The following is a 144,179-nucleotide window of genomic DNA, read 5'->3' as shown; positions in this document are numbered from 1 at the left end:
AATATATGAAGAGCTTCAAAAGGTGTCAAAATATGAGGAGCATGAAACGGTCTGAAAATAGGAGAAGCATGAAGTGGTGTTGAAAAACATGAAGAGCCTGAAAACGTGTGAAAAATATGAAGAGCTTCAAAAGGTGTGAAAAATATGAAAAGCTTCAAAAGGTATCAAAAATGAGATGAGCATGAAACGGTCTGGAAAATAGGAGGAGCATGAAGTCATGTTCAAAAAAAAGAAGAGCCTGAAAAGGTGTGAAAAATATGAAGAACTTCAAAAGGTGTGAAAAATATGAAGAGCTTCAAAAGGTGTCAAAAATATGAGGAGCATGAAACGGTCTGAAAAATCGGAGGAGCATGAAGCGGTGTTGAAAAACATGAAGAGCCTGAAAACGTGTGAGAAATATGAAGAACTTCAAAAGGTGTCAAAATATGAAGAGCTTCAAAAGGTGTCAAAAATATGAGGAGCATGAAACGGTCTGAAAATTAGGAGGAGCTAGAAGCGGTGTTGAAAAACCTGAAGAGCCTGAAAATGTGTGAAAAATATGAAAAGCTTCAAAAGTTGTGAAAAATATGAAGAGCTTGAAAAGGTGTCAAAAATGAGATGAGCATGAAACGGTCTGAAATATAGGAGGAGCATGAAGTGGTGTTGAAAAACATGAAGAGCCTGAATGTGTGTGAAATATTTGAAGAGCTTCAAAATGTGTCAGAAATGAGAGGAGCATGAAACGGTCTGAAAAATAGGAGGAGCATGAAGCAGTGTTGAAAAACATGAAGAGCGTGAAAAGGTGTGAAAAATATGAAGAGCTTCAAAAGTGGGAAATACATGAGGACCATGAAACGGACTGAAAAATAGGAGGAGCATGAAGCGGTGTTCAAAAACATGAGGAGGCTGAAAAGGTGTGAAAAATATGAAGAGCTTCAAAAGGTGTCAAAAATATGAGGGGCATGAAATGGTCTGAATAAGAGGAGGAGCATGAGGCGATGTTGAAAAAAATGAAGAGCGTCAAAAGGTGTGAAAAATATGAAGAGCTTCAAAAGTGGGAAATACATGAGGACCATGAAATGGACTGAAAAATAGGAGGAGCATGAAGCGGTGTTCAAAAACATGAGGAGGCTGAAAAGGTGTGAAAAATATGAAGAGGTTCAAAATGTGTCAAAAATGTGAGGAGCAGGAAACGGTGTTCAAAAACATGAAGAGACTGAAAAGTTGTGAAAAATATGAAGAGGTTCAAAAGGTGTGAAATACATGAGGAGCATGAAACGGCCTGAAAAATAGGAGGAGCAGGAAGCTGTGTTCAAAAACATGAGAGCCGGAAAAGTTGTGAAAAATATGAAGAGGTTCAAAAGGTGTGAAAAATATGAAGAGCTTCAAAAGGTGTGAAAAATATGAAGAGCTTCAAAAGGTGTCAAAAATGCGATGAGAATGAAATGGTCTGAATAATAGGAGGAGCATGAAGAGGTTTGAAAAACATGAAGAGCCTGAAAAGGTGTGAAAAATATGAAGAGCTTCAAAAGATGTCAAAATTATGAGGAGCATGAAACGGTCTGAAAAAAAGGAGGAGCATGAAGCGGTGGTCCAAAACATGAAGAGCCTGAAACACTGTGAAAAATATGAAGAGCTTCAAAATGTGTCAAAAATATGAGGAGGATGAAAAGGTCTGAAAAATAGGAGCAGAATGAAGCGGTGTTTAAAAACATGAAGAGCCTGAAAAGGTGTGAAAAATATGAAGAGCTTCAAAACGAGTCAAAATTATGAGTAGGATAAAACCGTATGAAAAATAGCAGGAGCATGAAACGGTGTTGAAAAACATGAAGAGCCTGAAAAGGTGTGAAAAATATGAAGAGCTTCAAAAGGTGTGAAAATTATGAGGATCAGGAAGCGGTCTGAAAAATAGGAGTAGCATGAAGCGGTTTACAAAAACATGAAGAGCCTGAAAAGGTGTCAAAAATATGAAGAGCTTCAAAAGGTGTCAAAATATTAGGAGCATGAAACAGCCTGAAAAATAGGATGAGCATGAAACGGTTTTGAAAAAGATGAACAGCATGAAAATGTGTGAAAAATATGAAGAGATTCAATAGGTGTGAAATATATGAGGAGCATGAAACGGACTGAAAAATAGGAGGAGCATGAAACCGTGTTCAAAAACATGAGAGCCTGAAAAGGTGTGAAAAATATGAAGAGCTTCAAAAGGTGTCAAAAATATGAGGAGCATGAAGCAGTCTGAAAAATAGGAGGAGCATGAAGCGGTCTGAAAAATAGGAGGAGCATGTAGCGGTCTGAAAAATAGGAGGAGCATGAAGCGGTGTTCAAAAATATGAAGAGCCTGAAAAGGTGTGAAATATATGAAGAGCTTCAAAAGGTGTGAAATACATGAGGACCATGAAACAACCTTAAAAACAGGACGAGCATGAAGCTGTGTTCAAAAACATGAGATTTTGAAAAGGTGTGAAAAATATGAAGAGCTTCAAAAGGTGTCAAAAATAGGAGGAGCATGAAGCGGTGTTCAAAAACATGAAGAGCCTGAAAAGGTGTGAAAAATATGAAGTACTTCAAAAGGTGTCAAAAATATGAGGAGCATGAAACGGTCTGAAAATTAGGAGGAGCTAGAAGCGGTGTTGAAAAATATGAAGAGCCTGAAAAGATGTGAAAAATATGAAGAGCTTCAAAATGTGTCAAAAATATGAGGAGCATGAAATGGTCTGAAATATAGGAGGAGCATGAAACGGTGTTCAAAGACATGAAGAGCCTGAAATGTTGTGAAAAATATGAAGAGCTTCAAAAGGTGTGAAAAATATGAAGAGCTTCAAAATGTGTGAAAAATATGAGGAGCTTCAAAAGGTGTCAAAAATATGAGGAGCATGAAACGGTCTGAAAAATAGTAGGAGCATGAAGCGGTGTTGAAAAACATGAAGAGCATGAAAAGGTGTGAAAAATATGAAGAGCTTCAAAAGGTGTGAAATACATGAGGAGGATGAAACGGTCTGAAAAATAGGAGGAGCATGAAGCAGTGTTGAAAAACATGAAGAGCCTGAAAAGGTGTGAAAAATATGAAGAGCTTCAAAAGGTGTGAAAATTATGAGGAGAAGGAAACGGTCTGAAAGATAGGAGGATCATGAAGCGGTGTGGAAAAATATGAAGAGCCTGAAAAGGTGTGAAAAATATGAAGAGCTTCAAAAGGTGTGAAATGCATGAGGAGCTTGAAACGGTCTGAAAAACAAGAGGAGCATGAAGCAGTGTTGAAAAACATGAAGAGCCTGAAAACGTGTGAAAAATATGAAGAGCTTCAAAAGGTGTCAAAAATGCGATGAGAATGAAATGGTCTGAATAATAGGAGGAACATGAAGTGGTGTTGAAAAACATGAAGAACCTGAAAAGGTGTGAAAAATATGAAGAGCTTCAAAAGGTGTCAAAATTATGAGGAGCATGAAACGGTGTTCAAAAACATGAATAGCCTGAAAAGGTGTGAAAAATATGAAGAGCTTCAAAAGGTGTGAAAAATATGAAGAGCTTCAAAAGGTGTGAAAAATATGAAGAGCTTCAAAAGGTGTCAAAAATATGAGAAGCATGAAACGATCGAAAATTGGAGGAGCATGAAGAGGTTTGAAAAACATGAAGAGCCTGAAAAGGTGTGAAAAATATGAAGAGCTTCAAAAGGTGTGAAAAATATGAAGAGCTTCAAAACGTGTGAAAAATATGAAGAGCTTCAAAATGTGTGAAATACATGAGGAGCATGAAACGGTCTGAAAAATAGGAGGAGCATGAAATGGTCTGATAAATAGGAAGAGCATGAAGCGGTGTTGAAAAACATGAAGAGCATGAAAAGGTGTGAAAAATATGAAGAGCTTTAAAAGGTGTAAAAAATATGAGGAACATGAAACAGTCTGAAAAATAGGAGGAGCATGAAGCGGTGTTGAAAAACATGAAGAGCCTGAAAAGGTGTGAATAATATGAAGAGCTTCAAAAGGTGCCAAAATTATGAAGAGCATGAAACGGTCTGAAAAATAGGAGGAACATGAAGCGGTGTTCAAAAACATGAAAACCCTGAAAAGGTGTGAAAAATATGAAGAGCTTCAAAAGGTGTCATATATATGAGGAGCATGAAACGATCTGAAAAATAGGAGGAGCATGAAGCGGTATTCAAAACATGAAGAGCCTGAAAAGCTGTGAAATTATGTGAAGCTTCTAAAGGTGTGAAAAATATGAGGAGCAGGAAACGGTCTGAAAAATAGTTGGAGCATGAAGCGGTGTTAAAGAACATGAAGAGCCTGAAAAGGTGTAAAATATATGAAGAGCTTCAAAAGGTGTCAAAAATATGAGGAGCATGAAACGGTCTGAAAAATAGGAGTAGCATGAAACGGTGTTGAAATACATGAAGAGCCTGAAGAGGTGTGAAACATATGAAGAGCTTCAAATGGTGTCAAAAATATGAGGAGCATGAAACGGTGTGAAAATTAGGATGAGCATGAAGTTGTGTTGAAAAACATGAAGAAACTGAAAAGGTGTGAAAAATATGAAGAGCTTCAAAAGGTGTCAAAAATATGAGGAGCATGAAACGGTCTGAAAAATAGGAGGAGCATGAAGCGGTGTTGAAAAACATGAAGAACCTGAAAAGGTGTGAATAATATGAAGAGGTTCAAAAGGTGCCAAAATTATGAAGAGCATGAAACAGTATTAAAATTAGGAGGAGAATGAAGCGGTGTAGAAAAACATGAAGAGCCAGAAAAGGTGTGAAATATATGAAGCTTCAAAAGGTGTCAAAAATATGAAGTGCATGAAACGGTCTGAAAAATAGGAGGAGCATGAAATGGTGTTGAAAAACATAAAGTCCTTGAAAGGTGTGAAAATTACGAAGAGCTTCAAAAGGTGTCAAAAATATGAAGTGCATGAAAAGGTCTGAAAATTAGGAGGAGCATGAAACGGTGTTCAAAAACATGAAGAGCCTAAAAACGTGTGAAAAATATGAAGAGCTTCAAAGGTGTAAAAATTATGAGGAGCAAGAAACGGTCTGAAAAATAGGAGGATCCTGAAAAGGTGTTGAAAATCATGAAGAGCCTGAAAACGTGTGAAGAATAAGAAGAGCTGCAAAAGGCGTCAAAATTATGAGGAGCATGAAACGGTCTGAAAATTAGAAGAAGCATGAAACAGTGTTGAAAAATATGAAGACCATGAAAGGGTATGAAAAACATGAAGAGCTTACAAAGGTGTCAAAAGTATGAGGCGCATGAAACGGTCAAAAAATAGGAGGAGCATGAGACGTTGATGATAAACATGAAGAGCATGAAAAGGTGTTAAAAATATGAAGAGCTTAAAAAGGTGTCAAAAATATGAGGAGCAAGAAACGGTGTTGAAACACATGAAGAGCCTGAAAAGGTGTGAAAAATATGAGGAGCTTCAAAAGGTGTCAAAAATATGAGGACCATAAAACGATCTGAAAAATATGAGGAGCCTGAAACGGTCTGAAAAATAGGAGGAGCATGAAACGGATTTGAAAAACATGAAGAGCATGGAAAGGTGTGAAAAATATGAAGAGCTTCAAAAGGTGTCAAAATATGAGGAGCCTGAAACGGTCTGAAAAATAGGAAGAACATGAAACGGTGTTGAAAAACATGAAGAGCATGGAAAGGTGTGAAAAACTTGAAGAGCTTCAAAAGGTGTCAAAATATGAGGAACATGAAACGGTCTGAAATATAGCAGGAGCAAGAAAAGGTGTTAAAAAACATGAAGAACTTGAAAAGGTGTGAAACATATGAGGAGCATGAAAAGGTTTGAAAAATAGGAGGATCATGAAGCGGTGTTGAAAAACATGAAGAGCCTGAAGGTGTGAAATATATGAAGAGCTTCAAAAGGTGTCAAAAAATGAGGAGCATGAAATGGTCTGAAAAACAGGAGGAGCATTAAGCGGTGTTGAAAAAAATGAAGAGCCTGAAAAGGTGTGAAAAATATGAAGAGCTTCAAAAGGTGTCAAATATATGAGGAACATGAAACGGTCTTAAAAAGTAGGAGAAGCATGAAGTGTTGTTGAAAAACATGAAGAGCCTGAAAAGGTGTGAAAAATATGAAGAGGTTCAAAAGGTATCAAAAATATGAGGAGCATGAAACGGTCTGAAAAATAGGAGGAGCATGAAGCGGTGTTCTAAAACATGAAGAGCATGGAAAGGTCTGAATAATATAAAGAGCGTCAAAAGGTGTAAAAAATATGAGGAGCACGAAACGGTCTGAAAAATAGAAGGAGCCTGAAAAGGTGTTGAAAATCATGAAGAGCCTGAAAAGTTGTGAAGTATAAGAAGAGCTGCAAAAGGCGTCAAAATTATGAGGAGCATGAAACGGTCTGAAAATTAGAAGAAGCATGAAACGGTGTTCAAAAAGAGGAAGAACCTGAAAATTTGTGAAAAATATCACAGCTTCAAAAGGTGTCAAAAATATGAGCAGCATGAAACGGTCTGAAAAATAGGAGGAGCATGAAACGGTGTTCAAAAAGAGGAAGAACCTGAAAATTTGTGAAAAATATCACAGCTTCAAAAGGTGTCAAAAATATGAGCAGCATGAAACGGTCTGAAAAATAGGAGGAGCATGAAGCGGTGTTCAAAAACATGAAAAGCCTGAAAAGGTTTGAAAAATATGAAGAGCCTCAAAACGTGTCAAAAATGAGAACAGCATGAAACTGTCTGAAAAATAGGAGTAGCATGAAGTGGTGTTGAAAAAAAAGAAGACACTGAAAAGTTGTGAAATATATGAAGAGCTTCTAACAGTGTCAAAAATATGAGGAGAATGAAAGCATCTCAAAAATAGGAGGAGCATGAAGCTGTGTTGAAAAACATGAAGAGCCTGAAAAGGTTTGAAAAATATGAAGAGCTTCTAAAGGTCTGAAAAATATGAGGAGCATGAAACGGTCTGAAAAATGGGAGGAGCATGAAGTGGTGTTGAAAAACATGAAGACCCTGAAGGTGTGAAAAATATGAAGAGCTTCAAAAGGTGTCAAAAATACGAGGAGCATGAAACGGTCTAAAAATAGGAGGATCATGAAGCGGGGTTCAAAAACATGGAAAACCTGAAAAGGTGTGAAAAATATGAAGAGTTTCAAAAAGTGTCAAAAATATGAGGAGCAAGAAACGGTCTGAAATATAGGAGGAGCATGAAGCGGTGTTCAAAAACATGAAGAGCCTAAAAAGGTGTGAAAAATATGAAGAGCTTCAAAAGGTGTGAAATACATGAGGAGCATGAAACGGGCTGAAAAATAGGAGAAGCATGAAGTGGTGTGGAAAAACATGAAGAGCCTGAAAAGGTGTGAAAAATACGAAGAGCTTCAAAAGGTGTGAAATACATGAGGAGCATGAAACTCTCTGAAAAATAGAAGGAGCCTGAAGCGGTGTTCAAAAACATGAAGTGCCTGAAAAGGTGTGACAAATATGAAGAGCTTCAAACGGTGTCAAAAATATGAGGAGCATGAAACGGTCTGAAAAACAGGAGGAGCATGAAGCGGTGTTCAAAAACATGAAGAGCCTGAAAAGGTCTGAATAATATGAAGAGCTTGAAAAGGTGTGAAATATATGAAGAGCTTCAAAAGGTGTCAAAAATGAGATGAGCATGAAACGGTGTGAAAAATAGGAGGAGCATGAAGCGGTTTTGAAAAAAATGAAGAGGCTGAAAAGGTGTGAAATATATGAAGAGCTTCAAGAGGAGTCAAAAATATGAAGAGCATGAAATGGTCTGAAAAATAGGAGGGTCATGAAGCGGTGTTCAAAAACGTGAAGAGCCTGAAAAGGTATGAAAAATATGAAGAGCTTCAAAAGGTGTGAAAAATATGAGGAGCATGAAACGGTCTGAAAAATAGAAGCGGCATGAAATGCTGTTCAAAAACATGAAGAGCCTGAAAAGGTGTGAAAAATACGAAGAGCTTCAAAAGGTGTGAAATACATGAGGAGCATGAAACTCTCTGAAAAATAAGAGGATCATGAAGCGGGGTTCAAAAACATGAGGAGCCTGAAAATTTGTGAAAAATATGAAACGCTTCAAAAGCTGTCAAAAATGAGATGAGCATCAGAAGTTCTTAAAAATAGGAGGATCATAAAACGGTGCTGAAAAACATGAAGAGCCTGAAAATGTGTGAAAAATATGAAGAGCTTCAAAAGGTGTCAAATATGAGATGAGCATGAAACGGTCTGAAAAATAAGAGGAGCATGAAGCGGTGTTCAAAAACATGAAGAGCCTGAAAAGGTGTGAAAAATATGAAGAGCTTAAAAATGTGTCAAAAATATGAGGAGCATGAAATGGTCTGAAAAATAGGAGGAGCATGAAGTGGTGTTGAAAAAAATGAAAAGCCTGAAAAGGTGTGAAATATATGAAGAGCTTCAAAAGGTGTCAAAAATATGAGGAGAATGGAACGGTCTGCAAAATAGGAGAAGCATGAAATGGTGTTCAAAAACATGAGGAGCCTGAAAACGTGTGAAAAATATGAAGAGCATCAAAAGGTGTGAAAAATATGAAGAGCTTCAAAAGGTGTCAAAATTATGAGGAGCATTAAACGGCCTGAAAAATTGGAGGAGCATAAAGCGGTGTTCAAAAATATGAAGAGCCTGAAAAGGTGTGAAAAATATGGAGAGCTTCAAAAGGTGTCAAAAATATGAGTAGCATGAAACGGTCTGAAAAATAGGAGGAGCATGAAACGGTGATCAAAAACATGAAGAGCCGGAAAAGGTGTGAAAAATATGAAGAGCTTCAAAAGGTGTGAAATACATGAGGAGTTTGAAACGGGCTGAAAAATAGGAGAAGCATGAAGTGGTGTGGAAAAATATGAAGAGCCTGAAAAGGTGTGGAAAATATGAAGAGCTTCAAAAGGTGTGAAATACATGAGGAGCATGAAACTCTCTGAAAAATAGAAGGAGCCTGAAGCGGTGTTCAAAAACATGAAGAGCCTGAAAAGGTCTGAATAATATGAAGAGCTTGAAAAGGTGTGAAATATATGAAGAGCTTCAAAAGGTGTCAAAAATGAGATGAGCATGAAACGGTGTGAAAAATAGGAGGAGCATGAAGCGGTTTTGAAAAAAAAGAAGAGGCTGAAAAGGTGTGAAATATATGAAGAGCTTCAAGAGGTGTCAAAAATATGAAGAGCATGAAATGGTCTGAAAAATAGGAGGGTCATGAAGCGGTGTTCAAAAACGTGAAGAGCCTGAAAAGGTATGAAAAATATGAAGAGCTTCAAAAGGTGTGAAAAATATGAGGAGCATGAAACGGTCTGAAAAATAGAAGCGGCATGAAATGCTGTTCAAAAACATGAAGAGCCTGAAAAGGTGTGAAAATTATGAAGAGCTTCAAAAGGTGTGAAATACATGAGGAGCATGAAACGGTCTGAAAAATAGGAGAAGCATGAAGTGGTGTTGAAAAACATGAAGAGCCTGAAAAGGAGTGAAAAATATGAAGAGCTTCAAAAGGTGTCAAACATATGAAGAACATGAAACGGTCTGAAAAATAGGAGGATCATGAAGCAGTGTTCAAAAACATGAAGAGCCTGAAAAGGTGTGAAAAATATGAAGAGCTTCAAAAGGTGTGAAATACATGAGGAGCATGAAACGGTCTGAAAAATAGGAGAAGCATGAAGTGGTGTGGAAAAACATGAAGAGCCTAAAAAGTTGTGAGAAATATGAAGAGCTTCAAAAGATGTGAAATACATGAGGAGCATGAAACTCTCTGAAAAATAGGAGGAGCATGAAGCAGTGTCAAAAACATGAAGAGCCTAAAATGATGTGAGAACTATGAAGAGCTTTAAAAGTTGTCAAAAATGAGATGAGCATGAAACGGTCTGATAAATAGGAGGAGCATGAAGTGGTGTTAAAAACATGAAAAGCCTGAAAAGTTGTGAAATATATGAAGAGCTTCAAAAGGTGTCAAAAAAATGAGGAGAATGAAACGGTCTGAAAAATAGGAGGAGCATGAAGTGGTGTTGAAAAACATGAAGAGCCTGAAAATGTGTGAAACATATGAAGAGCTTCAAAAGGTGTCAAAATTATGAGGAGCATTAAACAGCCTGAAAAATTGGAGGAGCATGAAGCGGTGTTCAAAAATATGAAGAGCCTGAAAAGGTGTGAAAAATATGGAGAGCTTCAAAAGGTGTCAAAAATATGAGTAGCATGAAACGGTCTGAAAAATAGGAGGAGCATGAAACGGTGATCAAAAACATGAAGAGCCGGAAAAGGTGTGAAAAATATGAAGAGCTTCAAAAGGTGTGAAATACATGAGGAGTTTGAAACGGGCTGAAAATTAGGAGAAGCATGAAGTGGTGTGGAAAAATATGAAGAGCCTGAAAAGGTGTGGAAAATATGAAGAGCTTCAAAAGGTGTGAAATACATGAGGAGCATGAAACTCACTGAAAAATAGAAGGAGCCTGAAGCGGTGTTCAAAAACATGAAGTGCCTGAAAAGGTGTGAAAAATATGAAGAGCTTCAAACGGTGTCAAAAATATGAGGAGCATGAAACGGTCTGAAAAACAGGAGAAGCATGAAGCGGTGTTCAAAAACATGAAGAGCCTGAAAAGGTCTGAATAATATGAAGAGCTTGAAAAGGTGTGAAATATATGAAGAGCTTCAAAAGGTGTCAAAAATATGAAGAGCATGAAACGGTCTGAAAAATAGGAGGATCATGAAGCGGTGTTCAAAAACATGAATAGCTTGAAAAGGTGTGAAAAATATGAAGAGCTTCAAAAGGTGTCAAAAATATGAGGAGCATGAAACGGTCTGAAAAATAGGAGGAGCCTGAAACTGTGATCAAAAACTTGAAGAGCCTGCAAAGGTGTGAAAAATAGGAAGAGCTTCAAAAGGTGTAAAATACATGAGGAGCATGAAACTCTCTGAAAAATAGGAGGAGCATGAAGATGTGCTCAAAAACATGAAGAGCCTGAAAAGTTGTGAAAAATATGAAGAGCTTCAAAAGGTGTGAAAAATATGAGGAGGATACAACCGTCTGAAAAATAGGAGGAGCATGAAGCGGAGTTCAAATACATGAAGAGCCTGAAATGCTGTGAAACATATGAAGAGCTTCAAAATGTGTAAAAAATATGAGGAGCATGAAAAGGTCTGAAAAATAGGACGAGCATGAAGCGGTGTTGAAAAACATGAAGAGCCTGAAAAGGTGTGAAAAATATGAAGAGCTTCAAAAGTTGTGAAAAATATGAAGAGCTTGAAACGGTCTGAAAAATAGGAGGATCAAGAAACGGTGTTGAAAAACATGAAGAGCCTGAATACGTGTAAAATATGAAGAGCTACAAAAGGTGTCAAAAATATGAGGAGCATGAAACGGTCTATAAAATAGGAGGAGGTTGAAGCTGTGTTGAAAAACAAGAAGAGACTGAAAAGGTGTGGAAAATATGAAGAGCTTCAAAAGGTGTGAAAAATATGAAGAGCTTCAAAAGGTGTCAAAAATGAGATGAGCATGAAACGGTCTGACAAATAGGATGAGCATGAAGTGGTGTTGAAAAAAAGGAAGAGCCTGAAAAGATGTGAAAAATATGAAGAGCTTCAAAAGGTGTCAAAAATAGGAGGAGAATGAAACGGTTTGAAACATAGGTGGAGCATGAAGGGGTGTTCAAAAATATGAAGAGCCTGAAAAGGTGTGAAAAATATGAAGAGCTTCAAAAGGTGTCAAAAATATGAGGAGCATGAAATGGTCTGAAAAATAGGAGGAGCATGAAATGCTGATCAAACACATGAAGGGCCTGAAAAGTTTTGAAAAATATAAAGAGCTTCAAAAGGTGTGAAATATATTTGGACATGAAACGGTCTGAAAAATAGGAGGAGCATGAGGCGGTTTTCAAATACATGAAGAACCTTAAAAATTGTGAAAAATATGAAGAGCTTCAGAAGGTGTCAAATATATGAGGAGAATGAAACGGTCTGAAAAATAGGAGGAGCATGAAGTGGTGTTGAAAAACATGAAGAGCCTGAAATGGTGTGAAATATATGAAGAGCTTCAAAATGTGTGAAAAATATGAGGAGCTTCAAAAAGTGTCAAAAATATGAGGAGCAAGAAAAGGTCTGAATAATACGAGGAGCATGAAGAGGTGTGGAAGAAAATGAAGAGCCTGAAAAGGTGTGAAAAATATGAAGAGTTTCTAAAGGTGTCAAAAATATGAGGAGCATGAAGGTCTGAAAAATAGGAAGAGCATGAAGTGGTGTTGAAAAACATGAAGAGCCTGAAAAGTGTGAAAAATATGAAGAGCTTCAAAAGGTGTCAAAAATATGAAGAGCATGAAACGGTCTGAAATATAGGAGGAGCATGAAGCGGTGTTGAAAAACATGAAGAGCCTGAACACGTGTGAAAAAATATGAAGAGCTTCAAAAGGTGTGAAGAATATGAAGAGCTTCAAAAGGTGTCAAAAATGAGATGAGCATGAAACGGTCTGAAAAATAGGAGGAGCATGAAGTGGTGTTGAAAAAGAAAGAAGAGCCTGAAAAGCTGTGAAATATATGAAGAGCTTCAAAAGGTGTCAAAAATATGAGGAGCATGAAACGGTCTGAAATATAGGAGGAGCATGAAGCGGTGTTGAAAAACATGAAGAGCGTGAAAAGGTGTGAAAAATATGAAGAGCTTCTAAAGGTGTCAAAAATATGAGGAGCATGAAACGGTCTGAAAAATAGGAGGAGCATGAAGCGGTGTTCAAAAACCTGAAGAGCGTGAAAAGGTGTGAAAAATATGAAGAGCTTCAAAAGGTGTCAAAAATATGAGGAGCATGAAACGGTCTGAATAATAGGAGGAGCATGAAGCGGTGTTGAAAAACATGAAGAGCCTGAAAACGTGTGAAAAAATATGAAGAGCTTCAAAAGGTGTGAAAAATATGAAGAGATTCAAAAGGTGTCAAAAATGCGATGCGCATGAAACGGTCTGAAAAATAGGAGTAGCATGAAGTCTTGTTGAAAAAAAAGAAGAGCCTAAAAAGGTGTGAAATATATGAAGAGCTTCAAAAGGTATCAAAAATATGAGGAGCACGAAACGGTCTGAAAAATAGGAGGAGCATGAAGCGATGTTGAACAACATGAAGAGTGTGAAAAGGTGTGAAAAATATGAAGAGCTTCTAAAGGTATCAAAAATATGGGGAGCATGAAACGGTCTGAAAAATAGGAGGAGCATGAAGCGGTGTTCAAAAACCTGAAGAGCCTGAAAAGGTGTGAAAAATATGAAGAGCTTCAAAAGATGTGAAAATTATGAGGAGCATGAAACGGTCTGAAAAATAGGAGGTGCATGAAACATTGATCAAAAACATGAAGAGCCTAAAAAGATGTGAAAAATATGAAGAGCTGCAAAAGGTGTGAAATACATGATGAGCATGAAACGGGCTGAAAAATAGGAGAAGCATGAAGTGGTGTGGAAAAACTTGAAGAGCCTGAAAAGGTGTGAAAAATATGAAGAGCTTCAAAAGGTGTGAAATACATGAGGAGCATGAAACTCTCTGAAAAATAGGAGGAGCATGAATCGGTGCTCAAAAACATGAAGAGCCTGAAAAGTTGTGAAAAATATGAAGAGCTTCAAAAGGTGTCAAAAATATGAGGAGCATAAAACGGTCTGAAAAATAGGAGGAGCATGAAGCGGAGTTCAAATACATGAAGAGCCTGAAATGCTGTGAAAAATATGAAGAGCTTCAAAAGGTGTCAAAAATATGAGGAGCATGAAAAGGTCTGAAACATAGGACGAGCATGAAGCGGTGTTGAAAAACATGAAGAGCCTGAATACGTGTAAAATATGAAGAGCTACAAAAGGTGTCAAAAATATGAGGAGCATGAAACGGTCTGAAAAATAGGAGGAGCATGAAATGCTGATCAAACACATGAAGGGCCTGAAAAGTTTTGAAAAATATAAAGAGCTTCAAAAGGTGTGAAATACATTTGGACATGAAACGGTCTGAAAAATAGGAGGAGCATGAGGCGGTGTTGAAAAACATGAAGAGCCTGAACACGTGTGAAAAAATATGAAGAGCTTCAAAAGGTGTGAAGAATATGAAGAGCTTCAAAAGGTGTCAAAAATGAGATGAGCATGAAACGGTCTGAAAAATAGGAGGAGCATGAAGTGGTGTTGAAAAAGAAAGAAGAGCCTGAAAAGCTGTGAAAAATATGAAGAGCTTCAAAAGGTGTCAAAAATATGAGGAGCATGAAACGGTCTGAAATATAGGAGGAGCATGAAGCGGTGTTGAAAAACATGAAGAGCGTGAAAAGGTGTGAAAAATATGAAGAGCTTCTAAAGGTGTCAAAAATATGAGGAGCATGAAACGGTCTGAAAAATAGGAGGAGCATGAAGCGGTGTTCAAAAACCTGAAGAGGGTGAAAAGGTGTGAAAAATATGAAGAGCTTCAAAAGGTGTGAAAAATATGAAGAGATTCAAAAGGTGTCAAAAATATTAGGAGCATGAAACGGTCTTAAAAAAAGGAGGAGCAGGAAACCGTGTTCAAAAACATGAAGAGCCTGAAAAGGTGTGAAAAATATGAAGAGCTTCAAAAGGTATTAAAAATAGGAGGAGCATGAAGCGGTGTTCAAAAACATGAAGAGCCTGAAAATGTGTGTAAACTATGAAGAGCTTCAAAATGTGTCAAAAATATGAGGAGCATGAAACGGTCTGAAAAATAGGTGGATCAAGAATCGGTCTTGAAAAACATGAAGAGCGTGAAAACGTGTGAAAAATATGAAGAGCTTCAAACGGTGTGAAAAATATGAAAAGCTTAAAATGGTGTCAAAAATGAGATGAGCATGAAACGGTCTGAAAAATAGGTGGAGCATGAAACGGTGTTCAAAAACATGAAGAGCCTGAAAAGCTGTGAAAAATATGAAGAGCCTCAAGGTGTGAAATACTTGAGGAGCATGAATCGGTCTGAAAAATAGGAGGAGCATGAAGCGGTGTTGTATAACATGAAGAGCCTGAAAAGGTGTGAAAAATATGAAGAGCTTCAAAAGGTGTCAAAAATATGAGGAGCATGAAACGGTCTGAAAAATAGGAGGAGCATGAAGCCGTGTTCAAAAACATGAAGAGCCTGAAATGGTGTTAAAAATATGAAGAGCTTCAAAAGTTGTCAAAAATATGAGGAGCATGAAACGATCTTAAAAATAGGAGGAGCATGAAGCGCAGTTCAGAAACATGAAGAGCCAGAAAAGGGGTGAAAAATATGAAGAGCTTCAAAAGGTGTCAAAAATATGAGGAGCATGAAACGGTCTGAAAAATAGGAGGAGCATGAAGCCGTGTTCAAAAACATGAAGAGCCTGAAATGTTGTGAAAAACATGAAGAGCCTAAAAGGTGTGAAAAATATGAAAAGCTTCAAAAGATGTCACAAATATGAAGAGCATGAAACGGTCTGAAATATTGAAGGATCATGAAGCAGGGTTCAAAAACATGAAGAGCCTGAAAACCTTTGAAAAATATGAAGAGCTTCAAAGGTGTGAAAAATATGAAGAGCTTCAAAAGCTGTCAAAAATGAGATGAGCATGAAAAGGTCTGAAAAATAGGAGGAGCATGAAGTGGTGTTGAAAAACATGAAGAGCCTGAATAAGTGTGAAATAATGAAGATTCAAAAGTTGTGAAACATATGAAGAGCTTCAAAAGGTGACAACAATATGAGGAGAATGAAACGGTCTGAAAAATAGGAGGATCATGAAGCATTGTTTAAAAACATGAAGAGCCTGTAAAGGTGTGAAAAATATGAAGAGCTTGAAAAGGTGTGAAATACAATAGGAGCATGAAACGGTCTGAAAAATAGGAGGAGCCTGAAACGGTCTGAAAAATAGGAGGAGATTGAAATGGTGATCAAAAACATGAAGCGCCTGAAAAGGTGTTAAATATATGAAGAGCTTCAAAAGGTGTGAAAAATATGAGGAGCATGAAACGGTCTGAAAAATAGGAGCAGCATGAAACGGTGTTGAAAAACATGAAGAGCCTGAAAAGGAGTGAAAAATATGAAGAGACTCAAAAGGTGTGAAAAGTATGAAGAGCTTCAAAAGCTGTCAAAAATGAGATGAGCATGAAACTGTCTGAAAAATAGGAGGGGCATGAAGTTGTGTTGAAAAACATGAAGAGTCTGAAAAGGGGTGAAAAATATGAAGAGCTTCAAAAGGTGTCAAAAATATGTGGAGCATGAAACGGTGTGAAATATAGGAGGAGCATGAAACGGTGTTCATAAACATGAAGAGCCTGAAAAGGTGTGAAAAATATGAAGAGCTGCAAAAGGTGTGAAAAATATGAAGAGCTTCAAAAGGTGTGAAAAATATGAAGAGCTTCAAAAGATGTGAAATACATGAGGAGCATGAAACGGTCTGAAAAATAGGAGGAGCATGAAGCGGTGTTGAAAAACATGAAAACCTGAAAAGGTGTGAAAAATATGAAGGGCTTCAAAAGGTGTCAAATATATGAGGAGCATGAAACGGTCTGAAAAATAGGAGGAGCATGAAGCGGTGTTCAAAAAAATGAAGAGCCTGAAAAGGTGTGAAATATATGAAGAGCCTCAAAACGTGTCAAAAATAAGAGGAGCATGAATCAGTCTGTACAATAGGAGGAGCATGAAGCGGTGTTGAAAAACATGAAGAGACTTAAAACGTGTGAAATATATGAAGAGCTTCAAAAAGTGTGAAAAATATGAAGAGCTTCAAAAGGTGTGAAAAACATGAGGAGCATGAAACGGTCTGAAAAATAGGAGGAGCATGAAGCCGTGTTGAAAAACATGAAGAACCTGAAAGGGTGTAACAAATATGAAGAGATTAAGAAGGTGTCAAAAATGAGATGAGCATGAAACGGTCTGAGAAAGAGGAGGAGCATGAAGTGGTGTTGAAAAACATGAAGAGCCTGAAAAAGTGTGAAATATATGAAGAGCTTCAAAAGGTGTAAAGTACATGAGGAGAATGAAACCGTCCGAAAAATAGGAGGAGCATGAAGCGGTGTTCCAATACATGAAGAGCCTGAAAAGGTGTGAAATATATGAAGAGATTCAAAAGGTGTCAAAAATATGAGGAGCATGAAACGGTCTGAAAAAAAGGAGGATCAGGAAACCGTGTTCAAAAACATGAAGAGCCTGAAAAGGTGTGAAAAATTTGAGGTGCTTCAAAAGGTGAGAAAATTAGGAGGAGCATGAAGCGGTGTTCAAAAATATGAAAAGCCTGAAAATGTTTGTAAAATATGAAGAGCTTCAAAATGTGTCAAAAATATGAGGAGCATTAAACGGTCTGAAATATAGGAGGATCAAGAAGCGGTGTTGAAAAACATGAAGATCTGAAAACTTGTGAAAAATATGAAGAGCTTCAAAAGGTGTAAAAAATATGCAGAGCTTCAAAAGGTGTCAAAAATGAGATGAGCATGAAACGGTCTGAAAAAGAGGTGGAGCAAGAAGTGGTGTTTAAAAAACATGAAGAGCCTCAAAAGGTGTGAAATACTTGAGGAGCATGAATCGGTCTGAAAAATAGGAGAAGCATGAAGCGGTGTTGAAAAACATGAAGAGCCTGAAAAGGTGTGAAATATATGAAGAGATTCAAAAGCAGTCAAAAATATGAGGAGCATGTAACGGTATGGAAAATAGGAAGAGCATGAAGTGGTGTTGAAAAACATGAAGAGCCTGAAAAGATGTGAAAAATATGAAGAGCTTCAAAAAGTGTCCACAATATGAGGAGCATGAAACTGTCTGAGAAATAGGAGGAGCATGAAGTGGTGTTGAAATACATTTAGAGACTGAAAACGTGTGAAAAATAAGAAGAGTTTCAAAAGGTGTGAAAAATATGAAGAGATTCAAAGGTGTCAAAATTATGAGGAGCATGAAACGGTGTGAAAAATAGGAGGAGCATGAAACGGTGTTCAAAAACATGAAGAGCCGTAAAAGGTGTGAAAAATATTAAGAGCTTCAATAGGTGTGAAAAATATGAGGAGCATGAAACGGTCTGAAAAATAGGAGGAGCATGAAGCCGTGTTCAAAAACATGAAGAGCCTGAAGAGAGGTAAAAAATATGAAGAGCTTCAAAAGGTGTCAAATATATGAGGAGCATGAAACCGTCTGAAAAATAGGAAGAGCAGGAAGCGGTGCTGAAAAACATGAAGAGAATGAAAAGGTGTGAAAAATATGAAGAGCTTCAAAGAGTCAAAAATATGAGGAGCATGAAACGGTCTGAAAAATAGGAGGAGCATGAAGCCGTGTTGAAAAACATGAAAAGACTGAAAAGGTGAGAAAAATATGAGGAGATTTGAAAGGTGTCAAATATATGAGGAGGATGAAACGGTCTGAAAAATAGGAGGAGCATGAAACGGTGTTCAAGAACATGAAGAGCCTGAAAAGCTTCGAAAAACATGAAGAGCTTCAAAAGGTGTGAAAAATATTAAGAGCTTCAAAATGTGCGGAATACATGAGGAGCATGAAACGGTCTGAAAAATAGGAGGACGTGAAGCGGTGTTCAAAAACATGAAGAGCCTGAAAAGGTGTGAAATATATGAAGAGATTCAAAAGGTTTCAAAAATATGAGGAGCATGAAACGCTCAGAAAAGTAGGAGGATCATGAAGCGGTGTTGAAAAACAAGAAAAGCCTGAAAAGGTGTGAAAAATATGAAGAGCTTCAAAAGGTGTCAAAAATATGAGGAGCATGAAACGGTCTGAAAAATAGGAGGAGCAAGAAATCGTGTTCAAAAACATGAGGAGCCTGAAAACGTGTGAAAAATATAAAGAGCTTCAAAATGTGTGAAATACCTGAGGAGCATGAAACGGTCTGAAAAATAGGAGGAGCATGAAGCGGTGTTGAAAAACATGAAGAGCCTGAAAAGGTGTGAAAAATATGAAGAACTTCAAAAGGTGCCAAAAATATGAGGAGCATGAAACGGTCTGAAATAAAGGAGGATCATGAAACGGTCTGAAAAATAGGAGGAGCGTGAAACGTTGTTCAAAAACATGAAGAGCCTAAAAAGGTGTGAAAAATATGAAGAGCTTCAAAAGGTGTGAAAAATATGAGGAGCTTCACAAGTTGTCAAAAATATGAGGAGCATGAAACGGTCTGAAAAATAGGAGGAACATTAAGTGGTGTTGAGAAACATGAAGAGCCTGAAATGGTGTGAAAAATATGAAGAGCTTCAACAGGTGTCAAAAATATGAGGAGCATGAAACGTTCTGAAAAACAGGAGGAGCATGAAACGGTATTCAAAACATGAAGAGCTTGAAAAGGTGTGAAAAATATGAAGAGCTTCAAAACCTGTCAAAAGAATGAGAGGCATGAAATGGTCTGAAAAGTAGGAGGAGCATGAAGTAGTGTTGAAGAACATGAAGAGCCTGAAAAGTTGTGAAATATATGAAGAGCTTCAAAAGGTGTCAAAAATATCATGAGAGAGAAACGGTGTTCAAAAACGTGAAGAGCCTTAAAAGGTGTGAAAAATACGAAGAGATTCAAAAGGTGTCAAAAATATGAGGAGCATGAAACGGTCTGAAATATAGGAGACGCATGAAGCGGTGTTGAAAAACATGAAGAGTTTGACAACGTGTGAAAAATATGAAGAGCTTCAAAAGGTGTCAAAAATATGAGGAGTATGAAAAGGTCTGAAAAATAGGAGGAGCATGAAGCGGTGTTGAAAAACATGAAAAGCCTCAAAGGGTGTGAAAAATATGAAGAGCTTCAAAATGTGTCAAAAATGAGATGAGCATGAAACGGTCTAAAAAATAGGAGGAGCATGAAGCGGTGTTCAAAAAAATGCAGAGAGTGAAAAATTGTGAAAAATATGAAGAGCTTCAAAAGGTGTAAAAAATAGGAGGAGCGTGAAACGGGTTGAAAAATAGGAGGAGCATGAACCGGTGTTCAAAAACATAAAGAGCATGAAAATGTGTGAAAAACATGAAGAGCTTCATAAGGTGTCAAAATTAGTTTAGAATGAAAGGGTCTGAAAAATAGGAGGAGCATGAAGTGGTGTTGAAAACATGAAGAGCCTGAAAAGGTGTGAAATATACGAAGAGCTTCAAAAGGTGTGAAAAACATGAAGTGCATCAAAAGGTGTCAAAAATGAGATGAGCATGAAACGGTCTGAAAAATAGGAGGACCATGAAGTGGTATTGAAAAACATGAAGAGCCTGAATACGTGTGAAAAATATGAAGAGCTTCAAAAATATGAAAAATATGAAGAGATTCAAAAGGTGTGAAAAATATGAAGAGCTTCAAAAGATGTCAAAAATGAGATGAGCATGAAACGGTCTGAAGAAAAGGAGGAGCATAAAGCGGAGTTCACAAAAATGAAGAGCCTGAAAAGGTGGAAAATATATGAAGAGCTTCAAAAGGTGTCAAAAATTTGAGGAGCATGAAACACTCTGAAAAATAGGAGGAGCATGAATTGGTTTTGAAAAACATGAAGAGACTGAAAACATGCGAAATATATGAAGCGCTTCAAAAGGTGTGAAATACATGAGGAGCATGAAACAGTTGAAAAATAGGAGGAGCATGAAGCAGTGTCCAAAAACATGAAGAACCGGAAAAGGTGTGAAAAATATGAAGAGCTTCAAAAGGTGTGAAAATTATGAGGAGCATGAAACGGTCTGAATAATAGGAGGAGCATGAAACTGTGTTCAAAAACATGAAGAGCCTGAAAAGGTGTGAAAAATATGAAGAGCTTCAAAGGGTTGGAAATACATGGAGAGCATGAAACGGTCTGAAAAATAGGAGGAGCATGAAGCGGTGTTGAAAAACATGAAGAGTCTGAAAAGGTGTGAAAATTATGAAGAGCTTCAAAAGATTTCAAAAATATGAGGATCATGAAAAGTTCTGATGAATTGGAGGAACATGAAGCGGTGTTGAAAAACATGAAGAGCCTGAAATGGTGAGAAAAATATGAAGCGCTTCAAAAGGTGTCAAAAATATGAGGAGCATGAAACGGTCTGAAAAATAGGAGGAGCATGAAGGGGTGTTGAAGAACATGAAGAGCCTGAAAAGGTGTGAAAAATATGAAGAGCTTCAAAAGGTGTGAAAAATATTAAGAGCTTCAAAATGTGTGGAATACATGAGGAGCATGAAACGGTCTGAAAAATAGGAGGAGCGTGAAGCGGTGTTCAAAAACATGAAGAACCGGAAAAGGTGTGAAATATATGAAGAGATTCAAAAGGTTTCAAAAATATGAGGAGCATGAAACGCTCAGAAAAGTAGGAGGATCATGAAGCGGTGTTGAAAAACATGAAAAGCCTGAAAAGGTGTGAAAAATATGAAGAGCTTCAAAAGGTGTCAAAAATATGAGGAGCATGAAACGGTCTGAAAAATAGGAGGAGCAAGAAATCGTGTTCAAAAACATGAGGAGCCTGAAAAGGTGTGAAAAATATAAAGAGCTTCAAAATGTGTGAAATACATGAGGAGCATGAAACGGTCTGAAATAAAGGAGGAGCATGAAACGGTCTGAAAAATAGGAGGGGCATGAAACGTTGTTCAAAAACATGAAGAGCCTAAAAAGGTGTGAAAAATATGAAGAGCTTCAAAAGGTGTGAAAAATATGAGGAGCTTCACAAGTTGTCAGAAATATGAGGAGCAAGAAACGGTCTGAAAAATAGGAGGAACATTAACCGGTGTTGAAAAACATGAAGAGGCTGAAAAGGTGTGAAAAATATGAAGAGCTTCAACAGGTGTCAAAAATATGAGGAGCATGAAACGTTCTGAAAAACAGGAGGAGCATGAAACGGTATTCAAAACATGAAGAGCTTGAAAAGGTGTGAAAAATATGAAGAGCTTCAAAACCTGTCAAAAGAATGAGGAGCATGAAATGGTCTGAAAAGTAGGAGGAGCATGAAGCAGTGTTGAAGAACATGAAGAGCCTGAAAAGTTGTGAAATATATGAAGAGCTTCAAAAGGTGTTAAAAATATCAGGAGAGAGAAACGGTGTTCAAAAACGTGAAGAGCCTTAAAAGGTGTGAAAAATACGAAGAGATTCAAAAGATGTCAAAAATAGGAGGAGCCTGAAACGGTGTTGAAAAACATGAAGAGCAAGAAAAGGTGTGAAAAATATGAAGAGCTTCAAAAGGTGTGAAAAATATTAAGAGCTTCAAAATGTGTGGAATACATGAGGAGCATGAAACGGTCTGAAAAATAGGAGGAGCGTGAAGCGGTGTTCAAAAACATGAAGAACCAGAAAAGGTGTGAAATATATGAAGAGATTCAAAAGGTTTCAAAATATGAGGAGCATGAAACGGTCTGAAAAGTAGGAGCATGAAGCGGTGATGAAAAACATGAAGAGCCTGAAAAGGTGTGAAAAATATGAAGAGCTTCAAAAGGTGTGAAAAATATTAAGAGCTTCAAAATGTGTGGAATACATGAGGAGCATGAAACGGTCTGAAAAATAGGAGGAGCGTGAAGCGGTGTTCAAAAACATGAAGAGCCTGAAAAGATGTGAAAAATATGAAGAGCTTCAAAAGGTGTCAAAAATATGAGGAGCATGAAACGGTCTGAAAAGTAGGAGGAGCATGAAGCGGTGTTGAAAAACATGAAGAGCCTGAAAAGGTGTGAAAAATATGAAGAACTTCAAAAGGTGCCAAAAATATGAGGAGCATGAAACGGTCTGAAATAAAGGAGGAGCATGAAACGGTCTGAAAAATAGGAGGAGCATGAAACGGTGTTGAAAAACATGAAGAGCCTGAAAAGGTGTGAAATATATGAAGAGATTCAAAAGGTGTCAAAAATATGAGGAGCATGAAACGCTCTGAAAAATAGGAGCATAATGAAGCGGTGTTGAAAAACATGAAGAGCCTGAAAAGGTCTGAAAAATATGAAGAGCTTCAAAGGTGTCAAAAATATGAGGAGCATGAAACGGTGTTCAAAAACGTGAAGAGCCTGAAAAGGTGTGAAAAATGTGAAGAGCTTCAAAATTTGTGAAATACAAGAGGAGCCTGAAACGGTCTGAAAAATAGGAGGATCATGAAGCGGTGGTGAAAAACATGAAGAACCTGAAATGGTGTGAAAAATATGAAGAACTTCAAAATGTGCCAATAATATGAGGAGCATGAAACGGTCTGAAAAATAGGAGGGGCATGAAACGTTGTTCAAAAACATGAAGAGCCTAAAAAGGTGTGAAAAATATGAAGAGCTTCAAAAGGTGTGAAAAATATGAGGAGCTTCACAAGTTGTCAAAAATATGAGGAGCATGAAACGGTCTGAAAAATAGGAGGAACATTAACTGGTGTTGAAAAACATGAAGAGGCTGAAAACGTGTGAAAAATATGAAGAGCTTCAACATGTGTCAAAAATATGAGGAGCATGAAACGTTCTGAAAAACAGGAGGAGCATGAAACGGTATTCAAAACATGAAGAGCTTGAAAAGGTGTGAAAAATATGAAGAGCTTCAAAACCTGTCAAAAGTATGAGGAGCATGAAATGGTCTGAAAAGTAGGAGGAGCATGAAGCAGTGTTGAAAAACATGAAGAGCCTGAAAAGTTGTGAAATATATGAAGAGCTTCAAAAGGTGTCAAAAATATCAGGAGAGAGAAACGGTGTTCAAAACGTGAAGAGCCTGAAAAGATGTGAAAAATACGAAGAGATTCAAAAGATGTCAAAAATAGGAGGAACCTGAAACGGTGTTGAAAAACATGAAGAGCATGAAAAGGTGTGAAAAATATGAAGAGCTTCAAAAAGTGTCAAAAATACGAGGAGCATGAAAGGGTCTGAAATATAGGAGTAGAATGAAGCGGTGTTGAAAAACATGAAGAGCCTGAAAAGGTGAGAAAAATATGAAGAGCTTCAAAAGGTGTCAAAATATGAGGAGCATGAAATGGTCTGGAAAATAGGAGGAGCATGAAATGCTGTTCAAAAACATGAAGAGCCTGAAAAGGTGTGATATATGAAAAGATTCAAATGGTGTCAAAAATATGAGGAGCATCAAATGGTCTGGAAAATAGGAGTAGCATGAAATGGTGTTCAAAACCATGAAGAGCCTGAAAAGTTATGAAAAATATGAAGAGCTTCAAAAGGTGTCAAAAATGAGATGAGCATGAAACAGTCCGAAAATAGGAGGAGCCTCAAATCGTGTTCAAAAACATGAAGAGCCTAAAAATGTGTGAAAAATATAAGGAGCTTCAAAAGGTGTGAAATACATGAGGAGCATGAAACGGTCTGAAAAATAGGAGGAGCATGAAGTGGTGTTGAAAAACATGAAGAGCCTGAAAATGTGTGAAATATATGAAGAGCTTCAAAAGGTGTCAGAAATGAGAGGAGCATGAAACGGTATGAAAAATAGGAGAAGCATGAAGTGGCTTTGAAAAACATGAAGAGCCTGAAAAGATGTGAAAAATATGAAGAGCTTCAAAACGTGTCAAAAATATGAGGAGCATGAAACGGTCTGAAAAATAGGAGGAGCATGAAACGGTGTTCAAAAACATGAAGAGCCTGAAAAGGTGTGAAAAATATGAAGAGCTTCAAAACGTGTCAAAAATATGAGGAGCATGAAACGGTCTGAAAAATAGGAGGAGCAAGAAGCGGTGTTGAAAAAGATTAAGAGCCTGAAAACATTTGAAAAATATGAAGAGCTTCAAAAGGTGTGGAAAATATGAAGAGCTTCAAAATGTGTCAAAAGTGAGATGAGTATGAAACGGGCTGAAAAATAGGAGGACCACAAGTGGTGTTGAAAATCATGAAGAACCTGAAAATGTGTGAAATATATGAAGAGATTCAAAAGGTGTCAAAAATATGAGGAGCATGAATCGGTGTTGAAAAACATGAAGAGCCTGAAAATGTGTGAAAAATATGAAGAGCCTCAAAAGGTGTCAAAAATATGAGGAGCATGAAACGGTCTGAAAAATAGGAGAAGCATGAAGCGGTGTTGAAAAACATGAAGAACATGAAAAGGTGTGAAAAATATGAAGAGCTTCAAAAGGTGTCAAAAATATGAGGAGCATGAACCGGTCTGAAAAATAGGAGGAGCATGAAGCGGTGTTCAAAAACATGAAGAGCATGAAAAGGTGTGAAAAATATGAAGAGCTTCAAAAGGTGTCAAAAATATGAGGAGCATGAAACGGTCTGAAAAATAGGAGGAGCAAGAAGCGGTGTTGAAAAACATGAAGAGCCTGAAAAGGTGTGAAAAATATGAAGAGCTTCAAAAGGTGTCAAAAATATGAGGAGCATGAAACGGTCTGAAAAATATGAGGAGCACGAAGCCGTGTTGAAAAACATGAAGAGCCTGAAAAGGTGTGAAAAATATGAAGAGCTTCAAAAGGTGTCAAAAATATGAGTAGCATGAAACGGTCTGAAAAATAGGAGGAGCATGAAGTGGTGTAGAAAAACATGAAGAGACTGAAAAGGTGTGAAAAACATGACGAGCTTCTAACGGAGTCAAAAATATGAGGATCATGAAACGGTGTGAAAAACAGGAGGAGCATGAAGTGCTGTTGAGAAACATGTAGAGGCTGAAAAGGTGTGAAAAATATGAATAGCTTCAAAAGTTTTCAAATATATGAGGAGCATGAAACTATCTTTAAAATAGGAGGAGCATGAAACAGTGTTGAGAAACATGAAGAGCCTGAAAGGTGTGAAAAATATGAAGACCTTCAAAAGGTGTCAAAAAGAGGAGGCACATGAAACTGTCTGAAAAATAGGAGGAGCATAAAGTGGTGTTCAAAATCATGAAGAGCCTTAAAAGGTGTGAAAAATATGAAGAGCTTCAAAAGGTGTGAAAAAAAAGAAGAGCTTCAAAATCTGTCAAAAATATGAGGAGTATGAAACGATCTGAAAAATAGGAGCAGCAAGAAACAGTGTTCAAAGACATGAAGAGCCTGAAATGGTGTGAAAAATATGAAGAGCTTCAAAACGTGTCAAAAATATGAGGAGCATGAAACGATCTGAAAAATAGGAGGAGCAAGAAGCGGTGTTGAAAAACATGAAGAGCCTGAAAATGTGTGAAATATATGAAGAGCTTCAAAAGGTGTCAGAAATGAGAGGAGCATGAAACGGTCTGAAAAATAGGAGGAGAATGAAACGCTGATGAAGAACATGAAGGGCATGAAAAGGTGTGAAAAATATGAAGAGCTTCAAAAGGTGTCAAAAATATGAGGAGCATGAAACAGTCTGAAAAATAGGAGGAGCATGAAACGGTGTTGAAAAACATGAACAGCTTGAAAAGGTGTGAAAAATATGAAGAGCTTCAAAACGGTCATAAATATGAGGAGCATGAATCGGTCTGAAAAATAGGAGAAGCATGAAGCGGTGTTGAAAAACATTAAGAGCCTGAAAAGATGTGAAATATATGAACAGCTTCAAAAGGTGTCAAAAATATGAAGAGCATCAAAGGGTCTGAAAAATAGGAGGAGCATGAACCGGTGTTCAAAAACATGAAGAGTCTGAAAAGGTGTGAAAAATATGAAGAGCTTCAAAAGGTGTGAAAAATACGAGGACTATAAAACGGTCTGAAAAATAGAAGAAACATGAAATGGTGTTGAAAAACATGAAGATCCTGAAATGGTGTGAAATATATGAAGAGCTTCACAATGTGTGAAAAATATGAGGAGCTTCAAAAAGTGTCAGAAATATGAGGAGCATGAAACGGTCTGAAAAATAGGATGAGCATGAAACTTTTTTGAAAAAGATGAAGAGCATGAAAAGGTGTGAAAAATATGAAGAGCTTCAAAAGGTGTTAAATTCATGAGGAGCATGAAACGGTCTGAAAAATACGAGGAGAATAAAGCTGTGTTCAAAAACATGAAGAGCCTGAAAAGGTGTGGAAAATATGAAGAGCTTCAAAAGGTGTGAAAAATATGAAGAGCTTCAAAAGGTGTGAAAAATATGAAGAGCTTCAAAAGGTGTCAAAAATATGAGGAGCATTAACAGTCTGAAAAATAGGAGGAGCATGAAACGGTGTTCACAAACATGAAGAGCCTGAAAAGGTGTGAAAAATATCAAGAGCTTCTAAATGTGTCAAAAATATGAGGAGCTTGAAACGGTCTGAAAAATAGGAGGAGCATGAAGTGGTGTTGAAAAACATGAAGATCCGGAAAATTGTGAAAAATATGAAGAGCTTCCAAAGGTGTCAAAAATATGAGGAACATGAAACGGTCTTAAAAATAGGAGGTTCATGAAGCGGTGTTGAAAAACATGAAGAGCCTGAAAATGTGTGAAATATATGAAGAGCTTCAAAAGGTGTCAGAAATGAGAGGAGCATGAAACGGTATGAAAAATAGGAGAAGCATGAAGTGGCTTTGAAAAACATGAAGAGCCGGAAAAGATGTGAAAAATATGAAGAGCTTCAAAACGTGTCAAAAATATGAGGAGCATGAAACGGTCTGAAAAATAGGAGGAGCATGAAACGGTGTTCAAAAACATGAAGAGCCTGAAAAGGTGTGAAAAATATGAAGAGCTTCAAAACGTGTCAAAAATATGAGGAGCATGAAACGGTCTGAAAAATAGGAGGAGCAAGAAGCGGTGTTGAAAAAGATTAAGAGCCTGAAAACATTTGAAAAATATGAAGAGCTTCAAAAGGTGTGGAAAATATGAAGAGCTTCAAAATGTGTCAAAAGTGAGATGAGTATGAAACGGGCTGAAAAATAGGAGGACCACAAGTGGTGTTGAAAAACATGAAGAACCTGAAAATGTGTGAAATATATGAAGAGATTCAAAAGGTGTCAAAAATATGAGGAGCATGAATCGGTGTTGAAAAACATGAAGAGCCTGAAAATGTGTGAAAAATATGAAGAGCCTCAAAAGGTGTCAAAAATATGAGGAGCATGAAACGGTCTGAAAAATAGGAGAAGCATGAAGCGGTGTTGAAAAACATGAAGAACATGAAAAGGTGTGAAAAATATGAAGAGCTTCAAAAGGTGTCAAAAATATGAGGAGCATGAACCGGTGTGAAAAATAGGAGGAGCATGAAGCGGTGTTCAAAAACATGAAGAGCATGAAAAGGTGTGAAAAATATGAAGAGCTTCAAAAGGTGTCAAAAATATGAGGAGCATGAAACGGTCTGAAAAATAGGAGGAGCAAGAAGCGGTGTTGAAAAACATGAAGAGCCTGAAAAGGTGTGAAAAATATGAAGAGCTTCAAAAGGTGTCAAAAATATGAGGAGCATGAAACGGTCTGAAAAATATGAGGAGCACGAAGCCGTGTTGAAAAACATGAAGAGCCTGAAAAGGTGTGAAAAATATGAAGAGCTTCAAAAGGTGTCAAAAATATGAGTAGCATGAAACGGTCTGAAAAATAGGAGGAGCATGAAGTGGTGTGGAAAAACATGAAGAGACTGAAAAGGTTTGAAAAACATGACGAGCTTCTAACGGTGTCAAAAATATGAGGATCATGAAACGGTGTGAAAAACAGGAGGAGCATGAAGTGCTGTTGAGAAACATGTAGAGGCTGAAAAGGTGTGAAAAATATGAATAGCTTCAAAAGTTTTCAAATATATGAGGAGCATGAAACTATCTTTAAAATAGGAGGAGCATGAAACAGTGTTGAGAAACATGAAGAGCCTGAAAGGTGTGAAAAATATGAAGACCTTCAAAAGGTGTCAAAAAGAGGAGGCACATGAAACTGTCTGAAAAATAGGAGGAGCATAAAGTGGTGTTCAAAATCATGAAGAGCCTTAAAAGGTGTGAAAAATATGAAGAGCTTCAAAAGGTGTGAAAAAAAAGAAGAGCTTCAAAATCTGTCAAAAATATGAGGAGTATGAAACGATCTGAAAAATAGGAGCAGCAAGAAACAGTGTTCAAAGACATGAAGAGCCTGAAATGGTGTGAAAAATATGAAGAGCTTCAAAACGTGTCAAAAATATGAGGAGCATGAAACGATCTGAAAAATAGGAGGAGCAAGAAGCGGTGTTGAAAAACATGAAGAGCCTGAAAATGTGTGAAATATATGAAGAGCTTCAAAAGGTGTCAGAAATGAGAGGAGCATGAAACGGTCTGAAAAATAGGAGGAGAATGAAACGCTGATGAAGAACATGAAGGGCATGAAAAGGTGAGAAAAATATGAAGAGCTTCAAAAGGTGTCAAAAATATGAGGAGCATGAAACAGTCTGAAAAATAGGAGGAGCATGAAATGGTGTTGAAAAACATGAACAGCTTGAAAAGGTGTGAAAAATATGAAGAGCTTCAAAACGGTCATAAATATGAGGAGCATGAATTGGTCTGAAAAATAGGAGAAGCATGAAGCGGTGTTGAAAAACATTAAGAGCCTGAAAAGATGTGAAATATATGAACAGCTTCAAAAGGTGTCAAAAATATGAAGAGCATCAAAGGGTCTGAAAAATAGGAGGAGCATGAACCGGTGTTCAAAAACATGAAGAGTCTGAAAAGGTGTGAAAAATATGAAGAGCTTCAAAAGGTGTGAAAAATACGAGGACTATAAAACGGTCTGAAAAATAGAAGAAGAATGAAATGGTGTTGAAAAACATGAAGATCCTGAAATGGTGTGAAATATATGAAGAGCTTCACAATGTGTGAAAAATATGAGGAGCTTCAAAAAGTGTCAGAAATATGAGGAGCATGAAACGGTCTGAAAAATAGGATGAGCATGAAACTTTTTTGAAAAAGATGAAGAGCATGAAAAGGTGTGAAAAATATGAAGAGCTTCAAAAGGTGTTAAATTCATGAGGAGCATGAAACGGTCTGAAAAATACGAGGAGAATAAAGCTGTGTTCAAAAACATGAAGAGCCTGAAAAGGTGTGGAAAATATGAAGAGCTTCAAAAGGTGTGAAAAATATGAAGAGCTTCAAAAGGTGTGAAAAATATGAAGAGCTTCAAAAGGTGTCAAAAATATGAGGAGCATTAACAGTCTGAAAAATAGGAGGAGCATGAAACGGTGTTCAAAAACATGAAGAGCCTGAAAAGGTGTGAAAAATATCAAGAGCTTCTAAATGTGTCAAAAATATGAGGAGCTTGAAACGGTCTGAAAAATAGGAGGAGCATGAAGTGGTGTTGAAAAACATGAAGATCCGGAAAATTGTGAAAAATATGAAGAGCTTCCAAAGGTGTCAAAAATATGAGGAACATGAAACGGTCTTAAAAATAGGAGGTTCATGAAGCGGTGTTGAAAAACATGAAGAACCTGAAAAGGTGTGAAATATATGAAGAGCTTCAAAAGGTGTCAGAAATGAGAGGAGCATGAAACGGGCTGAAAAATAGGAGAAGCATGAAACGATGATCAAAAACATGAAGAGCCTGAAAAGTTGTGAAAAATATGAAGAGCTTCAAAAGGTGTCAAAAATATGAAGAGTATGAATCGGTCTGAAAAATAGAGGAGCAAGAAGCTGTGTTGAAAAAGATGAAGAGCCTGAAAACGTGTGAAAATATGAAGAGCTTCAAAAGGTGTCAAAAATATGAAGAGCTTCAAAAGGTGTCAAAAATGAGATGAGCATGAAACGGTCTGAAAAATAGGAGGAGCAAGAAGCGGTGTTCAAAAACATGAAGAGCCTGAAAAGTTGTGAAATATATGAAGAGCTTCAAAAGGTGTGAAATACATGAGGAGCATGAAACTCTCTGAAAAATAGGAGGAGCATGAATTGGTGTTCAAAACATGAAGAGCCTGAGAAGATGTGAAAAATATGAAGAGCTTCAAAAAGTGTGAAAATTATGAAGAGCTTCAAAAGGTGTCAAAAATGAGATGAGCATGAAACGGTCTGAAAAATAGGACGAGCATGAAGCAGTGTTGCAAAACATGAAGAGCCTGAAAAGTTGTGAAAAATATGAAGAGCTTCAAAAGGTGTGAAAAATATGAGGAGAATGACACGGTCTGAAAAATAGGAGGAACATGAAGCGGTGTTGAAAAACATGAAGAGCCTGAAAAGGTGTGAAAAATATGAAGAGCTTCAAAAATATGAAAAATATGAGGAGCTTCAAAAGGTGTGAAAAATATGAGGAACATGAAATGATCTGAAAAATAGGAGGAGCATGAAACGGTTTTCAAAACATGAAGAGCCTGAAAAGTTGTGAAATATAAGAAGAGATTCAAAAAGTGTGAAAAATATGAAGAGCTTCAAAAGGTGTCAAAAATGAGATGAGCATGAAACGGTCTGAAAGAGAGGAGGAGCATGAAGCGTTGTAGAAAAAAATGAAGAGTCTGAAAAGGTGTTAAATATATGAAGAGCTTCAAAAGTTGTCAAAAATATGAGGAGCATGATACGGTCTGAAAAAGAGGAGGAACATGAAGCGGTGTTGAAAAACATGAAGAGCCTGAAAAAGTGTGAAAAATATGAAGAGCTTCAAAAGGTGTCAAAATTATGACGAGCAAGAAATGGTCTGAAAAATAGGAGGAGCATGAAACGGTGTTCAAACATGAAGAGCCTGAAAAGGTGTGAAAAATATGAAGGGCTTCAAAAGGTGTGAAAAATATGAAGAACTTCAAAAGCTGTCAAAAATGAGATGAGCATGAAACGGTCTGAAAAATATGAGGAACATGAAGTGGTGTTGAAAAACATGAAAAGCCTGAAAACGTGTGAAAAATATGAAGAGCTTCAAAAGGTGTCAAAAATGAGATGAGCATGAAAGGGTCTGAAAAATAGGAGTAGCATGGAACGGTGTTCAAAAACATGAAGAGCCACTACAATGTGAAAAATATGAAGAGCTTCAAAAGCTGTCAAATATATGAGGAGCATCAAACGGTCTAAAAAATAGGAGGAGCATGAAGTGGTGTTGAAAAACATGAAGAGCCTGATAATGTGTGAAAAATATGAAGAGCTTCAAAAGGTGTCAAAAATATGAGGAGCTGGAAACGGTCTGAAAAATGGGAGGAGCATGAAGTGGTGTTGAAAAACATGCAGAGCCTGAAAAGGTGTGAAAAATATGAAGAGCTTCAAAAGGTGCGAAATATAGGAGGAGCATGAAAAGGTCTGAAAAATAGGAGGAGTATAAAGCGATGTTCAATAACATGAAGAGCCTGAAAAGGTGTGAAAAATATGAAGAGCTTCAAAAGGTGTGAAAAATAGGAGGAAAGGAAGCATTGTTCAAAAACATGAAGAGCCTGAAAATGTGTGAAAAATATGAAGAGCTTGAAAAGGTGTCAAAAAATGAGGAGCATGAAACGGTCTGAAAAAGAGGAGGATCATGAAGCGGTGTTGAAAAACATGAAGAGCCTGAAAACGTGTGAAAAATAAGAAGAGCTTCAAAAGGTGTCAAAAATATGAGGAGTATGAATCGGTCTGAAAAATAGAGGAGCAAGAAGCTGTGTTGAAAAAGATGAAGAGCCTGAAAACGTGTGAAAATATGAAGAGCTTCAAAAGGTGTCAAAAATATGAAGAGCTTCAAAAGGTGTCAAAAATGAGATGAGCATGAAACGGTCTGAAAAATAGGAGGAGCAAGAAGCGGTGTTCAAAAACATGAAGAGCCTGAAAAGTTGTGAAATATATGAAGAGCTTCAAAAGGTGTGAAATACATGAGGAGCATGAAACTCTCTGAAAAATAGGAGGAGCATGAATTGGTGTTCAAAACATGAAGAGCCTGAGAAGATGTGAAAAATATGAAGAGCTTCAAAAAGTGTGAAAATTATGAAGAGCTTCAAAAGGTGTCAAAAATGAGATGAGCATGAAACGGTCTGAAAAATAGGACGAGCATGAAGCAGTGTTGCAAAACATGAAGAGCCTGAAAAGTTGTGAAAAATATGAAGAGCTTCAAAAGGTGTGAAAAATATGAGGAGAATGACACGGTCTGAAAAATAGGAGGAACATGAAGCGGTGTTGAAAAACATGAAGAGCCTGAAAAGGTGTGAAAAATATGAAGAGCTTCAAAAATATGAAAAATATGAGGAGCTTCAAAAGGTGTGAAAAATATGAGGAACATGAAATGATCTGAAAAATAGGAGGAGCATGAAACGGTTTTCAAAACATGAAGCGCCTGAAAAGTTGTGAAATATAAGAAGAGATTCAAAAAGTGTGAAAAATATGAAGAGCTTCAAAAGGTGTCAAAAATGAGATGAGCATGAAACGGTCTGAAAGAGAGGAGGAGCATGAAGCGTTGTAGAAAAAAATGAAGAGTCTGAAAAGGTGTTAAATATATTAAGAGCTTCAAAAGTTGTCAAAAATATGAGGAGCATGATACGGTCTGAAAAAGAGGAGGAACATGAAGCGGTGTTGAAAAACATGAAGAGCCTGAAAAAGTGTGAAAACATGAAGAGCTTCAAAAGGTGTCAAAATTATGACGAGCATGAAATGGTCTGAAAAATAGGAGGAGCATGAAACGGTGTTCAAACATGAAGAGCCTGAAAAGGTGTGAAAAATATGAAGGGCTTCAAAAGGTGTGAAAAATATGAAGAACTTCAAAAGCTGTCAAAAATGAGATGAGCATGAAACGGTCTGAAAAATATGAGGAACATGAAGTGGTGTTGAAAAACATGAAAAGCCTGAAAACGTGTGAAAAATATGAAGAGCTTCAAAAGGTGTCAAAAATGAGATGAGCATGAAAGGGTCTGAAAAATAGGAGTAGCATGGAACGGTGTTCAAAAACATGAAGAGCCACTACAATGTGAAAAATATGAAGAGCTTCAAAAGCTGTCAAATATATGAGGAGCATCAAACGGTCTAAAAAATAGGAGGAGCATGAAGTGGTGTTGAAAAACATGAAGAGCCTGATAATGTGTGAAAAATATGAAGAGCTTCAAAAGGTGTCAAAAATATGAGGAGCTGGAAACGGTCTGAAAAATGGGAGGAGCATGAAGTGGTGTTGAAAAACATGCAGAGCCTGAAAAGGTGTGAAAAATATGAAGAGCTTCAAAAGGTGCGAAATATAGGAGGAGCATGAAACGGTCTGAAAAATAGGAGGAGTATAAAGCGATGTTCAATAACATGAAGAGCCTGAAAAGGTGTGAAAAATATGAAGAGCTTCAAAAGGTGTGAAAAATAGGAGGAAAGGAAGCATTGTTCAAAAACATGAAGAGCCTGAAAATGTGTGAAAAATATGAAGAGCTTGAAAAGGTGTCAAAAAATGAGGAGCATGAAACGGTCTGAAAAAGAGGAGGATCATGAAGCGGTGTTGAAAAACATGAAGAGCCTGAAAACGTGTGAAAAATAAGAAGAGCTTCAAAAGGTGTCAAAAATATGAGGAGTATGAATCGGTCTGAAAAATAGAGGAGCAAGAAGCTGTGTTGAAAAAGATGAAGAGCCTGAAAACGTGTGAAAATATGAAGAGCTTCAAAAGGTGTCAAAAATATGAAGAGCTTCAAAAGGTGTCAAAAATGAGATGAGCATGAAACGGTCTGAAAAATAGGAGGAGCAAGAAGCGGTGTTCAAAAACATGAAGAGCCTGAAAAGTTGTGAAATATATGAAGAGCTTCAAAAGGTGTGAAATACATGAGGAGCATGAAACTCTCTGAAAAATAGGAGGAGCATGAATTGGTGTTCAAAACATGAAGAGCCTGAGAAGATGTGAAAAATATGAAGAGCTTCAAAAAGTGTGAAAATTATGAAGAGCTTCAAAAGGTGTCAAAAATGAGATGAGCATGAAACGGTCTGAAAAATAGGACGAGCATGAAGCAGTGTTGCAAAACATGAAGAGCCTGAAAAGTTGTGAAAAATATGAAGAGCTTCAAAAGGTGTGAAAAATATGAGGAGAATGACACGGTCTGAAAAATAGGAGGAACATGAAGCGGTGTTGAAAAACATGAAGAGCCTGAAAAGGTGTGAAAAATATGAAGAGCTTCAAAAATATGAAAAATATGAGGAGCTTCAAAAGGTGTGAAAAATATGAGGAACATGAAATGATCTGAAAAATAGGAGGAGCATGAAACGGTTTTCAAAACATGAAGCGCCTGAAAAGTTGTGAAATATAAGAAGAGATTCAAAAAGTGTGAAAAATATGAAGAGCTTCAAAAGGTGTCAAAAATGAGATGAGCATGAAACGGTCTGAAAGAGAGGAGGAGCATGAAGCGTTGTAGAAAAAAATGAAGAGTCTGAAAAGGTGTTAAATATATTAAGAGCTTCAAAAGTTGTCAAAAATATGAGGAGCATGATACGGTCTGAAAAAGAGGAGGAACATGAAGCGGTGTTGAAAAACATGAAGAGCCTGAAAAAGTGTGAAAACATGAAGAGCTTCAAAAGGTGTCAAAATTATGACGAGCATGAAATGGTCTGAAAAATAGGAGGAGCATGAAACGGTGTTCAAACATGAAGAGCCTGAAAAGGTGTGAAAAATATGAAGGGCTTCAAAAGGTGTGAAAAATATGAAGAACTTCAAAAGCTGTCAAAAATGAGATGAGCATGAAACGGTCTGAAAAATATGAGGAACATGAAGTGGTGTTGAAAAACATGAAAAGCCTGAAAACGTGTGAAAAATATGAAGAGCTTCAAAAGGTGTCAAAAATGAGATGAGCATGAAAGGGTCTGAAAAATAGGAGTAGCATGGAACGGTGTTCAAAAACATGAAGAGCCACTACAATGTGAAAAATATGAAGAGCTTCAAAAGCTGTCAAATATATGAGGAGCATCAAACGGTCTAAAAAATAGGAGGAGCATGAAGTGGTGTTGAAAAACATGAAGAGCCTGATAATGTGTGAAAAATATGAAGAGCTTCAAAAGGTGTCAAAAATATGAGGAGCTGGAAACGGTCTGAAAAATGGGAGGAGCATGAAGTGGTGTTGAAAAACATGCAGAGCCTGAAAAGGTGTGAAAAATATGAAGAGCTTCAAAAGGTGCGAAATATAGGAGGAGCATGAAACGGTCTGAAAAATAGGAGGAGTATAAAGCGATGTTCAATAACATGAAGAGCCTGAAAAGGTGTGAAAAATATGAAGAGCTTCAAAAGGTGTGAAAAATAGGAGGAAAGGAAGCATTGTTCAAAAACATGAAGAGCCTGAAAATGTGTGAAAAATATGAAGAGCTTGAAAAGGTGTCAAAAAATGAGGAGCATGAAACGGTCTGAAAAAGAGGAGGATCATGAAGCGGTGTTGAAAAACATGAAGAGCCTGAAAACGTGTGAAAAATAAGAAGAGCTTCAAAAGGTGTCAAAAATATGAGGAGTATGAATCGGTCTGAAAAATAGAGGAGCAAGAAGCTGTGTTGAAAAAGATGAAGAGCCTGAAAACGTGTGAAAATATGAAGAGCTTCAAAAGGTGTCAAAAATATGAAGAGCTTCAAAAGGTGTCAAAAATGAGATGAGCATGAAACGGTCTGAAAAATAGGAGGAGCAAGAAGCGGTGTTCAAAAACATGAAGAGCCTGAAAAGTTGTGAAATATATGAAGAGCTTCAAAAGGTGTGAAATACATGAGGAGCATGAAACTCTCTGAAAAATAGGAGGAGCATGAATTGGTGTTCAAAACATGAAGAGCCTGAGAAGATGTGAAAAATATGAAGAGCTTCAAAAAGTGTGAAAATTATGAAGAGCTTCAAAAGGTGTCAAAAATGAGATGAGCATGAAACGGTCTGAAAAATAGGACGAGCATGAAGCAGTGTTGCAAAACATGAAGAGCCTGAAAAGTTGTGAAAAATATGAAGAGCTTCAAAAGGTGTGAAAAATATGAGGAGAATGACACGGTCTGAAAAATAGGAGGAACATGAAGCGGTGTTGAAAAACATGAAGAGCCTGAAAAGGTGTGAAAAATATGAAGAGCTTCAAAAATATGAAAAATATGAGGAGCTTCAAAAGGTGTGAAAAATATGAGGAACATGAAATGATCTGAAAAATAGGAGGAGCATGAAACGGTTTTCAAAACATGAAGCGCCTGAAAAGTTGTGAAATATAAGAAGAGATTCAAAAAGTGTGAAAAATATGAAGAGCTTCAAAAGGTGTCAAAAATGAGATGAGCATGAAACGGTCTGAAAGAGAGGAGGAGCATGAAGCGTTGTAGAAAAAAATGAAGAGTCTGAAAAGGTGTTAAATATATTAAGAGCTTCAAAAGTTGTCAAAAATATGAGGAGCATGATACGGTCTGAAAAAGAGGAGGAACATGAAGCGGTGTTGAAAAACATGAAGAGCCTGAAAAAGTGTGAAAACATGAAGAGCTTCAAAAGGTGTCAAAATTATGACGAGCATGAAATGGTCTGAAAAATAGGAGGAGCATGAAACGGTGTTCAAACATGAAGAGCCTGAAAAGGTGTGAAAAATATGAAGGGCTTCAAAAGGTGTGAAAAATATGAAGAACTTCAAAAGCTGTCAAAAATGAGATGAGCATGAAACGGTCTGAAAAATATGAGGAACATGAAGTGGTGTTGAAAAACATGAAAAGCCTGAAAACGTGTGAAAAATATGAAGAGCTTCAAAAGGTGTCAAAAATGAGATGAGCATGAAAGGGTCTGAAAAATAGGAGTAGCATGGAACGGTGTTCAAAAACATGAAGAGCCACTACAATGTGAAAAATATGAAGAGCTTCAAAAGCTGTCAAATATATGAGGAGCATCAAACGGTCTAAAAAATAGGAGGAGCATGAAGTGGTGTTGAAAAACATGAAGAGCCTGATAATGTGTGAAAAATATGAAGAGCTTCAAAAGGTGTCAAAAATATGAGGAGCTGGAAACGGTCTGAAAAATGGGAGGAGCATGAAGTGGTGTTGAAAAACATGCAGAGCCTGAAAAGGTGTGAAAAATATGAAGAGCTTCAAAAGGTGCGAAATATAGGAGGAGCATGAAACGGTCTGAAAAATAGGAGGAGTATAAAGCGATGTTCAATAACATGAAGAGCCTGAAAAGGTGTGAAAAATATGAAGAGCTTCAAAAGGTGTGAAAAATAGGAGGAAAGGAAGCATTGTTCAAAAACATGAAAAGCCTGAAAATGTGTGAAAAATATGAAGAGCTTGAAAAGGTGTCAAAAAATGAGGAGCATGAAACGGTCTGAAAAAGAGGAGGATCATGAAGCGGTGTTGAAAAACATGAAGAGCCTGAAAACGTGTGAAAAATAAGAAGAGCTTCAAAAGGTGTGAAAAATATGAATAGCTAAAAAAGGTGTCAAAAAACAGATGAGCATGAAACGGTCTGAACAATAGGAGGAGCTTGAAGCTGTACTCAAAATCATGAAGAGCCTGAGAAGGCGTGAAAAATATGAAGAGCTTCAAAAGGTGTGAAAAATATGAGGAGCATGAAACGGTCTGAAAAATAGGAGGAACATGAAGTGGTGTTCAATAATATGAAGAGCCTGAAAAGGTGTGAAAAATATGACGAGCTTCCAAAGTTGTCAAAATATGAGGAGCATGAAAAGGTCTGAAAAATAGGAGCATGAAGCGGTGTTCAATAATATGAAGAGCCTGAAAAGGTGTGAAAAATATGAAGAGCTCCAAAAGTTGTCAAAAATATGAGGAGCATGAAACGGTCTGAAAAATTGGAGGAGCATGAAGCAGTGTTCAAAAATACGGAGAGCCTGAAAGGTAAGAAAAATATGAAGAGCTTCAAAAGGTGTCAAAAATATGAGGAGCATGAAACGGTCTGAAAAATAGGAGCAGCATGAAATGGTGTTCAGAAACATGTAGAGCCTGAAAAGTTGTGAGAAATATGAAGAGCTTCAACAGGTGTCAAAAATATGAGGAGCATGAAACTCTCTGAAAAATAGGAGCAGCATGAAGCGGTGTTGAAAAACATGAAGAGCCTGAAAAGTAGTGAAAAATATGAAGAGCTTCTAAAGGTGTCAAAATATGAGGAGCAATGTAACGGTCTTAAAAATACGAGGAGCATGATGTGATGTTAAAAAACATGAATAGCCTGAAAATGTGTGAAAAATATGAAGAGCTTCAAAAGGTGTGCAAAATATGAGGAGCATGAAACGGCCTGAAAAATAGGAGGAGCATGAAGTGGTGTTCAAAAACATGAAGAGCCTGAAAAGGTGTGAAAAATATGAAGAGCTTCCAAAGATGTGAAAAATATGAGGAGCATGAAACGGCCTGAAAAATAGGAGGAGCATGAAGTGGTGTTCAAAAACATGAAGAGCCTGAAAAGGTGTGAAAAATATGAAGAGCTTCAAAAGGTGTCAAAAATATGATGAGCATGAAAAGGTCTGAAAAATAGGAGGAGCATGAAGCGGTATTGAAAAACATGAAGAGCCTGAAATCCTGTGAAAAATATGAAGAGCTTCAAAGGGTGTCAAAAATGAGATGAGCATGAAACGGTCTGAAAGATAGGAGGAGCATGAAGCGGGATTGAAAAACATAAACATCCTGAAAAGGTAGGAAAATTATAAAAAGCTTCAAAACCTGTCAAAAATATGAGGAGCATGAAACGGTCTGAAAAATAGCAGAAGCATGAAGCGGTGTTGAAAAACATGAAGAGTGTGAAAAAGTGTGAAAGTATGAAGAGCTTCAAAAATATGAAAAATATGAAGAGCTTCAAAAGGTGTGAAAAATATGAAGAGCTTCAAAAGGTGTCAAAAATATTAGGAGAATGAAATGGTCTGCAAAATAGGAGGAGCATGAAATGGTGTTCAAAAACATGAAGAGCATGGAAAGGTGTGAAAAATATGAAGATCTTCAAAAGGTGTCAAAAATATGAGGAGCAAGAAACGGTCTGAAAAATAAGAGTGGCATTAAAAGGTTTTCAAAAATATGAGGAGCAAGAAACGGTCTGAAAAATAAGAGGAGCATTAAACGGTGTTCAAAAACATGAAGAGCCTGGAAAGGTGTGAAAAATATGAAGAGTTTCAAAAGGTGTCAAAAATATGAGGAGCATGAAACGGTCTGAAAAATAGGAGGAGCATGAAGTGGTGTTGAAAAAAATGAAGAGCCTGAAAAAGGTGTGAAAATTATGAGGAGAATGAAACGGTCTGAAAAATAGGAGGAGCATGAAACGGTCTGAAAAATAGGAGGAGCATGAAGTGGTGTTCAAAAACATGAAGAGCCTGAAAAGGTGTGAAATATATGAAGAGCTTCAAAAGGTGTGAAAAATATGTGGAGCACGAAACGGTCTGAAAAATAAGAGGAACATGAAGTGGTGTTGAAAAATATGAAGAGCTTCTAAAATTGTCAAAAATATCAGGAGCATGAAACGGTCTGAAAAATAGGAGGAACATGAAACGGTGTTGAAAAATATGAAGAGCCTGGAAAGGTGTGCAAAATATGAAGAGCTTCAACAGGTGTCAAAAATTAGATGAGCATGAAACGGTCGAAAAATTGGAGGAGCAAGAAGTAGTGTTGAAAAAAATTAAGAGCCTGAAAAGGTGTGAAAAATATGAAAAACTTCAAAAGGTGTCAAAAATATGAGGAGCATGAAACGTTCTGAAAAATAGGTGGAGCATGAAGCGGTGTTGAAAAATATGAAGAGCCTGGAAAGGTGTGCAAAATATGAAGAGCTTCAAAAATATGAAAAATATGAAGACCTTCAAAAGGTGTGAAAAATTTGAAGAGCTTCAAAAGGTGTCAAAATGAGATGAGCATGAAACGGTCTGAAAAATAGGAGGAGCATGAAGCGGTGTTGAAAATCATAAAGAGCCTGAAAAGTTGTGAAAAATATGAAGAGCTTCAAAAGATGTGAAAAATTTGAAGAGCTTCAAAATGTGTCAAAAAGAGATGAGCATGAAACGGTCTGAAAAATAGGAGTTGCATGAAGTGGTGTTGAAAAAAAATGAAAAGCCTGAAAAGGTGTGAAATATATGAAGAGCTTCAAAAGGTGTCAAAAATATGAGGAGAATGAAACGGTCTGCAAAATAGGAGAAGCATGAAATGGTGTTCAAAAACATGAAGAGCCTGAAAAGATGTGAAAATTATGAAGAACTTCAAAAGGTGTCAAAAATATCAGGAGCATGAAACGGTCGGAAAAATAGGAGGAGCATGAAGCGGTGTTGAAACACAAGAAGAGCCTGAAAAGGTGTGAAAAATATGAAGAGCTTCAAAAGGTGTCAAAAATATGAGCAGCATGAAACGGTCTGAAAAATAGAAGGAGCATGAAGCGGTTTTGAAAAACTTGAAGAGCCTGAAAACGTGTGAAAAATTTGAAGAGCATCAAAAGGTGTGAAAAATATGACGAGCTTCAAAAGGTGTAAAAAATGAGATGCGCATGAAACGGTCTGAAAAATAGGAGGAGCATGAAGTTGTGTTGAAAAAAATGAAGAGCCTGAAAATGTGTGAAACATATGAAGAGCTTCAAAAGGTGTCAAAATTATGAGGAGCATGAAACGGCCTGAAAAATTGGAGGAGCATGAAGCGGTGTTCCAAAATATGAAGAGCCTGAAAGGTGTGAAAAATATGAAGAGCTTCAAAAGGTGTCAAAAATATGAGTATCATGAATCGGTCTGAAAAATAGGAGGAGCATGAAGTTGTGTTGAAAAAAATGAAAAGCCTGAAAATGTGTGAAACATATGAAGAGCTTCAAAAGGTGTCAAAATTATGAGGAGCATGAAACGACCTGAAAAATTGGAGGAGCATGAAGCGGTGTTCCAAAATATGAAGAGCCGGAAAAGGTGTGAAAAATATGAAGAGCTTCAAAAGGTGTGAAATACATGAGGAGTTTGAAACGGGCTGAAAAATAGGAGAAGCATGAAGTGGTGTGGAAAAATATGAAGAGCCTGAAAAGGTGTGGAAAATATGTAGAGCTTGAAAAGGTGTGAAATATATGAAGAGCTTCAAAAGGTGTCAAAAATGAGATGAGCATGAAACGGGTTAAAAAATAGGAGGAGCATGAAGCGGTTTTGAAAAAAATCAAGAGGCTGAAAAGGTGTGAAATATATGAAGAGCTTCAAGAGGTGTCAAAAATATGAAGAGCATGAAATGGTCTGAAAAATAGGAGGGTCATGAAGCGGTGTTCAAAAAAGTGAAGAGCCTGAAAAGGTATGAAAAATATGAAGAGCTTCAAAAGGTGTGAAAAATATGACGAGCATGAAACGGTCTGAAAAATAGAAGCAGCATGAAATGGTGTTCAAAAACATGAAGAGCCTGAAAAGGTGTGAAAATTATGAAGACCTTCAAAAGATGTGAAATACATGAGGAGCATGAAACGGTCTGAAAAATAGGAGAAGCATGAAGTGGTGTTGAAAAACATGAAGAGCCTGAAAAGGAGTGAAAAATATGAAGAGCTTCAAAAGATGTCAAACATATGAAGAACATGAAACGGTCTGAAAAATAGGAGGATCATGAAGCAGTGTTCAAAAACATGAAGAGCCTGAAAATGTGTGAAAAATATTCAGAGCTTCAAAATGTGTCAAATATATGAGGAGCATGAAACAGGCCGAAAAATAGGAGAAGCATGAAGTGGTGTGGAAAAAAATGAAGAGCCTAAAAAGTTGTGAGAAATATGAAGAGCTGCAAAAGATGTGAAATACATGAGGAGCATGAAACTCTCTGAAATATAGGAGGAGCATGAAGCAGTGTCAAAAACATGAAGAGCCTAAAAAGTTGTGAAAAATATGAAGAGCATTAAAAGGTGTCAAAAATGAGATGAGCATGAAACGGTCTGAAAAATAGGAGGAGCATGAAGCGGTGATCAAAAACATGAAGAGCGTGAAAAGGTGTGAAAAATATGAAGAGCTTCAAAAGGTGTGAAAAATATGACGAGCATGAAACGGTCTGAAAAATAGAAGGAGCATGAAGCGGTGATCAAAAACATGAAGAGCGTGAAAAGGTGTGAAAAATATGAAGAGCTTCAAAAGGTGTGAAATTCATGAGGATCATGAAACGGTCTTAAAAATAGGAGAAGCATGAAGTGGTGTGGAAAAACATGATGAGCCTGTAAAGGTGTGAAAAATATGAAGAGCTTCAAAAGGTGTCAAATATATGAGGAGCATGAAACTGTCCGAAAAATAGGAGGAGCATGAAGCAGTGTTCAAAAACATGAAGAGCCTGAAAACGTGTGAAAAATATGAAGAGCTTCAAAAGGTGTGAAATACATGAGGAGCATGAAACGGTCTGAAAAATAGGAGGAGCATGAAGCGGTGTTGAAAAACATGAAGAGCCTGAAAACGTGTGAAAAATATGAAGAGCTTCAAAAGGTGTGAAATACATGAGGATCAAGAAATGGTCTGAAAAATAGGAGGAGCATGAAACGGTGTTCAAAAATAGGAAGAGCCTGAAAATTTGTGAAAAATATGAGAGCTTCAAAAGGTGTCAAAAATATGAGCAGCATGAAACGGTCTGAAAAATAGGAGGAGCATGAAGCGGGGTTCAAAAACATGAAAAGCCTGAAAAGGTTTGAAAAATATGAAGAGCCTCAAAACGTGTCAAAAATGAGAAGAGGATGAAACTGTCTGAAAAATAGGAGTAGCATGAAGTGGTGTTGAAAAAAAAGAAGACACTGAAAAGGTGTGAAATATATGAAGAGCTTCTAACAGTGTCAAAAATATGAGGAGAATGAAAGCGTCTCAAAAATAGGAGGAGCATGAAGCTGTGTTGAGAAACATGAAGAGCCTGAAAAGGTTTGAAAAATATGAAGAGCTTCGAAAGATATGAAACATATGAGGAGCATGAAACGGTCTGAAAAATGGGAAGAGCATGAAGTGGTGTTGAAAAACATGAAGAGCCTGAAGGTGTGAAAAATATGAAGAGCTTCAAAAAGTGTCAAAAATACGAGGAGCATGAAACGGTCTGAAAAATAGGAGGATCATGAAGCGGGTTTCAAAAACATGGAAAACCTGAAAAGGTGTGAAAAATATGAAGAGCTTCAAAAGGTGTGAAATACATCAGGAGCATGAAATGGGCTGAAAAATAGGAGAAGCATGAAGTGGTGTGGAAAAACATGAAGAGCCTGAAAAAGTGTGAAAAATACGAAGAGCTTCAAAAGGTGTGAAATACATGAGGAGCATGAAACGGTCTGAAAAATAGGAGGAGCATGAAGCGGTGTTGAAAAACATGAAGAGCCTGAAACCGTGTGAAAAATATGAAGAGCTTCAAAAGGTGTGAAATACATGAGGAGCATGAAACGGGCTGAAAAATAGGAGGATCATGAAGCGGTGTTCAAAAACATGAAGAGCCTGAAAAGGTGTGAAAAATATGAAGAGCTTCAAAAGGTGTGAAATACATGAGGAGCATGAAACGGGCTGAAAAATAGGAGGATCATGAAGCGGGGTTCAAAAACATGAGGAGCCTGAAAATTTGTGAAAAATATGAAAAGCTTCAAAAGCTGCCAAAAATGAGATGAGCATGAGAAGTTCTTAAAAATAGGAGGATCATAAAACGGTGCTGAAAAACATGAAGAGCCTGAAAATGTGTGAAAAATATGAAGAGCTTCAAAAGGTGTCAAATATGAGATGAGCATGAAAGGGTCTGAAAAATAGGAGGAGCATGGAACGGTGTTCAAAAACATGAAGAGCCTGAAAAGGTGTGAAAAATATGAAGAGCTTCAAAAGGTGTCAAAAATATGAGTAGCATGAAACGGTCTGAAAAATAGGAAGAGCATGAAACGGTGATCAAAAACATGAAGAGCCGGAAAAGGTGTGAAAAATATGAAGAGCTTCAAAAGGTGTGAAATACATGAGGAGTTTGAAACGGGCTGAAAAATAGGAGAAGCATGAAGTGGTGTGGAAAAATATGAAGAGCCTGAAAAGGTGTGGAAAATATGAAGAGCTTCAAAAGGTGTGAAATACATGAGGAGCATGAAACTCTCTGAAAAATAGAAGGAGCATGAAGCGGTGTTCAAAAACATGAAGAGCCTGAAAAGGTGTGAAAAATATGAAGATCTTCAAACGGTGTCAAAAATATGAGGAGCATGAAACGGTCTGAAAAATAGGAGGAGCATGAAGCGGTGTTCAAAAACATGAAGAGCCTGAAAAGGTCTGAAAAATATGAAGAACTTGAAAAGGTGTGAAATATATGAAGAGCTTAAAAAGGAGTCAAAAATGAGATGAGCATGAAACGGTGTGAAAAATAGGAGGAATATGAAGCGGTTTTGAAAAAAATGAAGAGGATGAAAAGGTGTGAAATATATGAAGAGCTTCAAGAGGTGTCAAAAATATGAAGAGCATGAAATGGTCTGAAAAATAGGAGGGTCATGAAGCGGTGTTCAAAAACGTGAAGAGCCTGAAAAGGTATGAAAAATATGAAGAGCTTCAAAAGGTGTGAAAAATATGAGGAGCATGAAACGGGCTGAAAAATAGGAGAAGCATGAAGAGGTGTTGAAAACCATGAAGAGCCTGAAAAGGAGTGAAAAAATATGAAGAGCTTCAAAAGGTGTCAAACATATGAAGAACATGAAACGGTCTGAAAAATAGGAGGATCATGAAGCAGTGTTCAAAAACATGAAGAGCCTGAAAATGTGTGAAAAATATTCAGAGCTTCAAAATGTGTCAAATATATGAGGAGCATGAAACGGTCTGAAAAATAGGAGGAGCATGAAACGGTGATTAAAAACATGAAGCGCCTGAAAAGGTGTGAAAAATATGAAGAGCTTCAAAAGGTGTGAAATACATGAGGAGCATGAAACAGGCCGAAAAATAGGAGAAGCATGAAGTGGTGTGGTAAAACATGAAAGGCCTAAAAAGTTGTGAGAAATATGAAGAGCTTCAAAAGATGTGAAATACATGAGGAGCATGAAACTCTCTGAAAAATAGGAGGAGCATGAAGCAGTGTCAACAACATGAAGAGCCTAAAAAGTTGTGAGAAATATGAAGAGCTTTAAAAGGTGTCAAAAATGAGATGAGCATGAAACGGTCTGAAAAATAGGAGGAGCATGAGGCGGTGTTGAAAAACATGAAGAGCCTAAAAAGTTGTGAAAATTATGAAAAGCTTCAAAAGGGGACAAAAATGAGATGAGCATGAAACGGTCTGAAAAATAGGAGCATGAAACAGTGATAAAAAACATGAAGAGCCTGAAAAGGTGTGAAAAATATGAAGAGCTTCAAAAGGTGTGAAATTCATGAGGAGTATGAAATGGTCTGAAAAATAGGAAAAGAATGAAGTGGTGTGGAAAAACATGAAGAGCCTGAAAAGGTGTGAAAAATATGAAGAGCTTCAAGAGGTGTCAAAAATATGAAGAGCATGAAACGGTCTGAAAAATAGGAGGATCATGAAGCGGTGATCAAAAACATGAAGAGCCTGAAAACATGTGAAAAATATGAAGAGCTTCAAAAGGTGTGAAATACATGAGGAGCATGAAACGGTCTGAAAAATAGGAGGAGCATGAAGCGGTGTTGAAAAACATGAAGAGCCTGAAAACCTGTGAAAAACATGAAGAGCTTCAAAAGGTGTGAAATACATGAGGATCATGAAATGGTCTGAAAAATAGGAGGAGCATGAAACGGTGTTCAAAAAGAGGAAGAGCCTGAAAATTTGTGAAAAATATGACAGCTTCAAAAGGTGTCAAAAATATGAGCAGCATGAAACGGTCTGAAAAATAGGAGGAGCATGAAGCGGTGTTCAAAAACATGAAGAGCCTGAAAAGATGTGAAAAATTTGAAGAGCTTCAAAATGTGGGAAATACATGAGGAGCATGAAACGGTCTGAAAAAAAGGAGGAGAATGAAGCGGTGTTCAAAAACTTGAAGAGTCTGAAAAGGTGTGAAACATATGAAGAGCTTTAAAGGTGTGAAAAATATGAGGAGCATGAAACAGTCTGAAAAATAGGAGGAGCATGACACGGTGTTGAAAAACATGAAGAGCATGAAAAGGTGTGAAAAATATGAAGAGATTCAAAAGCTGTCAAAAATATGAGGAGCCTGAAACGGTCTGCAAAATAGAAGGAGCATGAAGTGGGGTTGAAAAGGATGAAGAGCCTGAAAAGGTGTGAAAAATATGAAGAGCTTCAAAAGGTGTCAAAAATATCAGGAGCATGAAATGATCTGAAAAATAGGAGGAACATGAAACGGTCTGAAAAATAGGAGAGGCATGAAGTGGTGTTGAAAGACATGAAGAGCCTGAAAAGGTGTGAAAAATATGAAGAGCTTCAAAATGTGTCAAAAATATGAGGAGCATGAAACGATCTGAAATATAGGAGGATCATGAAGCCATGTTGAAAAAAATGAAGAGCCTGAAAATGTGTGAAAAATATGAAGAGCTTCAAAAGGTGTCAAATATATGAGGAGCATGAAACGGTCTGAAATATAGGAGGAGCATGAAGCGGTGTTGAAAAACCTGAAGAGATTGAAAACGTGTGAAATATATGAAGAGCTTCAAAAGGTGTGAAAAATATGAAGAGCTTCAAAAGGTGTCAAAAATATGAGGAGCATGAAACGGTCTGAAAAATAGGAGGAGCATGAAGCGGTGTTGAAAAACAAGAAAAACCTGAAAAGCTGTGAAAAATATGAAGAGCTTCAAAACGTGTCAAAAATATGAGGAGCTTGAAACAGTCTGAAAAATTGGAGGAGCATGAAGCGGTGTTGAAAAACATGAAGAGCCTGAAAAGCTGTGAAAAATATGAAGAGCTTCAAAACGAGTCAAAAATATGAGGAGCAGTAAACGGTCTGAAAAATAGGAGGATCATCAAGCGGTGTTGAAAAACATGAAGAGCCTGAAAGGGTATGAAAAATATGAAGAGCTTCAAAATGTGTCAAAAATATGAGGAGCATGAATCCATCTGAAACATAGGAAGAGCATGAAACGGTATTCAAAAACATGAAGAGGCTGAAAAGGTGTGAAAGATATGAAGAGCTTCAAAATGTGTGAAATACATGAGGAGCATGAAACGGTCTGAAAAATAGGAGGAGCATGAAGCGGTGTTGTAAAACATGAAGAGCCTGAAAATTTGTGAAAAATATGAAGAGCTTCAAAAGGTGCCAAAAATATGAGGAGCATGAAACGGTCTGAAAATAGGAGGAGCATGAAGTGGTGTTGAAGTTCATGAAGATCCTGAAAGGCTGTGTAAAATACGAAGAGCTTGAAAAGTTGTGAAATACATGAGGATCATGAAAAGCTCTGAAAAATAGGAGGAGCATGAAGCGGTGTTCAAAAATATGAAGAGCCTGAAAATTTGTGAAAAATATGAAGAGCTTCAAAAGGTGTCAAAAATATGAGGAGCATGAAACGGTCTGAAAAATAGGAGGAGCATGAAGCGGTGGTCAAAAACATAAAGAGCCTTAAAGTTGTGAAATATATGAAGAGCTTCAAAAGGTGAGAAATATATGAGGATCATGAAACTGTCTTAAAAATAGGAAGAGCTTGAAGCTGTGTTCAAAAACATGAAGAGCCTGAAAAGGTGTGAAAAATATGAAGAGCTTCAAAAGGTGTGAAATACATGAGAAGCATGAAACGGTCTGAAAAACAGGACGATCATGAAGCGGTGTTGAAAAATATGAAGAGCCTGAAAAGTTGTGAAAAATATGAAGAGCTTCAAAAGGAGTGAAAAATATGAAGAGCTTCCAGAGGTGTCAAAAATGAGATGAGCGTGAAACGGTCTGAAAAATAGGAGGAGCATGAAGTGGTGTTGAAAAACATGAAGTTCCTGAAATGGTGTGAAATATATGAAGAGCTTCAAAAAGTGTGAAATATATGAAGAGCTTCAAATGGTGAGAAATATATGAGGAGCATGAAACGGACTGAAAAATAGGAGGAGCATGAAGTGGTGTTGAAAAACATGAAGTGCCTGAAATGGTGTGAAATATATGAAGAGCTTCAAAAGGTGTGAAATATATGAAGAACTTCAAATGGTGAGAAATATATGAGGAGCATGAAACGGTCTGAAAAATAGGAGGATCAAGAAGCAGTGTTCAAAAACATGAAGAGCCTGAAAAGCTGTGAAAAATATGAAGAGCCTCAAGCTGTGAAATACTTGAGGAGCATGAAACGTTCTGAAAAATATGACGAGCATGAAACCGTGTTCAAAAATATGAAGAGTCTGAAAAGGTCTAAAAAATATGAAGAGCTTCAAAAGATGTGAAATACATGAGGAGCATGAAACGGTCTGAAAAATAGGAGGATCATGACGCGGTGTTGAAAAATATGAAGAGCCTGAAAACGTGTGAAAAATATGAAGAGCTGCAAAAAGTATCAAGAATGAGATGAGCATGAAATGGTCTGAAAAATAGGAGGAGCATGAAGTGGTGTAGAAAAACATGAAGAGCCTGAAAAGTTGTAAAAAATATGAAGAGCTTCAAAAGGTGTGAAAAATATGAAGAGCGTCAAAAGGTGTGATATATATGAGGAGCATGAAACGGTCTGAAAAATAGGAGGAGCATGAAGCGGTGTTCAAAAAAATGAAGAGCCTGAAATGGTGTGAAAAATACAAAGAGCTTCAAAAAGTGGCAAAAAGATGAAGAGCTTCAAAAGATGTGAAATACATGAGGAGCATGAAATGCTCTGAAAAACAGGAGGAGCATGAAGCGGTGTTCAAAAACATGAAGAGCTTGAAAAGGTGTGAAAAATCTGAAGACCTTCAAAAGGTGTCAAATATATGAGGAGCATGAAACGGTCTGAAAAATAGGAAGAGCATGAAGCGGTGTTCAAAAACATGAAGAGCCTGAAAAGGTGTGAAATATATGAAGAGCTTCAAAAGGTGTCAAAAATAAGAGGAGCATGAAACAGTCTGAAAAATATGAGGAGCATGAAGCGGTGTAGAAAAAGATGAAGAGCCTGAAAAGGTGTGAAAAATATGAACAGCTTCAAAAGGTGTGAAAAATATGAAGACATTCAAAGGTGTCAAAATTATGAGGAGCAAGAAACGGTCTGAAAATAGGAGGAGCATGAAACGGTGTTGAAAAACATGAAGAGCCTGAAAAGGTGTGAAAAATATGAAGAGCTACAAAAGGTGTCAAAAATATGAGGAGCATGAAACGGTCTGAAAAATAGGAGGATCATGAAGCGGTGTTGAAAAACATGAAGAGCTTGAAAAGGTGTGAAAAATATGAAGAGCTTCAAAAGGTGTCAAAAATATGAGGAGCATGAAACAGTCTGAAAAATATGAGGAGCATGAAACGGTGTTCAAAAACATGAAGAGCCTGAAAAGGTCTGAAATATGAAGAGCTTCAAAAGGTGTGAAATACATGAGAAGCATGAAACGGTCTGAAAAATAGGAGGAGCATGAAGCGGTGTTGAAAAACATGAAGAGCCTGAAAACGTGTGAAAAATATGAAGAGCTTCAAAAGGTGTGAAAAATATGAGGAGCATGAAATGGTCTGAAAAATAGGAGGACCATGAAGCCGTGTTGAAAAACATGAAGAGCCTGGAAGGGTGTAAAAATTATGAAGAGCTTCAAAAGGTGTCAAAAATATAAGGAACATGAAACCGTCTGAAAAATAGGAGGAGCATGAAGTGGTGTTGAAAATAATGAAGAACCTGAAAAGGTGTGTAAAATATGAAGAGCCGCAAAATGTGTGAAATATATGAGGAGCATGAAACGGTCTGAAAAATAGGAGGAGCATGAAGAGGTGTTCAAAAATATGAAGAGCCTGAAAATTTGTGAAAACTATGAAGCGCTTCAGAAGGTGTCAAAAATGAGATGAGCATGAAACGGTCTGAAAAATAGGAGGAGCATGAAGTGGTGTTGAAAAACATTGAGAGCCTGAAAATGTGTGAAATATATGACAAGCTTCAAAAGATTTCAGAAATGAGAGGAGCATGAAACGGTCTGAAAAATAGGAGAAGCATGAAGGGGTGTTGAAAAACGTGAAGAGCCTGTAAAGGTGTGAAAAATATGAATAGTTTCAAAAGATGTGAAAAATATGAAGAACTTCAAAAGCTGTCAAAAATGAGATGAGCATGAAATGGTCTGAGAAATAGGAGAAGCATGAAGTGGTGTTGAAAAACATGAAGAACCTGAAAAGGTGTGAAAAATATGAAGAGCTTCAAAAGGTGTGAAAAATATGAGGAGCATGAAACGGTCTGAAAAATAGGAGGAGCATGAAGCCGTGTTGAAAAACATGAAGAGCCTGAAAGGGTGTAACAAATATGAAGAGCTTCAGAAGGTGTCAAAAATGAGATGAGCATGAAACGGTCTGAAAAATAGGAGGAGCATGAAGTGGTGTTGAAAAACATGAAGAGCCTGAAAAAGTGTGAAATATATGAAGAGCTTCAAAAGGTGTGAGGTACATGAGGAGAATGAAACCGTCTGAAAAATAGGAGGAGCATGAAGCGGTGTTCCAATACATGAAGAGCCTGAAAACGTGTGAAATATATGAAGAGATTCAAAAGGTGTCAAAAATATGAGGAGCATGAAACGGTCTGAAAAAAATGAGGAGCAGGAAACCGTGTTCAAAAGTATGAAGAGCCTGAAAAAGTGTGAAAAATTTGAAGTGCTTCAAAAGGTGTGAAAATTAGGAGGGTCATGAAGCGGTGTTCCAAAACATGAAGAGCCTGAAAATGTGTGTAAAATATGAAGAGCTTCAAAAGGTGTGAAAAATATGAAGAGCTTCAAAAGGTGTTAAAAATAGAGGAGCATGAAGCGGTGTTCAAAAACATGAAGAGCCTGAAAATGTGTGTAAACTATGAAGAGCTTCAAAACGTGTCAAAAATATGAGGAGCATGAAACGGTCTGAAATATAGGTGGATCAAGAAGCGGTGTTGAAAAACATGAAGAGCGTGAAAACGTGTGAAAAATATGAAGAGGCTCAAAAGGTGTGAAAAATATGAAGAGCTTAAAATGGTGTCAAAAATGAGATGAGCATGAAACGGTCTGAAAAATAAGAGCAGCATGAAACGGTGTTCAAAAACATGAAGAGCCTGAAAAGGTGTGAAAAATATAAAGAGCTTCAAAAGCTGTGAAATACATGCGGAGCATGAAACGGTCTGAAAAATAGGAGGAGCATGAAAAGGTGTTCAAAAACATGAAAGCCTAAAAGGTGAGAAAAATATGAAGAGTTTCAAAAGGTGTTAAATACATGAGGAGCATGAAACGGTCTGAAAATTAGGAGGAGCATGAAGCGGTGTTCAAAAACATGAAGAGCCTGAAAACGTGTGAAAAATATGAAAAGGTTCAAAATGTGTCAAAAATATGAGGAGCATGAAACGGTCTGAAAAATAGGAGGACCATGAAACGGTCTTCAAAACATAAAGAACCTGAAAAGGTGTGAAAAATATGAAGAGCTTTTAAAGGTGTCAAAAATATGAGGAGCATGAAAGGGTCTGAAAAAGAGGAGGAGCATGAAACCGTGTTCAAAAACATGAAGAGCCTGAAAAGTTGTGAAAAATATGAACAGCTTCAAAAGGTGTGAAAAATATGAAGAGCTTCAAAAGGTGTCAAAAATGAATTGAGCATGAAACGGTCTGAAAATTCGGAGGAGCATGAAGTGGGGTTGAAAATCATGAAGAGCCTGAAAAGGTGTGTAAAATATGAAGAGCTTCAAAAGGAGTGAAAGACTTGAGGAGCATGAAACCGTCTGAATTATAGGAGGAGCATGAAACAGTGTTGAAAAACATGAAGAGCCTCAAAAGGTGTGAAAAATATGAAGAGCTCAAAAGGTGTCAAAAATATGAAGAGCTTCAAAAAGTGTGACAAATGAGATGAGCATGAAACGGTGTGAAAAAGGAGGAGCATGAAGTGGTGTTGAAAAACATGAAGAGCCTGAAAAGGTGTAAAATATATGAAGAGATTCAAAAGGTGTCAAAAATATGAGGAGCTTGAAATGGTCTGAAAAATTGGAGGATCATGAAGCGGTGTTGAAAAACATGAAGAGCCTGAAAAGTTGTGAAAAATATGAAGAGCTTCAAAAGGTGTGAAAAATATGAAGAGCTTCCTGAGGTGTCAAAAATGAGATGAGCATGAAACGGTCTGAAAAATAGGAGGATCAAGAAGCGGTGTTGAAAAACATGAAGAGCCTTTAAAGGTGTGAAATATGTGAAGAGCTTCCAAAGGTGTAAAAATATGAGGAGCATGAAACGTTCTGAAAAATAGGAGGAGCATGAAACCGTGTTCAAAAATATGAAGAGTCTGAAAAGGTCTGAAAAATATGAAGAGCTTCAAAGGTGTGAAATACATGAGGAGCATAAAACGGTCTGAAAAATAGGAGGATCATGAAGCGGTGTTGAAAAATATGAAGAGCCTGAAAACGTGTGAAAAATATGAAGAGCTGCAAAAAGTGTCAAGAATGAGATGAGCATGAAATGGTGTGAAAAATAGGAGGAGCATGAAGCGGTGTAGAAAAACATGAAGAGCCTGAAAAGTTGTGAAAAATATGAATACCTTCAAAAGGTGTCAAAAATAAGAGGAGCATGAAACAGTCTGAAAAATAGGAGGAGCATGATGCGGTGTAGAAAAACTTGAAGAGCCTGAAAAGGTGTGAAAAATATGAACAGCTTCAAAAGGTGTGAAAAACATGAAGACATTCAAAGGTGTCAAAATTATGAGGAGCAAGAAACTGTCTGAAAATAGGAGGAGCATGAAACGGTGTTGAAAAACATGAAGAGCCTTAAAAGGTGTGAAAAATATGAAGAGCTACAAAAGGTGTCAAAAATATGAGGAGCATGAAACGGTATGAAATATAGGAGGATCAAGAAGTGGTGTTCAAAAACATGAAGAGCCTGAAAATTTGGGAAAAATATGAAGAGCTTCAAAAGGTGTGAAATACATGAGGAGCATGAAACGGTCTGGAAAATAGGAGGAGCATGAAGCGGTGTTGAAAAACATGAAGAGCCTGAAAAGGTGTGAAAAATATGAGGAGCATGAAACGGTCTGAAAAATCGGAGGAGCATGAAGCGGTGTTCAAAAATATGAAGAGCCTGAAAATTTGTGAAAAATATGAAGCGCTTCAGAAGGTGTCAAAAATGAGATGAGCATGAACGGTCTGAAAAATAGGAGGAGCATGAAGTGGTGTTGAAAAACATTAAGAGCCTGAAAATGTGTGAAATATATGAAGAGCTTCAAAAGATTTTAGAAATGAGAGGAGCATGAAACGGTCTGAAAAATAGGAGGAGCATAAAGCGGTGTTGAAAAACATGAAGAGCTTGAAAAGGTGTGAAAAATATGAATAGTTTCAAATGATGTGAAAAATATGAAGAACTTCAAAAGCTGTCAAAAATGAGATGAGCATGAAACGGTCTGAGAAATAGGAGAAGCATGAAGTGGTGTTGAAAAACATGAAGAGCTTGAAAAAGTGTGAAATATATGAAGAGCTTCAAAAGGTGTGAAAAATATGAAGAGCTTCAAAAGGTGTCAAAAATATGAGGAGCATGAAACGGTCTGAAAAATAGGAGGAGCATTGTAACATTGTTGAAAAAATTGAAGAGCCTGAAAAGGTGTGAAAAATATGAAGAGCTTCAAAATGTGTCAAAAATATGAGGAGCATGAAACGGTCTGAAAAATAGGAGGAGCATGAAACGGTGTTCAAAAACATGAAGAGCCTGAAAAGCTGTGAAAAATATGAAGAGCCTCAAGGTTTGAAATACTTGAGGAGCATGAATCGGTCTGAAAAATTGGAGGAGCATGAAGCGGTGTTGAAAAATATGAAGAGCCTGAAAAGGTGTGAAAAATATGAAGAGCTTCAAAAGGTTTCAAAACTATGAGGAGTATGAAACGGTCTGAAAAATAGGACCTGCATGAAACGGTGTTCAAAAACATGAAGAACCTGAAAAGGTGTTAAAAATATGAAGACCTTCAAAATGTGTCAAAAATATGAGGAGCATGAAACGGTCTGAAAAATAGAAGGAGCATGAAGCGGTTTTGAAAAACTTGAAGAGCCTGAAAACGTGTGAAAAATTTGAAGAGCATCAAAAGGTGTGAAAAATATGACGAGCTTCAAAAGGTGTAAAAAATGAGATGCGCATGAAACGGTCTGAAAAATAGGAGGAGCATGAAGTTGTGTTGAAAAAAATGAAGAGCCTGAAAATGTGTGAAACATATGAAGAGCTTCAAAAGGTGTCAAAATTATGAGGAGCATGAAACGGCCTGAAAAATTGGAGGAGCATGAAGCGGTGTTCCAAAATATGAAGAGCCTGAAAGGTGTGAAAAATATGAAGAGCTTCAAAAGGTGTCAAAAATATGAGTATCATGAATCGGTCTGAAAAATAGGAGGAGCATGAAGTTGTGTTGAAAAAAATGAAGAGCCTGAAAATGTGTGAAACATATGAAGAGCTTCAAAAGGTGTCAAAATTATGAGGAGCATGAAACGACCTGAAAAATTGGAGGAGCATGAAGCGGTGTTCCAAAATATGAAGAGCCGGAAAAGGTGTGAAAAATATGAAGAGCTTCAAAAGGTGTGAAATACATGAGGAGTTTGAAACGGGCTGAAAAATAGGAGAAGCATGAAGTGGTGTGGAAAAATATGAAGAGCCTGAAAAGGTGTGGAAAATATGTAGAGCTTGAAAAGGTGTGAAATATATGAAGAGCTTCAAAAGGTGTCAAAAATGAGATGAGCATGAAACGGGTTAAAAAATAGGAGGAGCATGAAGCGGTTTTGAAAAAAATCAAGAGGCTGAAAAGGTGTGAAATATATGAAGAGCTTCAAGAGGTGTCAAAAATATGAAGAGCATGAAATGGTCTGAAAAATAGGAGGGTCATGAAGCGGTGTTCAAAAAAGTGAAGAGCCTGAAAAGGTATGAAAAATATGAAGAGCTTCAAAAGGTGTGAAAAATATGACGAGCATGAAACGGTCTGAAAAATAGAAGCAGCATGAAATGGTGTTCAAAAACATGAAGAGCCTGAAAAGGTGTGAAAATTATGAAGACCTTCAAAAGATGTGAAATACATGAGGAGCATGAAACGGTCTGAAAAATAGGAGAAGCATGAAGTGGTGTTGAAAAACATGAAGAGCCTGAAAAGGAGTGAAAAATATGAAGAGCTTCAAAAGATGTCAAACATATGAAGAACATGAAACGGTCTGAAAAATAGGAGGATCATGAAGCAGTGTTCAAAAACATGAAGAGCCTGAAAATGTGTGAAAAATATTCAGAGCTTCAAAATGTGTCAAATATATGAGGAGCATGAAACAGGCCGAAAAATAGGAGAAGCATGAAGTGGTGTGGAAAAAAATGAAGAGCCTAAAAAGTTGTGAGAAATATGAAGAGCTGCAAAAGATGTGAAATACATGAGGAGCATGAAACTCTCTGAAATATAGGAGGAGCATGAAGCAGTGTCAAAAACATGAAGAGCCTAAAAAGTTGTGAAAAATATGAAGAGCATTAAAAGGTGTCAAAAATGAGATGAGCATGAAACGGTCTGAAAAATAGGAGGAGCATGAAGCGGTGATCAAAAACATGAAGAGCGTGAAAAGGTGTGAAAAATATGAAGAGCTTCAAAAGGTGTGAAAAATATGACGAGCATGAAACGGTCTGAAAAATAGAAGGAGCATGAAGCGGTGATCAAAAACATGAAGAGCGTGAAAAGGTGTGAAAAATATGAAGAGCTTCAAAAGGTGTGAAATTCATGAGGATCATGAAACGGTCTTAAAAATAGGAGAAGCATGAAGTGGTGTGGAAAAACATGATGAGCCTGTAAAGGTGTGAAAAATATGAAGAGCTTCAAAAGGTGTCAAATATATGAGGAGCATGAAACTGTCCGAAAAATAGGAGGAGCATGAAGCAGTGTTCAAAAACATGAAGAGCCTGAAAACGTGTGAAAAATATGAAGAGCTTCAAAAGGTGTGAAATACATGAGGAGCATGAAACGGTCTGAAAAATAGGAGGAGCATGAAGCGGTGTTGAAAAACATGAAGAGCCTGAAAACGTGTGAAAAATATGAAGAGCTTCAAAAGGTGTGAAATACATGAGGATCAAGAAATGGTCTGAAAAATAGGAGGAGCATGAAACGGTGTTCAAAAATAGGAAGAGCCTGAAAATTTGTGAAAAATATGAGAGCTTCAAAAGGTGTCAAAAATATGAGCAGCATGAAACGGTCTGAAAAATAGGAGGAGCATGAAGCGGGGTTCAAAAACATGAAAAGCCTGAAAAGGTTTGAAAAATATGAAGAGCCTCAAAACGTGTCAAAAATGAGAAGAGGATGAAACTGTCTGAAAAATAGGAGTAGCATGAAGTGGTGTTGAAAAAAAAGAAGACACTGAAAAGGTGTGAAATATATGAAGAGCTTCTAACAGTGTCAAAAATATGAGGAGAATGAAAGCGTCTCAAAAATAGGAGGAGCATGAAGCTGTGTTGAGAAACATGAAGAGCCTGAAAAGGTTTGAAAAATATGAAGAGCTTCTAAAGATATGAAACATATGAGGAGCATGAAACGGTCTGAAAAATGGGAAGAGCATGAAGTGGTGTTGAAAAACATGAAGAGCCTGAAGGTGTGAAAAATATGAAGAGCTTCAAAAAGTGTCAAAAATACGAGGAGCATGAAACGGTCTGAAAAATAGGAGGATCATGAAGCGGGTTTCAAAAACATGGAAAACCTGAAAAGGTGTGAAAAATATGAAGAGCTTCAAAAGGTGTGAAATACATCAGGAGCATGAAATGGGCTGAAAAATAGGAGAAGCATGAAGTGGTGTGGAAAAACATGAAGAGCCTGAAAAAGTGTGAAAAATACGAAGAGCTTCAAAAGGTGTGAAATACATGAGGAGCATGAAACGGTCTGAAAAATAGGAGGAGCATGAAGCGGTGTTGAAAAACATGAAGAGCCTGAAACCGTGTGAAAAATATGAAGAGCTTCAAAAGGTGTGAAATACATGAGGAGCATGAAACGGGCTGAAAAATAGGAGGATCATGAAGCGGTGTTCAAAAACATGAAGAGCCTGAAAAGGTGTGAAAAATATGAAGAGCTTCAAAAGGTGTGAAATATATGAGGAGCATGAAACGGGCTGAAAAATAGGAGGATCATGAAGCGGGGTTCAAAAACATGAGGAGCCTGAAAATTTGTGAAAAATATGAAAAGCTTCAAAAGCTGCCAAAAATGAGATGAGCATGAGAAGTTCTTAAAAATAGGAGGATCATAAAACGGTGCTGAAAAACATGAAGAGCCTGAAAATGTGTGAAAAATATGAAGAGCTTCAAAAGGTGTCAAATATGAGATGAGCATGAAAGGGTCTGAAAAATAGGAGGAGCATGGAACGGTGTTCAAAAACATGAAGAGCCTGAAAAGGTGTGAAAAATATGAAGAGCTTCAAAAGGTGTCAAAAATATGAGTAGCATGAAACGGTCTGAAAAATAGGAAGAGCATGAAACGGTGATCAAAAACATGAAGAGCCGGAAAAGGTGTGAAAAATATGAAGAGCTTCAAAAGGTGTGAAATACATGAGGAGTTTGAAACGGGCTGAAAAATAGGAGAAGCATGAAGTGGTGTGGAAAAATATGAAGAGCCTGAAAAGGTGTGGAAAATATGAAGAGCTTCAAAAGGTGTGAAATACATGAGGAGCATGAAACTCTCTGAAAAATAGAAGGAGCATGAAGCGGTGTTCAAAAACATGAAGAGCCTGAAAAGGTGTGAAAAATATGAAGATCTTCAAACGGTGTCAAAAATATGAGGAGCATGAAACGGTCTGAAAAATAGGAGGAGCATGAAGCGGTGTTCAAAAACATGAAGAGCCTGAAAAGGTCTGAAAAATATGAAGAACTTGAAAAGGTGTGAAATATATGAAGAGCTTAAAAAGGAGTCAAAAATGAGATGAGCATGAAACGGTGTGAAAAATAGGAGGAATATGAAGCGGTTTTGAAAAAAATGAAGAGGATGAAAAGGTGTGAAATATATGAAGAGCTTCAAGAGGTGTCAAAAATATGAAGAGCATGAAATGGTCTGAAAAATAGGAGGGTCATGAAGCGGTGTTCAAAAACGTGAAGAGCCTGAAAAGGTATGAAAAATATGAAGAGCTTCAAAAGGTGTGAAAAATATGAGGAGCATGAAACGGGCTGAAAAATAGGAGAAGCATGAAGAGGTGTTGAAAACCATGAAGAGCCTGAAAAGGAGTGAAAAAATATGAAGAGCTTCAAAAGGTGTCAAACATATGAAGAACATGAAACGGTCTGAAAAATAGGAGGATCATGAAGCAGTGTTCAAAAACATGAAGAGCCTGAAAATGTGTGAAAAATATTCAGAGCTTCAAAATGTGTCAAATATATGAGGAGCATGAAACGGTCTGAAAAATAGGAGGAGCATGAAACGGTGATTAAAAACATGAAGCGCCTGAAAAGGTGTGAAAAATATGAAGAGCTTCAAAAGGTGTGAAATACATGAGGAGCATGAAACAGGCCGAAAAATAGGAGAAGCATGAAGTGGTGTGGTAAAACATGAAAGGCCTAAAAAGTTGTGAGAAATATGAAGAGCTTCAAAAGATGTGAAATACATGAGGAGCATGAAACTCTCTGAAAAATAGGAGGAGCATGAAGCAGTGTCAACAACATGAAGAGCCTAAAAAGTTGTGAGAAATATGAAGAGCTTTAAAAGGTGTCAAAAATGAGATGAGCATGAAACGGTCTGAAAAATAGGAGGAGCATGAGGCGGTGTTGAAAAACATGAAGAGCCTAAAAAGTTGTGAAAATTATGAAAAGCTTCAAAAGGGGACAAAAATGAGATGAGCATGAAACGGTCTGAAAAATAGGAGCATGAAACAGTGATAAAAAACATGAAGAGCCTGAAAAGGTGTGAAAAATATGAAGAGCTTCAAAAGGTGTGAAATTCATGAGGAGTATGAAATGGTCTGAAAAATAGGAAAAGAATGAAGTGGTGTGGAAAAACATGAAGAGCCTGAAAAGGTGTGAAAAATATGAAGAGCTTCAAGAGGTGTCAAAAATATGAAGAGCATGAAACGGTCTGAAAAATAGGAGGATCATGAAGCGGTGATCAAAAACATGAAGAGCGTGAAAAGGTGTGAAAAATATGAAGAGCTTCAAGAGGTGTCAAAAATATGAGGAGCATGAAACGGTCCGAAAAATAGGAGGAGCATGAAGCAGTGTTCAAAAATATGAAGAGCCTGAAAACATGTGAAAAATATGAAGAGCTTCAAAAGGTGTGAAATACATGAGGAGCATGAAACGGTCTGAAAAATAGGAGGAGCATGAAGCGGTGTTGAAAAACATGAAGAGCCTGAAAACGTGTGAAAAACATGAAGAGCTTCAAAAGGTGTGAAATACATGAGGATCATGAAATGGTCTGAAAAATAGGAGGAGCATGAAACGGTGTTCAAAAAGAGGAAGAGCCTGAAAATTTGTGAAAAATATGACAGCTTCAAAAGGTGTCAAAAATATGAGCAGCATGAAACGGTCTGAAAAATAGGAGGAGCATGAAGCGGTGTTCAAAAACATGAAGAGCCTGAAAAGATGTGAAAAATTTGAAGAGCTTCAAAATGTGGGAAATACATGAGGAGCATGAAACGGTCTGAAAAAAAGGAGGAGAATGAAGCGGTGTTCAAAAACTTGAAGAGTCTGAAAAGGTGTGAAACATATGAAGAGCTTTAAAGGTGTGAAAAATATGAGGAGCATGAAACAGTCTGAAAAATAGGAGGAGCATGACACGGTGTTGAAAAACATGAAGAGCATGAAAAGGTGTGAAAAATATGAAGAGCTTCAAAAGGTGTCAAAAATATCAGGAGCATGAAATGATCTGAAAAATAGGAGGAACATGAAACGGTCTGAAAAATAGGAGAGGCATGAAGTGGTGTTGAAAGACATGAAGAGCCTGAAAAGGTGTGAAAAATATGAAGAGCTTCAAAATGTGTCAAAAATATGAGGAGCATGAAACGATCTGAAATATAGGAGGATCATGAAGCCATGTTGAAAAAAATGAAGAGCCTGAAAATGTGTGAAAAATATGAAGAGCTTCAAAAGGTGTCAAATATATGAGGAGCATGAAACGGTCTGAAATATAGGAGGAGCATGAAGCGGTGTTGAAAAACCTGAAGAGATTGAAAACGTGTGAAATATATGAAGAGCTTCAAAAGGTGTGAAAAATATGAAGAGCTTCAAAAGGTGTCAAAAATATGAGGAGCATGAAACGGTCTGAAAAATAGGAGGAGCATGAAGCGGTGTTGAAAAACAAGAAAAACCTGAAAAGCTGTGAAAAATATGAAGAGCTTCAAAACGTGTCAAAAATATGAGGAGCTTGAAACAGTCTGAAAAATTGGAGGAGCATGAAGCGGTGTTGAAAAACATGAAGAGCCTGAAAAGCTGTGAAAAATATGAAGAGCTTCAAAACGAGTCAAAAATATGAGGAGCAGTAAACGGTCTGAAAAATAGGAGGATCATCAAGCGGTGTTGAAAAACATGAAGAGCCTGAAAGGGTATGAAAAATATGAAGAGCTTCAAAATGTGTCAAAAATATGAGGAGCATGAATCCATCTGAAACATAGGAAGAGCATGAAACGGTATTCAAAAACATGAAGAGGCTGAAAAGGTGTGAAAGATATGAAGAGCTTCAAAATGTGTGAAATACATGAGGAGCATGAAACGGTCTGAAAAATAGGAGGAGCATGAAGCGGTGTTGTAAAACATGAAGAGCCTGAAAATTTGTGAAAAATATGAAGAGCTTCAAAAGGTGCCAAAAATATGAGGAGCATGAAACGGTCTGAAAATAGGAGGAGCATGAAGTGGTGTTGAAGTTCATGAAGATCCTGAAAGGCTGTGTAAAATACGAAGAGCTTGAAAAGTTGTGAAATACATGAGGATCATGAAAAGCTCTGAAAAATAGGAGGAGCATGAAGCGGTGTTCAAAAATATGAAGAGCCTGAAAATTTGTGAAAAATATGAAGAGCTTCAAAAGGTGTCAAAAATATGAGGAGCATGAAACGGTCTGAAAAATAGGAGGAGCATGAAGCGGTGGTCAAAAACATAAAGAGCCTTAAAGTTGTGAAATATATGAAGAGCTTCAAAAGGTGAGAAATATATGAGGATCATGAAACTGTCTTAAAAATAGGAAGAGCTTGAAGCTGTGTTCAAAAACATGAAGAGCCTGAAAAGGTGTGAAAAATATGAAGAGCTTCAAAAGGTGTGAAATACATGAGAAGCATGAAACGGTCTGAAAAACAGGACGATCATGAAGCGGTGTTGAAAAATATGAAGAGCCTGAAAAGTTGTGAAAAATATGAAGAGCTTCAAAAGGAGTGAAAAATATGAAGAGCTTCCAGAGGTGTCAAAAATGAGATGAGCGTGAAACGGTCTGAAAAATAGGAGGAGCATGAAGTGGTGTTGAAAAACATGAAGTTCCTGAAATGGTGTGAAATATATGAAGAGCTTCAAAAAGTGTGAAATATATGAAGAGCTTCAAATGGTGAGAAATATATGAGGAGCATGAAACGGACTGAAAAATAGGAGGAGCATGAAGTGATGTTGAAAAACATGAAGTGCCTGAAATGGTGTGAAATATATGAAGAGCTTCAAAAGGTGTGAAATATATGAAGAACTTCAAATGGTGAGAAATATATGAGGAGCATGAAACGGTCTGAAAAATAGGAGGATCAAGAAGCAGTGTTCAAAAACATGAAGAGCCTGAAAAGCTGTGAAAAATATGAAGAGCCTCAAGCTGTGAAATACTTGAGGAGCATGAAACGTTCTGAAAAATATGACGAGCATGAAACCGTGTTCAAAAATATGAAGAGTCTGAAAAGGTCTAAAAAATATGAAGAGCTTCAAAAGATGTGAAATACATGAGGAGCATGAAACGGTCTGAAAAATAGGAGGATCATGACGCGGTGTTGAAAAATATGAAGAGCCTGAAAACGTGTGAAAAATATGAAGAGCTGCAAAAAGTATCAAGAATGAGATGAGCATGAAATGGTCTGAAAAATAGGAGGAGCATGAAGTGGTGTAGAAAAACATGAAGAGCCTGAAAAGTTGTAAAAAATATGAAGAGCTTCAAAAGGTGTGAAAAATATGAAGAGCGTCAAAAGGTGTGATATATATGAGGAGCATGAAACGGTCTGAAAAATAGGAGGAGCATGAAGCGGTGTTCAAAAAAATGAAGAGCCTGAAATGGTGTGAAAAATACGAAGAGCTTCAAAAAGTGGCAAAAAGATGAAGAGCTTCAAAAGATGTGAAATACATGAGGAGCATGAAATGCTCTGAAAAACAGGAGGAGCATGAAGCGGTGTTCAAAAACATGAAGAGCTTGAAAAGGTGTGAAAAATCTGAAGACCTTCAAAAGGTGTCAAATATATGAGGAGCATGAAACGGTCTGAAAAATAGGAAGAGCATGAAGCGGTGTTCAAAAACATGAAGAGCCTGAAAAGGTGTGAAATATATGAAGAGCTTCAAAAGGTGTCAAAAATAAGAGGAGCATGAAACAGTCTGAAAAATATGAGGAGCATGAAGCGGTGTAGAAAAAGATGAAGAGCCTGAAAAGGTGTGAAAAATATGAACAGCTTCAAAAGGTGTGAAAAATATGAAGACATTCAAAGGTGTCAAAATTATGAGGAGCAAGAAACGGTCTGAAAATAGGAGGAGCATGAAACGGTGTTGAAAAACATGAAGAGCCTGAAAAGGTGTGAAAAATATGAAGAGCTACAAAAGGTGTCAAAAATATGAGGAGCATGAAACGGTCTGAAAAATAGGAGGATCATGAAGCGGTGTTGAAAAACATGAAGAGCCTGAAAACGTGTGAAAAATATGAAGAGCTTCAAAAGGTGTCAAAAATATGAGGAGCATGAAACAGTCTGAAAAATATGAGGAGCATGAAACGGTGTTCAAAAACATGAAGAGCCTGAAAAGGTCTGAAATATGAAGAGCTTCAAAAGGTGTGAAATACATGAGAAGCATGAAACGGTCTGAAAAATAGGAGGAGCATGAAGCGGTGTTGAAAAACATGAAGAGCCTGAAAACGTGTGAAAAATATGAAGAGCTTCAAAAGGTGTGAAAAATATGAGGAGCATGAAACGGTCTGAAAAATAGGAGGAGCATGAAGCCGTGTTGAAAAACATGAAGAGCCTGGAAGGGTGTAAAAATTATGAAGAGCTTCAAAAGGTGTCAAAAATATAAGGAACATGAAACCGTCTGAAAAATAGGAGGAGCATGAAGTGGTGTTGAAAATAATGAAGAACCTGAAAAGGTGTGTAAAATATGAAGAGCCGCAAAATGTGTGAAATATATGAGGAGCATGAAACGGTCTGAAAAATAGGAGGAGCATGAAGAGGTGTTCAAAAATATGAAGAGCCTGAAAATTTGTGAAAACTATGAAGCGCTTCAGAAGGTGTCAAAAATGAGATGAGCATGAAACGGTCTGAAAAATAGGAGGAGCATGAAGTGGTGTTGAAAAACATTGAGAGCCTGAAAATGTGTGAAATATATGACAAGCTTCAAAAGATTTCAGAAATGAGAGGAGCATGAAACGGTCTGAAAAATAGGAGAAGCATGAAGGGGTGTTGAAAAACGTGAAGAGCCTGTAAAGGTGTGAAAAATATGAATAGTTTCAAAAGATGTGAAAAATATGAAGAACTTCAAAAGCTGTCAAAAATGAGATGAGCATGAAATGGTCTGAGAAATAGGAGAAGCATGAAGTGGTGTTGAAAAACATGAAGAACCTGAAAAGGTGTGAAAAATATGAAGAGCTTCAAAAGGTGTGAAAAATATGAGGAGCATGAAACGGTCTGAAAAATAGGAGGAGCATGAAGCCGTGTTGAAAAACATGAAGAGCCTGAAAGGGTGTAACAAATATGAAGAGCTTCAGAAGGTGTCAAAAATGAGATGAGCATGAAACGGTCTGAAAAATAGGAGGAGCATGAAGTGGTGTTGAAAAACATGAAGAGCCTGAAAAAGTGTGAAATATATGAAGAGCTTCAAAAGGTGTGAGGTACATGAGGAGAATGAAACCGTCTGAAAAATAGGAGGAGCATGAAGCGGTGTTCCAATACATGAAGAGCCTGAAAACGTGTGAAATATATGAAGAGATTCAAAAGGTGTCAAAAATATGAGGAGCATGAAACGGTCTGAAAAAAATGAGGAGCAGGAAACCGTGTTCAAAAGTATGAAGAGCCTGAAAAAGTGTGAAAAATTTGAAGTGCTTCAAAAGGTGTGAAAATTAGGAGGGTCATGAAGCGGTGTTCCAAAACATGAAGAGCCTGAAAATGTGTGTAAAATATGAAGAGCTTCAAAAGGTGTGAAAAATATGAAGAGCTTCAAAAGGTGTTAAAAATAGAGGAGCATGAAGCGGTGTTCAAAAACATGAAGAGCCTGAAAATGTGTGTAAACTATGAAGAGCTTCAAAACGTGTCAAAAATATGAGGAGCATGAAACGGTCTGAAATATAGGTGGATCAAGAAGCGGTGTTGAAAAACATGAAGAGCGTGAAAACGTGTGAAAAATATGAAGAGGCTCAAAAGGTGTGAAAAATATGAAGAGCTTAAAATGGTGTCAAAAATGAGATGAGCATGAAACGGTCTGAAAAATAAGAGCAGCATGAAACGGTGTTCAAAAACATGAAGAGCCTGAAAAGGTGTGAAAAATATAAAGAGCTTCAAAAGCTGTGAAATACATGCGGAGCATGAAACGGTCTGAAAAATAGGAGGAGCATGAAAAGGTGTTCAAAAACATGAAAGCCTAAAAGGTGAGAAAAATATGAAGAGCTTCAAAAGGTGTTAAATACATGAGGAGCATGAAACGGTCTGAAAATTAGGAGGAGCATGAAGCGGTGTTCAAAAACATGAAGAGCCTGAAAACGTGTGAAAAATATGAAAAGGTTCAAAATGTGTCAAAAATATGAGGAGCATGAAACGGTCTGAAAAATAGGAGGACCATGAAACGGTCTTCAAAACATAAAGAACCTGAAAAGGTGTGAAAAATATGAAGAGCTTTTAAAGGTGTCAAAAATATGAGGAGCATGAAAGGGTCTGAAAAAGAGGAGGAGCATGAAACCGTGTTCAAAAACATGAAGAGCCTGAAAAGTTGTGAAAAATATGAACAGCTTCAAAAGGTGTGAAAAATATGAAGAGCTTCAAAAGGTGTCAAAAATGAATTGAGCATGAAACGGTCTGAAAATTCGGAGGAGCATGAAGTGGGGTTGAAAATCATGAAGAGCCTGAAAAGGTGTGTAAAATATGAAGAGCTTCAAAAGGAGTGAAAGACTTGAGGAGCATGAAACCGTCTGAATTATAGGAGGAGCATGAAACAGTGTTGAAAAACATGAAGAGCCTCAAAAGGTGTGAAAAATATGAAGAGCTCAAAAGGTGTCAAAAATATGAAGAGCTTCAAAAAGTGTGACAAATGAGATGAGCATGAAACGGTGTGAAAAAGGAGGAGCATGAAGTGGTGTTGAAAAACATGAAGAGCCTGAAAAGGTGTAAAATATATGAAGAGATTCAAAAGGTGTCAAAAATATGAGGAGCTTGAAATGGTCTGAAAAATTGGAGGATCATGAAGCGGTGTTGAAAAACATGAAGAGCCTGAAAAGTTGTGAAAAATATGAAGAGCTTCAAAAGGTGTGAAAAATATGAAGAGCTTCCTGAGGTGTCAAAAATGAGATGAGCATGAAACGGTCTGAAAAATAGGAGGATCAAGAAGCGGTGTTGAAAAACATGAAGAGCCTTTAAAGGTGTGAAATATGTGAAGAGCTTCCAAAGGTGTAAAAATATGAGGAGCATGAAACGTTCTGAAAAATAGGAGGAGCATGAAACCGTGTTCAAAAATATGAAGAGTCTGAAAAGGTCTGAAAAATATGAAGAGCTTCAAAGGTGTGAAATACATGAGGAGCATAAAACGGTCTGAAAAATAGGAGGATCATGAAGCGGTGTTGAAAAATATGAAGAGCCTGAAAACGTGTGAAAAATATGAAGAGCTGCAAAAAGTGTCAAGAATGAGATGAGCATGAAATGGTGTGAAAAATAGGAGGAGCATGAAGCGGTGTAGAAAAACATGAAGAGCCTGAAAAGTTGTGAAAAATATGAATACCTTCAAAAGGTGTCAAAAATAAGAGGAGCATGAAACAGTCTGAAAAATAGGAGGAGCATGATGCGGTGTAGAAAAACTTGAAGAGCCTGAAAAGGTGTGAAAAATATGAACAGCTTCAAAAGGTGTGAAAAACATGAAGACATTCAAAGGTGTCAAAATTATGAGGAGCAAGAAACTGTCTGAAAATAGGAGGAGCATGAAACGGTGTTGAAAAACATGAAGAGCCTTAAAAGGTGTGAAAAATATGAAGAGCTACAAAAGGTGTCAAAAATATGAGGAGCATGAAACGGTATGAAATATAGGAGGATCAAGAAGCGGTGTTCAAAAACATGAAGAGCCTGAAAATTTGGGAAAAATATGAAGAGCTTCAAAAGGTGTGAAATACATGAGGAGCATGAAACGGTCTGGAAAATAGGAGGAGCATGAAGCGGTGTTGAAAAACATGAAGAGCCTGAAAAGGTGTGAAAAATATGAGGAGCATGAAACGGTCTGAAAAATCGGAGGAGCATGAAGCGGTGTTCAAAAATATGAAGAGCCTGAAAATTTGTGAAAAATATGAAGCGCTTCAGAAGGTGTCAAAAATGAGATGAGCATGAACGGTCTGAAAAATAGGAGGAGCATGAAGTGGTGTTGAAAAACATTAAGAGCCTGAAAATGTGTGAAATATATGAAGAGCTTCAAAAGATTTTAGAAATGAGAGGAGCATGAAACGGTCTGAAAAATAGGAGGAGCATAAAGCGGTGTTGAAAAACATGAAGAGCCTGAAAAGGTGTGAAAAATATGAATAGTTTCAAATGATGTGAAAAATATGAAGAACTTCAAAAGCTGTCAAAAATGAGATGAGCATGAAACGGTCTGAGAAATAGGAGAAGCATGAAGTGGTGTTGAAAAACATGAAGAGCTTGAAAAAGTGTGAAATATATGAAGAGCTTCAAAAGGTGTGAAAAATATGAAGAGCTTCAAAAGGTGTCAAAAATATGAGGAGCATGAAACGGTCTGAAAAATAGGAGGAGCATTGTAACATTGTTGAAAAAATTGAAGAGCCTGAAAAGGTGTGAAAAATATGAAGAGCTTCAAAATGTGTCAAAAATATGAGGAGCATGAAACGGTCTGAAAAATAGGAGGAGCATGAAACGGTGTTCAAAAACATGAAGAGCCTGAAAAGCTGTGAAAAATATGAAGAGCCTCAAGGTTTGAAATACTTGAGGAGCATGAATCGGTCTGAAAAATTGGAGGAGCATGAAGCGGTGTTGAAAAATATGAAGAGCCTGAAAAGGTGTGAAAAATATGAAGAGCTTCAAAAGGTTTCAAAACTATGAGGAGTATGAAACGGTCTGAAAAATAGGAGCTGCATGAAACGGTGTTCAAAAACATGAAGAACCTGAAAAGGTGTTAAAAATATGAAGACCTTCAAAATGTGTCAAAAATATGAGGAGCATGAAACGGTCTGAAAAATAGGAGGAGCATGAAACGGTGTTCAAAAACATGAAGAGCCTGAAAAACTGTGAAAAATATGAAGAGCCTCAAGGTGTGAAATACTTGAGGAGCATGAATCGGTCTGAAAAATAGGAGGAGCATGAAGCGGTGTTGAAAAACATGAAGAGCCTGAAAAGGTGTGAAAAATATGAAGAGATTCAAAAGGTGTCAAAACTATGAGGAGTATGAAACGGTCTGAAAAATAGGAGCAGCATGAAACGGTGTTCAAAAACATGAAGAGCCTGAAAAGGTGTTAAAAATATGAAGAGATTCAAAAGTTGTCAAAAATATGAGAAGCATGAAACGATCTGAAAAATAGGAGGAGCATGAAGTGGTGTTCACAAACATGACGAGCCAGAAAAAGTGTGAAAAATATGAAGAGCTTCAAAAGGTGTCAAAAATATGGGAGCATGAAATGGTCTGAAAAAATAGGAGGAAAATGAAGCGGTGTTGAAAACCATGAAGAGCCTGAAAAGGTGAAAAAAATATGAAGAGCTTCAAAACGTGTCAAAAATATGAGAAGCATGAAACGGTCTGAAAAAGAGGAGATTCATGAAACGGTGTTCAAAAACCTGAAGAGCCAGAAAAGGTGTGAAAAATATGAAGAGCCTCAAAAGGTTTGAAAAATATGAAGAGCTTCAAAAGCTGTCAAAAATGAGATGAGCATGAAACGGTCTGAAAAATAGGAGGGGCATGAAGTTGTGTTGAAAAACATGAAGAGCCTGAAAAGGCGTGAAAAATAGGAAGAGCTTCAAAAGGTGTCAAAAATATGTGGAGCATGAAACGGTCTGAAATATAGGAGGAGCATGAAACGGTGTTCAAAAAAATGAAGAGCCTGAAAAGGTGTGAAAAATATGAAGAGCTTCAAAAGGTGTCAAAATATGAGGAGCATGAAACGGTCTGAAAAATAGGAGGAGCATGAAGCGGTGTTCAAAAACATGAAGAGCTTGAAAAGGTGTGAAATATATGAAGAGCCTCAAAACGTGTCAAAAATAAGAGAAGCATGAAACGGTCTGAAAAATAGGAAGAGCATGAAGCGGTGTTGAAAAACATGAAGAGACTTAAAACGTGTGAAATATATGAAGAGCTTCAAAAAGTGTGAAAAATATGAAGAGCTTCAAAAGGTGTGAAATACATGAGGAGCATGAAACGGTCTGAAAAATAGGAGGAGCCTAAAGCGGTGTTGAAAAACATGAAGAACCTGAAAAGGTGTGAAAAATATGAAGAGCTTCAAAAGGTGTGAAAAATATGAGGAGCATGAAACGGTCTGAAAAATAGGAGGAGCATGAAGCCGTGTTGAAAAACATAAAGAGACTGAAAGGGTGTAACAAATATGAAGAGCTTCAGAAGGTGTCAAAAATGAGATGAGCATGAAACGGTCTGAAAAATAGGAGGAGCATGAAGTGGTGTTGAAAAACATGAAGAGCCTGAAAAAGTGTGAAATATATGAAGAGCTTCAAAAGGTGTGAGGTACATGAGGAGAATGAAACCGTCTGAAAAATAGGAGGAGCATGAAGCGGTGTTCCAATACATGAAGAGCCTGAAAACGTGTGTAAAATATGAAGAGCTTCAAAAGGTGTCAAAAATATGAGGAGCATGAAACGGTCTGAAAAAAAATGAGGAGCAGGAAACCGTGTTCAAAAGTATGAAGAGCCAGAAAAGGTGTGAAAAATTTGAAGTGCTTCAAAAGGTGTGAAAATTAGGAGGGTCATGAAGCGGTGTTCCAAAACATGAAGAGCCTGAAAATGTGTGTAAAATATGAAGAGCTTCAAAACGTGTCAAAAATATGAGGAGCATGAAACGGTCTGAAAAAATAGGAGGATCAAGAAGCGGTGTTGAAAAACATGAAGATCTGAAAACGTGTGAAAAATATGAAGAGCTTCAAAAGGTGTGAAAAATATGAAGAGCTTCAAAAGGTGTCAAAAATGAGATGAGCATGAAAAGGTCTGAAAAATAGGAGGAGCATGAAGCGGTGTTCAAAAACATGAAGAGACTGAAAAAGTGTGAAAAATATGAAAAGGTTCAAAATGTGTCAAAAATATGAGGAGCATGAAACGGTCTGAAAAATAGGAGCATCATGAAACGGTCTTCAAAACATAAAGAACCTGAAAAGGTGTGAAAAATATGAAGAGCTTTTAAAGGTGTCAAAAATATGAGGAGCACGAAACGGTCTGAAAAAGAGGAGGAGCATGAAACCGTGTTCAAAAACATGAAGAGCCTGAAATGGTGTGAAAAATATGAACAGCTTCAAAAGGTGTGAAAAATATGAAGAGCTTCAAAAGCTGTCAAAAATGAGATGAGCATGAAACGGTCTGAAAAATCGGAGGAGCATGAAGTGGGGTTGAAAATCATGAAGAGCCTGAAAAGGTGTGTAAAATATGAAGAGCTTCAAAAGGAGTGAAAGACTTGAGGAGCATGAAACCGTCTGAATTATAGGAGGAGCATGAAACGGTGTTGAAAAACATGAAGAGCCTCAAAAGGTGTGAAAAATATGAAGAGCTCAAAAGGTGTCAAAAATATGAAGAGCTTCAAAAAGTGTGACAAATGAGATGAGCATGAAATGGTGTGAAAAAGGAGGAGCATGAAGTGGTGTTGAAAAACATGAAGAGCCTGAAAAGGTGTAAAATATATGAAGAGATTCAAAAGGTGTCAAAAATATGAGGAGCTTGAAACGGTCTGAAAAATTGGAGGATCATGAAGCGGTGTTGAAAAACATGAAGAGCCTGAAAAGTTGTGAAAAATATGAAGAGCTTCAATGGTGTCAAAAATGGGAGGAGCATGAAACGGTCTGAAAAATAGGAGGAGCATGAAATCGTGTTCAAAAACATGAAGAGCCTGAAAAGGTGTGAAATATATGAAGAGCTTCAAAATGTGTGAAATACATGAGGAGCATGAAACGATCTGAAAAGGAGGAGGAGCATGAAGCCGTGTTCAAAATCATGAAGAGCCTAAAAAAGTGTGAAAAATATGAAGAGCTTCAAAAGGTGTGAAAAATATGAAGAGGTTCAAAAGGTGTCAAAAATATGAGGAGCATGAAACGGTCTGAAAAATAGGAGAGGCATGAATTTGTGTTGAAAAACATGAAGAGCCTGAAAAGTTGTGAAAAATATGAAGAGCTTCAAAGGTGTCAAAAATGGGAGGAGCATGAAACGGTGTGAAAAATAGGAGGAGCATGAAATCGTGTTCAAAAACATGAAGAGCCTGAAAAGGTGTTAAAAATATGAACAGCTTCAAAAGATGTGAAAAATATGCAGAGCTTCAAAAGGTGTCAAAAATGAGATGAGCATGAAACGGTCTGAAAAATCGGAGGAGCATGAAGTGGGGTTGAAAATCATGAAGAGCCTGAAAAGGTGTGTAACATATGAAGAGCTTCAAAAGAAGTGAAATACATGAGGAGCATGAAACCGTCTGAATTATAGGAGGAGCATGAAACGGTGTTCAAAAACATGAATAGCCTGAAAAGGTGTGAAAAATATGAAGAGCTACAAAAGGTGTGAAAAACATGAAGAGCTCAAAAGGTGTGAAAGATATGAAGAGCTTCAAAAGGTGTGAAAAATATGAAGAGCTTCAAAAGGTGTCAAAAATATGAGGAGCATGAAACGGTCTGAAAAATAGGAGGAGCATTGTAACATTGTTGAAAAAATTGAAGAGCCTGAAAAGGTGTGAAAAATATGAAGAGCTTCAAAATGTGTCAAAAATATGAGGAGCATGAAACGGTCTGAAAAATAGGAGGAGCATGAAACGGTGTTCAAAAACATGAAGAGCCTGAAAAGCTGTGAAAAATATGAAGAGCCTCAAGGTTTGAAATACTTGAGGAGCATGAATCGGTCTGAAAAATTGGAGGAGCATGAAGCGGTGTTGAAAAATATGAAGAGCCTGAAAAGGTGTGAAAAATATGAAGAGCTTCAAAAGGTTTCAAAACTATGAGGAGTATGAAACGGTCTGAAAAATAGGAGCTGCATGAAACGGTGTTCAAAAACATGAAGAACCTGAAAAGGTGTTAAAAATATGAAGACCTTCAAAATGTGTCAAAAATATGAGGAGCATGAAACGGTCTGAAAAATAGGAGGAGCATGAAACGGTGTTCAAAAACATGAAGAGCCTGAAAAGCTGTGAAAAATATGAAGAGCCTCAAGTTGTGAAATACTTGAGGAGCATGAATCGGTCTGAAAAATAGGAGGAGCATGAAGCGGTGTTGAAAAACATGAAGAGCCTGAAAAGGTGTGAAAAATATGAAGAGATTCAAAAGGTGTCAAAACTATGAGGAGTATGAAACGGTCTGAAAAATAGGAGCAGCATGAAACGGTGTTCAAAAACATGAAGAGCCTGAAAAGGTGTTAAAAATATGAAGAGATTCAAAAGTTGTCAAAAATATGAGAAGCATGAAACGATCTGAAAAATAGGAGGAGCATGAAGTGGTGTTCACAAACATGACGAGCCAGAAAAAGTGTGAAAAATATGAAGAGCTTCAAAAGGTGTCAAAAATATGGGAGCATGAAACGGTCTGAAAAAATAGGAGGAAAATGAAGCGGTGTTGAAAACCATGAAGAGCCTGAAAAGGTGAAAAAAATATGAAGAGCTTCAAAACGTGTCAAAAATATGAGAAGCATGAAACGGTCTGAAAAAGAGGAGATTCATGAAACGGTGTTCAAAAACCTGAAGAGCCAGAAAAGGTGTGAAAAATATGAAGAGCCTCAAAAGGTTTGAAAAATATGAAGAGCTTCAAAAGCTGTCAAAAATGAGATGAGCATGAAACGGTCTGAAAAATAGGAGGGGCATGAAGTTGTGTTGAAAAACATGAAGAGCCTGAAAAGGCGTGAAAAATAGGAAGAGCTTCAAAAGGTGTCAAAAATATGTGGAGCATGAAACGGTCTGAAATATAGGAGGAGCATGAAACGGTGTTCAAAAAAATGAAGAGCCTGAAAAGGTGTGAAAAATATGAAGAGCTTCAAAAGGTGTCAAAATATGAGGAGCATGAAACGGTCTGAAAAATAGGAGGAGCATGAAGCGGTGTTCAAAAACATGAAGAGCTTGAAAAGGTGTGAAATATATGAAGAGCCTCAAAACGTGTCAAAAATAAGAGAAGCATGAAACGGTCTGAAAAATAGGAAGAGCATGAAGCGGTGTTGAAAAACATGAAGAGACTTAAAACGTGTGAAATATATGAAGAGCTTCAAAAAGTGTGAAAAATATGAAGAGCTTCAAAAGGTGTGAAATACATGAGGAGCATGAAACGGTCTGAAAAATAGGAGGAGCCTAAAGCGGTGTTGAAAAACATGAAGAACCTGAAAAGGTGTGAAAAATATGAAGAGCTTCAAAAGGTGTGAAAAATATGAGGAGCATGAAACGGTCTGAAAAATAGGAGGAGCATGAAGCCGTGTTGAAAAACATAAAGAGACTGAAAGGGTGTAACAAATATGAAGAGCTTCAGAAGGTGTCAAAAATGAGATGAGCATGAAACGGTCTGAAAAATAGGAGGAGCATGAAGTGGTGTTGAAAAACATGAAGAGCCTGAAAAAGTGTGAAATATATGAAGAGCTTCAAAAGGTGTGAGGTACATGAGGAGAATGAAACCGTCTGAAAAATAGGAGGAGCATGAAGCGGTGTTCCAATACATGAAGAGCCTGAAAACGTGTGTAAAATATGAAGAGCTTCAAAAGGTGTCAAAAATATGAGGAGCATGAAACGGTCTGAAAAAAAATGAGGAGCAGGAAACCGTGTTCAAAAGTATGAAGAGCCAGAAAAGGTGTGAAAAATTTGAAGTGCTTCAAAAGGTGTGAAAATTAGGAGGGTCATGAAGCGGTGTTCCAAAACATGAAGAGCCTGAAAATGTGTGTAAAATATGAATAGCTTCAAAACGTGTCAAAAATATGAGGAGCATGAAACGGTCTGAAAAAATAGGAGGATCAAGAAGCGGTGTTGAAAAACATGAAGATCTGAAAACGTGTGAAAAATATGAAGAGCTTCAAAAGGTGTGAAAAATATGAAGAGCTTCAAAAGGTGTCAAAAATGAGATGAGCATGAAAAGGTCTGAAAAATAGGAGGAGCATGAAGCGGTGTTCAAAAACATGAAGAGACTGAAAAAGTGTGAAAAATATGAAAAGGTTCAAAATGTGTCAAAAATATGAGGAGCATGAAACGGTCTGAAAAATAGGAGCATCATGAAACGGTCTTCAAAACATAAAGAACCTGAAAAGGTGTGAAAAATATGAAGAGCTTTTAAAGGTGTCAAAAATATGAGGAGCACGAAACGGTCTGAAAAAGAGGAGGAGCATGAAACCGTGTTCAAAAACATGAAGAGCCTGAAATGGTGTGAAAAATATGAACAGCTTCAAAAGGTGTGAAAAATATGAAGAGCTTCAAAAGCTGTCAAAAATGAGATGAGCATGAAACGGTCTGAAAAATCGGAGGAGCATGAAGTGGGGTTGAAAATCATGAAGAGCCTGAAAAGGTGTGTAAAATATGAAGAGCTTCAAAAGGAGTGAAAGACTTGAGGAGCATGAAACCGTCTGAATTATAGGAGGAGCATGAAACGGTGTTGAAAAACATGAAGAGCCTCAAAAGGTGTGAAAAATATGAAGAGCTCAAAAGGTGTCAAAAATATGAAGAGCTTCAAAAAGTGTGACAAATGAGATGAGCATGAAATGGTGTGAAAAAGGAGGAGCATGAAGTGGTGTTGAAAAACATGAAGAGCCTGAAAAGGTGTAAAATATATGAAGAGATTCAAAAGGTGTCAAAAATATGAGGAGCTTGAAACGGTCTGAAAAATTGGAGGATCATGAAGCGGTGTTGAAAAACATGAAGAGCCTGAAAAGTTGTGAAAAATATGAAGAGCTTCAATGGTGTCAAAAATGGGAGGAGCATGAAACGGTCTGAAAAATAGGAGGAGCATGAAATCGTGTTCAAAAACATGAAGAGCCTGAAAAGGTGTGAAATATATGAAGAGCTTCAAAATGTGTGAAATACATGAGGAGCATGAAACGATCTGAAAAGGAGGAGGAGCATGAAGCCGTGTTCAAAATCATGAAGAGCCTAAAAAAGTGTGAAAAATATGAAGAGCTTCAAAAGGTGTGAAAAATATGAAGAGGTTCAAAAGGTGTCAAAAATATGAGGAGCATGAAACGGTCTGAAAAATAGGAGAGGCATGAATTTGTGTTGAAAAACATGAAGAGCCTGAAAAGTTGTGAAAAATATGAAGAGCTTCAAAGGTGTCAAAAATGGGAGGAGCATGAAACGGTGTGAAAAATAGGAGGAGCATGAAATCGTGTTCAAAAACATGAAGAGCCTGAAAAGGTGTTAAAAATATGAACAGCTTCAAAAGATGTGAAAAATATGCAGAGCTTCAAAAGGTGTCAAAAATGAGATGAGCATGAAACGGTCTGAAAAATCGGAGGAGCATGAAGTGGGGTTGAAAATCATGAAGAGCCTGAAAAGGTGTGTAACATATGAAGAGCTTCAAAAGAAGTGAAATACATGAGGAGCATGAAACCGTCTGAATTATAGGAGGAGCATGAAACGGTGTTCAAAAACATGAATAGCCTGAAAAGGTGTGAAAAATATGAAGAGCTACAAAAGGTGTGAAAAATATGAAGAGCTCAAAAGGTGTGAAAGATATGAAGAGCTTCAAAAGGTGTGAGGTACATGAGGAGCATGAAACGGTCAGAAAAATAGGAGGAGCATGAAGCGGTGTTGAAAAACATGAAGAACCTGAAAAGGTGTTAAAAATATGAAGAGCTTCCAAAGGTGTCAAAAATGTGAGGAGCATTAAACGGTCTGAAAAATAGGAGGAGCATGAAACCGTGTCAAAAACATGAAGAGCCTGAAAAGGTGTGAAATATATGAAGAGATTCAAAAGGTGTCAAAAATATGAGGAGCATGTAACGGTTTGGAAAATAGGACGAGCAAGAAGTGGTGTTGAAAAACATGAAGAGCCTGAAAAAGTGTAAAATATATGAAGAGCTTCAAAAGGTGTTATATGTAGGAGGAGCATGAAGCGGTGTTCAAAAACATGAAGAGCCTGAAAATGTGTGTAAAATATGAAGAGCTTCAAAACGTGTCAAAAATATGAGGAGCATGAAACGTTCTGAAAAATAGGTGGATCAAGAAGCGGTGTTGACAAACAGATGGAGAAACATACCGTGTTCATGGATTGGAAGAATTAATATTGTCAAAATGGCTATTCTACCCAAAGCAGTCTATAGATTCAATGCAATCCCTATCAAGCTACCAACGGTATTTTTCACAGAACTAGACCAAAGAACTTCACAATTTGTATGGAAATACAAAAAACTTCGAATAGCCAAAGTAATCTTGAGAAAGAAGAATGGAACTGGAGGAATCAACCTGCCTGACTTCAGACTCTACTACAAAGCCGCAGTCATCAAGACAGTATGGTACTGGCACAAAGACAGAAATATAGATCAATGGAACAGAATAGAAAGCCCAGAGATAAATCCACGAACCTATGGACACCTTATTTTTGACAAAAGAGGCAAGGATATACAATGGAAAAAAGACAACCTCTTTAACAAGTGGTGCTGGGAAAACTGGTCAACCACTTGTAAAAGAATGAAACTAGAACACTTTCTAACACCATACACAAAAATAAACTCAAAATGGATTAAAGATCTAAATGTAAGACCAGAAACTATAAAACTCCTAGAGGAGAACATAGGCAAAACACTCTCCGACATAAATCAAAGCAAGATCCTCTATGACCCACCTCCCAGAATATTGGAAATAAAAGCAAAACTAAACAAATGGGACCTAATGAAACTTAAAAGCTTTTGCACTACAAAGGAAACTATAAGTAAGGTGAAAAGACAGCCCTCAGATTGGGAGAAAATAATAGCAAATGAAGAAACAGACAAAGGATTAATCTCAAAAATATACAAGCAACTCCTGCAGCTCAATTCCAGAAAAATAAATGACCCAATCAAAAAATGGGCCAAAGAACTAAACAGACATTTCTCCAAAGAAGACATACAGATGGCTAACAAACACATGAAAAGAGGCTCAACATCACTCATTATTAGAGAAATGCAAATCAAAACCACAATGAGGTACCATTACACGCCAGTCAGGATGGCTGCTATCCAAAAGTCTACAAGCAATAAATGCTGGAGAGGGTGTGGAGAAAAGGGAACCCTCTTACACTGTTGGTGGGAATGCAAACTAGTACAGCCGCTATGGAAAACAGTGTGGAGATTTCTTAAAAAACTGGAAATAGAACTGCCATATGACCCAGCAATCCCACTTCTGGGCATACACACTGAGGAAACCAGATCTGAAAGAGACACGTGAACCCCAATGTTCATCGCAGCACTGTTTATAATAGCCAGGACATGGAAGCAACCTGGATGCCCATCAGCAGATGAATGGATAAGGAAGCTGTGGTACATATACACCATGGAATATTACTCAGCCATTAAAAAGAATTCATTTGAACCAGTCCTAATGAGATGGATGAAGCTGGAGCCCATTATACAGAGTGAAGTAAGCCAGAAAGATAAAGAACATTACAGCATACTGACACATGTATATGGAATTTAGAAAGGTGATAACGATAACCCTATATGCAGAACAGAAAAAGAGACACAGAAATACAGAACAGACTTTTGAACTTTGTGGGAGAATGTGAGGGTGGGATATTTCAAAAGAACAGCATGTATACTATCTATGGTGAAACAGATCACCAGCCCAGGTGGGATGAACGAGACAAGTGCTCCGGCCTGGTGCACTGGGAAGACCCAGAGGAATCGGGTGGAGAGGGAGGTGGGAGGGGGGATCGGGATTGGGAATACATGTAAATATATGGCTGATTCATATCAATGTATGACAAAACCCACTGGGAAAAAAAATAATAATAAAAAAAAAAAAGAAGCTGTGTTGAAAAACATGAAGAGCGTGAAAACGTGTGAAAAATATGAAGAGGTTCAAAAGGTGTGAAAAATATGAAGAGCTTAAAATGGTGTCAAAAATGAGATGAGAATGAAACGGTCTGAAAAATAGGAGCAGCATGAAACGGTGTTCAAAAACATGAAGAGCCTGAAAAGGTGTGAAAAATATGAAGAGCTTCAAAAGGAGTGAAATACATGAGGAGCATGAAACAGTTGAAAAATAGGAGGAGCATGAAGCGGTGTTCAAAAACACGAAGAGCTTGAAACGTGTGAAAAATATGAAGAGCTTTAAAAGGTGTCAAAAATATGAGGAGCATGAAACGTTCTGAAAAATAGGAGGATCATGAAACGTTGTTCAAAAACATGAAGAGCTTGAAAAGGTGTGAAAAATATGAAGAGCCTCAAAACGTGTCAAAAATATGAGGAGTATGAAACGGTCTGGAAAATAGCAGGAGCATGAAGCGGTGTTGAAAAGATGAAGAGCCTGAAAACGTGTGAAAAATATGAACAGCTTCAAAATTATGAAAAATATGAAGAGCTTCAATAGGTATGAAAAATGTGAAGAGATTCATAATGTGTCAAAAATGACATGAGCATGAAACGGTCTGAAAAATACGAGGAGCATGAAGCGGTGTTGAAAATCATGAAGAGCCTGAAAAGGTGTTAAAAATATGAAGAGCCTCAAAAGGTGTGAAATACATGAGGAGCATGAAACGGTCTGAAAAATTGGAGGAGCATGAAGTGGTGTTCAAAAACATGAAGAGCCTGAAAAGGTGTGAGAAATATGAAGAGCTTCAAAAGGTGTCAAAAATATGAGGAGCATTATACTGTCTGCAAAATAGGAGGAGCATGAAGTTGTGTTGAAAAACATGAAGAGCCTGAAAAAGTGTGAAAAATATGAAGAGCTTCAAAAGGTGTCAAATATATGAGGAGTATGAAACGGTCTGAAAAACCGGAGGAGCATGAAGCGGTGTTCAAAATCATGAAGAGCATGAAAAGGTGTGAAAAATTTGAAGAGCTTCAAAAATGTGAAAAATATGAAGAGCTTCAAAAGGTGTGAAATATATGAAGAGGTTCAAAAGGTGTGAAAAATATGAACAGCTTCAAAAGGTGTCAAAAATATGAAGAGCATGAAACGGTCTGAAAAATAGGAGGAGCATGAAGTGGTGTTGAAAAACATGAAGAGCCTGAAAATGTGTGAAATATATGAAGAGCTTCAAAAGGTGTGAAAAATATAAAGAGCTTCAAAAGGTGTCAAAAATATGAAGAGCATGAAACGGTCGCACAAATAGGAGGAACTTGAAGTGGTTTTCGAAAACATTAAGAGTCTGAAAAGGTGTGAAATATAAGAAGAGCTTCAAAAGGTGTCAAAATTATGAGGAGCATGAAACGGTCTGAAAAATAGGAGGATCAGGAAACAGTGTTGAAAAACATGAAGAGCCTGAAAAGGTGTGAAAAATATGAAGAGCTTCAAAACGTGTCAAAAATAAGAGGAGCATGAAACTCTCTGAAAAATAGGAGGACTATGATGCGGTGTTGAAAAATATGAAGAGCTTCAAAAGCTGTCAAAAATGAGATGACCATGAAACGGTCTGAGAAATAGAAGGAACATGAAGTTCTTTTCAAAAAAATGAAGAACCTGAAAAGGTGTGAAGTATATGAAGATTTCAAAAGGTGTCAAAAATATGAGGAGCATGAAACGGTCTGAAAAATAGGAGGAGCATGAAGTCATGTTGAAAAACATGAAGAGCTTGAAAATGTGAGAAAAATACGAAGAGCTTCAAAAGGTGTCACAAATATGAGGAGCATGAAACGGTCTGAAATATATGAGGAGCATGAAGCGGTGTTCAAAAACATGAAGAGCCTGAAAACGTGTGAAAAATTTGAAGATCTTCAAAAATGTGAAAAATATGAAGAGCTTCAAAAGGTGTGAAATATATGAAGATCTTCAAAAGGTGTCAAAAATTAGATGAGCATGAAACGGTGTGAAAAATAGGAGGAGCATGAAGTGGTGTTCAAAAATTTGAAGAGCCTGAAATGGTGTGAAATATATGAAGAGTTTCAAAAGGTGTCAAATATATGAGGAGCAAAAACGGTCTGAAAATAGGAGCAGCATGAAGTGGTGTTGAAAATCATGACGAGCCTTAAAAGGTGCGTAAAATATGAAGAGCTTCAAAATGTGTGAAATACATGAGGAGCATGAAACGGTCTGAAAAATAGGAGGAGCATGAAGCGGTGTTCAAAAATATGAAGAGCCTGAAAATTTGTGAAAACTATGAAGAGCTTCAGAAGGTGTCAAAAATTAGATGAGCATGAAACGGTCTGAAAAATAGGAGGAGCATGAAGTGGTGTTGAAAAACATTAAGAGCCTGAAAATATGTGAAATATATGAAGAGCTTCAAAAGATTTCAGAAATGAAAGAAGCATGAAACGGTCTGAAAAATATTAGGAGCATGAAGCGGTGTTGAAAAACATGAGGAGCCTGAAAAGGTGTGAAACATATGAAGAGCTTCAAAAGTTGTGAAAAATATGAAGAGCTTCAAATGCTGTCAAAAATGAGATGAGCATGAAACGGTCAGAGAAATAGGAGAAGCATGAAGTGGTGTTGAAAAACATGAAGAGCCTGAAAAAGTGTGAAATATATGAAGAGCTTCAAAAGGTGTGAAAAATATGAGGAGCATGAAACGGTCAGAGAAATAGGAGAAGCATGAAGTGGTGTTGAAAAACATGAAGAGCCTGAAAACATGTGAAAAATATGAAGAGCTTCAAAATGTGTCAAAAATATGAGGAGCATGAAACGGTCTGAAAAACAGGAGAAGCATGAAGCGGTGTTGAAAAACATGAGGAGCCTGAAAACGTGTGAAAAATATGAAGAGCTTCAAAAATATGAAAAATATGAAGAGATTCAAAAGGTGTGAAAAATATGAAGAGCTTCAAAAGATGTCAAAAATGAGATGAGCATGAAACGGTCTGAAGAAAAGGAGGAGCATGAAGCGGAGTTCACAAAAATGAAGAGCCTGAAAAGGTGGAAAATATATGAAGAGCTTCAAAAGGTGTCAAAAATTTGAGGAGCATGAAACAATCTGAAAAATAGGAGGAGCATGAGTTGGTTTTGAAAAACATGAAGAGCTTGAAAACATGCGAAATATATGAAGCGCTTCAAAAGGTGTGAAATACATGAGGAGCATGAAACAGTTGAAAAATAGGAGGAGCATGAAGCGGTGTTCAAAAACACGAAGAGCTTGAAAGGTGTGAAAAATATGAAGAGCTTTAAAAGGTGTCAAAAATATGAGGAGCATGAAACGTTCTGAAAAATAGGAGGATCATGAAACGTTGTTCAAAAACATGAAGAGCTTGAAAAGGTGTGAAAAATATGAAGAGCCTCAAAACGTGTCAAAAATATGAGGAGTATGAAACGGTCTGGAAAATAGCAGGAGCATGAAGCGGTGTTGAAAAAGATGAAGAGCCTGAAAACGTGTGAAAAATATGAACAGCTTCAAAATTATGAAAAATATGAAGAGCTACAATAGGTGTGAATAATGTGAAAAGATTCAAAATGTGTCAAAAATGACATGAGCATGAAACGGTCTGAAAAATACGAGGAGCATGAAGCGGTGTTGAAAATCATGAAGAGCCTGAAAAGGTGTTAAAAATATGAAGAGCCTCAAAACGCGTCAAAATATGAGGATCATGAAACGGTCTGAAAAATAGGAGGAGCATGAAACGGTGTTCAAAAACACGAAGAGCCTAAAAAGGTGTGAAAAATATGAAGAGCTTCAAAACACGTCAAAATATGAGGAGCATGAAACGGTCTGAAAAACAGGAGGATCATGAAGCCGTGTTGAAAAACATGGGGAGCCTGAAAAGGTGTGAAAAATATGAAGAGCTTCAAAAGGTCTCAAAAATATGAGGAGCATGAAACAGTCTGAAAAATAGGAGAAGCATGAAACGGTGTTCAAAAACATGAAGAGCCTGAAAAGCTGTGAAAAATATGAAGAGCTTCTAAAGGTGTGAAATACATGAGGAGCATGAAACGGTATGAAAAATATGAGGAGCATGAAGCAGTGTTCAAAAACATGAAGAGCCTGAAAAGGTGTGAAAAATATGAAGAGCTTCAAAAGGTTGGAAATACATGAGGAGCATGAAACGGTCTGGAAAATAGGACAAGCATGAAGCGGTGTGGAAAAACATGAAGAGCCTGAAAATTTGTGAAAAATATGAAGAGCTTAAAAGCTGTGAGAAATATGAAGAGCTTCAAAAGTTGTCAAAAATATGAGGAGCATGAAACGGTCTGAAAAATATGAGGAGCATGAAATGATCTGAAAACAGGAGGATGATGAAGCTGTGTGGAAAAACATGAAGAGCCTGAAAACGTGTGAAAAATATGAAGAGCTTAAAAGCTGTGAAAAATATGAAGAGCTTCAAAAGTTGTCAAAAATATGAGGAGCATGAACTGTCTGAAAAATAGGAGGAGCATGAAGCGGTTTTGAAAAACATGAAGAGCCTGAAAAGGTGTGAAAAATATGAAGAGCTTCAAAAGGTGTCAAATATATCAGGAGCATGAAACGGTCTGAAAAATAGGAGGAGCATGAAGCGGTGTTCAAAAACATGAAGAGCCTGAAAAGGTGTGAAAAATATAAAGAACTTCAAAAGCTGTGAAATACATGCGGAGCATGAAACGGTCTGAAAAATAGGAGGGGCATGAAAAGGTGTTCAAAAACATGAAAGCCTGAAAAGGTGAGAAAAATATGAAGAGCTTCAAAAGATGTTAAATACATGAGGAGCATGAAACGGTCTGAAAAATAGGAGGAGCATGAAGCGGTGTTCAAAAATATGAAGAGCCTGAAAATTTGTGAAAACTATGAAGAGCTTCAGAAGGTGTCAAAAATTAGATGAGCATGAAAAGGTCTGAAAAATAGGAGGAGCATGAAGTGGTGTTGAAAAACATTAAGAGCCTGAAAATGTGTGAAATATATGAAGAGCTTCAAAAGATTTCAGAAATGAGAGGAGCATGAAACGGTCTGAAAAATAGGAGGAGCATGAAGCGGTGTTGAAAAACATGAGGAGCCTGAAAAGGTGTGAAACATATGAAGAGCTTCAAAAGTTGTGAAAAATATGAAGAGCTTCAAATGCTGTCAAAAATGAGATGATCATGAAACGGTCTGAGAAATAGGAGAAGCATGAAGTGGTGTTGAAAAACATGAAGAGCCTGAAAAAGTGTGAAATATATGAAGAGCTTCAAAAGGTGTGAAAAATATGAAGAGCTTCAAAAGGTGTCAAAAATATGAGGAGCATGAAACGGTCTGAAAAATAGGAGGAGCATTGTAGCATTGTTCAAAAACTTGAAGAGCCTGAAATGGTGTGAAAAATATGAAGAGCTTCAAAATGTGTCAAAAATATGAGGAGCATGAAACGGTCTGAAAAATAGGAGGAGCATGAAACGGTCTGAAAAATAGGAGGAGCATGAAGCCGTGTTGAAAAACATGAAGAGCCTGAAAAGGTGTGAAAAATAAAGAGCTTCAAAAGATGTGAAATACATTAGGAGCATGAAACTGTCTGTAAAATAGGAGGAGCATGAGACGGTGTTGAAAAACGTGAAGAGCCTTAAAAGTTGTGAAAAATATGAAGAGCTTCAAAAGGTGTGAAAAATATGAGGAGCATGAAATGGTCTAAAAAAGAGAAGGAGCATGAAGCATTGATGAAAAACATGAGGAGCCTGAAAACGTGTGAAAAATATGAAGAGCTTCAAAAGGTGTGAAATACATGAGGAGCATGAAACGGTCTGAAAAATAGGAGGATCATGAAGCGGTGTTGAAAAATATGAAGAGCCTGAAAAGGTGTGAAAAATATGAAGAGCTTCAAAAGTTATGAAAAATAGGAGGAGCATGAAGCGGTGTTGAAAAACATGAAGAGCCTGAAAAGGTGTGAAAAATACGAAGAGCTTCAAAAGGTGTGAAAATATTAAGAGCTTCAAAAGGTGTCAAAAATATGAGGAGCATGAAAAGGTCTGAAAAATAGGAGGAGCATGAAGTGGTGTTGAAAAACATGAAGAGCCTGAAAAGGTGTGAAAAATATGAAGAGCCTCAAAACGTGTCAAAAATATGAGGAGTATGAAACGGTCTGGAAAAGAGCAGGAGCATGAAGCGGTGTTGAAAAAGATGAAGAGCCTGAAAACGTGTCAAAAATATGAAGAGCTTCAAAAATATGAAAAGTATGAAGAGATTCAAAAGGTGTGAAAAATATGAAGAGCTTCAAAAGATGTCAAAAATGAGATGAGCATGAAACGGTCTGAAGAAAAGGAGGAGCATGAAGCGGAGTTCACAAAAATGAAGAGCCTGAAAAGGTGGAAAATATATGAAGAGCTTCAAAAGGTGTCAAAAATTTGAGGAGCATGAAACAATCTGAAAAATAGGAGGAGCATGAGTTGGTTTTGAAAAACATGAAGAGCCTGAAAACATGCGAAATATATGAAGCGCTTCAAAAGGTGTGAAATACATGAGGAGCATGAAACAGTTGAAAAATAGGAGGAGCATGAAGCGGTGTTCAAAAACACGAAGAGCTTGAAAGGTGTGAAAAATATGAAGAGCTTTAAAAGGTGTCAAAAATATGAGGAGCATGAAACGTTCTGAAAAATAGGAGGATCATGAAACGTTGTTCAAAAACATGAAGAGCTTGAAAAGGTGTGAAAAATATGAAGAGCCTCAAAACGTGTCAAAAATATGAGGAGTATGAAACGGTCTGGAAAATAGCAGGAGCATGAAGCGGTGTTGAAAAAGATGAAGAGCCTGAAAACGTGTCAAAAATATGAAGAGCTTCAAAATTATGAAAAATATGAAGAGCTTCAAAAGGTGTCAATATTATGAGGAGCAGGAAACGGTCTGAAAAATAGGAGGAGCATGAAGTGGTGTTGAAAAACAGGAAGAGCCTGAAAAGGTGTGAAATATATGAAGCGCTTCAAAATGTGTCAAAATATTAGGAGCATGAAACGGTCTGAAAAATAGGAGGAGCATGAAGCGGTGTTCAAAAACATGAAGAGCCTGAAAAGGTGTGAAAAATATGAAAAGCCTAAAAACCTGTCAAAATTATGAAGAGCATGAAACGGTCTGAAAAATAGCAGGAGCATGAAGCAGTGTTGAAAAACATGAAGAGTCTGAAAACGTGTGAAAATACGAAGAACTTCAAAAATATGAAAAATATGAAGAGCTTGAAAAGGTGTGAAAAATATGAAGAGCTTCAAAAGGTGTAAAAATGAGATGAGCATGAAACGGTCTGAAAAATAGGAGGAGCATGAAGTGGTGTTGAAAAAATGAAAAGCCTGAAAAGGTGTGAAATATATGAAGAGCTTCAAAAGGTGTAAAAATATGAGGAGAATGAAATGGTCTGCAAAATAGGAAGAGCATGAAATGGAGTTCAAAAACATGAAGAGCATGAAAAGGTGTGAAATATATGAAGAGCTTCAAAATGTGTCAAAATATTAGGAGCATGATACTGTCTGAAAAATAGGAGAAGCATGCAGTGGTGTTCAAAAACATGAAGAGCCTGAAAAGTTGTGAAAAATACGCATAGCTTCAAAGCGTGTCAAAAATTAGATGAGCATGAAACGGTCTGAAAAATTGGAGGAGCAAGAAGTAGTGTTGAAAAATATGAAGAGCCTGAAAAGGTGTGAAAAATATGAAGAGCTTCAAAAGGTGTGAAATACATGAGGAGCATGAAACTCTCTGAAAAATAGGAGGAGCATGAAGTGGTGTTGAAAAACATGAAGAGCCTGAAATGGTGTGAAATATATGAAGACCTTCATAACGTGTGAAAAATATGAGGAGCTTCAAAAAGTGTCAAAATTATGAGGAGCATGAAACGGTCTGAAAAATAGGAGGAGCATGAAGCGGTGTTGAAAAATACGAGGAGCATGAAGAGGTGTTGAAAAAAATGAAGAGCCTGAAAAGTGTGAAAAATATGAATAGCTTCATAAGGTGTCAAAAATATGAGGAGCATGAAAAGGTCTGAAAAATAGGAGGAGCATGAAGTGGTGTTGAAAAACATGAAGAGCCTGAAAAGTGTGAAAAATATGAATAGCTTCATAAGGTGTCAAAAATATGAGGAGCATGAAACGGTCTGAAAAAGAGGAGGAGCATGAAGCGGTGTTCAAAACATGAAGAGCCTGAAAATGTGTGAAAAATATGAAGAGCTTCAAAAGGTGTCAAAAATATGAGGAACATGAAACAGTCTGAAAAATAGAAGGAGCATGAAATGCTGATCAAAAACATGAAGAGACTGAAAAGATGTGAAACATATGAAGAGCTTCAAAAGGTGTAAAATACATGAGGAGCATGAAACAGTCTGAAAAATAGGAGAAGCATGAAGTGGTGTTGAAAAAGATGAAGAGCCTGAAAAAGTGTGAAAAATATGAAGAGCTTCAAAAGATGTGAAATTCATGAGGAGCATGAAACGGTCTGAAAAATAGGAGGAGCATGAAGCGGTGTTCAAAAACATGAAGAGCCTGAAAAGGTGTGAGAAATATGAAGAACTTCAAAAGTGTGAAAAATATGAAGAGCTTCAAAAGGTGTCAAAATTATGAGGAGCATGAAACGGTCTGAAAAAAAGGAGGAGCATGAAGTGGTGTTGAAAAACATGAAGATGCTGAAATGGTGTGAAATATATGAAGAGCTTCAAAATGTGTGAAACATTTGAGGAGATTCAAAAAGTGTCAAAAATATGAGGAGCATGAAATGGTCTGAAAAATAGGAGGAGCATGAAGCGGTGTTCAAAAACATGAAGAGCCTGAAAAGGTGTGGAAAATATGAAGAGCTTCAAAATGTGTCAAAAATATGAGGAGTATGAAACGGTCTTATAAATACGAGGAGCATGAAGAGGTGTTGAAAAAAATGAAGAGCCTGAAAAGGTTTGAAAAATATGAAGAGCTTCAAAAGGTGTCAAAAATATGAGGAGCATGAAACGGTCTGAAATATAAAGGAGCATGAAACGCTGATCAAATACTTGAAGAGTCTGAAAAGGTGTGAAAAATATAAAGAGCTTCAAAAGCTGTCAAGTATATGAGTAGCATGAAACGGTCTGAAAAATAGGAGGAGCATGAAGCGGTGTTCAAAAACATGAAGAGCCTTAAAAGGTGTGAAAAATATGAAGAATTTTAAAAGGTGTCAAAAATATGAGGAGCATGAAACGTTCCGAAAAAGAGGAGGATCATCAAACGGTGTTCAAAAACATGAAGAGCATGAGAAGTTGTGAAAAATATGAAGAGCTTCAAAAGGTGTCAAAAATATGAAGAGCTTCAAAAGGTGTGAAAAATATGAAGAGCTTCAAAAGGTGTCAAAAATGAAATGAGCATGAAACGGTCTGAAAAATCGGAGGAGCATGAAGCGGTGTTGAAAATCATGAAGAGCCTGAAACGGTGTGAAAAATATGAAGAGCTTCAAAAGGTGTCAAAAATATGAAGAGCTTCAAAAGGTGACAAAAATATGAAGAGGATGAAACGGTCTGAGAAATAGGAGGAGCAAGAAGCGGTGTTCAAAAACATGAAGAGCCTGAAAAGGTGTGAAAAACATGAAGAGCTATAAAAGGTTTGAAAAATAGGAGGAGCATGAAGCGGTGTTCAAAAACATGAAGAGCCTGAAAAAGTGTGAAAAATATGAAGAGCTTATAAAATTGTCAAAATATGAGGAGCATGAAACGGTCTGAAAAATACGAGCACCCTGAAACCGTCTGAAAAATAGGAGGAGCATAAAGGGGTGTTCAAAAACATGAAGGGCCTGAAAACGTGTGAAAAATATGAAGAGCTTCAAAAGGAGTCAAAAATATGCGGAGCCTGAAACGATCTGAAAATTAGGAGGAGCATGAAGCGGTGTTGAAAACCATGAAGAGCCGGAAAAGGTGTGAAAAATGTGAAGAGGTTCAAAAGGTGTCAAAAATATGAGGAGCATGAAACGCTCTGAAATATAGGAGGATCATGAAGCGGTGTTGAAAAACATGAAGAGCCTGAAAAGCTGTGATAAATGTGAAGAGCTTCAAACGGTGTGAAAAATATCAGGAGGATGAAACGGTCTGAAAAAGATGAGGAGCATGAAACGGTGATCAAAAACATGAAGAGTCTGAAAACGTGTGAAAAATATGAAGAGCTTCAAACGGTGTGAAAAATATCAGGAGGATGAAACGGTCTGAAAAAGATGAGGAGCATGAAGTGGTCTTCAAAAACATGTACAGCCTGAAAAGGTGTGAAAAATATGAAGAGCTTCAAAAGGTGTGAAATACATGAGTATCATGAAACGGTATAAAAAATAGGAGGAGCATGAAGCTGTGTTCAAAAACATGAGAGCCTGAAAAGGTGTGCAAATATGAAGAGGTTTAAAAGGTGTGAAAAATACCAGGAGCATGAAACGGTCTGAAAAATAGGAGGAGCATGAAACGGTGTTCAAAACATGAAGAGCCTGAAATGGTGTGAAAAATATGAAGAGCCTCAAAACGTGTCAAAAATATGAGGAGGATGAAACGGTCTGAAAAATAGGAGGCGCATGAAGCGATGTTGAAAAACTTGAAGAGCCTGAAAACGTGTAAAATATGAAGAGCTTCAAAACGTGTGAAAAATATGAAGAGCTTCAAAAGGTGTCAAAAATGAGATGAGCATGAAACGGTCTGAAAAATAGGAGGAGAATGAAACGGTGTTGAAAAACTTGAAGACACTGAAAAGCTGTGAAAAATATGAAGAGCTTCAAAAGGGGTGAAAAATATGAAGAGCTTCCAAAGGTGTCAAAAATATGAGGAGCATGAAAAGGTCAGAAAAAGAGGAGGAGCATGAGCGGAGTTGAAAAACATGAAGAGACTGAAAAGGTGTGAAAAATATGAAGAGCTTCAGAAGGTTTGAAAAATAGGAGGAGCATGAAGCGGTTTTCAAAAACATGAAAAGCCTGAAAAGGTGTGAAAAATACGAAGAGCTTCAAAAGGTGTCAAAAATATGACGAGAATGAAAGAGTCTGAAAAATAGGAGCAGCATGAAACGGTGTTCAAAAACTTGAAGAGCCTGAAAAGGTGTGAAAAATATGAAGAGCTTCAAAAGGTGTGAAAATAGGAGGAGCATGAAGGGGTGTTCAAAAACATGATAAGCCTGAAAAGGTGTAAAAACCATGAAGAGTTTCAAAAGGTGTCAAAAATGAGATGAGCATGAAACGGTCTGAAAAATAGGAGGATCATGAAGCGGTGATCAAAAAGATGAAGAGCCTGAAAAGGTGTGAAAAACATGAAGAGTTTCAAAAGGTGTCAAAAATATGAGGAGCATGAAACGGTCTGACAAAGAGGAGGAGCATAAAGTGGTGTTTAAAAACATGAAGGGCCTGAAAAGGTGTGAACAGTATGAAGAGCTTCAAAAGCTGTCAAAAATGATATGAGCATGAAACGGTCTGAAAAATAGGAGGAGCATGAAGCGGTGTTCAAAAACATGAAGAGCCTGAAAAGGTGTGAAAAATATGAAGAGCTTCAAAAGGTGTGAAAAATGAGAGGATCATGAAACGGTCTGAAAAACAGGAGGAGCATGAAGCGGTGTTCAAAAACATGAAGAGCTGAAAAGGTGTGAAAAATATGAAGAGCTTCAAAAGGTGTGAAAAATGAGAGGATCATGAAACGGTCTGAAAAATAGGAGGAGCATGAAGCGGTGTTCAAAAACATGAAAAGCCTGAAAAGGTATGAAAAATATGAAGAGCTTCAAAAAGTGTCAAAAATATGAGGAGCATGAAACGGTCTCAAAAATAGGAGGAGCATGAAGCGGTGTTGAAAAACATGAAGAGCCTGAAAAGGTGTGAAAAATATGAAGAGCTTCCAAAATTGTCAAAAATATGAGGAGCATGAAACGGTTTGAAAAATAGGAGGAGCCTGAAACAGTCGGAAAAAAAGGAGGACATTGAAACGGTGTTGAAAAACATGAAGAGCCTGAAAAGGTTTGAAAAATATGAAGAGCTTCAAACGGTCTGAAATACATGAGGAGCATGAAACGGTCTGAAAAATAGGAGGAGAATCAAACGGTGTTCAAAAATAAGAAGAGCCTGAAAAGCTGTGAAAAATATGAAGACTTTCAAAAGGTGTAAAAATTATGAGGAGCATGAATCGGTCTGAAAAATAGGAGTAGCATGAAGCGGTGTTCAAAAACATGAAGATCCTGAAAAGGTGTGAAAAATATAGAGCTTCAAAAGGTGTCAAAGATATGAGGAGCATGAAACGGTCTGAAAAATAGGAGGTGCATGAAACGGTGTTCGAAAACACGAACAGCCTGAAAAGTTGTGAAAAATATGAAGAGCTTCAAAAGGTGTCAAAAATATGAGGAGCATGAAAAGGTCTGAAAAATAGGAGGAGCATGAAACGGTGTTCCAAAACATCAATAGCCTGAAAAGGTGTGAAAAATATGAAGAGCATCAAAAGGTGTGAAAAATATCAGGAGCATGAAACGGTCTGAAAAATAGGAGGAGCGTGAAGCGGTGTTCAAAAACATGAAGAGCCTGAGAACGTGTGAAAAATATGAAGAGCTTCAAAAGGTGTGAAATACATGAGAGAAATGAAACTATCTGAAAAATAGGAGGAGCATGAAGCCGTGTTGAAAAACATGAAGAGCCTGAAAAGGTGTGAAAAATATGAAGAGCTTGTAAAGGTGTCAAATATAAGAGGAAAATGAACCGGTCTGGAAAATAGGAGGAGCATGAAGTGGTGTTGAATATGATGAAGAGCCTGAAAAGGTGTGAAATATATGAGGAGCTTGAAAATGTGTCAAAAATATGAGGAGCATGAAACGATCTGAAAAATAGGAGGTGCATGAAGTGGTGTTGAAAAACATGAAGAGCCTGAAAAGGTGTGAAAAATATGAAGAGCTTCAAAAGGTGTCAAAAATGACATGAGCTTGAAACGGTCTGAAAAATTGGAGGAGCATGAAGCGATGTTAAAAAACATGAAGTCCTGAAAAAGTGTGAAAAATATGAAGAGCTTCAAAGGTGTCAAATATATGAAGAGCTTCAAACGGTGTCCAAATTATGAGGAGCATGAAACGGTCTAAAAAATAGGAGGAGCATGAAGCGGGGTTGAAAAACATGAAGAGCATGAGAACGTGTGAAAAAATATGAAGAGCTTCAAAATGTGTGAAAAATATGAGGAGCTTCAAAATGTGTCAAAAATATGAGGAGCATGAAACGGTCTGAAAAATAGGAGGAGCAAGAAGCGGCGTGCAAAAACATGAAGAGCCTGAAAACGTGTGAAAAATAGGAGGAGCTTCAAAAGGTGTCAAAAATGAAATGAGCTTGAAACGGTCTGAAAAATTGGAGGAGCATGAAGCGATGTTGAAAAACATGAAGAGCCTGAAAAAGTGTGAAAATTATGAAGAGCTTCAAAAGGTGTTAAATATATGAGGAGCAAGAAACGGTCTGAAAAATAGGAGGTGCATGAAGTGGTGTTGAAAAACATGAAAAGGTGTGAAAAATATGAAGAGCTTCAAAAGGTGTCAAAAATATGAGGAGCATGAAACGGTCTGAAAAATAGGAGGAGCATGACGCGGTGTTGAAAAACATGAAGAGCCTGAAAACGTGTCAAAAATATGAAGAGCTTCAAAGGTGTGAAAAATATGAAGCACTTCAAAAGGTGTCAAAAATTAGAAGAGCATGAAACGGTCTGGAAAATAGGAGGAGCATGAAGTGGTGTTGAAAAATATGAAGAGACTGAAAAGGTGTGAAAAATATGAAGAGCTTCAAAAAGTGTCAAAAATATGAGGAGCAAGAAACGGTCTGAAAAATAGGAGAATCATGCAGCGGTGTTGAAAACTATAAACAGCCTGAAAAAGTGTGAAAAATATGAAGAGCTTCAAAAGGTGTCAAAAATATGAGTAAAATGAAACGATCTTAAAAATTAGGAGGAGCATAAAGCGGTGTTCAAAAATATGAAGAGCCTGAAAAGGTGTGAAAAATATGAACAGCCTCAAAACATGTCAAAAATATGAGGAGCATGAAACGGTCTGAAAAATATGAGCAGTATGAAACGGTGTTCAAAAATATGAAGAGCCTGAAAAGGTGTGACAAATATGAAGAGGTTCAAAAGGTGTGAAATTCATGAGGAGGATTAAACGGTTTGAAAAATAGGAGGAGCATGAAGCGGTGCTGAAAAACATGAAGAGCCTGAAAAGGTGTGAAAAATATGAAGAGCTTCAAAAGGTGTCAAAAATATGAGAATCATGAAACAGTCTGAACAATAGGAGGATTATTAAACGGTGTCACAAAACATGAAGAGCCTGAAAAGGTGTGAAAAATATGAAGAGCTTCAAAAAGCGTGAAATACATGAGGAGGATTAAACGGTTTGAAAAATAGGAGGAGCATGAAGCGGTGCTGAAAAACATGAAGAGCCTGAAAAGGTGTGAAAAATATGAAGAGCTTCAAAAGGTGTGAAAAATATGAAGAGTTTCAAAAGGTGTCAAAAATTAGATGAGCATGAAACGGTCTGAAAAATAGGAGGAGCATGAAGCGGGGTTGAAAAACATGAAGAGCCTGAAAAGGTGTGAAAAATATGAAGAGCTTCAAAAGGTGTCAAAATTATGAGGAGTATGAAACGGTCTGAACATAGGAGGAGCATGAAGCCATGTTCAAAACATGAAGAGCCTGAAATGGTGTGAAAAGTATGAAGAGCTTCAAAAAGTGTCAAAAATATGAGGAGCATGAAACTGTCTGAAAAATAGGAGGAGCATGAAGCGGTGTTGAAAAACATGAAGAGCCTGAAAACGTGTGAAAAATATGAAGAGATTCAAAAGGTGTGAAAAATATGAAGAGCTTCAAAAGGAGTCAAAAATGACATGAGTCTGAAACGGTTTGAAAAATAGGACGAGCATGAAGTGGTGTTCAAAACATGAAGAGCCTGAAAATTTGTGAAAAATATGAAGAGCTTCAAAACCTGTCAAAAATATGAGGAGCATGAAACGGTCTGAAAAATAGGAGGAGCATGAAGCGGTGTTCAAAAACATGAAGAGCCTGAAAACGTGTGAAAAATATGAAGAGTTTCAAAAGGTGTGAAAAATATGAAGAGCTTCAAAAGGTGTCAAAAAGTAGATGAGCATGAAACGGTCTGAAAAATAGGAGGAGCATGAAGCGGTGTTCAAAAATATGAAGAGCCTGGAAAGGTGTGAAAAATATGAGGTGTTTCAAAACGTGTCAAAAATATGAGGAGCATGAAAAGTTCTGAAAAATAGGAAGAGCATGAAGCGGTTTTCAAAAACCTGAGGAGCCTGAAAAGGTCTGAAAAATATGAAGAGCTTCAAAACGTCTCAAAAACATGAGGAGCAGGAAACCGTATGAAAATAGGAGGAGCATGAAGCGGTGTTCAAAAATATGAAGAGCCTGAAAAGGTTTGAAAAATATGAAGTGTTTCAAAACGTGTCAAAAATATGAGGAGCATGAAAAGTTCTGAAAAATAGGAGGAGCATGAAGCGGATTTCAAAAACTTGAGGAGATTGAAAAGGTGTGAAAAATATGAAGAGCTTTAGACGGTGTGAAATATATGCGGAGCATGAAACGGTCTGAAAAATACGAGGAGCATGAAGCCGTGTTCAAAAAACTGAAGAGCCTGAAAAGTTGTGGAAAATATGAAGAGCTTCAATAGGGTTAAAAATATGAGGAGCATGAAACGGTCTGAAAAATAGGAGGAGCATGAAGCGGTGTTCCAAAACATTAAGAGCCTGAAAAGGTATGAAAAATATGAAGAGCTTCAAAAAGTGTCAAAAATATGAGGAGCATGAAACGGTCTGAAAAATACGAGGAGCATGAAGCCGTGTTGAAAACCTGAAGAGCATGAAACGGTGTTGAGAAACATGAAGAGCATGAAAAGATGTGAAAAATATGAAGAGCATGAAAAAGTGTGAAAAATATGAGGAGCATGAAACGGTCTGAAAAATACGAGGAGCATGAAGCCGTGTTCAAAAACCTGAAGAAACTGAAAAGGTGTGAAAAATATGAAGAGCTTCAAAAGGTGTCAAAGTTATGAGGAGCATGAAACAGTCTGAAAAATAGGAGGAGCATGAAACGGTGTTCAAAAACATGAAGAGCCTGAAAGGTTGAAAAATATGAAGAGCATGAAAATGTGTGAAAAATATGAGGAGCATGAAACTGTGTTCAAAAAAATGCAGAGCCTGAAAATGTGTGAAAAATATGAAGAACTTCAAAACGTGTCAAAAATGTGAGGAGCATGAAACTGTCTGAAAATAGGAGGAGCATGAAGCGGTGTTCAAAAACATGAAGAGCCTGAAAAGGTGTAAAATATATGAAGAGCTTCAAAAGGTGTTAAAAATATGAGGAGCATGAAACCTTTTGAAAAATAGGAGCAGCATGAAGCAGTGTTAGAAAACCTAAAGAGACTGAAAAGGTGTGAAAAATATGAAGAGCTCAAAAGTTGTGTAAAATATGAGGAGCATGAAACGGTCTGAAATATAGGAGGAGCATGAAACGGTGTTCAAAAATATGAAGAGGCTGAAAAGGTGTGAAAAATATGAAGAGCTTCAAAACGTGTCAAAAATATGAGGAGCATGAAACAGTCTGAACAATAGGAGGAGCATGAAGCGGTGTTCAAAAACATGAAGAGCCTGAAAAGTTCTGCAAAATATGAAGAGCTTCAAAAGGTGTGCAAAATATGAGGAGCATTAAACGGTCTCAAAAATAGGAGAGCATGAAGCGGTGCTGAAAAACATGAAGAGCCTGAAAAGGTGTGAAAAATATGAAGAGCTTCAAAACGTTTCAAAAATATGAGGAGCATGAATCGCTGTTAAAAAAAAATGAAGAGTCTGAAAAAGTGTGAAAAATATGAAGAGCTTAAAAAGGTGTCAAATATAGGAGGAACATGAAACAGTGTTCAAAATCATGAAGAGCCTGAAAAGCTGTGAAAAATATGAAGAGCTTCAAAAGGTGCCAAAAATATGTGGAGCATGAAACGGTCTGAAAAATAGGAGGAGCATGAAGCGGTGTTCAAAAACATGAAGAGCCTGAAAAGGTGTGAAAAATATAAAGAGCTTCAAAAGGTGTGAAAAATATGAGGAATATTAAACGGTGTGAAAAATACGACGAGCATGAAGCAGTGTTTAAAAACATGAAGAGCCTGAAATGGTGTGAAAAGTATGAAGAGCTTCAAAACGTGTCAAAAATAAGAGGAGCATGAAACGGTCTGAAAAATAGGAGGAGCATGAAACGGTGTTGAAAAACATGAAGAGCGTGAAATTGTGTGAAAAACATGAAGAACTTCAAAATGTGTCAAATATAGGAGGAGCATGAAACAGTGTTCAAAAACATGAATAGCCTGAAAAGATGTGAAAAATATGAAGAGCTTCAAAATGTATCAAAAATATGAGGAGCATGAAACGGTCTGAAAAATAGGAGAAGCATGAGATGGTGTAAAAATATGAAGAACCTGAAAACGTTGGAAAAATATGACAAGCTTCAAAGGTGTCAAAAATATGAGGAACATGAAACTGTCAGAAAAATATGAGGAACATGAAACGGTCTAAAAAACAGGACGAGCAAGAAACAGTGTTGAAAATCATGAAGAGCGTGAAAAGGTGTGCACAATAAGAAGAGCTTCAGAAGGAGTCAATAATATGAGGAGCATGAAAGGGTCTGAAAAACAGGAGGAGCATGAAATGTTGTTGAACACCTGAATTGCTTGAAAAGGTATGAAAAGTATGAGAGCTTCAAAAGATGTTAAAAATATGAGGAGCATGAAAGGGTCATAAACATTGGAGGAGCATGAAACGGTGTTGAAAAACATGAAGAGCTTCAAAGAGTGTGAAAAATATGAAGAGCTTCAAAAGCTGTCATAAATATGAGGAGCATGAGACGGTCTGAAAAATATGAGGAGCACGAAATGGTCTGAAAAATGGGAGGAGCATGAAACGTTGTATCAAAACATGAAGAGCATGAAAAGGTGTGAAAAATATGAAGAGCTTCAAAAGGTGTCAAAAATATGAGGAGCATGAAACGGTCTGAAAAATCGGAGGAGCAAGAAGTGGTGTTGAAAAACATGAAGAGCCTGAAAAGTTGTGAAAAATATGAAGAGCTTCAAAAAGTGTCAAAAATATGAGGAGCATGAAACGGTCTGAAATAAAGGAGGAGCATGAAGCGGTGTTGAAAAACATGAAGATCCTGAAAAGGTGTGAAATATATGAAGAGTTTCAAAGGGTGTCAAATATATGAGGACCAGGAAACGGTCTGAAAAATAACAGGAGCATGAAATGGTGTTCAAAAACAAGAAGAGCCTGAAAAGGTATGAAAAATATGAGGAGCTTCAAAAGGTGTGAAATACATGTGGAGCATTAAACGGTCTGAAAAATAGGAGGATCATGAAGCGGTGTTGAAAAACATGAAGAGCCTGAAAAGGTGTGAAAAATATGAGGAGCTTCAAAAGGTGTGAAATACATGTGGAGCATTAAACGGTCTGAAAAATAGGAGGATCATGAAGCGGTGTTGAAAAACATGAAGAGCCTGAAAAGGTGTGAAAAATATGAGGAGCTTCAAAAGGTGTGAAATACATGTGGAGCATTAAACGGTCTGAAAAATAGGAGGAGCATGAAACGGTGATAAAAAATGAAGAGCGTGAAATGGTGTGAAAAATATGAAGAGCTTCAAAATGTGTCAAATATAAGAGGAACATGAAACAGTGTTCAAAAACATGAAGAGCCTGAAAAGCTGTGAAAAATATGAAGAGCTTCAAAAGGTGCCAAAAATATATGGAGCATGAAACGGTCTGAAAAATAGGAGGAGCATGAAGCGGTGTTGAAAAACATGAAGAGCCTGAAAAGGTGTGAAAAATATGAAGAGCTTCAAAAGGTATCAAAAATATGAGGAGCATGAAACCGTATGAAAATAGGAGGAGCATGAAGCAGTGTTCACAAATATGAAGAGCCTGAAAAAGTGTGAAAAATATGAAGTGTTTCAAAACGTGTCAAAAATATGAGGAGCATGAAAAGTTCTGAAAAATGGAGGAGCATGAAGCGGTGTTCAAAAACCTGAAGAGCCTGAAAACGTGTGAAAAATATGAAGAGCTTCAAACGGTGTGAAATATATGAGGAGCATGAAACGGTCTGAAAAATACGAGGAGCATGAAGCCGTGTTCAAAAAACTGAAGATCTTGAAAAGTTGTGAAAAATAGAAGAGCTTCAATAGGGTTAAAAATATGAGGAGCATGAAACGGTCTGAAAAATATGAGGAGCATGAAGCGGTGTTCCAAAACATTAAGAGCCTGAAAAGGTATGAAAAATATGAAGAGCTTCAAAAAGTGTCAAAAATATGAGGAGCATGAAACGGTCTGAAAAATACGAGGAGCATGAAGCCGTGTTCAAAAACCTGAAGAGCATGAAACGGTGTTGAGAAACATGAAGAGCATGAAAAGATGTGAAAAATATGAAGAGCATGAAAAAGTGTGAAAAATATGAGGAGCATGAAACGGTCTGAAAAATACGAGGAGCATGAAGCCGTGTTAAAAACCTGAAGAAACTGAAAAGGTGTGAAAAATATGAAGAGCTTCAAAAGGTGTCAAAGTTATGAGGAGCATGAAACCGTCTGAAAAATAGGAGGAGCATGAAATGGTGTTCAAAAACATGAAGAGCCTGAAAGGTGTGAAAAATATGAAGAGCTTCAAAAGGTGTGAAAAATATGAGGAGCATGAAACTGTGTTCAAAAAAATGCAGAGCCTGAAAAGGTGTGAAAAATATGAATAACTTCAAAACGTGTCAAAAATATGAGGAGCATGAAACTGTCTGAAAAAGGAGGAGCATGAAGCGGTGTTCAAAAACATGAAGAGCCTGAAAAGGTGTAAAATATATGAAGAGCTTCAAAAAGTGTCAAAAATATGAGAAACATGAAACCTTTTGAAAAATAGGAGGAGCATGAAGCGGTGTTAGAAAACCTAAAGAGCCTGAAAAGGTGTGAAAAATATGAAGAGCTTCAAAAGGTGTCAAAAATATGAGGAGAATGAAACGGTCTGCAAAATAGGAGGAGCATGAAATGGTGTTCATAAACATGAAGAGCCTGAAAAGGTGTGAAAAATATGAAGAGCTTCAAAAGGTGTGAAATACATGAGGAGGATTAAACAGTCTGCAAGATAGGAGGAGCATGAAGCGTTTTTGAAAAACATGAAGCGCCTGAAAAGGTGTGAAAAATATGAAGAGATTCTAAAGGTGTCAAAAATATGAGGAGCATGAAATGGTCTTAAAAATACGAGGAGCATGAAGTGGTGTTGAAAAACATGAAGAGCCTGAAATGGTGTGAAATATATGAAGAGCTTCAAAGGGTGTCAAATATATGAGGAGCATGAAACGGTCTGAAAAATAGGAGGAGCATGAAACACTGTTGAAAAAAATGAAGAGCCTGAAAAGGTGTGAAAAATATGGAAAGCTTCAAAAGGTGTCAAAAATATGAGGAGCATAAAACGGTCTGAAAAATAGGAGTAGCATGATGCGGTGTTCAAAAACATGAAGAGCCTGAAAAGGTGTTAAAAATATGAAGAGCTTCAAAAGGTGTCAAAATTATGAGGAGCATGAAACGGTCTGAAAAATAGGAGAGCATGAAGCGGTGTTCAAAAATATAAAGAGCCTGAAAAGGTGTAAAAATACGAAGAACTTCAAAAGGTGTCAAAAATATGAGGAGCATGAAACGGTCTTAAAAAAAGGAGGAGGATGAAGCGGTGTTGAAAAACATGAAGAGTCTGAAAACGTGTGAAAAATATGAAGAGCTTCAAAAGGTGTCAAAATTGAGATGAGCATGAAACGGTCTGAAAAATAGGAGGAGCATGAAGCGGTGTTGAAAATCATGAAGAGCCTGAAAAGGTGTGAAAAATATGAAAAGCTTCAAAAGATGTGAAAAATATGAAGAGCTTCAAAAGGTGTCAAAATGAGATGAGCATGAAACGGTCTGAAAAATAGGAGGAGCATGAAGTGGTGTTGAAAAAAATGAAAAGCCTTAAAATGTGTGAAATATATGAAGAGCTTCAAAAGGTGTCAAAAATATGAGGAGAATGAAACGGTCTGAAAAATAGGAGGAGCATGAAATGTTGTTCAAAAACATGAAGTGCTTGAAATGATGTGGAAAAATATGAAGACTTTCAAAAGGTGTCAAAATTATGAGGGGCATGAAAAGGTCTGAAAAATAGGACGAGCATCAAACGGTGTTGAAAAATATGAAGAGCCTGAATAGGTGTGAAAAATATGAAGAGCTTCAAAAGTGTCACAAATAGGAGGAGCATGAAACGGTGTTGAAAATCATGAAGAGCCTGAAAAGCTGTGAACAATAAGAAGAGCTTCAGAAGGTGTCAATTATATGAGGAGCATGAAAGGGTCTGAAAAATAGGAGGAGCATAAAATGGTGTTGAACACATGAATTGCTTGAAGAGGTCTGAAAAATATGAAGAGCTTCAAAAGATGTTAAAAATATGAGGAGCATGAAAGGGTCATAAACATTGGAGGAGCATGAAACGGTGTTGAAAAACATGAAGAGCTTCAAAATGTGTGAAAAATATGAAGAGCTTCAAAAGCTGTCATAAATAAGAGGAGCATGAGACGGTCTGAAAAATATGAGGAGCACGAAATGGTCTGAAAAATGGGAGGAGCATGAAACGTTGTATGAAAACATGAAGAGCATGAAAAGGTGTGAAAAATATGAAGAGATTCAAGAGGTGTCAAAAATATGAGGAGCATGAAACGGTCTGAAAAATAGGAGGAGCATGAGACGGTGTTGAAAAACATGAAGAACCTGAAAAGGTTGGAAAATCATGAAGAGCTTCAAAGGTGTCAAAAATATGAGGAGCATGAAAAGGTCTGAAAAATAGGAGGAGCATGAAACGATGTTGAAAAACATGAAGAACCTGAAAAGGTGTGAAAAATATGAAGAGCTGCAAAAGGTGTCAAAAATATGAGAAGCATGAAACGGTCTGAAATAATGAGGACCATGAAACGGTCTGAAAAATAGGACAAGCATGAAACGGTGTTGAAAAATATGAAGAGCTTCAAAAAGTGTCAAAAATACGAGGAGCATGAAACGGGCTGAAAAACAGGAGGAGCATGAAACCGTGTTGAAAAACATGAAGAGCATGAAAAGATGTGAAAAATATGAAAAGCTTCAAAAAGTTTCAAGAAAATGAGGAGGATGTAAACGTCTGAAAAACAGGAGGAGCATGAAACGTTGTTGAAAAACTTTAAGAGCCTGAAAAGGTGATAAAAATATGAAGAGCTTCAAACGGTGTCAAAAATATGAGGAGCGTGAAACCCTCTGAAAAATAGGATTGGCATGAAACGGTGTTGACAAACATGAAGAACCTGAAAGGGTGTGAAAAATATGAAGAGCTTCAAAAGGTGTCAAAAATATCAGGAGCATGAATGGGTCTGAAAAATAGGAGGAGCATGAAACGTTGTTGAATTACTTGAAGAGCCTGAAAAGGTGTTAAAAATATGAAGAGCTTCAAAAGGTTTCAAAAATATGAGGAGCGTGAAACGGTCTGAAAAATAGGATTAGCATGAAACGGTGTTCAGAAACATGAAAAGCCTGAGAAGGTGTGAAAAATATGAAGAGCTTAAAAAGCTATCAAAAATATGAGGAGCATGAAATGGTGTTGAAAAACATGAAGAGCCTGAAAAGGTGTGAAAAATATGAAGAGCTTCAAAAGGTGTCAAAAATATGAGGAGCATGAAACGGTCTGAAAAATAAGAGGAGGATCAAATGGTCTGAAAATTAAGAGGAGCATGAAACGGTGTTGAAAAACGTGAAGAGCTTCAAAAGGTGTCAAAAATAAGAGGAGCATGAAACGGCCTGAAAATTATGAGGAGTATCAAACGGTGTTCAAAAACATGAAGAGCCTGAAAAGGTGTGAAAAATCTGAAGAGCTTCAGAAAGTCTGAAAAATATGAGGAGCAAGAAACTGTCTGAAAAATAGGAGGAGCAAGAAGCGCTGTTGAAAAACATGAAGAGCCTGAAAACGTGTGAAAAATATGAAGAGCTTCAAACGGTGTCAAAAATATGAGGAGCATGAAACAGTCTGAAAAATAGGAGGAGAATGAAGCGGTGTTGAAAAAGTAGAAGAGCCTGAAAATGTGTGAAAAATATGAAGAGCTTCAAAAGGTGTGAAAATTATGAGTAGCATGAAACGGTCTGAAATATAGGAGGAGCATGGAGCAGTGTTGAAAAACACGAAGAGCCTGAAAAGCTGTGAAAAATACGAAGAGCCATAAAAGGTGTGAAAAATATGAGGAGCATGAAACGGTCTGAAAAATAGGAGGAGCATGAAGCGGTTTTGAAAAACATGAGGAGCCTGAAAAGGTGTGAAAAATATGAAGAGCTTCAAACGATGTCAAAAATATGAGGAGCATGAAACGGTCTGAAAAATAGGAGTAGCATGAAGCAGTATTGAAAAGCATGCAGAGCCTTAAAAGGTGTGAAAAATATGAAGAGCTTCAAAAGGTGTCAAAAATATGAGAAGCATGAAACTATCTCCAAAAATTAAGGAGCAAGAAGTGGTGTTCAAAAACATGAAGAGCCTGAAAAGGTGTGAAAAATATGAAGAGCTTCAAAAGGTGTCAAAAATATGAGGAGCATGAAACAGTCTGAAAAATAGGAGGAGCATGAAGCGGTGTTGAACAACATGAAGAGCCTGAAAATGTGTGAAAAATATCAAAAGCTTCAAAAGGTGTCAAAATTATGAGGAGCATGAAATGGTCTGAAAAATAGGAGGAGCATCAAGCGGAGTTGGAAAAAATGAAGAGCCTGAAAAGATGTTCAAAAATATGAAGAGGCTGAAAAGTTTTGAAAAATATGAAGAGCTTAAAAAAGTGTAAAAAATATAAAGAGCTTCAAAATGTGTGAAAAATATGAAGAGCTTCAAAAGGTGTCAAAAATGAGAGGAGCATGAAACGGTCTGAAAAATGGGAGGAGCATGAAGAGGTGTTGAAAAACATGAAGAGCTTGAAAAGGTGTGAAAAATATGAAGAGCTTCAAAAGGTGTCAAAAATATGAGAAGCATGAAAAAGTCTGAAAAATAGGAGGAGCATGAAACGGTGTTGAAAAACATGAAGAGCCTGAAAAGGTGTGAAAAATATGAAGAGCTTCAAAAGGTGTCAAAAAAATGAGGAGCATGACAGTCTGAAAAATAGGAGGAGCATGAAGCTGTGTTGAAAAACATGAAGAGCCTGAAAAGGTGTGAAAATTATGAAGAGCTTCAAAAGGTGTCAAAAATTTGAAGAGAATGAAACAGTCTGATAAATAGGAGCAGCATGAAGCGGTGTTGAAAAACATGAAGAGCCTGAAAAGGTGTTAAAAATATTAGGAGCATGAAACGGTCTTAAAAATAGGTGGAGCATGAAGCGGTTGTGAAAAACATGAAGAGCCTGAAAAGGTGTGAAATATATGAAGAGCTTCAAAACGTGTAAAAAATATGAGGAGCATGAAACGGTATTCAAAAACATGAAGAGCCTGAAAAAATGTGAAAAATATGAAGAGCTACAAAAGGTGTCAAAATTATGAGGAGCATGAAACGGTCTGAAAAATAGGAGGAGCATCAAATGGTATTGAAGAACATGAAGATCCTGAAAAGTTGTGAAAAATATGAAGAGCGTCAAAAGGTGTCAAAATTATGAGGAGCATGAAACGGTCTGAAAAATAGGAGGAGCAAGAAGCGGTGTTGAAAAACCTGAAGAGCCTGAAAAGGTGTGAAATATATGACGAGCTTAAAAAGATGTGAAAAATATGAGGAGAATGATACGGGCTGAAAAGAAGGAGGAGCATGAAGCGGTGTTGAAAAACATGAACAGCCTGAAACGGTGTGAAATACATGAAAAGCGTCAAAAGGTGTCAAAAATATGAGGAGCTTGAAACGGCCAGAAAAATAGGAGGAGCATGAAGCGGTGTTCAGAAATATGAACCGCCTGAAAAGGTGGGAAAAATATGAGGAGCATGATACGGTCTGAAAAATAGGTGGAGCATGAAGCGGTGTTCAAAGGAAGAGCCTGAAAAGGTGTGGAAAATATGAAGAGCTTAAAAAAGTGTCAAAAATATGAGGAGCATGAAACGGTGTTGAAAAACATGAAGAGCCTGAAAAGAGTGAAATAAATGAAGAGCTTCAAAAGGTGTCAAAAATATGAGGAGCATGAAACGGTCTGAAAAATAGGTGGAGCATGAAGGGTGATGAAAAACATGAAGAGCCTGAAAAAGTGTGAAATACATGAAGAGCTTCAAAGGTGTTAAAATTTGAGGAGCATGATACGGTCTGAAAAATAGGAGGAGCATGAAGCGGTGTTGAAAAACATGAAGATTCTGAAAAGGTGTGAAAAATATGAAGAGCTTCAAAAAGTGTCAAAAATATGAGGAGCATGAAACTGTCTGAAAAATAGGAGGAGCATGAAGCGGTGTTGAAAAACATGAAGATTCTGAAAAGGTGTGAAAAATATGAAGAGCTTAAAAATTTGTCTAAAATATGAGGAGCATGAAACGGTCTGAAAAATAGAGGGAACATGAAGTGGTGTTGAAATACTTGAAGAGCCTGAAAAGGTGTGAAAAATATGAAGAGCCTGAAAAGAGTGAAATATATGAAGAGCTTCAAAAGGTGTCAAAAATATGAGGAGCATGAAACGATCTGAAAAATAGGTGGGTCATGAAGCGGTGTTGAAAAACTTGAAGAGCCTGAAAAGGTGTTAAAAATATTAGGAGCATGAAACGGTCTGAAAAATAGGTGGAGCATGAAGCGGTGCTGAAAAACATGACGAGACTGAAAAAGTGTGAAATATATGAAGAGCTTCAAAAGGTGTTAAAATTTGAGGAGCATGATACGGTCTGAAAGATAGGAGGATCATGAAGCGGTGTTGAAAAACATGAAGAGCCTGAAAAGGTGTTAAAAATATTAGGAGCATGAAACGGTTTGAAAAATAGGTGGAGCATGAAGTGGTGTTGAAAAACTTGAAGAGCCTGAAAAGGTGTTAGCAATATTAGGAGCCTGAAACGGTCTGAAAAATAGGAGGCGCATAAAGCGGTGTTGAAAAACATGAATAGCCTGAAAAGAGTGAAATATATGAAGAGCATCAAAAGTGTCAAAAATATGAGGAGCATGAAATGGTCTGAAAAATAGGAGGAGCATGAAGCTGGGTTGAAAAACATGAAGAGCCTGAAAAGGTGTGAAAATTATGAAGAGCTTCAAAAGGTGTCAAAAAAATGAGGAGCATGACAGTCTGAAAAATAGGAGGAGCATGAAGCTGTGTTGAAAAACATGAAGAGCCTGAAAAGGTGTGAAAAACATGAAGAGCTTCAAAAAGTGTCAAAAATATGAGGAGCATGAAACGGTCTGAAAAATAGGAGAAGCATGAAACGGTGTTGAAAAACATGAATAGCCTGAAAAGAGTGAAATATATGAAGAGCATCAAAAGTGTCAAAAATATGAGGAGCATGAAATGGTCTGAAAAATAGGAGGAGCATGAAGCTGGGTTGAAAAACATGAAGAGCCTGAAAAGGTGTGAAAATTATGAAGAGCTTCAAAAGGTGTCAAAAAAATGAGGAGCATGACAGTCTGAAAAATAGGAGGAGCATGAAGCTGTGTTGAAAAACATGAAGAGCCTGAAAAGGTGTGAAAATTATGAAGAGCTTCAAAAGGTGTCAAAAATTTGAAGAGAATGAAACAGTCTGATAAATAGGAGCAGCATGAAGCGGTGTTGAAAAACATGAAGAGCCTGAAAAGGTGTTAAAAATATTAGGAGCATGAAACGGTCTTAAAAATAGGTGGAGCATGAAGCGGTTGTGAAAAACATGAAGAGCCTGAAAAGGTGTGAAATATATGAAGAGCTTCAAAACGTGTAAAAAATATGAGGAGCATGAAACGGTATTCAAAAACATGAAGAGCCTGAAAAAATGTGAAAAATATGAAGAGCTACAAAAGGTGTCCAAAAGATGAGGAGCATGAAACGGTCTGAAAAATAGGAGGAGCATCAAATGGTATTGAAGAACATGAAGATCCTGAAAAGTTGTGAAAAATATGAAGAGCGTCAAAAGGTGTCAAAATTATGAGGAGCATGAAACGGTCTGAAAAATAGGAGGAGCATGAAACGGTGTTGAAAAACATGAAGAGCCTGAAAAGAGTGAAATATATGAAGAGCTTCAAAAGGTGTCAAAAATATGAGGAACATGAAACGGTCTGAAAAATAGGAGGAGCATGAAGCGGGGTTGAAAACATGAAGAGCCTGAAAAGTTATGTAATATATGAAGACCTTCAAAAGATGTGAAAAATATGAGGAGAATGATACGGTCTGAAAAATAGGTGGAGCATGAAGCGGTGTTCACATGAAGAGCCTGAAAAGGTGTGAAAAATATGAAGAGCTTAAAAAAGTGTCAAAAATATGAGGAGCATTAAACGGTGTTGCAAAACATGAAGAGCCTGAAAAGAGTGAAATAAATGAAGAGCTTCAAAAGGTGTCAAAAATATGAGGAGCATGAAACGGTCTGAAAAGTAGGTGGAGCATGAAGGGTGAGGAAAAACATGAAGAGCCTGAAAAAGTGTGAAATACATGAAGAGCTTCAAAGGTGTTAAAATTTGAGGAGCATGATACGGTCTGAAAAATAGGAGGAGCATGAAGCGGTGTTGAAAAACATGAAGACTCTGAAAAGATGTGAAAAATATGAAGAGCTTCAAAAAGTGTCAAAAATATGAGGAGCATGAAACGGTCTGAAAAATAGGAGGAGCAAGAAGCGGTGTTGAAAAACCTGAAGAGCCTGAAAAGGTGTGAAATATATGAAGAGCTTAAAAAGGCATGAAATGTATAAGGAACCTGAAACGCTCTGAAAAACAGGAGGAGAATGAAGCGGTGTTGAAAAATATGAAGAGCCTGAAAAGTTGTGAAATATATGAAGAGCTTCAAAAGGTGTCAAAAATTTTAGGAGCATGAAACTGTCAGAAAAATTGGAGGAGCATGAAGCGGTGTTGAAAAATATGAAGAGCCTGAAAAGGTGTGAAATATATGAAGAGCTTAAGAAGGCGGGAAATATATGAGGACCCTGAAACGCTCTGAGAAACAGGAGGAGAATGAATCGGTGTTGAAAAATATGAAGAGCCTGAAAAGGTGTGAAATATATGACGAGCTTAAAAAGGCGTGAAATATATGAGGAACCTGAAACGCTCTGAGAAACAGTAGGAGAATGAAGCGGTGTTGAAGAATATGAAGAGCCTGAAAAGGTGTTAACAATATTAGGAGCCTGAAACGGTCTGAAAAATAGGAGGAGCATGAAACGGTGTTCAAAAACATGAAGAGCATGAAAAGCTGTGAAAAATATGAAGAGCTTCAAAACGTGTCAAAAATATGAGGAGCATGAAGCGATCTGAAAAATAGGAGGAGTATGAAACGGTGTTGAAAACATGAAGAGCCTGTAAATGTGTGAAAAATATGAACCGCTTCAGAAGGTGTGAAAAATATGAGGAGCATGAAACGGTCTGAAAAATAGGTGGAGCATGAAGCGGTGCTGAAAAACATGACGAGACTGAAAAAGTGTGAAATATATGAAGAGCTTCAAAAGGTGTTAAAATTTGAGGAGCATGATACGGTCTGAAAGATAGGAGGATCATGAAGCGGTGTTGAAAAACATGAAGAGCCTGAAAAGGTGTTAAAAATATTAGGAGCATGAAACGGTTTGAAAAATAGGTGGAGCATGAAGTGGTGTTGAAAAACTTGAAGAGCCTGAAAAGGTGTTAGCAATATTAGGAGCCTGAAACGGTCTGAAAAATAGGAGGCGCATGAAGCGGGGTTGAAAAACATGAAGAGCCTGAAAAGGTGTGAAAAACATGAAGAGTCTGAAAATGTGTCAAATATATGAAGAGCTTCAAAAGGTTTGAAAAATATGAGGAGCATGATACTGTCTGAAAAATAGGAGAAGCAAGAAGCAGTGTTGACAAACATGAAGAGCCTGAAAAGGTTTGAAAAACATGAAGAGTCTGAAAAGGTGTGAAATATATGAATAGCTTCAAAAGGTGTCAAATATGTTAGGAGCATGAAGTGGTGTTGAAAAACATGAAGAGCCTGAAAAGGTGTGAAAAATATGAAGAGCTTCAAAATGTATAAAAAATATGAGGAGCATGAAGCGCTGTTTAAAAATATGAAGAGCCTGAAAAAGTGTGAAAAATATGAAGAGCTTCAAAAGGTGTCAAATATAGGAGGAGCATGAAACAGTGTTCAAAAACAAGAAGAGCCTGAAAAGGTGTGAAAAATATGAAGAGATTCAAAAGGTGTCAAAAATATGAGGAGCATGAAACGGTCTGAAAAATTGGAGGAGCATGAAGCGGGGTTGAAAAACATGAAGAGCCTGAAAAGAGTGAAATAAATGAAGAGCTTCAAAAGGTGTCAAAAATATGAGGAGCATGAAACGGTCTGAAAAATAGGTGGAGCATGAAGGGTCATGAAAAACATGAAGAGCCTGAAAAAGTGTGAAATACATGAAGAGCTTCAAAGGTGTTAAAATTTGAGGAGCATGATACGGTCTGAAAAATAGGAGGAGCATGAAGCGGTGTTGAAAAATATGAAGAGCCTGAAAAGGTGTGAAAAATATGAGGAGCTTCAAAAAGTGTCAAAAATATGAGGAGCATGAAACGGTCTGAAAAATAGGAGGAGCAAGAAGCGGTGTTGAAAAATATGAAGAGCCTGAAAAGGTGTGAAATATATGAAGAGCTTAAAAAGGCGGGAAATATATGAGGACCCTGAAACGCTCTGAAAAACAGGAGGAGAATGAAGCGGTGTTGAAAAATATGAAGATCCTGAAAAGTTGTGAAATATATGAAGAGCTTCAAAAGGTGTCAAAAATTTTAGGAGCATGAAACGGTCTGAAAAATTGGAGGAGCATGAAGCGGTGTTGAAAAATATGAAGAGCCTGAAAAGGTGTGAAATATATGAAGAGCTTAAAAAGGCGGGAAATATATGAGGACCCTGAAACGCTCTGAGAAACAGGAGGAGAATGAATCGGTGTTGAAAAATATGAAGAGCCTGAAAAGGTGTGAAATATATGACGAGCTTAAAAAGAGGTGAAATATATGAGGAACCTGAAACGCTCTGAGAAACAGTAGGAGAATGAAGCGGTGTTGAAGAATATGAAGAGCCTGAAAAGGTGTTAACAATATTAGGAGCCTGAAACGGTCTGAAAAATAGGAGGCGCATAAAGCAGTGTTGAAAAGCTTGAAAAGCCTGAAAAGGTGTGAAAAACATGAAGAGCTTCAAAAGGTGTCAAAAATATGAGGAGCATGAAACGGTCTGAAAAATAGGAGGAGCATGAAACGGTGTTGAAAAACATGAAGAGCCTGAAAAGAGTGAAATATATGAAGAGCTTCAAAAGGTGTCAAAAATATCAGGAGCATGAATGGGTCTGAAAAATAGGAGGAGCATGAAACGTTGTTGAATTACTTGAAGAGCCTGAAAAGGTGTTAAAAATATGAAGAGCTTCAAAAGGTTTCAAAAATATGAGGAGCGTGAAACGGTCTGAAAAATAGGATTAGCATGAAACGGTGTTCAGAAACATGAAAAGCCTGAGAAGGTGTGAAAAATATGAAGAGCTTAAAAAGCTATCAAAAATATGAGGAGCATGAAATGGTGTTGAAAAACATGAAGAGCCTGAAAAGGTGTGAAAAATATGAAGAGCTTCAAAAGGTGTCAAAAATATGAGGAGCATGAAACGGTCTGAAAAATAAGAGGAGGATCAAATGGTCTGAAAATTAAGAGGAGCATGAAACGGTGTTGAAAAACGTGAAGAGCTTCAAAAGGTGTCAAAAATAAGAGGAGCATGAAACGGCCTGAAAATTATGAGGAGTATCAAACGGTGTTCAAAAACATGAAGAGCCTGAAAAGGTGTGAAAAATCTGAAGAGCTTCAGAAAGTCTGAAAAATATGAGGAGCAAGAAACTGTCTGAAAAATAGGAGGAGCAAGAAGCGCTGTTGAAAAACATGAAGAGCCTGAAAACGTGTGAAAAATATGAAGAGCTTCAAACGGTGTCAAAAATATGAGGAGCATGAAACAGTCTGAAAAATAGGAGGAGAATGAAGCGGTGTTGAAAAAGTAGAAGAGCCTGAAAATGTGTGAAAAATATGAAGAGCTTCAAAAGGTGTGAAAATTATGAGTAGCATGAAACGGTCTGAAATATAGGAGGAGCATGGAGCAGTGTTGAAAAACACGAAGAGCCTGAAAAGCTGTGAAAAATACGAAGAGCCATAAAAGGTGTGAAAAATATGAGGAGCATGAAACGGTCTGAAAAATAGGAGGAGCATGAAGCGGTTTTGAAAAACATGAGGAGCCTGAAAAGGTGTGAAAAATATGAAGAGCTTCAAACGATGTCAAAAATATGAGGAGCATGAAACGGTCTGAAAAATAGGAGTAGCATGAAGCAGTATTGAAAAGCATGCAGAGCCTTAAAAGGTGTGAAAAATATGAAGAGCTTCAAAAGGTGTCAAAAATATGAGAAGCATGAAACTATCTCCAAAAATTAAGGAGCAAGAAGTGGTGTTCAAAAACATGAAGAGCCTGAAAAGGTGTGAAAAATATGAAGAGCTTCAAAAGGTGTCAAAAATATGAGGAGCATGAAACAGTCTGAAAAATAGGAGGAGCATGAAGCGGTGTTGAACAACATGAAGAGCCTGAAAATGTGTGAAAAATATCAAAAGCTTCAAAAGGTGTCAAAATTATGAGGAGCATGAAATGGTCTGAAAAATAGGAGGAGCATCAAGCGGAGTTGGAAAAAATGAAGAGCCTGAAAAGATGTTCAAAAATATGAAGAGGCTGAAAAGTTTTGAAAAATATGAAGAGCTTAAAAAAGTGTAAAAAATATAAAGAGCTTCAAAATGTGTGAAAAATATGAAGAGCTTCAAAAGGTGTCAAAAATGAGAGGAGCATGAAACGGTCTGAAAAATGGGAGGAGCATGAAGAGGTGTTGAAAAACATGAAGAGCTTGAAAAGGTGTGAAAAATATGAAGAGCTTCAAAAGGTGTCAAAAATATGAGAAGCATGAAAAAGTCTGAAAAATAGGAGGAGCATGAAACGGTGTTGAAAAACATGAAGAGCCTGAAAAGGTGTGAAAAATATGAAGAGCTTCAAAAGGTGTCAAAAAAATGAGGAGCATGACAGTCTGAAAAATAGGAGGAGCATGAAGCTGTGTTGAAAAACATGAAGAGCCTGAAAAGGTGTGAAAATTATGAAGAGCTTCAAAAGGTGTCAAAAATTTGAAGAGAATGAAACAGTCTGATAAATAGGAGCAGCATGAAGCGGTGTTGAAAAACATGAAGAGCCTGAAAAGGTGTTAAAAATATTAGGAGCATGAAACGGTCTTAAAAATAGGTGGAGCATGAAGCGGTTGTGAAAAACATGAAGAGCCTGAAAAGGTGTGAAATATATGAAGAGCTTCAAAACGTGTAAAAAATATGAGGAGCATGAAACGGTATTCAAAAACATGAAGAGCCTGAAAAAATGTGAAAAATATGAAGAGCTACAAAAGGTGTCAAAATTATGAGGAGCATGAAACGGTCTGAAAAATAGGAGGAGCATCAAATGGTATTGAAGAACATGAAGATCCTGAAAAGTTGTGAAAAATATGAAGAGCGTCAAAAGGTGTCAAAATTATGAGGAGCATGAAACGGTCTGAAAAATAGGAGGAGCAAGAAGCGGTGTTGAAAAACCTGAAGAGCCTGAAAAGGTGTGAAATATATGACGAGCTTAAAAAGGCGTGAAATATATGAGGAACCTGAAACGCTCTGAGAAACAGTAGGAGAATGAAGCGGTGTTGAAGAATATGAAGAGCGTGAAAAGGTGTTAACAATATTAGGAGCCTGAAACGGTCTGAAAAATAGGAGGCGCATAAAGCAGTGTTGAAAAACTTGAAAAGCCTGAAAAGGTGTGAAAAACATGAAGAGCTTCAAGAAGTGTCAAAAATATGAGGAGCATGAAATGGTCTGAAAAATAGGAGGAGCATGAAGCGGTGTTCAGAAATATGAACCGCCTGAAAAGGTGGGAAAAATATGAGGAGCATGATACGGTCTGAAAAATAGGTGGAGCATGAAGCGGTGTTCACAGGAAGAGCCTGAAAAGGTGTGAAAAATATGAAGAGCTTAAAAAAGTGTCAAAAATATGAGGAGCATGAAACGGTGTTGAAAAACATGAAGAGCCTGAAAAGAGTGAAATAAATGAAGAGCTTCAAAAGGTGTCAAAAATATGAGGAGCATGAAACGGTCTGAAAAATAGGTGGAGCATGAAGGGTGATGAAAAACATGAAGAGCCTGAAAAAGTGTGAAATACATGAAGAGCTTCAAATGTGTTAAAATTTGAGGAGCATGATACGGTCTGAAAAATAGGAGGAGCATGAAGCGGTGTTGAAAAACATGAAGATTCTGAAAAGGTGTGAAAAATATGAAGAGCTTCAAAAAGTGTCAAAAATATGAGGAGCATGAAACTGTCTGAAAAATAGGAGGAGCATGAAGCGGTGTTGAAAAACATGAAGATTCTGAAAAGGTGTGAAAAATATGAAGAGCTTCAAAATTTGTCAAAAATATGAGGAGCATGAAACGGTCTGAAAAATACAGGGAACATGAAGTGGTGTTGAAATACTTGAAGAGCCTGAAAAGGTGTGAAAAATATGAAGAGCCTGAAAAAAGTGAAATATATGAAGAGCTTCAAAAGGTGTCAAAAATATGAGGAGCATGAAACGATCTGAAAAATAGGTGGGTCATGAAGCGGTGTTGAAAAACTTGAAGAGCCTGAAAAGGTATTAAAAATATTAGGAGCATGAAACGGTCTGAAAAATAGGTGGAGCATGAAGCGGTGCTGAAAAACATGACGAGACTGAAAAAGTGTGAAATATATGAAGAGCTTCAAAAGGTGTTAAAATTTGAGGAGCATGATACGGTCTGAAAGATAGGAGGATCATGAAGCGGTGTTGAAAAACATGAAGAGCCTGAAAAGGTGTTAAAAATATTAGGAGCATGAAACGGTTTGAAAAATAGGTGGAGCATGAAGTGGTGTTGAAAAACTTGAAGAGCCTGAAAAGGTGTTAGCAATATTAGGAGCCTGAAACGGTCTGAAAAATAGGAGGCGCATAAAGCGGTGTTGAAAAACTTGAAAAGCCTGAAAAGGTGTGAAAAACATGAAGAGCTTCAAAAAGTGTCAAAAATATGAGGAGCATGAAACGGTCTGAAAAATAGGAGAAGCATGAAACGGTGTTGAAAAACATGAATAGCCTGAAAAGAGTGAAATATATGAAGAGCATCAAAAGTGTCAAAAATATGAGGAGCATGAAATGGTCTGAAAAATAGGAGGAGCATGAAGCTGGGTTGAAAAACATGAAGAGCCTGAAAAGGTGTGAAAATTATGAAGAGCTTCAAAAGGTGTCAAAAAAATGAGGAGCATGACAGTCTGAAAAATAGGAGGAGCATGAAGCTGTGTTGAAAAACATGAAGAGCCTGAAAAGGTGTGAAAATTATGAAGAGCTTCAAAAGGTGTCAAAAATTTGAAGAGAATGAAACAGTCTGATAAATAGGAGCAGCATGAAGCGGTGTTGAAAAACATGAAGAGCCTGAAAAGGTGTTAAAAATATTAGGAGCATGAAACGGTCTTAAAAATAGGTGGAGCATGAAGCGGTTGTGAAAAACATGAAGAGCCTGAAAAGGTGTGAAATATATGAAGAGCTTCAAAACGTGTAAAAAATATGAGGAGCATGAAACGGTATTCAAAAACATGAAGAGCCTGAAAAAATGTGAAAAATATGAAGAGCTACAAAAGGTGTCCAAAAGATGAGGAGCATGAAACGGTCTGAAAAATAGGAGGAGCATCAAATGGTATTGAAGAACATGAAGATCCTGAAAAGTTGTGAAAAATATGAAGAGCGTCAAAAGGTGTCAAAATTATGAGGAGCATGAAACGGTCTGAAAAATAGGAGGAGCATGAAACGGTGTTGAAAAACATGAAGAGCCTGAAAAGAGTGAAATATATGAAGAGCTTCAAAAGGTGTCAAAAATATGAGGAACATGAAACGGTCTGAAAAATAGGAGGAGCATGAAGCGGGGTTGAAAACATGAAGAGCCTGAAAAGTTGTGTAATATATGAAGACCTTCAAAAGATGTGAAAAATATGAGGAGAATGATACGGTCTGAAAAATAGGTGGAGCATGAAGCGGTGTTCACATGAAGAGCCTGAAAAGGTGTGAAAAATATGAAGAGCTTAAAAAAGTGTCAAAAATATGAGGAGCATTAAACGGTGTTGCAAAACATGAAGAGCCTGAAAAGGTGAAATAAATGAAGAGCTTCAAAAGGTGTCAAAAATATGAGGAGCATGAAACGGTCTGAAAAGTAGGTGGAGCATGAAGGGTGAGGAAAAACATGAAGAGCCTGAAAAAGTGTGAAATACATGAAGAGCTTCAAAGGTGTTAAAATTTGAGGAGCATGATACGGTCTGAAAAATAGGAGGAGCATGAAGCGGTGTTGAAAAACATGAAGACTCTGAAAAGATGTGAAAAATATGAAGAGCTTCAAAAAGTGTCAAAAATATGAGGAGCATGAAACGGTCTGAAAAATAGGAGGAGCAAGAAGCGGTGTTGAAAAACCTGAAGAGCCTGAAAAGGTGTGAAATATATGAAGAGCTTAAAAAGGCATGAAATGTATAAGGAACCTGAAACGCTCTGAAAAACAGGAGGAGAATGAAGCGGTGTTGAAAAATATGAAGAGCCTGAAAAGTTGTGAAATATATGAAGAGCTTCAAAAGGTGTCAAAAATTTTAGGAGCATGAAACTGTCAGAAAAATTGGAGGAGCATGAAGCGGTGTTGAAAAATATGAAGAGCCTGAAAAGGTGTGAAATATATGAAGAGCTTAAGAAGGCGGGAAATATATGAGGACCCTGAAACGCTCTGAGAAACAGGAGGAGAATGAATCGGTGTTGAAAAATATGAAGAGCCTGAAAAGGTGTGAAATATATGACGAGCTTAAAAAGGCGTGAAATATATGAGGAACCTGAAACGCTCTGAGAAACAGTAGGAGAATGAAGCGGTGTTGAAGAATATGAAGAGCCTGAAAAGGTGTTAACAATATTAGGAGCCTGAAACGGTCTGAAAAATAGGAGGAGCATGAAACGGTGTTCAAAAACATGAAGAGCATGAAAAGCTGTGAAAAATATGAAGAGCTTCAAAACGTGTCAAAAATATGAGGAGCATGAAGCGATCTGAAAAATAGGAGGAGTATGAAACGGTGTTGAAAACATGAAGAGCCTGTAAATGTGTGAAAAATATGAACCGCTTCAGAAGGTGTGAAAAATATGAGGAGCATGAAACGGTCTGAAAAATAGGTGGAGCATGAAGCGGTGCTGAAAAACATGACGAGACTGAAAAAGTGTGAAATATATGAAGAGCTTCAAAAGGTGTTAAAATTTGAGGAGCATGATACGGTCTGAAAGATAGGAGGATCATGAAGCGGTGTTGAAAAACATGAAGAGCCTGAAAAGGTGTTAAAAATATTAGGAGCATGAAACGGTTTGAAAAATAGGTGGAGCATGAAGTGGTGTTGAAAAACTTGAAGAGCCTGAAAAGGTGTTAGCAATATTAGGAGCCTGAAACGGTCTGAAAAATAGGAGGCGCATGAAGCGGGGTTGAAAAACATGAAGAGCCTGAAAAGGTGTGAAAAACATGAAGAGTCTGAAAATGTGTCAAATATATGAAGAGCTTCAAAAGGTTTGAAAAATATGAGGAGCATGATACTGTCTGAAAAATAGGAGAAGCAAGAAGCAGTGTTGACAAACATGAAGAGCCTGAAAAGGTTTGAAAAACATGAAGAGTCTGAAAAGGTGTGAAATATATGAATAGCTTCAAAAGGTGTCAAATATGTTAGGAGCATGAAGTGGTGTTGAAAAACATGAAGAGCCTGAAAAGGTGTGAAAAATATGAAGAGCTTCAAAATGTATCAAAAATATGAGGAGCATGAAGCGCTGTTTAAAAATATGAAGAGCCTGAAAAAGTGTGAAAAATATGAAGAGCTTCAAAAGGTGTCAAATATAGGAGGAGCATGAAACAGTGTTCAAAAACAAGAAGAGCCTGAAAAGGTGTGAAAAATATGAAGAGATTCAAAAGGTGTCAAAAATATGAGGAGCATGAAACGGTCTGAAAAATTGGAGGAGCATGAAGCGGGGTTGAAAAACATGAAGAGCCTGAAAAGAGTGAAATAAATGAAGAGCTTCAAAAGGTGTCAAAAATATGAGGAGCATGAAACGGTCTGAAAAATAGGTGGAGCATGAAGGGTGATGAAAAACATGAAGAGCCTGAAAAAGTGTGAAATACATGAAGAGCTTCAAAGGTGTTAAAATTTGAGGAGCATGATACGGTCTGAAAAATAGGAGGAGCATGAAGCGGTGTTGAAAAATATGAAGAGCCTGAAAAGGTGTGAAAAATATGAGGAGCTTCAAAAAGTGTCAAAAATATGAGGAGCATGAAACGGTCTGAAAAATAGGAGGAGCAAGAAGCGGTGTTGAAAAATATGAAGAGCCTGAAAAGGTGTGAAATATATGAAGAGCTTAAAAAGGCGGGAAATATATGAGGACCCTGAAACGCTCTGAAAAACAGGAGGAGAATGAAGCGGTGTTGAAAAATATGAAGATCCTGAAAAGTTGTGAAATATATGAAGAGCTTCAAAAGGTGTCAAAAATTTTAGGAGCATGAAACGGTCTGAAAAATTGGAGGAGCATGAAGCGGTGTTGAAAAATATGAAGAGCCTGAAAAGGTGTGAAATATATGAAGAGCTTAAAAAGGCGGGAAATATATGAGGACCCTGAAACGCTCTGAGAAACAGGAGGAGAATGAATCGGTGTTGAAAAATATGAAGAGCCTGAAAAGGTGTGAAATATATGACGAGCATAAAAAGGCGTGAAATATATGAGGAACCTGAAACGCTCTGAGAAACAGTAGGAGAATGAAGCGGTGTTGAAGAATATGAAGAGCCTGAAAAGGTGTTAACAATATTAGGAGCCTGAAACGGTCTGAAAAATAGGAGGCGCATAAAGCAGTGTTGAAAAGCTTGAAAAGCCTGAAAAGGTGTGAAAAACATGAAGAGCTTCAAAAGGTGTCAAAAATATGAGGAGCATGAAACGGTCTGAAAAATAGGAGGAGCATGAAACGGTGTTGAAAAACATGAAGAGCCTGAAAAGAGTGAAATATATGAAGAGCTTCAAAAGGTGTCAAAAATATGAGGAACATGAAACGGTCTGAAAAATAGGAGGAGCATGAAGCGGGGTTGAAAAACATGAAGAGCCTGAAAAGTTGTGTAATATATGAAGAGCTTCAAAAGATGTGAAAAATATGAGGAGAATGATACGGGCTGAAAAGAAGGAGGAGCATGAAGCGGTGTTGAAAAACATGAACAGCCTGAAAAGGTGTGAAAAACATGAAGAGCTTCAAAAGGTGTCAAAAATATGAGGAGCATGAAACGGCCAGAAAAATAGGAGGAGCATGAAGCGGTGTTCAGAAATATGAAGCGCCTGAAAACGTGGGAAAAATATGAGGAGCATGAAACGGTTTGAAAAATAGGTGGAGCATGAAGTGGTGTTGAAAAACTTGAAGAGCCTGAAAAGGTGTTAACAATATTAGGAGCCTGAAACGGTCTGAAAAATAGGAGGCGCATAAAGGGGTGTTGAAAAACTTGAAAAGCCTGAAAAGGTGTGAAAACCATGAAGAGCTTCAAGAAGTGTCAAAATTATGAGGAGCATGAAACGGTCTGAAAAATAGGAGGAGCATGAAACGGTGTTGAAAAACATGAAGAGCCTGAAAAGAGTGAAATATATGAAGAGCTTCAAAAGGTGTCAAAAATATGAGGAACATGAAACGGTCTGAAAAATAGGAGGAGCATGAAGCGGGGTTGAAAACATGAAGAGCCTGAAAAGTTGTGTAATATATGAAGAGCTTCAAAAGATGTGAAATATATGAGGAGAATGATACGGGCTGAAAAGAAGGAGGAGCATGAAGCGGTGTTGAAAAACATGAACAGCCTGAAACGGTGTGAAAAACATGAAGAGCTTCAAAAGGTGTCAAAAATATGAGGAGCATGAAACGGCCAGAAAAATAGGAGGAGCATGAAGCGGTGTTCAGAAATATGAACCGCCTGAAAAGGTGGGAAAAATATGAGGAGCATGATACGGTGTGAAAAATAGGTGGAGCATGAAGCGGTGTTCACATGATGAGCCTGAAAAGGTGTGAAAAATATGAAGAGCTTAAAAAAGTGTCAAAAATATGAGGAGCATTAAACGGTGTTGAAAAACATGAAGAGCCTGAAAAGAGTGAAATAAATGAAGAGCTTCAAAAGGTGTCGAAAATATGAGGAGCATGAAACGGTCTTAAAAATAGGTGGAGCATGAAGGGTGATGAAAAACATGAAGAGCCTGAAAAAGTGTGAAATACATGAAGAGCTTCAAAGGTGTTAAAATTTGAGGAGCATGATACGGTCTGAAAAATAGGAGGAACATGAAGCGGTGTTGAAAAACATGAAGATTCTGAAAAGGTGTGAAAAATATGAAGAGCTTCAAAAAGTGTCAAAAATATGAGGAGCATGAAACGGTCTGAAAAATAGGAGGAGCATGAAGAGGTGTTCAAAAACATGAAGAGCCTGAAAAGGTGTGAATCATATGAAGAGTTTCAAAATTTGTCAAAAATATGAGGAGCATGAAACGGTATGAAAAATAGAGGGAACATGAAGCGGTGTTGAAATACTTGAAGAGCCTGAAAAGGTGTGAAAAATATGAAGAGCTTAAAAAAGTGTCAAAAATATGAGGAGCATTAAACGGTGTTTAAAAACATGAAGAGCCTGAAAAGAGTGAAATAAATGAAGAGCTTCAAAAGGTGTCAAAAATATGAGGAGCATGAAACGGTCTGAAAAGTAGGTGGAGCATGAAGGGTGAGGAAAAACATGAAGAGCCTGAAAAAGTGTGAAATACATGAAGAGCTTCAAAGGTGTTAAAATTTGAGGAGCATGATACGGTCTGAAAAATAGGAGGAGCATGAAGCGGTGTTGAAAAATATGAAGAGCCTGAAAAGGTGTGAAAAATATGAAGAGCTTCAAAAAGTGTCAAAAATATGAGGAGCATGAAACGGTCTGAAAAATAGGAGGAGCAAGAAGCGGTGTTGAAAAACCTGAAGAGCCTGAAAAGGTGTGAAATATATGAAGAGCTTAAAAAGGCATGAAATGTATAAGGAACCTGAAACGCTCTGAAAAACAGGAGGAGAATGAAGCGGTGTTGAAAAATATGAAGAGCCTGAAAAGTTGTGAAATATATGAAGAGCTTCAAAAGGTGTCAAAAATTTTAGGAGCATGAAACTGTCAGAAAAATTGGAGGAGCATGAAGCGGTGTTGAAAAATATGAAGAGCCTGAAAAGGTGTGAAATATATGAAGAGCTTAAGAAGGCGGGAAATATATGAGGACCCTGAAACGCTCTGAGAAACAGGAGGAGAATGAATCGGTGTTGAAAAATATGAAGAGTCTGAAAAGGTGTGAAATATATGACGAGCTTAAAAAGGCGTGAAATATATGAGGAACCTGAAACGCTCTGAGAAACAGTAGGAGAATGAAGCGGTGTTGAAGAATATGAAGAGCCTGAAAAGGTGTTAACAATATTAGGAGCCTGAAACGGTCTGAAAAATAGGAGGCGCATAAAGCAGTGTTGAAAAGCTTGAAAAGCCTGAAAAGGTGTGAAAAACATGAAGAGCTTCAAAAGGTGTCAAAAATATGAGGAGCATGAAACGGTCTGAAAAATAGGAGGAGCATGAAACGGTGTTGAAAAACATGAAGAGCCTGAAAAGAGTGAAATATATGAAGAGCTTCAAAAGGTGTCAAAAATATGAGGAACATGAAACGGTCTGAAAAATAGGAGGAGCATGAAGCGGGGTTGAAAAACATGAAGAGCCTGAAAAGTTGTGTAATATATGAAGAGCTTCAAAAGATGTGAAAAATATGAGGAGAATGATACGGGCTGAAAAGAAGGAGGAGCATGAAGCGGTGTTGAAAAACATGAACAGCCTGAAACGGTGTGAAAAACATGAAGAGCTTCAAAAGGTGTCAAAAATATGAGGAGCATGAAACGGCCAGAAAAATAGGAGGAGCTTGAAGCGGTGTTCAGAAATATGAAGCGCCTGAAAACGTGGGAAAAATATGAGGAGCATGAAACGGTTTGAAAAATAGGTGGAGCATGAAGTGGTGTTGAAAAACTTGAAGAGCCTGAAAAGGTGTTAACAATATTAGGAGCCTGAAACGGTCTGAAAAATAGGAGGCGCATAAAGGGGTGTTGAAAAACTTGAAAAGCCTGAAAAGGTGTGAAAAACATGAAGAGCTTCAAGAAGTGTCAAAATTATGAGGAGCATGAAACGGTCTGAAAAATAGGAGGAGCATGAAACGGTGTTGAAAAACATGAAGAGCCTGAAAAGAGTGAAATATATGAAGAGCTTCAAAAGGTGTCAAAAATATGAGGAACATGAAACGGTCTGAAAAATAGGAGGAGCATGAAGCGGGGTTGAAAACATGAAGAGCCTGAAAAGTTGTGTAATATATGAAGAGCTTCAAAAGATGTGAAATATATGAGGAGAATGATACGGGCTGAAAAGAAGGAGGAGCATGAAGCGGTGTTGGAAAACATGAACAGCCTGAAACGGTGTGAAAAACATGAAGAGCTTCAAAAGGTGTCAAAAATATGAGGAGCATGAAACGGCCAGAAAAATAGGAGGAGCATGAAGCGGTGTTCAGAAATATGAAGGGCCTGAAAAGGTGGGAAAAATATGAGGAGCATGATACGGTGTGAAAAATAGGTGGAGCATGAAGCGGTGTTCACATGAAGAGCCTGAAAAGGTGTGAAAAATATGAAGAGCTTAAAAAAGTGTCAAAAATATGAGGAGCATTAAACGGTGTTGAAAAACATGAAGAGCCTGAAAAGAGTGAAATAAATGAAGAGCTTCAAAAGGTGTCGAAAATATGAGGAGCATGAAACGGTCTTAAAAATAGGTGGAGCATGAAGGGTGATGAAAAACATGAAGAGCCTGAAAAAGTGTGAAATACATGAAGAGCTTCAAAGGTGTTAAAATTTGAGGAGCATGATACGGTCTGAAAAATAGGAGGAACATGAAGCGGTGTTGAAAAACATGAAGATTCTGAAAAGGTGTGAAAAATATGAAGAGCTTCAAAAAGTGTCAAAAATATGAGGAGCATGAAACGGTCTGAAAAATAGGAGGAGCATGAAGAGGTGTTCAAAAACATGAAGAGCCTGAAAAGGTGTGAATCATATGAAGAGTTTCAAAATTTGTCAAAAATATGAGGAGCATGAAACGGTATGAAAAATAGAGGGAACATGAAGCGGTGTTGAAATACTTGAAGAGCCTGAAAAGGTGTGAAAAATATGAAGAGCCTTAAAAGAGTGAAATATATGAAGAGCTTCAAAAGGTGTCAAAAATATGAGGAGCATGAAACGATCTGAAAAATAGGTGGGTCATGAAGCGGTGTTGAAAAACTTGAAGAGCCTGAAAAGGTGTTAAAAATATTAGGAGCATGAAACGGTCTGAAAAATAGGAGGAGCATGAAGCGCTGCTGAAAAACATGACGAGACTTAAAAAGTGTGAAATATATGAAGAGCTTCAAAAGGTGTTAAAATTTGAGGAGCATGATACGGTCTGAAAGATATGAGGAACATCAAGCGGTGTTGAAAAATATGAAGAGCCTGAAAAGGTGTTAAAAATATTAGGAGCATGAAACGTTCTGAAAAATAGGTGGAGCATGAAGTGGTGTTGAAAAACTTGAAGAGCCTGAAAAGGTGTTAACAATATTAGGAGCCTGAAACAGTCTGAAAAATAGGAGGCGCATGAAGCGGTGTTGAAAAACTTGAAAAGCCTGAAAAGGTGTGAAAAACATGAAGAGCTTCAAAAAGTGTCAAAAATATGAGGAGCATGAAACGGTCTGAAAACTAGGAGGAGCATGAAACGGTGTTGAAAAACATGAAGAGCCTGAAAAGGTATGAAATATATGAAGAGCTTCAAAAGGTGTCAAAAATATGAGGAACATGAAACGGTCTGAAAAATAGGAGGAGCATGTAGCGGGGTAGAAAAACATGAAGAGCCTGAAAAGTTGTGTAATATATGAAGAGCTTCAAAAGATGTGAAAAATGTGAGGAGAATGATACGGGCTGAAAAGAAGGAGGAGCATGAAGCGGTGTTGAAAAACATGAACAGCCTGAAAAGGTGTGAAAAACAAGAAGAGCTTCAAAAGGTGTCAAAAATATGAGGAGCATGAAACGGCCAGAAAAATAGGAGGAGCATGAAGCGGTGTTGAAAAACTTGAAAAGTCTGAAAAGGTGTGAAAAACATGAAGAGCTTCAAAAAGTGTCAAAAATATGAGGAGCATGAAACGGTCTGAAAAATAGGAGGAGCATGAAGCGGTGTTGCAAAGATGAAGAGCATGAAAAGGTGTGAAAATCATGAAGAGTTTCAAAAGGTGTCAAAAATATGAGGAGAATGAAAAGGTCTCAAAAGTAGGAGGAGCATGAAGCTGTGTTGAAAAACATGAAGAGCCTGAAAAGGTGTGAAAAATATGAAGAGCTTCAAAACGTATCAAAAATATGAGGAACATGAAGCGCTGTTTAAAAATATGAAGAGCCTGAAAAAGTGTGAAAAATATGAAGAGCTTCAAAAGGTGTCAAATATAGGAGGAGCATGAAACAGTGTTCAAAAACAAGAAGAGCCTGAAAAGGTGTGAAAAATATGAAGAGCTTCAAAAGGTGTCAAAAATATGAGGAGCATGAAACGGTCTGAAAAATTGGAGGAGCATGAAGCAGTGTTGAAAAACATGAAGAGCCTGAAAAGAGTGAAATATATGAAGAGCTTCAAAAGGTGTCAAAAATAGGAGGAGCATGAAACGGTCTGAAAAATAGGCAGAGCAAGAAGCGGTGTTGAAAAACATGACGAGCCTGAAAAAGTGTGAAATATATGAAGAGCTTCAAAAGGTGTTAAAATTTGAGGAGCATGATATGGTCTGAAAAATTGGAGGAGCATGAAGCGGTGTTGAAAAATATGAAGAGCCTGAAAAGGTGTGAAATATATGAAGAGCTTCAAAAGGTGTCAAACAAGTTAGGAGTATGGAACGTTCTGAAAAATAGGAGGAGCATGAAGCGCTGTTGAAAAGCATGAAGAGCCTGAAAAGTTGTGAAATATATGAAGAGCTTCAAAAGGTGTCAAAAATATGAGGAGCATGAAACGGTCTGAAAATTTGGAGGAGCATGAAGCGGTCTTGAAAGACATGAATACCCTGAAATGGTGTCAAAAATATGAAGAGCTTCAAAAGATGTCAAAAATATGAGGAGCATGAAACAGTCTGAAAAACTGGAGGACAATGAATCAGTCTTGAAAGACATTAATTCCCTGAAAAAGTGTGAAAAATATGAAGAGCTTCAAAAGGTGTCAAAAATATGAGGAGCATGAAACGGTCTGAAAAAAAGGAGGAGAATGAAACGGTGTTGAAAAACATGAAGAGCCTGAAAAGGTGTGAAAAATATGAAGAGCTTCAAAAGGTGTCAAAAAATGAGGAGCATGACACTCTGAAAAATAGGAGGAGCATGAAGCGGTGTTGAAAAACGTGAAGAGCCTGAAAAGGTGTGAAAATTATGAAGAGCTTCAAAAGGTGTCAAAAATTTGAAGAGAATGAAACAGTCTGATAAATAGGAGCAGCATGAAGCGGTGTTGAAAAACATGAAGAGCCTGAAAAGGTGTTAAAAACATGAAGAGCTTCAAAAGGTGTCAAAAATATGAGGAGCATGAAACGGCCAGAAAAATAGGAGGAGCTTGAAGCGGTGTTCAGAAATATGAAGCGCCTGAAAACGTGGGAAAAATATGAGGAGCATGAAACGGTTTGAAAAATAGGTGGAGCATGAAGTGGTGTTGAAAAACTTGAAGAGCCTGAAAAGGTGTTAACAATATTAGGAGCCTGAAACGGTCTGAAAAATAGGAGGCGCATAAAGGGGTGTTGAAAAACTTGAAAAGCCTGAAAAGGTGTGAAAAACATGAAGAGCTTCAAGAAGTGTCAAAATTATGAGGAGCATGAAACGGTCTGAAAAATAGGAGGAGCATGAAACGGTGTTGAAAAACATGAAGAGCCTGAAAAGAGTGAAATATATGAAGAGCTTCAAAAGGTGTCAAAAATATGAGGAACATGAAACGGTCTGAAAAATAGGAGGAGCATGAAGCGGGGTTGAAAACATGAAGAGCCTGAAAAGTTGTGTAATATATGAAGAGCTTCAAAAGATGTGAAATATATGAGGAGAATGATACGGGCTGAAAAGAAGGAGGAGCATGAAGCGGTGTTGAAAAACATGAACAGCCTGAAACGGTGTGAAAAACATGAAGAGCTTCAAAAGGTGTCAAAAATATGAGGAGCATGAAACGGCCAGAAAAATAGGAGGAGCATGAAGCGGTGTTCAGAAATATGAAGGGCCTGAAAAGGTGGGAAAAATATGAGGAGCATGATACGGTGTGAAAAATAGGTGGAGCATGAAGCGGTGTTCACATGATGAGCCTGAAAAGGTGTGAAAAATATGAAGAGCTTAAAAAAGTGTCAAAAATATGAGGAGCATTAAACGGTGTTGAAAAACATGAAGAGCCTGAAAAGAGTGAAATAAATGAAGAGCTTCAAAAGGTGTCAAAAATATGAGGAGCATGAAACGGTCTGAAAAGTAGATGGAGCATGAAGGGTGAGGAAAAACATGAAGAGCCTGAAAAAGTGTGAAATACATGAAGAGCTTCAAAGGTGTTAAAATTTGAGGAGCATGATACGGTCTGAAAAATAGGAGGAGCATGAAGCGGTGTTGAAAAATATGAAGAGCCTGAAAAGGTGTGAAAAATATGAAGAGCTTCAAAAAGTGTCAAAAATATGAGGAGCATGAAACGGTCTGAAAAATAGGAGGAGCATGAAGAGGTGTTCAAAAACATGAAGAGCCTGAAAAGGTGTGAATCATATGAAGAGTTTCAAAATTTGTCAAAAATATGAGGAGCATTAAACGGTCTGAAAAATAGGAGGAGCATGAAACCGTGTCAAAAACATGAAGAGCCTGAAAAGGTGTGAAATATATGAAGAGATTCAAAAGGTGTCAAAAATATGAGGAGCATGTAACGGTTTGGAAAATAGGACGAGCAAGAAGTGGTGTTGAAAAACATGAAGAGCCTGAAAAAGTGTAAAATATATGAAGAGCTTCAAAAGGTGTTATATGTAGGAGGAGCATGAAGCGGTGTTCAAAAACATGAAGAGCCTGAAAATGTGTGTAAAATATGAAGAGCTTCAAAACGTGTCAAAAATATGAGGAGCATGAAACGTTCTGAAAAATAGGTGGATCAAGAAGCGGTGTTGACAAACAGATGGAGAAACATACCGTGTTCATGGATTGGAAGAATTAATATTGTCAAAATGGCTATTCTACCCAAAGCAGTCTATAGATTCAATGCAATCCCTATCAAGCTACCAACGGTATTTTTCACAGAACTAGACCAAAGAACTTCACAATTTGTATGGAAATACAAAAAACTTCGAATAGCCAAAGTAATCTTGAGAAAGAAGAATGGAACTGGAGGAATCAACCTGCCTGACTTCAGACTCTACTACAAAGCCGCAGTCATCAAGACAGTATGGTACTGGCACAAAGACAGAAATATAGATCAATGGAACAGAATAGAAAGCCCAGAGATAAATCCACGAACCTATGGACACCTTATTTTTGACAAAAGAGGCAAGGATATACAATGGAAAAAAGACAACCTCTTTAACAAGTGGTGCTGGGAAAACTGGTCAACCACTTGTAAAAGAATGAAACTAGAACACTTTCTAACACCATACACAAAAATAAACTCAAAATGGATTAAAGATCTAAATGTAAGACCAGAAACTATAAAACTCCTAGAGGAGAACATAGGCAAAACACTCTCCGACATAAATCAAAGCAAGATCCTCTATGACCCACCTCCCAGAATATTGGAAATAAAAGCAAAACTAAACAAATGGGACCTAATGAAACTTAAAAGCTTTTGCACTACAAAGGAAACTATAAGTAAGGTGAAAAGACAGCCCTCAGATTGGGAGAAAATAATAGCAAATGAAGAAACAGACAAAGGATTAATCTCAAAAATATACAAGCAACTCCTGCAGGTCAATTCCAGAAAAATAAATGACCCAATCAAAAAATAGGCCAAAGAACTAAACAGACATTTCTCCAAAGAAGACATACAGATGGCTAACAAACACATGAAAAGAGGCTCAACATCACTCATTATTAGAGAAATGCAAATCAAAACCACAATGAGGTACCATTACACGCCAGTCAGGATGGCTGCTATCCAAAAGTCTACAAGCAATAAATGCTGGAGAGGGTGTGGAGAAAAGGGAACCCTCTTACACTGTTGGTGGGAATGCAAACTAGTACAGCCGCTATGGAAAACAGTGTGGAGATTTCTTAAAAAACTGGAAATAGAACTGCCATATGACCCAGCAATCCCACTTCTGGGCATACACACTGAGGAAACCAGATCTGAAAGAGACACGTGAACCCCAATGTTCATCGCAGCACTGTTTATAATAGCCAGGACATGGAAGCAACCTAGATGCCCATCAGCAGATGAATGGATAAGGAAGCTGTGGTACATATACACCATGGAATATTACTCAGCCATTAAAAAGAATTCATTTGAACCAGTCCTAATGAGATGGATGAAGCTGGAGCCCATTATACAGAGTGAAGTAAGCCAGAAAGATAAAGAACATTACAGCATACTGACACATGTATATGGAATTTAGAAAGGTGATAACGATAACCCTATATGCAGAACAGAAAAAGAGACACAGAAATACAGAACAGACTTTTGAACTTTGTGGGAGAATGTGAGGGTGGGATATTTCAAAAGAACAGCATGTATACTATCTATGGTGAAACAGATCACCAGCCCAGGTGGGATGAACGAGACAAGTGCTCCGGCCTGGTGCACTGGGAAGACCGAGAGGAATCGGGTGGAGAGGGAGGTGGGAGGGGGGATCGGGATTGGGAATACATGTAAATATATGGCTGATTCATATCAATGTATGACAAAACCCACTGGGAAAAAAAATAATAATAAAAAAAAAAAAGAAGCTGTGTTGAAAACATGAAGAGCGTGAAAACGTGTGAAAAATATGAAGAGGTTCAAAAGGTGTGAAAAATATGAAGAGCTTAAAATGGTGTCAAAAATGAGATGAGAATGAAACGGTCTGAAAAATAGGAGCAGCATGAAACGGTGTTCAAAAACATGAAGAGCCTGAAAAGGTGTGAAAAATATGAAGAGCTTCAAAAGGAGTGAAATACATGAGGAGCATGAAACAGTTGAAAAATAGGAGGAGCATGAAGCGGTGTTCAAAAACACGAAGAGCTTGAAACGTGTGAAAAATATGAAGAGCTTTAAAAGGTGTCAAAAATATGAGGAGCATGAAACGTTCTGAAAAATAGGAGGATCATGAAACGTTGTTCAAAAACATGAAGAGCTTGAAAAGGTGTGAAAAATATGAAGAGCCTCAAAACGTGTCAAAAATATGAGGAGTATGAAACGGTCTGGAAAATAGCAGGAGCATGAAGCGGTGTTGAAAAGATGAAGAGCCTGAAAACGTGTGAAAAATATGAACAGCTTCAAAATTATGAAAAATATGAAGAGCTTCAATAGGTATGAAAAATGTGAAGAGATTCATAATGTGTCAAAAATGACATGAGCATGAAACGGTCTGAAAAATACGAGGAGCATGAAGCGGTGTTGAAAATCATGAAGAGCCTGAAAAGGTGTTAAAAATATGAAGAGCCTCAAAAGGTGTGAAATACATGAGGAGCATGAAACGGTCTGAAAAATTGGAGGAGCATGAAGTGGTGTTCAAAAACATGAAGAGCCTGAAAAGGTGTGAGAAATATGAAGAGCTTCAAAAGGTGTCAAAAATATGAGGAGCATTATACTGTCTGCAAAATAGTAGGAGCATGAAGTTGTGTTGAAAAACATGAAGAGCCTGAAAAAGTGTGAAAAATATGAAGAGCTTCAAAAGGTGTCAAATATATGAGGAGTATGAAACGGTCTGAAAAACCGGAGGAGCATGAAGCGGTGTTCAAAATCATGAAGAGCATGAAAAGGTGTGAAAAATTTGAAGAGCTTCAAAAATGTGAAAAATATGAAGAGCTTCAAAAGGTGTGAAATATATGAAGAGGTTCAAAAGGTGTGAAAAATATGAACAGCTTCAAAAGGTGTCAAAAATATGAAGAGCATGAAACGGTCTGAAAAATAGGAGGAGCATGAAGTGGTGTTGAAAAACATGAAGAGCCTGAAAATGTGTGAAATATATGAAGAGCTTCAAAAGGTGTGAAAAATATAAAGAGCTTCAAAAGGTGTCAAAAATATGAAGAGCATGAAACGGTCGCACAAATAGGAGGAACTTGAAGTGGTTTTCGAAAACATTAAGAGTCTGAAAAGGTGTGAAATATAAGAAGAGCTTCAAAAGGTGTCAAAATTATGAGGAGCATGAAACGGTCTGAAAAATAGGAGGATCAGGAAACAGTGTTGAAAAACATGAAGAGGCTGAAAAGGTGTGAAAAATATGAAGAGCTTCAAAACGTGGCAAAAATAAGAGGAGCATGAAACTCTCTGAAAAATAGGAGGACTATGATGCGGTGTTGAAAAATATGAAGAGCTTCAAAAGCTGTCAAAAATGAGATGACCATGAAACGGTCTGAGAAATAGAAGGAACATGAAGTTCTTTTAAAAAAAATGAAGAACCTGAAAAGGTGTGAAGTATATGAAGATTTCAAAAGGTGTCAAAAATATGAGGAGCATGAAACGGTCTGAAAAATAGGAGGAGCATGAAGTCATGTTGAAAAACATGAAGAGCTTGAAAATGTGAGAAAAATACGAAGAGCTTCAAAAGGTGTCACAAATATGAGGAGCATGAAACGGTCTGAAATATATGAGGAGCATGAAGCGGTGTTCAAAAACATGAAGAGCCTGAAAACGTGTGAAAAATTTGAAGATCTTCAAAAATGTGAAAAATATGAAGAGCTTCAAAAGGTGTGAAATATATGAAGATCTTCAAAAGGTGTCAAAAATTAGATGAGCATGAAACGGTGTGAAAAATAGGAGGAGCATGAAGTGGTGTTCAAAAATTTGAAGAGCCTGAAATGGTGTGAAATATATGAAGAGTTTCAAAAGGTGTCAAATATATGAGGAGCAAAAACGGTCTGAAAATAGGAGCAGCATGAAGTGGTGTTGAAAATCATGACGAGCCTTAAAAGGTGCGTAAAATATGAAGAGCTTCAAAATGTGTGAAATACATGAGGAGCATGAAACGGTCTGAAAAATAGGAGGAGCATGAAGCGGTGTTCAAAAATATGAAGAGCCTGAAAATTTGTGAAAACTATGAAGAGCTTCAGAAGGTGTCAAAAATTAGATGAGCATGAAACGGTCTGAAAAATAGGAGGAGCATGAAGTGGTGTTGAAAAACATTAAGAGCCTGAAAATATGTGAAATATATGAAGAGCTTCAAAAGATTTCAGAAATGAAAGAAGCATGAAACGGTCTGAAAAATATTAGGAGCATGAAGCGGTGTTGAAAAACATGAGGAGCCTGAAAAGGTGTGAAACATATGAAGAGCTTCAAAAGTTGTGAAAAATATGAAGAGCTTCAAATGCTGTCAAAAATGAGATGAGCATGAAACGGTCTGAGAAATAGGAGAAGCATGAAGTGGTGTTGAAAAACATGAAGAGCCTGAAAAAGTGTGAAATATATGAAGAGCTTCAAAAGGTGTGAAAAATATGAGGAGCATGAAACGGTCTGAAAAATAGGAGGAGCATTGTAGCATTGTTCAAATACTTGAAGAGCCTGAAATGGTGTGAAAAATATGAAGAGCTTCAAAAGGTGTCAAAAATATGAGGAGCATGAAACGGTCTGAAAAATATGAGGAGCATGAAACGGTCTGAAAAATAGGAGGAGCATGAATCGGTCTGAAAAATAGGAGGATCATGAAGCGGTGTTGAAAAATATGAAGAGCCAGAAGAGATGTGAAAAATATGAAGAGCTTCAAAAGCTTTCAAAAATATGAGGAGCATGAAACGGTCTGAAAAATATGAGCAGCATGAAGTGGTGTTGAAAAACATGAAGAGCCTGAAAAGGTGTGAAAAATACGAAGAACTTCAAAAGGTGTGAAAAATAGGAGGAGCATGAAGCGGTGTTGAAAAACATGAAGAGCCTGAAAAGGTGTGAAAAATACGAAGAGCTTCAAAAGGTGTGAAAAATATGAAGAGCTTCAAAAGGTGTCAAAAATATGAGGAGCATGAAAAGGTCTGAAAAATAGGAGGAGCATGAAGTGGTGTTGAAAAACATGAAGAGCCTGAAAACATGTGAAAAATATGAAGAGCTTCAAAATGTGTCAAAAATATGAGGAGCATGAAACGGTCTGAAAAACAGGAGAAGCATGAAGCGGTGTTGAAAAACATGAGGAGCCTGAAAACGTGTGAAAAATATGAAGAGCTTCAAAAATATGAAAAATATGAAGAGATTCAAAAGGTGTGAAAAATATGAAGAGCTTCAAAAGATGTCAAAAATGAGATGAGCATGAAACGGTCTGAAGAAAAGGAGGAGCATGAAGCGGAGTTCACAAAAATGAAGAGCCTGAAAAGGTGGAAAATATATGAAGAGCTTCAAAAGGTGTCAAAAATTTGAGGAGCATGAAACAATCTGAAAAATAGGAGGAGCATGAGTTGGTTTTGAAAAACATGAAGAGCTTGAAAACATGCGAAATATATGAAGCGCTTCAAAAGGTGTGAAATACATGAGGAGCATGAAACAGTTGAAAAATAGGAGGAGCATGAAGCGGTGTTCAAAAACACGAAGAGCTTGAAAGGTGTGAAAAATATGAAGAGCTTTAAAAGGTGTCAAAAATATGAGGAGCATGAAACGTTCTGAAAAATAGGAGGATCATGAAACGTTGTTCAAAAACATGAAGAGCTTGAAAAGGTGTGAAAAATATGAAGAGCCTCAAAACGTGTCAAAAATATGAGGAGTATGAAACGGTCTGGAAAATAGCAGGAGCATGAAGCGGTGTTGAAAAAGATGAAGAGCCTGAAAACGTGTGAAAAATATGAACAGCTTCAAAATTATGAAAAATATGAAGAGCTACAATAGGTGTGAATAATGTGAAAAGATTCAAAATGTGTCAAAAATGACATGAGCATGAAACGATCTGAAAAATACGAGGAGCATGAAGCGGTGTTGAAAATCATGAAGAGCCTGAAAAGGTGTTAAAAATATGAAGAGCCTCAAAACGCGTCAAAATATGAGGATCATGAAACGGTCTGAAAAATAGGAGGCGCATGAAACAGTGATCAAAAACACGAAGAGCCTAAAAAGGTGTGAAAAATATGAAGAGCTTCAAAACACGTCAAAATATGAGGAGCATGAAACGGTCTGAAAAACAGGAGGATCATGAAGCCGTGTTGAAAAACATGGGGAGCCTGAAAAGGTGTGAAAAATATGAAGAGCTTCAAAAGGTCTCAAAAATATGAGGAGCATGAAACAGTCTGAAAAATAGGAGAAGCATGAAACGGTGTTCAAAAACATGAAGAGCCTGAAAAGCTGTGAAAAATATGAAGAGCTTCTAAAGGTGTGAAATACATGAGGAGCATGAAACGGTATGAAAAATATGAGGAGCATGAAGCAGTGTTCAAAAACATGAAGAGCCTGAAAAGGTGTGAAAAATATGAAGAGCTTCAAAAGGTTGGAAATACATGAGGAGCATGAAACGGTCTGGAAAATAGGACAAGCATGAAGCGGTGTTGAAAAACATGAAGAGCCTGAAAAGGTGTGAAAAATATGAAGAGCTTCAAAAGGTGTCAAAAACATGAGGACCATGAAACAGTCTGAAAAATAGGAGGAGCATGAAGCAGTGTTGAAAAACATGAAGAGTCTGAAAAGGTGTGAAAAATATGAAGAGCTTCAAAAGGTGTGAAATACATGAGGAGCATGAATCAGTGTTGAGAAATATGAAGAGCCTGCAAAGGTGTGAAAAATATGAAAAGCTTCAAAATGTGTGAAAAATATGAGGAGCATGAAACGGTCTGAAAAATAGGAGGAGCATGAAGCGGTGTTGAAAAACATGAAGAGTTGAAAAGGTGTGAAAAATATGAAGAGCTTCAAAAGGTGTAAAAAATATGCGGAGCATTAAACGGTCTGGAAAGTAGGAGGAGTATGAATTTGTGTGGAAAAACATGAAGAGCCTGAAAAGGTGTGAAATATATGAAGATCTTCAGAATGTTTCAAAAATATGACGAGCATAAACGGTCGGAAAATAGGAGGAGCATGAACCGGTTTTGAAAAAAATGAAGAACTTCAAAAGGTGTGAAAAATATGAAGAGCTTCAAAAGGTGTCAAAAATGAGATGTGCCTGAAACGGTTCGAAAAATAGGAGGAGCATGTAGTGTAGTTGAAAACCATGAAGAGCCTGAAAAGGTGTAAAACATATGAGAAGCTTCAAAATATGTGAAAAATATGAGGAGCATGAAACGGTCTGAAAAGTAGGAGGAGCAAGAAGTGGTGTTTAAAACATGAAGAGCCTAAAAATGTGTGAAAAAATGAAGAGCTTCAAAAGGTGTGAAAAATATGAAGAGCTTCAAAAGGTGTCAAAAATAGAGGGAGCATGAAACGGTCTGAAAAATAGGAGGAGCATGAAGCGGTGTTCAAAAACATGAAGAGCCTGAAAAGGTGTGAAAAAAATGAAGAGCTTCAAAAGGTGTGAAATATGAAGAGTTTCAAACGGTGTCAAAAATAGAAGGAGCATGAAACGGTCTGAAAAAGAGGAGCAGCATGTAGCGGTGTAGAAAAACATGAAGAGCCTGAAAAGATGTGAAAAATATGAAGAGCTTCAAAAGGTGTCAAAAATATGAGGAGCATGAAACGGTGAATAATAGGAGGGGCATTAAGCGGTGTTGAAAAAAATGAAGAGCCTGAAAAGGTGTGAAATATATGAAGAGCTTCAAAAGGTGTCAAAAATATGCAGAGCATGAAATGGTCTGAAAAGTAGGAGGAGCATGAAGTTGTGTGGAAAAGCATGAAGAGCCTGAAAAGGTGTGAAAAATATGAATAGTTTAAAATGTTTCAAAAATATGACGAGCATGAACGGTCTGAAAAATAGGAGGAGCATGAAGCGGTTTTGGAAAAAATGAAGAGCTTCAAAAGGTGTGAAAAATATGAGGAGCATGAAACGGTCTGAAAAATAGGAGGAGCATGAAGCGGTGATGAAAACATGTACAGCCTGAAAACGTGTGTAATATATTAAGAGCTTCAAAAGGTGTGAAAAATATGAGGAGCATGAAACAGTCTGAAAAATAGGAGGAGAATGAAGCGGTGTTGAAAAATATGAAGAGCCTGAAAAGGTGTGAAAAATTGAAGAGCTTCAAAATGTGTAAAAATATGAGGAGCATGAAACGGTCTCAAAAATAGGAGGAGCATAAAACGGTGTTCAAAAACATGAAGAGGCGGAAAAGTTGTGAAAAATATGAAGAGCTTCAAAAGGTGTCAAAATATGAGGAGCATGAAACGGTCTGAAAATAGGAGGATCATGAAGTGATGTTGAAAAACATGAAGAGCCTGAAAACGTGTGAAAAATAGGACGAGCTTCAAAAGATGTGAAGAATATGAAGAGCTTCAAAAGGTGTCAAAAATGAGAGGAGCATGAAACGGACTGAAAAACACGAGGAGCATGAAGTGGTTTTGTAAAACATGAAGAGCCTGTAAAGTTGTGAAAAATATGAATAGCTTCAGACGGTGTGAAAAATATGAGGAGCATGAAACAGTCTGAAAAATAGGAGGAGGATGAAGTGGTTTTGGAAAACATGAAGAGCCTATGAAAGTGTGAAATATATGAGGAGCTTCAAAAGGTGTCAAAAATATGAGGAGCATGTAACAGTGTTGAAAAACATGAAGAGCATTAAAAGTGTGAAAAATTAAAGAGCTTGAAAAGCTGTCAAATATATGAGGAGCAAGAAACGTTCTGAAAAATAGGAGGAGCATGAAACGGTGTTGAAAAAGATGAAGAGAATGAAAAGGTGTGAAGAATAAGAAGAGCTTCAGAAGGTGTCAAAAATATGAGGAGCATGAAATGGTCTGAAAAATAGGAGGAGCATGAAATGGTGCTGAAAATCATGAATTGCTTGAAAAGGTCTGAAAAATATGAAGAGATTCAAAAGATGTTAAAGATATGAGGATCATGAAACGGTCATAAATATAGGAGGAGCATGAAACGGTGTTGAAAAACATGAAGATCTTCAAAAGGTGTGAAAAACATGAAGAGCTTCAAAAGCTTTCAAAAATATGAGGAGCATGAGACGGTCTTAAAAATATGAGGAGCACGAAATGGTCTGAAAAATAGGAGGAGCATGAAACGTTGTATGAATACATGAAGAGCATGAAAAGGTGTGAAAAATATGAAAAGCTTCAAAAGGTTTCCAAAAAATGAGGAGCATGAAAACGTCTGAAAAATAGGAGGAGCATGAAACGTAGTTGTAAAACTTGAAGAGCCTGAAAAGGTGTTAAAAATATGTAGAGCTTCAAAAGGTGTCAAAAATATGAGGAGCATGAAATGGTCTGAAAAATCGTAGGAACATGAGACGGTGTTGAAAAACATGAAGAACCTGAAAAGGTTTGAAATATATGAAGAGCTTTCACGGTGTCAAAAATATGAGGAGCATGAAACGGTCTGAAAAATAGGAGGAGCATGAAACGGCGTTGAAAAACATGAAAAGCATGATAAGTGTTAAAAATATAAAGAGCTTCAAAAGGTGTCAAAATTTGAGGAGCATGAAACGTTCTGAAAAATAGGAGGAGCATGAAACGGTCTGAAAAATAGGAGGAGGATGAAACCATGTTGAAAAACATGAAGAGCCTGAAAAGGTGTGAAAAATATTAAGACCTTCAAAAGGAGTCAAAAATATGAGGAGCATGAAACGGTGTTGAAAAACATGAAGAGCATTAAAAGTGTGAAAAATATAAAGAGCTTCAAACGCTGTCAAAAATATGAGGAGCAAGAAACGGTCTGAAAAATAGGAGGAGCATAAAACGGTGTTGAAAAACATGAAGAGAATGAAAAGGTGTGAAAGATATGAAGAGCTTCAAAAGGTGTCAAAAATATGAGGAGCATGAAACGGTCTGAAAAACAGGAGGAGCATGAAAACATGTTGAAAAATATAAACAGCATGAAAAGGTGTGAAACATATGCAAAGCTTCAAAAGGTGTCAAAAAAAAGAGGAGCATGAAACTGTCTGAAAAATAGGAGCAGCATGAAACGGTGGTGTAAAACATGAAAAGCCTGAGAAGGTGTGAAAAATATGAAGAGCTTAAAAAGGTGTCAAATATATGAGGAGCATAAAATGGTGTTGAAAAACATGCAGAGCATTAAAAGTGTGAAAAATATGAAGAGCTTCAAAAGGTGTCAAAAAAATGAAGAGCATGAAATGGTCTGAAATATAGGAGGAGCATCAAACGGTGTTGAAGAACATGCAGAGCCTGAAAAGGTGTGAAAAATATGAAGAGCTTCAAAAGGTGTCAAAAATATGAGGAGCATGAAACGGGCTGAAAAATAGGAGGAGCATCAAATGGTGTTCAAGAACATGCAGAGCCTGAAAAGGTGTGAAAAATATTAAGAGCTTCTAAAGGTATCAAAAATATGAGGAGCATGAAACGGTCTGAAAAATAGGAGGAGCATGAAGCGGTGATGAAAACATGTACAGCCTGAAAACGTGTGTAATATATTAAGAGCTTCAAAAGGTGTGAAAAATATGAGGAGCATGAAACAGTCTGAAAAATAGGAGGAGAATGAAGCGGTGTTGAAAAACATGAAGAGCCTGAAAAGGTGTGAAAAATTGAAGAGCTTCAAAATGTGTAAAAATATGAGGAGCATGAAACGGTCTCAAAAATAGGAGGAGCATAAAACGGTGTTCAAAAACATGAAGAGCCGGAAAAGTTGTGAAAAATATGAAGAGCTTCAAAAGGTGTCAAAAATATGAGGAGCATGAAACGTTCTGAAAAATAGGAGGAGCATGTAACGGTCTTAAAAAAAGGAGGAGCATGAAGTGGTGTTGAAAAACATGAAGAGCCTGAAACGGTGTGAAAAATACGAAGAGCTTCAAACGGTGTCAAAAATATGAGGAGCATTAAATGGTCTGAAAAATAGGAGGAGCAAGAAGCGGTGTTGAACAACTTGAAGAGCCTGAAAAGGTGTGAAATATATGAACAGCTTCAAAAAGTGTCAAAAATATGAGGAGCATGAAACAGTGTTCAAAAACATGAAAAGTCTGAAAAGGTGAGAAGAATATAAAGAGCTTCAAAATGTGTGAAACAGATGAGGAGCATGAAATGGTCTGAAAAATAGGAGGAGCATGAAGTGGTGTTGAAAAACATGAAGAGCCAGAAAAGATGTAAAATATATGAAGAACTTCAAAAGGTGTCAAAAATATGAGGAGCATGAAACGATCTGAAAAATAAGAGGACCATGAAGCGGTGTTCAAAAACATGAAGAGCCTGAAAAGTTGTGAAGAATATAAAGAGCTTCAAAAGGTGTGAAACCTATGAGGACCATTAAACGGTCTGAAAATAGGAGGAGCATGAAATGGTGTTCAAAAACATGAATAGACTGAAAAGGTGTGAAATATATGAAGAGCTTCAAAAGGTGTCAAAATATGAGGAGCATGAAACGGTCTGAAAATAGGAGGAGCATGAAGTGATGTTGAAAAACATGAAGAGCCTGAAAACGTGTGAAAAATAGGACGAGCTTCAAAAGGTGTGAAGAATATGAAGAGCTTCAAAAGGTGTCAAAAATGAGAGGAGCATGAAACAGACTGAAAAACACGAGGAGCATGAAGTGGTGTTGTAAAACATGAAGAGCCTGTAAAGTTGTGAAAAATATGAATAGCTTCAGACGGTGTGAAAAATATGAGGAGCATGAAACAGTCTGAAAAATAGGAGGAGCATGAAGTGGTTTTGGAAAACATGAAGAGCCTGTGAAAGTGTGAAATATATGAGGAGCTTCAAAAGGTGTCAATAATATGAGGAGCATGTAACGGTGTTGAAAAACATGAAGAGCATTAAAAGTGTGAAAAATTAAAGAGCTTGAAAAGCTGTCAAATATATGAGGAGCAAGAAACGGTCTGAAAAATAGGAGGAGCATGAAACGGTGTTGAAAAACATGAAGAGAATGAAAAGGTGTGAAGAATAAGAAGAGCTTCAGAAGGTGTCAAAAATATGAGGAGCATGAAATGGTCTGAAAAATAGGAGGAGCATGAAATGGTGTTGAAAATCATGAATTGCTTGAAAAGGTCTGAAAAATATGAAGAGATTCAAAAGATGTTAAAGATATGAGGATCATGAAACGGTCATAAATATAGGAGGAGCATGAAACGGTGTTGAAAAACATGAAGATCTTCAAAAGGTGTGAAAAACATGAAGAGCTTCAAAAGCTTTCAAAAATATGAGGAGCATGAGACGGTCTTAAAAATATGAGGAGCACGAAATGGTCTGAAAATAGGAGGAGCATGAAACATTGTATGAAAACATGAAGAGCATGAAAAGGTGTGAAAAATATGAAAAGCTTCAAAAGGTTTCCAAAAAATGAGGAGGATGAAAACGTCTGAAAAATAGGAGGAGCATGAAACGTAGTTGTAAAACTTGAAGAGCCTGAAAAGGTGTTAAAAATATGAAGAGTTTCAAAAGGTGTCAAAAATATGAGGAGCATGAAATGGTCTGAAAAATAGTAGGAGCATGAGACGGTGTTGAAAAACATGAAGAACCTGAAAAGGTTGGAAATATATGAAGAGCTTTCACGGTGTCAAAAATTTGAGGAGCATGAAACGGTCTGAAAAATAGAGGAGCATGAAACGGCATTGAAAAAGATGAAGAGCATGATAAGTGTTAAAAATATAAAGAGCTTCAAAAGGTGTCAAAATTTGAGGAGCATGAAACGGTCTGAAAAATAGGAGGAGGATGAAACCATGTTGAAAAACATGAAGAGCCTGAAAAGGTGTGAAAAATATTAAGACCTTCAAAAGGAGTCAAAAATACGAGGAGCATGAAACGGTGTTGAAAAACATGAAGAGCATTAAAAGTGTGAAAAATATAAAGAGCTTCAAACGCTGTCAAAAATATGAGGAGCATGAAACGGCCTGAAAAATAGGAGGAGCATCAAACGGTGTTCAAGAACATGCAGAGCCTGAAAAGGTGTGAAAAATACTAAGAGCTTCTAAAGGTTTCAAAAATATGAGGAGCATGAAACGGTCTGAATAATAGGAGGAGCATGAAGCGGTGATGAAAACATGTACAGCCTGAAAACGTGTGTAATATATTAAGAGCTTCAAAAGGTGTGAAAAATATGAGGAGCATGAAACAGTCTGAAAAATTGGAGGAGCATGAAGCAGTGTTGAAAAACATGAAGAGCCTGAAAAGAGTGAAATATATGAAGAGCTTCAAAAGGTGTCAAAAATAGGAGGAGCATGAAACGGTCTGAAAAATAGGCAGAGCAAGAAGCGGTGTTGAAAAACATGACGAGCCTGAAAAAGTGTGAAATATATGAAGAGCTTCAAAAGGTGTTAAAATTTGAGGAGCATGATATGGTCTGAAAAATTGGAGGAGCATGAAGCGGTGTTGAAAAATATGAAGAGCCTGAAAAGGTGTGAAATATATGAAGAGCTTCAAAAGGTGTCAAACAAGTTAGGAGTATGGAACGTTCTGAAAAATAGGAGGAGCATGAAGCGCTGTTGAAAAGCATGAAGAGCCTGAAAAGTTGTGAAATATATGAAGAGCTTCAAAAGGTGTCAAAAATATGAGGAGCATGAAACGGTCTGAAAATTTGGAGGAGCATGAAGCGGTCTTGAAAGACATGAATACCCTGAAATGGTGTCAAAAATATGAAGAGCTTCAAAAGATGTCAAAAATATGAGGAGCATGAAACAGTCTGAAAAACTGGAGGACAATGAATCAGTCTTGAAAGACATTAATTCCCTGAAAAAGTGTGAAAAATATGAAGAGCTTCAAAAGGTGTCAAAAATATGAGGAGCATGAAACGGTCTGAAAAAAAGGAGGAGAATGAAACGGTGTTGAAAAACATGAAGAGCCTGAAAAGGTGTGAAAAATATGAAGAGCTTCAAAAGGTGTCAAAAAATGAGGAGCATGACACTCTGAAAAATAGGAGGAGCATGAAGCGGTGTTGAAAAACGTGAAGAGCCTGAAAAGGTGTGAAAATTATGAAGAGCTTCAAAAGGTGTCAAAAATTTGAAGAGAATGAAACAGTCTGATAAATAGGAGCAGCATGAAGCGGTGTTGAAAAACATGAAGAGCCTGAAAAGGTGTTAAAAATATTAGGAGCATGAAACGGTCTTAAAAATAGGTGGAGCATGAAGCGGTTGTGAAAAACATGAAGAGCCTGAAAAGGTATGAAATATATGAAGAGCTTCAAAACGTGTCAAAAATATGAGGAGCATGAAACAGAATTCAAAAACATGAAGAGCCTGAAAAGACGTGAAAAATATGAATAGCTTCAAAAGGTGTCAAAAGATGAGGAGCAAGAAATAGTCTGAAAAATAGGACTAGCATGAAACGGTGTTCAAAAACATGAAGAGCCTGAAAAGGTGTGAAATATATTAAGAGCTTCAAAAGGTGTGAAAAATATGAGGAGCATGAAACGGTCTGAAAAATAGGAGGAACATCAATTGGTGTTGAAGAACATGAAGATCCTGAAAAGTTGTGAAAAATATGAAGAGCTTAAAAAGGTGTCAAAATTATGAGGAGCATGAAACGGTCTGAAAAATAGGAGGAGTAAGAAGCGGTGTTGAAAAACCTGAAGAGACTGAAACGGTGTGAAATATATGAAGAGCTTCAAAAGGTGTCAAAAATATGAGGAGCATGAAACGATCTGAAAAATAGGAGGAGCATGAAGCGGTGTTGAAAAATATGAAGAGCCTGAAAAGTGTGAAATATATGAAGAGCTTAAAAAGGCGGGAAATATATGAGGAACCTGAAACGCTCTGAGAAACAGGAGGAGAATGAATTGTTGTTGAAACATATGAAGAGCCTGAAAATGTGTGAAATATATGACGAGCTTAAAAAGGCGTTAAATATATGAGGAACCTGAAACTCTCTGAGAAACAGGAGGAAAATGAAGCGGTGTTGCAGAATATGAAGAGCCTGGAAAGGTGTTAACAATATTAGGAGCCTGAAACGGTCTGAAAAATAGGAGGCGCATGAAGCGGTGTTGAAAAACTTGAAAAGCCTGAAAAGGTGTGAAAAACATGAAGAGCTTCAAAAAGTGTCAAAAATATGAGGAGCATGAAACGGTCTGAAAAATAGGAGGAGCATGAAACGGTGTTGAAAAACATGAAGAGCCTGAAAAGAGTGAAATATATGAAGAGCTTCAAAAGGTGTCAAAAATATGAGGAACATGAAACGGTCTGAAAAATAGGAGGAGCATGAAGCGGGGTTGAAAAACATGAAGAGCCTGAAAAGTTGTGTAATATATGAAGAGCTTCAAAAGATGTGAAAAATATGAGGAGAATGATACGGGCTGAAAAGAAGGAGGAGCATGAAGCGGTGTTGAAAAACATGAACAGCCTGAAAAGGTGTGAAAAACATGAAGAGCTTCAAAAGGTGTCAAAAATATGAGGAGCATGAAACGGCCAGAAAAATAGGAGGAGCATGAAGCGGTGTTCAGAAATATGAAGCGCCTGAAAACGTGGGAAAAATATGAGGAGCATGAAACGGTTTGAAAAATAGGTGGAGCATGAAGTGGTGTTGAAAAACTTGAAGAGCCTGAAAAGGTGTTAACAATATTAGGAGCCTGAAACGGTCTGAAAAATAGGAGGCGCATAAAGGGGTGTTGAAAAACTTGAAAAGCCTGAAAAGGTGTGAAAAACATGAAGAGCTTCAAGAAGTGTCAAAATTATGAGGAGCATGAAACGGTCTGAAAAATAGGAGGAGCATGAAACGGTGTTGAAAAACATGAAGAGCCTGAAAAGAGTGAAATATATGAAGAGCTTCAAAAGGTGTCAAAAATATGAGGAACATGAAACGGTCTGAAAAATAGGAGGAGCATGAAGCGGGGTTGAAAACATGAAGAGCCTGAAAAGTTGTGTAATATATGAAGAGCTTCAAAAGATGTGAAATATATGAGGAGAATGATACGGGCTGAAAAGAAGGAGGAGCATGAAGCGGTGTTGAAAAACATGAACAGCCTGAAACGGTGTGAAAAACATGAAGAGCTTCAAAAGGTGTCAAAAATATGAGGAGCATGAAACGGCCAGAAAAATAGGAGGAGCATGAAGCGGTGTTCAGAAATATGAAGGGCCTGAAAAGGTGGGAAAAATATGAGGAGCATGATACGGTGTGAAAAATAGGTGGAGCATGAAGCGGTGTTCACATGATGAGCCTGAAAAGGTGTGAAAAATATGAAGAGCTTAAAAAAGTGTCAAAAATATGAGGAGCATTAAACGGTGTTGAAAAACATGAAGAGCTTGAAAAGAGTGAAATAAATGAAGAGCTTCAAAAGGTGTCGAAAATATGAGGAGCATGAAACGGTCTTAAAAATAGGTGGAGCATGAAGGGTGATGAAAAACATGAAGAGCCTGAAAAAGTGTGAAATACATGAAGAGCTTCAAAGGTGTTAAAATTTGAGGAGCATGATACGGTCTGAAAAATAGGAGGAACATGAAGCGGTGTTGAAAAACATGAAGATTCTGAAAAGGTGTGAAAAATATGAAGAGCTTCAAAAAGTGTCAAAAATATGAGGAGCATGAAACGGTCTGAAAAATAGGAGGAGCATGAAGAGGTGTTCAAAAACATGAAGAGCCTGAAAAGGTGTGAATCATATGAAGAGTTTCAAAATTTGTCAAAAATATGAGGAGCATGAAACGGTATGAAAAATAGAGGGAACATGAAGCGGTGTTGAAATACTTGAAGAGCCTGAAAAGGTGTGAAAAATATGAAGAGCTTAAAAAAGTGTCAAAAATATGAGGAGCATTAAACGGTGTTTAAAAACATGAAGAGCCTGAAAAGAGTGAAATAAATGAAGAGCTTCAAAAGGTGTCAAAAATATGAGGAGCATGAAACGGTCTGAAAAGTAGGTGGAGCATGAAGGGTGAGGAAAAACATGAAGAGCCTGAAAAAGTGTGAAATACATGAAGAGCTTCAAAGGTGTTAAAATTTGAGGAGCATGATACGGTCTGAAAAATAGGAGGAGCATGAAGCGGTGTTGAAAAATATGAAGAGCCTGAAAAGGTGTGAAAAATATGAAGAGCTTCAAAAAGTGTCAAAAATATGAGGAGCATGAAACGGTCTGAAAAATAGGAGGAGCAAGAAGCGGTGTTGAAAAACCTGAAGAGCCTGAAAAGGTGTGAAATATATGAAGAGCTTAAAAAGGCATGAAATGTATAAGGAACCTGAAACGCTCTGAAAAACAGGAGGAGAATGAAGCGGTGTTGAAAAATATGAAGAGCCTGAAAAGTTGTGAAATATATGAAGAGCTTCAAAAGGTGTCAAAAATTTTAGGAGCATGAAACTGTCAGAAAAATTGGAGGAGCATGAAGCGGTGTTGAAAAATATGAAGAGCCTGAAAAGGTGTGAAATATATGAAGAGCTTAAGAAGGCGGGAAATATATGAGGACCCTGAAACGCTCTGAGAAACAGGAGGAGAATGAATCGGTGTTGAAAAATATGAAGAGCCTGAAAAGGTGTGAAATATATGACGAGCTTAAAAAGGCGTGAAATATATGAGGAACCTGAAACGCTCTGAGAAACAGTAGGAGAATGAAGCGGTGTTGAAGAATATGAAGAGCCTGAAAAGGTGTTAACAATATTAGGAGCCTGAAACGGTCTGAAAAATAGGAGGCGCATAAAGCAGTGTTGAAAAGCTTGAAAAGCCTGAAAAGGTGTGAAAAACATGAAGAGCTTCAAAAGGTGTCAAAAATATGAGGAGCATGAAACGGTCTGAAAAATAGGAGGAGCATGAAACGGTGTTGAAAAACATGAAGAGCCTGAAAAGAGTGAAATATATGAAGAGCTTCAAAAGGTGTCAAAAATATGAGGAACATGAAACGGTCTGAAAAATAGGAGGAGCATGAAGCGGGGTTGAAAAACATGAAGAGCCTGAAAAGTTGTGTAATATATGAAGAGCTTCAAAAGATGTGAAAAATATGAGGAGAATGATACGGGCTGAAAAGAAGGAGGAGCATGAAGCGGTGTTGAAAAACATGAACAGCCTGAAAAGGTGTGAAAAACATGAAGAGCTTCAAAAGGTGTCAAAAATATGAGGAGCATGAAACGGCCAGAAAAATAGGAGGAGCATGAAGCGGTGTTCAGAAATATGAAGCGCCTGAAAACGTGGGAAAAATATGAGGAGCATGAAACGGTTTGAAAAATAGGTGGAGCATGAAGTGGTGTTGAAAAACTTGAAGAGCCTGAAAAGGTGTTAACAATATTAGGAGCCTGAAACGGTCTGAAAAATAGGAGGCGCATAAAGGGGTGTTGAAAAACTTGAAAAGCCTGAAAAGGTGTGAAAACCATGAAGAGCTTCAAGAAGTGTCAAAATTATGAGGAGCATGAAACGGTCTGAAAAATAGGAGGAGCATGAAACGGTGTTGAAAAACATGAAGAGCCTGAAAAGAGTGAAATATATGAAGAGCTTCAAAAGGTGTCAAAAATATGAGGAACATGAAACGGTCTGAAAAATAGGAGGAGCATGAAGCGGGGTTGAAAACATGAAGAGCCTGAAAAGTTGTGTAATATATGAAGAGCTTCAAAAGATGTGAAATATATGAGGAGAATGATACGGGCTGAAAAGAAGGAGGAGCATGAAGCGGTGTTGAAAAACATGAACAGCCTGAAACGGTGTGAAAAACATGAAGAGCTTCAAAAGGTGTCAAAAATATGAGGAGCATGAAACGGCCAGAAAAATAGGAGGAGCATGAAGCGGTGTTCAGAAATATGAACCGCCTGAAAAGGTGGGAAAAATATGAGGAGCATGATACGGTGTGAAAAATAGGTGGAGCATGAAGCGGTGTTCACATGATGAGCCTGAAAAGGTGTGAAAAATATGAAGAGCTTAAAAAAGTGTCAAAAATATGAGGAGCATTAAACGGTGTTGAAAAACATGAAGAGCCTGAAAAGAGTGAAATAAATGAAGAGCTTCAAAAGGTGTCGAAAATATGAGGAGCATGAAACGGTCTTAAAAATAGGTGGAGCATGAAGGGTGATGAAAAACATGAAGAGCCTGAAAAAGTGTGAAATACATGAAGAGCTTCAAAGGTGTTAAAATTTGAGGAGCATGATACGGTCTGAAAAATAGGAGGAACATGAAGCGGTGTTGAAAAACATGAAGATTCTGAAAAGGTGTGAAAAATATGAAGAGCTTCAAAAAGTGTCAAAAATATGAGGAGCATGAAACGGTCTGAAAAATAGGAGGAGCATGAAGAGGTGTTCAAAAACATGAAGAGCCTGAAAAGGTGTGAATCATATGAAGAGTTTCAAAATTTGTCAAAAATATGAGGAGCATGAAACGGTATGAAAAATAGAGGGAACATGAAGCGGTGTTGAAATACTTGAAGAGCCTGAAAAGGTGTGAAAAATATGAAGAGCTTAAAAAAGTGTCAAAAATATGAGGAGCATTAAACGGTGTTTAAAAACATGAAGAGCCTGAAAAGAGTGAAATAAATGAAGAGCTTCAAAAGGTGTCAAAAATATGAGGAGCATGAAACGGTCTGAAAAGTAGGTGGAGCATGAAGGGTGAGGAAAAACATGAAGAGCCTGAAAAAGTGTGAAATACATGAAGAGCTTCAAAGGTGTTAAAATTTGAGGAGCATGATACGGTCTGAAAAATAGGAGGAGCATGAAGCGGTGTTGAAAAATATGAAGAGCCTGAAAAGGTGTGAAAAATATGAAGAGCTTCAAAAAGTGTCAAAAATATGAGGAGCATGAAACGGTCTGAAAAATAGGAGGAGCAAGAAGCGGTGTTGAAAAACCTGAAGAGCCTGAAAAGGTGTGAAATATATGAAGAGCTTAAAAAGGCATGAAATGTATAAGGAACCTGAAACGCTCTGAAAAACAGGAGGAGAATGAAGCGGTGTTGAAAAATATGAAGAGCCTGAAAAGTTGTGAAATATATGAAGAGCTTCAAAAGGTGTCAAAAATTTTAGGAGCATGAAACTGTCAGAAAAATTGGAGGAGCATGAAGCGGTGTTGAAAAATATGAAGAGCCTGAAAAGGTGTGAAATATATGAAGAGCTTAAGAAGGCGGGAAATATATGAGGACCCTGAAACGCTCTGAGAAACAGGAGGAGAATGAATCGGTGTTGAAAAATATGAAGAGCCTGAAAAGGTGTGAAATATATGACGAGCTTAAAAAGGCGTGAAATATATGAGGAACC

Source organism: Dama dama, unplaced genomic scaffold (assembly GCF_033118175.1).
Source record: "Dama dama isolate Ldn47 unplaced genomic scaffold, ASM3311817v1 ptg000085l, whole genome shotgun sequence".
NCBI lineage: Eukaryota > Metazoa > Chordata > Mammalia > Artiodactyla > Cervidae > Dama > Dama dama.
The sequence above is the reverse complement of the archived record's forward strand: the minus strand, read 5'-3'. Positions refer to the sequence as shown.